A 140,881-nucleotide genomic window follows, 5' to 3' on the forward strand; every position below is an offset into this window, starting at 1 on the left:
CACTGTTTTCTGTAAGGAATTTCTTCAGTGCGAATGAATAAATATTGCATTGAACCTTGATTATTGTTGCATTTCATTCCAATATTTGTTGGATTAAAATTGTGTAGTATTGGATCTCTGAGCTTAGAACCATTACAATTCTTTCATTTTCTTGGGCTTGGATAAAGGGAAAACTGAAGAAGTGGATAGCATTTGAATAAAACTTGTAAGATATTAAAATTTCCGTAGGACAAAACACATCGTATTATTGGGGACTGTAAGTTGAAGGCCAAGCTATTGATTTCACATCGTTATATCCCATATGCAAATAGCACTGTTATGGATATTCCATATTAAAATGTAAATTTGTAGTTTAAAATGTTATTTTTAGTATCTGGCTAAAATATGCAAAGAGTGTGCATTTGGATAAATTTATGCTGGTTTGGCCCCTCATGAAATATTATGTAGGAAGAGAACCGTGTTAGTCTACAGTAACAAAAAATCGGGAATCCGATAGCACCTTTTCCAACTAACACATTTTATTAGAAGGCATATGCTTTTTAAGCTGCAAAAAGTGATCGAAAGAGTGTTGCTTTCATATAAAAATGAAGAGTTAGGATTGCTATGGAAACCTACTGCATATGGCAAAGGAGCCTTAGAAAGCTCCTGCCATCTAATAAAATGTGTTAGTTAGAAAAGGTGCTACAAGATTTGTACTCATTTTCATACTTTTCTAGAAATTGTGGCAGCTAGTCCTCTATGCAATTCTTTTCACTGTAACAAATAGAAGTCAATGCTTTTTCACAATTAAGTAGAAGTCTTAAATAGAAGCAGAGAGGAACAATATGGTGTCATTTGTTCAGTTTCCAGCCCTATTTTTCTACTGGCAAGAATTCCACTGAAATGTTCAATTCAAGTAACTTGTTATGCCAAACCTCACTTGTGCTGCTTGAAAAACCCAAAGCATAAGGCCTCCAATATGTTACTGATGACAATTGTATCCCCTCCCCCTCAAAAAAAATTCTCCACAAAAGGATGTTTAACTATGCAATATGTTTCCATAGCAATCCTAACATTTCATTTTTACATGAATGCGACAACTTTTGGATCAGTTGTCAGTCCTGGCTTCGGCTCATTGTAAGCGATATCCGTAATTTAAGTGTTTCGTGATACTCTAAGGACTGTTGTATCAAAATAAATTGCACTGAATCAATGCTTTGACTCATTTCTTTACGTAAGAAAAATCAATTTCATGTAACACAGGGGAAACAAACCACATGGAAGATGTTCATAACCTGTGTAGCAAGATGCAATTAAAGATTTGTTTGCACAGAATATAGAGAGAAATGGAAGGGTACAGAAGTACTTGTCAAAGGCAATTTTAACATTTTACACTCCAGAGTACCAGGAAGAGTTTGCAATGCAGAGAAGAGCACTTTCAACAGCTAGGTTGGCCTTTTTTTCTGCTATCCATGGCTGAAGCCATAATCAGATATTAAACAGAAGTAGGTTTCCAAACACGGCATTCAATTACAAGTAGACCTACCATTACAGCCAGTCACTTAGCACTATTTGAAGTTACAACGGACTTCCTTGGGAATAATTACAACCCAGATTCAAAGTTCCGACAGTCGCCGTGACCACCATCCCATGATCATGTGATTGCATTTCGGGTGCTTGGCAACCAGGCGACATTTACGACCATTTACAATGTCCCACGGTTGTTTGACTGTATTTTATGACAGTTTTGCCAGGCATTTACTTTTGATTTTTGGCAAAACAAGCCTGTAATGAACCATTGGTGCACTTAATGTCCATGACTTTTGCTTAATGATAGCTGAAAAAGAAGTCCTAACATCATATCGGTCATGTGGGCGACCCAATTTACAGCCCTCATGCGTTATGATCAGTGGTGGGATTCAGCCAGTTCGCACCACTTCGGGAGAACCAGTTGTTAACTTTCTGAGCAGTTTGGCAAACTGGTTGTTGAAAGAAATCATTAGGACAGAGAACCGGTTGTTAAATTACTTGAATCCCACCACTGGTTATGATCATGATGGGGATGGTCACGCTTGAGGACTACAGCTAGTCCTTGACTTACAACAGTTCACTTGATGACCATTCAACAGCACTCTCCTGAATCCTTTCTCTAACTTTAGAGAAAGTTAAGAGAAAGGATTCAAGAGAAAAGATACAATAAATATAAAAAGAAGAAAAGGAAAAAGAAGAAGATAAGAGATGGAATGAAGGAGAAAATTATTAAGAAGTGGAATTTTGGAGAGACCAAGAGAAAATGGTTAAAAGGAGAAGAATAGTGAAAAGGAGTAAGGGAAATAAGGTATATATTAGTAGTTCTAAAGGAACTGTATTAACATTAGTATATAATGATGTATATTGTTTATTGTAAAATGGAACAGCAGATGAAATATGAGGTGGTAATTTGGTTCAATTATGAAAATAACTGAAATTAAGAGATAAAATTGAAATGTTAAAAAGTGTGATGGGGATTTTGAAAAAATATGTTGTAAATGATGAAACAAAATAATTAATTGATGCTATAATAAGAAATCAGGAATTAAGGGTGGTTAGTTATATTGCTTATTACGTACTTAAAAGAGATTAAGATAAGATGTGGAAGGTCAATTAAGTTAAAGGGTCTGAATGTAAGAATTGCATAAGATGAAGTACATTGTTTAGAGCCAAAAAATGTGATGGGGATTTTGAGAAATATACTTTATAAATGGAGAAATGAGATAATTAATTGAAGCAATGTTAAAAAATTAGGATTTGAAGGGCGGATGGTGATATTGTTTATATATTATGTATTAAGAAGAGATTAAGATAAGATAAAAAAGTAGGGGAAAAGAATATTATGGCAGAAATTGAAATATGTAAATTGTATTTGGAAAAAATAAAAAAGAAAATTGGAATAGGGTATAAAAATCAATATTTAATTATGTTATAAATTGTATAAGATGTGACCCGATCAATACTCTATTCATAAAATATGTACGTTAAAGAAAAAATTAATAAAACTTGTTTTTTAAAAAAGTTACAGTGGTACTGAAAAAAGTGACTTCTGTCCAGGGAATGACCTGACCAGAGGCATGGAATGCTGTGGGTCCCATCCCCCAGGGAGATACACCTGGTGGGACCCAAAAGAAGGGCCTTCTCCATGGTGGCTCCCTCTCTCTGGAACATCATCCCCCAGAGATTAGAATGGCCCCCACTCTAATACTCTTCCGCAAGGTGCTGAAGATCTGGTTCTGCCAGTGGGCCTGGGGAACTCAGAGAGGGATGGAGCCCATTAAATGGCTCGTGTGATCTGCTGTTGCCAGGGTGGGGGGCGGGGGGTGATTTTATTATATTACATTACATTACATTAATTTATTTGTTTATTTTTATTAGTTTTAAATGTGGTTTTATATTCTGTAAGCCCCCTTGAGTCACCATGGGCGAATAGGTGACAATATAAATTCAATAAATAAAATAAATAAATAAAACATTTTTTTTTCATTTATGACCATTGCAGCATCCCCGCGGTCATGTGATTTACATTTAGATGCTTGACCGATGGTTCATATTTATGACAACTGCAGTGCCCCGGGATCATGTGATCCGTTTTTGGGACCTTCTGACAAGCAAAGTCAACGGGGAAGCCAGATTCACTTAACAACCGTGTTACTAATTTAACAACTGCAGTGACTCACTTAACAAATGCGACAAGAAAAGTTGTAAAATGGCGTAAAACTCATTTAACAAATTTCTCACTTAGCAACATAAATTTTGGGCTCCATTGTGGTCATAAGTCGAGGACTACCTGTATCTGTATTTCATTCTCCAATTCTTCTCTCTAATACCTAGATTTAGAAATATGAGAGTGTCCAGAGAAGAAATAGTAGACTGAAGTTGGTTCTGTGTTTTGTGGATTTTGGCTAAAGAACAAGAAGCTGACAAGTAGAAAGGTTACTTTACCTTTCTCTGGAGAAAGATGGGACAAGAGATTATCCATGTTACACTCCATACAGTTATTCCTCACAAGAAGACTGCAAGGCAGCAACTTCCAGAGGATGGGAGACCCAGGAGATGAGGGAATTTGCTATTGTTGCTTCAGCAAATCAGAGCCTTTACTTGATTCACACAATTTTTGCTAACTACCTTTGGAAATTGCCTAGTAATTGCTTTGGAGAAGTTAGACACCTTCAAAATGGAAACATGAAGGCTTTAACATAAACAAATGAAATAGCAATAGCAATACCACTTAAACATATATATCACTTCATAGTGCTTTACAGCCTTCTCTAAACAGATTACAGAGTCAGCATATTGCCTCCAACAATCTGGGTCCTCATTTTACCAACCTTGGAAGGATGGAAGGCTGAGTCAACCTTCAGTCAATCAGAATCGAACTCGTGGAGTGAACAGTGAATTAGCCTGCAGTACTGCATTCTAACCATTGCGCCACCATGGCTCTTGTTGTATCTTGTTGAAATTGTATCTTTATAAACTTTAAAAATTCAAAATAAACAGCAAAAAGGAAACATTTTGGCTATAAAAAGTTTTGAACACAGTTTACCACAGGTTGGAATTTTGATTTTGAATATTAAGATTTTGAAATTAATTTGAAAGAATAAATTTTCAAGGGAAAGATGGGGGAAAAGACTTATTTGCATATTGTCGACATTGCCAGATAAGCAACTTCAGAGATATTGTTGAGGAATAGCAACAGGACTTAGAATCAACAATTTCAGCAATATTGTGTTTTTATGAACACCCTGTTTTCAGAAGCAGTTACACCAGAAGTTGCTTTTACAGAATAAAAACTTAAATAAAATCCATCTGGAATGATTACAAAGAATAGTATTAACAAGAATTTATTACTGGCTATAGAAAAAAAAATCAGATAAGGCTTTAAAAGCAAGAAGGAAATAAAAATACCAATTCAAGACAGTAATTGGAAAAATTTCCTCTTACTCAAATTATTAAAGACACTTGTTAAAATTCTGAAGAAATTCAAGACAAATATGATCATCTGAATGGAATTAAACAGCAAGATTTAAGGTAAAAAGAAGGAACATAAAATTGACTTATTTTATCAGAGTTAAAATGGGATGTGTTACTTGAGGGGTGGCTTTCTGGATTTGCTGACAACTGTAAAAAATGTGTACTGGATTTGTTTAGAGTTAAGAATTGAGATATGGAATAGTGAAATTTTAATTTGTTAAAGACTGTGATTTTATTAGGGATCTGTTTGGACTTTTTGCTGACCACTGGACATTTGTTTGGACTTTTTGCTGACCTCTGCTAACATCTGAAAAAGATGTTATTTATTGGATTTGCCTGTAATTAAGAGCTGAATTATGACATAATGAGTTTTAAATTTGATAATTAAGAGGAGGTGAAGAGATAGTGAAACTGTTTAGCTTTGTGATGAGATAGAAAGTTGTTTTCTGGGGGGGGGGGTTTCTTTCTTTTTTTCTTTCTTATACCTTTTATTTCTTTTTCTATTTTTCTTTTTAGAATGTCTTTTTAGTTTTTGTTTGAATTATCTTTTATTTTTGTAGTTAAATATTTTAATGAAAAATACTATTTTAAAATACATGTAGAAATATGAGTGACATGACACTGCTGTTTTTCCAGCCTTGAGCCAAAAGTCAATTAGCGAAGCAAATCTTGTCAAAATCAGGTTGATGACACTATGCATTTCATAGTCACAGGTGTTATAACACAGAAAGGATAACAATACCCATGGCTATTGCTTTCTGTAATATTCCTGTCATTCTCTACAATCTAGTTTTTCTCTTTAATAGCGGAAGAAATTCCAGTAAGATTGAAATAAATAGAGAAAACTCTTTTGAGGCAGGATATTGGGAGAGCAGAACAGAACTTTTATAAATTGTGTCATTTGGAGCTTATTAAAAATGAAAATTCAGAAACTGCTGAATATTTTAATGGCATTTCAGATTGCAACAAGGACAAACACTGAACATCTGAAAAACACAATCACCAAATATCAGTAAACAAATATAAACAAAAAAAACACAGTGGTTCTACATTGAAATACATCATATTTTCCTCAGAGAAGCTGGTTTTCAAAATCTTAAGCATCAAAATAAGATTCTTTAGATTCTGAAAATTACATTTTTTTTATCTTCAAAAAAATAATGTGCACTCTTTAAAGAACATGTATACATAGAGATAAAGACAGACAAACATTGCATTTTGTGACTTGCCCAGTATACAGCCATCTTCTCTAAAATGAGGTCTCCAAATTGAAAATATGCAACAATTACTTCCCCTCCTAATAAAATATATGACATAATTAAAATACCCTCACACAATAGTTGCTAAAAACATTCGAGGTGGCAATCATAAAATGTGAAATGTATGACCATTAACCATGTTTGTCAGTAATGCTTCAGCCCTTGGCAGCTCTTTTACCTCCATTAAAACATTGAGATACTGCAGCAGCTGAGCAATTAGCTTGCTCCTCAAAAACTAGCCATGTTATGGCTTAGGAAAGAACAAGCTTTCTCCACTATGAAAAGTTGGTCCTTTAGCCAATAGCAGCTAGTGATAATCTCATGCACCTCTATTTTATTTTAAAAATCATGTGCCTAGTCCATGCCAATAAAATCCATTCTTACCTTCCCAAACCAACCCCCAAATTAGATAAAATCATGCATTAGCTATGGGCTGTAAGGAGTATGAGTACATATCATTTTTAAAAGGAGTTATCATGTAGAACAGTAGTCCTCAACCTTTCTGGCTTGGTGGACTAGCAGAGGGGGAGAGGGGATGATTCCGTACAACTGGTGGGCACACCGCCACTCACACAAATGGAGCTTCACGCACCAGGCTGGCACCCACTGCTTAGACAAATGAAGCTTCGTGTGCCATATGTAGGTTTTTAGAAAACGAAGTCATTAGGAATATTGATGTGAACTGACCTCCAAATAATAAAAATATGAGGAAGATATCCTTGTTCACCCAACCGTCAATAAATTCTATGTACTATATAACAATTCTGAGACAGGACTACTATTTGTTTGTGTTTCTTCAAATTGGCGATCAGTTGTTTGCTGAATTTCCAATGCCGAATTTCACAAATTTCACGAAGCCAGAGAAATGAGCCATCGTAAACAAATTTGGTGGAGGAATGAAGAAGTGCAAACAGCTGTGAAGGAGAAGAGGCTATTAAAAGCGTGGTTCCAGTCCGACATCGATAAAAATCTCTGACATGACAAGGTGCAAAAATCAGCTGCCAAGAGAGCAGTAGCAACAGCCAAGGCTGCTTATTTCAACTCCATATATGATAAGTTGGACATGCCTAAAGGAGAAAATAAAATCTACCGCTTGGCCAATGCATGTCATCAAACCACTCAGGACATTGGCTAAGTCAAGAACATAGATGAGGACCGTCGACTCTTTCGAGACCCGCCTGCCATCTTCCACCAATGGAGCGATTACTTCTCCAAAATTAGGAATGAGGAATTTGACCACTCTTCAATCCGAAGTGCCAATCTGGTCTCTGCGCCTGTGCTACTAATTACCATCAGGGAAGTCAAAGATGCAATGAAGAGGAAGAATGGGAAGGAAACCAGCCCCGACGACATTCCAGCTGGAGTGTGGAAGATCCTCAACCACCAAGGTGCCACAAATCTTGCTGCCCTCTTTAACCAAATCATCAATGAGCAGCCCCGGGATCTTGGGCAACTAGTACTACAGTACCAATTTGGAAGGGCAAGGGTGATGTGAACAAATGCTCCCGTATCACACCATGAAAATATTTTAATCAAGCTGGTTATCGATGCCAAGCTCTGCATTCTCCATTACTCCAAACCAACGTGGCTTTGTGAAAGAGAGTGGAACAATGGATGCCATTCTCACTGCTTGGTTGCTTTTGGAGAAGCACCATGAGAACACCAAGCCCATTCACATGGCATTCCTTGACCTGGAAAAGGCCTTTGATCTCATCCCACATGAACTCATTTGGCATATCCTACAATCCCAAAATGCCCCTGAAGCCTATGTCCAGTGGATTCAACTCCACCACCGTAGCATCACTAGCATGGTCCATTGTCGCAGTGGAAATATCGCCTCCCTTGGCCATCAATATCGGAGCGCATCAAGGATCGGTGCTTTTGTCCCTAGTATTCATTCTTTGCATAAACACTCCAATTGTCCCATCCATGTTTGCTCTTCTATACCAATGATGTCTTCTTGGAGAATGAAAGTGAAGACTTTGAAGAACAAACGCAGCAATGAAATGAAAAGCTCAGCAAATTTGGATTTCAATTGGACATCAAAAAAATGGAATATATAGAATGTGGCCCCAAACTGATGGAACCATCAACATTGGTGGTGAAGACCTGAAGGAAGTAGAGCTATTCCTTGGCTCCCTCATATGCAGCGATAGCAATAGCTTTCTGGATACCTGCACCCATGTCAATGCCAGCTGGAGGAAGTGGTGCCTTTTATCTATTGATAAAAGGTGATGATTGTGACGATGATGATTGGGACTAGGATACCATGTGCTCAGCCTGTCAATCAAAACTTTCTGCACCAATCAGAAGTACTTCCGGAGATGAGACAATAGCATCATAGTCAACAACTATCAATCAACAACCCACCCACCCCGTCCTCAATCGATACAGACAAGCATTTCTGGAGCAGGCAATAAGATGTTACAGCATTTCTGGAGGGAATGCAGATGTGACATCACTGAGTGGGCAGGATTATAACTCTATTAAAAAATGGTATGTACTCATACTATAGCACTCTGTGACGTCATGCTGACTACATGACTGTGGAAATGTCTTCAGACAGCGCTGGCTCAATGGCCTTGAAACAGAGATGAGCTCCACCTCCTATAGTCAGGAACAGATAGCAGAGTAAAATCCGCAGGGACTCCTTTCCTTTTTAAAAATGTTTAAAAAGCTTTACTGCTTTACTCATACTATTGCAATAAAATGAAACCAGATTTCCCTAATGGCCTTTCACAAGGCCAAACAACTAAGGGAACTTGCTCTCAAAGTATATATGAGTTCAAGAAGCCATTGTCAACATAACCCCATATGTATGTTTTGTTGTGGTGGTTTGTCCTAACATCAGTGCAAAAGCCAAAAACAGTCAAGAGGGCAAAATGATATGGTTGTTTCTCTCACTGCAGGTTTCCACTCCAGACACTCCATCTGGCAAGACTGAGATTGCATTGCAAACACTGTAAAATAGTACTATTACTACTACTAACAAAATGCACAACAAAGCTATTCATAGCTCATATAAGTCTTGCTCTTGTAGATCATTATTTGCTTAACAATCTACATTTGATAATCATCATAAACCTCAATTATTAGCCCCTTACCTGCAACGTTAAAATTCTATACATTTCATAATTAAACCCTCTTCTGAGATAGCCATAACCACACAGATATTCTATGATTTTATATCTCCACTTGTCTCTAGGATTTCAATTACCTCTTAAATGGTGTCCTTGACTCTCATCCTATTTGTTCTCTAGGTAGATCTGCCTCTAAAATTCATACTTTGCAGAATTACTGGAAGACAATGTTGGCCAAAGAAAAATGGGGTAATTGAAGCAATAATAACTCACGATGCTCTACTGCAGGACTTGAAATTGAGAGCCACATCTAGATTAATATAGCATGTCAAAGCCAACTTTTTAAAAATGGGTGGGGCCTGCAGCTTGAATGGGAGGTAGTCACAAAGCTTAAAAATATGGAGTAAGTGTTTTCAAAATCTGCAAGGATTAAGATACCATTTTCTGTTTCAAACACCATCAGATGGGCACAATTTTTTTACCATTTACTTAAAAAAGAGCTCTGTTGGGCCACAAAGCAGATCTTGGCAAGCTATATGAATTCCCCCACCCCAAACTATACTTTCTACATCTCTGATTTATGGAAATTAATTTAAAACTCTTTGTTAAGCAATTTGCATGCCACTTTGGAGACAATAATGGACAGTAAAGATAATTTTCTGTGTTCATCTGTGAAATAACTTCAAGTACAACTTTCAGATTTTTCTTCCAACGGGTGGCTACCAAATGCTCTTGCCAATATGAATTAAATATGGAAAGCTGGCAGCACAACGTAAGTAGGATAATGCCCACTCAGCATGTATGTGCTGGTATGAAATTTAAGGAAGGATTAGAGAATTGTGTTGAACAGGGACTATATTTTTCTTAAGCTGATTTTTTCAGCATGGTAAAGTTTTATTAAACTCGTTCCAATTTTAGTTTAAAATTTAGTTTAAAATTTGGTAATCTTTGGTAATTTAGTTTAAAATTTGCAATGCAAGCAACCTATCCCATAAAATTTTTCTTTCCAAGAATGGTCATTAAGTGAGAGAGGGAAGGGAGAAAAGCAACGCCCCTTCTATGGCAGAATGCTTGGACATGACCTTGTGCTGTCCTTGGCTCAAAGAGAATTATGTCAATTTACATTAAAACATCGGTGTATTTTTAAAAAAATAAAAACAAGTTAAAATAACAAGATTTACTCACCAGCTTTAAAATATTCACAAAAACCTAGTAAGAAAAATCCTTCTTAGATACAAGTCTCACATTCTCCAGGAAATGTAACTGGACATTTGGGGTTTATATCTAAACTAAAGTGCTTTAAGAACTTATTCAGATTTGCATGATTGTAAAATATTGTCATTTGCCTTATGTGAGAATCTGACACAGAGAGTGGTTCCTCAGACCAGGAGTGTAATAATTTAAATAGGTCTTGAGACGTATAGGAGTATTCATTCCCAATATGGCAATCCAACATTTTATATGTGATATATAAAGATATTTATAGTTTTCTTTCCTGACCCTTGTTTTTAATTCAGTAACTAAGCTATACTAGGAGCTGAAATTAATACTATATTTGAGTCTTCAGAACACACTGTATATAGATGCAAGAAAAGCTCAGCTACACATTGTAGCAAACTGCTCCCTCCTTCATCTTAAAGAGTAACTTTATATCCTCTTTTATCCACAGGGCAAATGTGTAATGTGATGGGGGAAAGGTGAACTATATATTTTTCATGAGAAGTACATAGAATCATATTTAAGCTGAACTTAATGCCCTAACGTTCAACTAGAATGAGTAAACTGCAAACATATATGCTCCATAGGAAAGCTAAGTGTCCTTCTAGACACCAGTGGATATCAAGATAAAAAAAGTTCATACACAAGAACCTAATTCAATGTTTCTTAACCTTGGCTATTTTAAAATGTGTGGATTTCAATTCCCAGAATTCCCCAGCTAGCTATGCTGGCTGGGGAATTCTGAGAGTTGAAATTCACACACTTTTAATGTTGCCGCAGTTCAGAAACATTGGCCTAACTTCTTTGAAAAGATCACATTTTTTTTCCTGTACATTTCATGCAACTGTGCACAATGCAGTAACAATATTTGCAATTCCACCCACCGCCCTTTTCAAAGTGCGCCTTTTATGCTGACTGCAGCTTACAGGAAAGTCTGCACAAAGTCTGTGGCAATAAAACTGGGGAAACATGAGGAGAACTTCTCATTTTTCCTGAAGCAAAGCAGGGATGTTGATGTTCCATCCAATAGCCTGGCGATCAAATCCACAAGTGAAGAGGTTGCATATTGGATGATCTTCACTCCATGCTGAGCAGCAAACCATTCTTCTATGACCCTGGGAGAACAAAGAGAACAGTATTAGAACAGTATTTGCTTGGCTCTTTTTTCTCCCTCTCTTGTTAGGCCATACAGATAGTTCTTTAGCAACAATTTGAAGCGCTGAAAAAAGTGACCTGCAACTGGTCACAGTCACATAATAACAAAATTTGAACACTTGGCAACTGGCATGTATTTTCAAGGGCTCCAGGATCATGGAGTCTCGGTTTGGAAATCTGAGTAGAAGTAGTCCCTCAGAAATATTGAAAACATAGATGTTCAGTTTTTTTTAAAAAATATATAGCATTAAAACAAAGAAAAATAGAAAACACATATGGATTCAGTAAAAGTTAAGCTCTTTGAATATTTTTTTAAGTTCCAGTTACCGTATTTTTTGAACTATATGACGCTCTGGACTATAAGACACACCTAGCTTTTGGGGAGGAAAACAAGAAAAAAAAATCTGCCTCTGCCTCCCAGCAATTTGCCTCCTTGCAGCAAACAGCCAATCAGCTTCAGCACATCCTGATTTAGCACAAGCAGCTGATTGGCAGTTGGATTTGCCTCTCAAAATACCATCTATTAGCTGTCCCGGCTACGGGGATTGCCACCATCACCGCCTATCACTGTTGCTGCCTATCGCCGCCTCTGTGTGCCCCATTTTCAGCTTCCGTGTGTCCCATTTTCAGCCTCCACACGTCCCATTTTCGGCCACCACACGTCTCATTTTCAGCCCATTCCAAGTGATGGGGATAGGTGGCAGTGGCAATCCCTGCCACCTGGAACGGGCCAAAAATGGGGCATGCAGAGGCCGAAAATGGGACACACAGAGGCCGAAAATGGAACAAACGGAGGCGATGATAGGTAGCAGTAGCAATGGGTGGTGATGGCGGTGATGGGTGGTGATGATCCCTGCAGCCTGGAACAGCTGATAGGCAGTATTCCGGGAGGCAAATCCAACCGCCAATTAACTGCTTGTGCTAAATCAGGCTGTGCTGAAGCTGACCAGGTTGTTTGCTGCAAGGAGGCAAATTGCTGGGAGGCAGGGGGCAGCGGGTGGGGGCCGGCGGGTGGGCAGGCTTCAGCAACATTCGCTGTATAAGACGCACAGACATTTCCGCCCACTTTGGCAGGGGGGGATTGCATTTTATACACCAAAAAATACGGTATTTGCTAAGCAAATCAAGCCAATACAGGTAGTCCTCAACTTACAACAGTTCATGTAATGACCATTCGAAGTTACAATGGCATTGAAAAAAATGACTTGTGACCATTTTTCACCCTTATAACCATTGCAGTATCCCCATGATCATGTGATCAAAATTCAGAAACTTAACAGCTGACTCATATTTATGACGTTTGAAGTCTCTCAGGGTCAAATGATCAACCTTCTGACAAGCAAGTTTTTGCAACCTTCTGACAAGCAAAGTCAATGGGGAAGCCAGATTCACTTAACAACCATGTCACTATTTTAACAACTGCAGTGATTCACTGAACCACTATGGCAAGAAAGGTCATAAAATGGAGCAAAATTCATTTAACAACTATCTTGCTTAGCAACAGAAATTTTGGGTTCAATGGTGGTTGTAAATTGAGGATTACCTGTATGTTGAAATAAACTTTGAAGATCTTGTTTAAAAATTGGTTTCGGGTGAACTCTATGCATACAGAATGTCCACAGCATAATTAAAAATGTACAGCATCCTTCCTCAACTTAGTGTATTATAACCCCAGTTCTCAAAATGAACACTGTAGGTCAGATTTAATACACTGTGCTTTTTAGATGTAAAAGCACATAAAATAGTGATACATTCAAAAACCTATATATCGAATTAGATAATTTTTTTTTACAAACCACAAGTTAAAGCCTTGAAAATATCCTTTTGTGAGATAGTTTGGCTATTACAATGACCACTCAATTGATCACTTTAGTCCAAATTATACAATGGCAAGCAATATAAACAACTGAAATGTTAGACTAAGACTAAGGAGAACCAGGTTCTCAAATTCTCTAGGAGACTTTGGACCAATCATCACCCTTCAGTCCAATCTTTCTCACAGGGTTGTGGTGAGAATAAAAATATAGGTGACCTCATATAAACCACTTGAGTTTCAGCACAAAGTTGAATATAAACATAAGAAAATAAACCAAACATCATATAAACAACCTCATACATTTGCAAGCCTAACAAAAACAGAATCAAAGCCTATTTTTATTTTTAAAAAATGGCACAAAGTAGGGTTTTTTACAATTCACAAAGCATTTCAAGTAGTTACTGCCTTATTTAAGATCTCAGTCCATTAAAAATAGGAACTGGGGAAAAAAGTAACAGGACAATGCCAGTCTCTATTGCACCTAAGAAACTTATTAAATAAAAACACCTTCACCTGGCTCTGGAAGAAATCAGATTTACTTTCAACTGCATCTCTGTAATGAGATAGTTCCAACCTGTTCTATCACCAGGAGCATCATTGTGATGATGATGGCAGAGGAAACATACCAAAAAGCTTCACTAAAGAGGACTCAGGTAGCTAGTCTACTACTTGTCATCTAGGACAAGGGATTTGTCATATAGTGATCCTTATGGTATGGCTGGCTGAGGAATTCTGGGAAATGAAGTCTATGCCTCTTACATTTGCTAAATTTGAGAAACATTGTTTTAGAGCTTATAATATGAACGAGCAATCTCTGAATCCTATTTCCTTAATCTAAGATCTCTCACTGACTAATACTACTGCATAGCCATAGCACAATTTCCAGCCCTTTTGAGGTAAGGAATAGCCAACAGGCTGAAACTTAAGTCCATTGTGTCCATACTTTATCAAGTCAATAAAAGTTAAAAAAAAACCTTTACAAGCTTTCAAGGAGAAAACCAAAAATATCGACCTTGTCCACATACATGACACAGTCTTGTCCAGTTTGCATCACTGTTCACTGCAACCTTTAGGCTCCTAAAAATATTAACTGGCCACCAAGAGGCTCCCCACCATTGCTTTAAAAGGTAAGACCATTTAGAATTAAGTCCAAACTGAGTCTCAACCCAATGATTTTTAGTTTGCAAGATACCAATTAATATATGCTATAGGTAGTCCTTAACATATAACCAGTTGCCTAAAACCCATTTTAAAAGATGATGCCCCCCTCCTCCAAGAACTACTTATGATCCATTTTTGAAGTTACAACTGCCACATGCACAATTGGGCTGTCACATGATCACATTTTGGGCACCTAGCAACCGGATCATCTTTACAACTATTTGCAGCGTCCTGCAGTTAAGTGATCAAAGAAGCTGTAATTCTTTTTGTGTGTTCCCAATGTTTACTTCCAGGTTCTGGCAAAATCGCCCACTGGGGAAAATAGATTCACTTAAATGCAGTGCTTGCTTAATGACTGTAGCATTCACTTAATGACCATTGTAAAAAATGTTGCAACTGATGCCTCAACTTATGACGGCAATAACTTCAACAATAATTCTGGGCTCAATTAGGGTTGTAAGTCAAGGGTTGTATCTATCTGTAAGAGTATAAGTGTTTTTAGTTTAATGGCAACTGGGTGATTTACTGCAACAACATGCTATGTTTCAACTAAATAATATATATTTGGTACATGCAGAAAAACAACTTAAGGAGAGAATGAGAGAGATGTTAAAAAAATAGCTAAAGTTCTGCTACCTGTCTGTTGCTGCGAGGAAGACGTGCTAATCGCACTCCAGACATGTCAAATAATCTAACCTGTCGGTTGTCATGAGGAAGGGCAATGATTTTTTGGCCGACACAAACATTAATCCTGTGCAGAGGAGATTAAAAAAAAATAAATTAGACAGCCTGCCAGGGATTGACAGTAGTTCAAGGCCACTGAAAGTGATTTAATTGGAATTTCATGCTACACGCAGTTCCCACATATATAATTTTATTTTCTACAAAAAAATTGGTTGTTTCTGGTGCTGATGGTATCATAGACATTCACAAAGACATCACTAGATGCTCCCCCATAGTCTTTTGTTAAAGACAAAAAAATAAAAAAAGTAAAAACCCCTCTGAAGCTTATACTTACACAGACAAGGTCCATTCTGATTCCCTCAGGAAAGAAAACCCTCTTGAGTTAGTACTTAATGGAATGAGCACTAGGGGTCTCTACCATGAATAGAAAAGTTGCATCAATTCATCTGAAGTACTTTAGATGTGTACACCAGGGTTTATCAACCTCGGCAACTTTAAGATGACTGGATTTCAACTTCCAGAATCCATCCATCTTAAAGTTGGCAAGATTGAGAAAACACTAGTGTAAATACCTTGTTTCTCAGAAAATAAGACCGAGTCTTACTTTCTTTTAGACTTGAAAATAAGCACTTGGGCTTTTTTTTTTTTTAGGTGCAGCAGGCCAGACTAGGTGATCTGGACGCACCATTGACACACTGTTGCCTCCATTCCAAACTTTCAGTGTTCAGAATGGAAGCTTTTTGGCTCACGGGAGGAAAATGGGGAGGGGAATTTTCCTGCCTGTCATCCATTCCTAAAGCTCAGCACAGACTGAGGGAAGGCTGGCAGGCAGGAAAATCCCCCTCCCCATTTTCCTCCCACAAGCCAAAAAGCCTCCTGCGAGCCTCCCCAAAAGAGAGAAAAAGTAAAGCAGCTGCCCATGGACCTGCTGCCTTCAGGGAAGCGGCCCAACAAGCAGAAGTGTTGCACCCAGAAACAGAGAGGCAAAAGCAGTATTTGCACTGCCCCAAGGGGCCAGTGGACTGCAGCTGCAGCCAGGCAGTTCCCCCCCCATGCCCGCGCCGCCACTCATGCTGGCCACGCCCATTCCTCCAGGCTTATTTTCAGGGTAGGGGCAATATTAGGCCCATCCCTAAAAAATTAGAGTTGGGCTTATTATAGGGGTGGGTCGTGTTTTCAGAGAAACACAGTAATCCTTTGCATTTAAATTCTTCAAATCAACCAAATATGAGGGATCCTAAGGCAATGAACATGCAGATCACAAACATCCCACCCCAAATACTAAAAAAAAAAAAAAAAAAGTAATCAATTTGCATTAATTTAAGAGTCTGGTCTGCTTTTACTGCAAAAATGGTTCAAAAGACTATAAAGCCTTTTGCCTTAATGGACAAAGCTTCGTTGCCATGTTTTTTTTCAGATTGTTTTGAAGAAAGATGGGATATCAATCCAAAAACAGCCTTTCAAACCGGAAATACATATTACCTTCCCTTCACAATTATACAGTATTCGTACTCTTCATCATTCATAATTCTCTTATACAGAAGAGGCTAGAACAGCAACCATAGTTACAAAATACCACAACTGATTAGACAAAGTCAATACTTAGCTGCCACACTAGAATGCTATTTTTTAAACAAAGACACGGCACCTCAACAATGCATTTCAGGAAGGAATTAAGAAAAATGGACATTTCAAACCAGTAGCTGTTTTCTACTATTTTCTACTAAACCTTAAATTATGCTGTGATCTGAGCATCACTTTTTGTTAAACAAATGCCTTCCAGATTAAATGAAGTATAGCTTACCTGTTTACTGCAGAGTCTGTGCGAATAGTGGCAATGGGTGATCTCATATTTTTCAAGTCCCAAACTTTCACAGTACGATCATCGCTACCTGAAACCACATTGTCTCCCACAGTGAAAACAGCTGAAGTCACAGTGCTTGAAAGGAAGAAGTTAGAACCACAGTTAACCATGTTACTGATAATTCAATGACAATTTTAAGTACCTACAGTACCATCCTCACTATTTTAAGAAACCACAAGGAAGATTATCAACATGGAAGCACAACAGCTAGCTGCTGGACTCTGGCTTCAATTATGAACCCTTAACAGGCACATAGTTTAATACTTTTAACATAATAAAGACATGCCAAAGTAATAGCTTCTTTCATACAAAAGAAAGGATATCATTTTGTAACTGCATGCCAAATCACATACACATATTATGTATAGTCTTTCCTATACAGAAAGGCTACAAGACATTCAATTTTTATTGTGATATTGATCTATTTAAAATTAAAACATGAAAGAAAATATATGCCACATTTGAATTACAGGGAATAAAAAATGTTTAATTTCAGTAACCAGAAATGTATTAACCGTTGCATCTGAAAAGATAATAACTGGGGTTTTAAGTTATTTCTTTCATCTTTTTGCCCTAATGGGCAAAGCTTGATTGCCATGATTTTCCAGGCTGTTTTGAACAAACATGGGAAACGTCCATTCATCAAGTTATTTCTTTCACTGCAAAGCATCTTGCTTGCTCCCACCTACACAGCCTGCTAACAAAGCACTTTGGTTTCCTTCCCTGGTTCATTACAGTCTGCTTCTCAGCTCAATTTCTATGGATCGCATTTAATGACCTATCCTGTTATAGCTTGGGGGTCACACACATCAATTGCTTGGAATTTAGTAATTTTAATTTAAAGTGTCAAGTTGCTACTGTCACTTCTATTGTACTGTGAGAATCTGACTTCATGTTGTATTCAGCCTACTGATTGAGATTAGTATTACCCAAGTCACAATGGGCTAGTATGTGCAAGGCCTCTTAATTTAAATTGACATCAAATTAAAGTCTAATTAGATCCAAATACCATTGTGTCAGTGGTAAGAAGTTTTAAAATGCTGCATCAGAGTGCCACTGAGCTGGTCAGAGTAATTATGTGGCATGAACTAGAGGCCTTCAGAGCCCAATTATATAAGCCTTTGTGTCTGAACTGGTGTGGGGGCATAAGCAATTACAAATGGCCCCTGGTACCAAGGAAGATCTCCAAAATTACCATACATTCAGAGCAAGAATACTGAATCTCCCAAAATATATGCATTAGGCACTGATATATTCATCCTAGCAGAGGGTGCCGCTCTTTGGCAAGACGACAATTGATTTGATTCCTTCATCATGCATTACAATTATCCATCTAGTTAAGTTCTTAAAAGCTTGTTACTTTCAAGCAACCATTCAAATGTATTTTGAACTTCTGCCTTAAAATGCGAATGAATTTATTCTTTCCACTTCTCTGCATTTACATCCTAGTCTACACCCCAGTTGCAGTGTTAGTTGCATTAAAAGATATATACAGGAAATCAACTTTTTACAAAACTGAGCTGCTCTAAGTGTTCACTGGAGCACAAAAATATCAATAAAAGAGAATACTTGCAGCTCAGAGTTGAACTGCAAGGAGCCCCAAGGGGTCCTGGGGTTCTCCAAACATAGTTGCTTTCTTGCAGACATTTTATTACCCAATAACAGTAAACAATACCTCAATCAAGGAACTACCAACTCAGAGAACCAATCAAACAGCCTAATCAAGGAACCAGCAAGAACACTTCACCAACAATGACAGGACAGGCCATTTGTATATAAAAAGCACTGCATCATCAACCACAGATGAGGTTATGTATTTGGGTAATGAAATGTCGGCAAGAAAACAACCAAGCTCTGAAAACACCACGAGCCCCCCCCCCTGAACAGAAGATCCAACACAGCGTATTGAAAATACCTTCACTGCCCTGTTTATATTTATATATATATATATATATATATAACTTGCTTAACATTACAAATTACAATCTTAATCTCCACCCCTTTTTTTCCAACCACTTGTAAAATAAATTCTATGTTTGATAATATTCTGTGTCTTCTTTGTGTTTTATTTTCAATGTAAGTCTATCTATTTCTGCACAATCTATATCTTCCTAATTATCTCTTTGTCTTGCAGTGTTTCTTCATTTTTCCAATATTGTGCACAATATGAGAACAGCCCTATTTTATGGGCTTTAACTGGCTGAGGTAACCTCCAAACAGATTTCCTAACTCTGCTTTGAAAGATGCTGAAGACTTCTGGTGTTGGGGATTGACCAGAGATTGTACACAGATGTATCTTCGCTGTAAGTGACTATCTCACTTCCACCGCTTACTGGGGATTCTTAAAATGTTTGGACAGCAATACTTGTGCACAATAACTGTACAGCAATATTTGTGCATAACTCATAGTTATGGTTTTTCAACCATAACTCGTGGTTGAAAAACCACCTAGTTTTACAAAATTAAACCCAACCACTTCTTTGTTCTTTTAAATCTTCTCTTCCGATCTGTGGCTGCAATTCTCTAACTGCTCTTCCCCTCAACCCCAATGTGGTCCTTTTTGTACTGGGTAAATACCCAAATCTCTCCTAGACTTCGCAAAAAAAAAAAAGTTTTATGTTGATGTCACAATGCAATGATTATAGCAATAAAATATTGTGTTCCTTTTTGGAAAGGTTGCCTTAGCTATTTATATGGCTGACCATTTCAAAGTAATGACATTAAGTTTCTATACATTATATCACACATAACAGCTTTTACATTCCATTTAAATTTTCCATACATTCTTATGGAAGTCATTTTGCTCTTTATAAAACAAATAAAATCCTGTCAATAATGACTTCCCATTTTGTTTTTTAAGATGGTGGATGTTATCGGAAATCTCTCAAGGAGGGCAAAAGAATAAACCTTATCCAATCCTTTTTTCTCAAGCAAGATTATCCAGATATTTCCAATGGTAAGCAATCAGAGCCTTTGCTGCTAAAAACAGGAAAATAATATGGTTCTTGTTTTGAAACCTTTCATACCTTCTATTAAGCACAAATAATATGAATAAATTTGGTGTGAATTCAACTATTTGTGTGGTTATTGCTCTCATTTTATTAAAGGAAGTTACCGTTCTATTCCACAAAATGTGAATTTCATCTCATGCTGTTTTTAACATAGAATGAAATTGTTCTTCAAGCTTTGGAATGAAATGTATGGGTATTTAATGGCATTTCAAGGCTACTCCAAACACCAAAGGACTCCGGGTAGCTGACAAACAATAATGCAGCTAAAATAAGCAACTAATCCAAGAAAATTTTTATTAAAAAAACCCAAAATATTAATATGTGTATTACATTTGGCTCATATCTGGGGATCCAAGAGAGGCAGTAAACTTTACAAATTAGGAACACGTCAGGAGAAATAAACTGAAATTCAAGCCGAGACAATTTGAAGGTGGCCCTCAATTTACCAATTTCCTCAGATACTAAAGGATACCTTATGATTATCAACTATGGCCTTCCCCAGAGATGCAGTCTAAGTTATCTCTAGTTAATTTAGCAATTATCTGGTTTAGGAAGCATATTTGGAAACATTAAATGAACAAAATATGGATTTTCCTTTAGTCTTGTACAGCAGGTGCACAATCAGCCAGTTAATATTTTGGCTGTGTTTAAAATTCTAAGTTCAGCCTTTGAAGCCCTAAATGAGTTGAGTCCAAGCCTTAAAAAACAGAGTTCGGAAGGATAATGTAAATTTAAAAAATGCATATTGAAAATGGAAATTTGGACATATGACCAAATGGCAGAAATGGCAAATAGAAATATCAAAATTTTAGCAAAATTAAGAAATACTAAAATAGGAAGCAATAATCGAACTACTTCAATATTTCTTGATAGAAAATGCAAACAGTGGCAAAAGAAAAACTGACATGGGGCAGATGACAGAGAGGCTGTGCAAGGGAAAATTAACTACTAAGCCCTCCAACTGAGATCAATACAAAGCATTAAACCAACCGAAACTGCAATTAGATAGCATTTAATTTAACAGCATGTGGCACTGAATAGCCTTTATTTTTTATTATATACATACACACACACTCCCACACAGAGGCTATTCATTTTCCATCATGAACAATCCACCATTGAGAATTACAGACTGTAATCTACATGAGGTCCAGTGAGGCTGGTAGACCATTTTTCCTCCGTTGAGAGAGGAAAAAGCCCAAAGTCATCTAACTGACCTCATACCCAAGTGAGAACTAGGACTAGGGTCTCTCACTCCTACTCCAGCACCTTAACTACTATTTTACACTGGATGTAATCAACAGTTATAGTTATAGACCCAGGCCCTGATAAAAAATATAGATAGATTTTTAAAAAAAAAAAAAAATAGAAAAATAAAAATTCATTCATACAAGACAAAGCTCTGAAAAATACTGGCAGAATATAGAGCAGCCATGAATTATATTTTTCAGAGAGTGGTGGTCTTTCTGAAGGGCTGAATCCAAGATAGTTTATAGATAAAACATGCTAGAAGAAAGAAAGAACAGGAATCTGCAAGAGGACCATCCACCATGATAACAAAGCAGGAGATTTATTTATTTATTTATTTTATTTATTTTATTGAATTTCTATACCGCCCTACTCCTGAAGGACTCAGGGCGATGCACAGCCATGAAATAAAACACATAGATATACAAAATTTAAAATCGAATAAAATGAATTAAATAAATTTGGCTGAATTAATACCCATAATTTAAAATACCCATAATTTTAAAATACATTAAAAATTACAATTTACACTTAAAAGGGAGAAGATTTAGGCGAGGCCAGCTTGATGAAATAAAAGCGTCTTCAACTCGCGGCGGAAGGTGCGCAGATCCGGAATCCTCCGTATCTCTGGGGGGAGCTCATTCCAGATCGTCGGTGCCCCCACAGAGAAGGCTCTCCCCCTGGGGGCCGACAGCCGACATTGTTTGGCCAACCTGGAGGAGCCCCTCTCTGTGGGAGCGTACTGGTCGGTGGGAGGCTGTTGATGGTAGTAGGCGGTCCCGTAAGTAACCAGGTCCTAAGCCATGGAGCGCTTTAAAGGTGGTAACCAGAACCTTGAAGCGCACCCGGAAGACCACCGGGAGCCAGTGCAGCTCGCGCAGGAGAGGTATTACATGGGAGCTCCATGTTGCTCCCATAACCACCCGCGCGGCCGCACTCTGCGCCAGTTGGAGCCTCCGGGTGCACCTCAAGGGGAGCCCCATGTAGAGAGCATTACAATAGTCCAGACGAGAGGTGACGAGGGCATGAGTGACTGTGCGTAACGAGTCCCGATCTAGAAAGGGACGCAACTGGCGAATCAGGCGAACCTGATGAAAAATCCTCCCGGTCACGGCCGTCAAGTGCTCTTCTAAAGACAGCCGTGAGTCCAGGAGGACGCCCAAGTTACGAGCCCTTTCCGTGGGGGCCAATGATTCGCCCCCAATAGCCAGCGATGGCGCCAGCTGACTATATCGGGACGTCGGAAACCACAGCCACTCGGTCTTGGATGGGTTGAGCCTGAGCCCGTTTCTCCCCATCCAGATCCGTACGGCCTCCAGGCACTGGGACATCACTTCAAGGGCATCGTTGGGGTGGTCCGGGGTGGAGATGTCGTCAGCGTACAGATGGTACTTCACCCCGAAACCACGGATGATCTCACCCAGCGGCTTTACATAAATGTTGAACAGAAGGGGCGAGAGAACCGATCCCTGCGGCACCCCACATATAAGGGGCCTCGGGGTCGATCTCTGCCCCCCTGTCAACACAGACTGCGACCGGTCAGAGAGAAAGGAGGAGAACCACCGTAAAATGGTGCCTCCCACCCCCAACCCTTCCAGCCGGTGCAGCATGATACCATGGTCGATGGTATCAAAAGCCGCTGAGAGGTCTAACAGGACCAGGACAGAGGAACAACCCCTGTCCCGAGCCCTCCAGAGATCATCAACCAACGCGACCAATGCCGTTTCCGTGCTGTACCCAGGTCTGAAGCCTGACTGGAACGGATCTAGATACGACGCTTCATCCAGGTACTGAGGTAGCTGTCGCGCAACCACACTCTCAACAACCTTCGCAACGAAGCAAAGGTTGGAGACTGGACGATAATTAGCCAATACTGCCGGGTCCAGGGAAGGCTTCTTGAGGAGAGGCCTTACCACCGCCTCTTTCAGGGCGGCGGGAAAGACACCCTCACCCAACGAAGCATTTATAATCCCCTGGAGCCAGCCTCGCGTCACCTCCCGGGAAGCCAGCACTAACCAGGAGGGACATGGGTCCAACAAACATGTGGTCGCGTTCAATCTACCCAGAATCCTGTCCACGTCATCTGGGGTCACAGGATCAAACTCATCCCAGATAACAGTCTCAAGACCTGTCTCCGTTACCCTCGCTGGATCTATCCCGTCAGAGTCCAGACCTGCCCGAATCTGAGTGATTTTGTCATACAGATACTGAACAAAATCCTCGGCTCTTCCCTCCAAGGGGTCCTCCCGTGCTTCCTGGTGGAGCAGGGAGTGGGTCACCCTAAACAGGGTGGCCGGGCGATTATCTGATGATGCAATAAGAGCAGTAAAATGAGTACATTTTGCTGCTTTTATCGCCACTAGGTAACTCCTAATATGAGATCTTACCAGTGTTCGGTCAGATTCAGAAAGACTAGCCCTCCAACAGCTCTCTAGGCGTCTTTTCCGGCGCTTCATCTCCCTCAGCTCCTCGGTGAACCAAGGAGCCAGGCGAGATCGGCGCCGGATCAGAGGCCACAAAGGCACGACTCGATCCAGGGCTCCAACATCCGCCCTATCCCAGGCGGCCACTAGGTCCCCAGATGAGGCGTGAGCCAGAACCTCCGGGATTGGCCCAAGCTCCATCTGGAACCTATCAGGTTCCATCAGGCGCCTGGGGCGGTACCATCTTACCGTTTCCGCCTCCCTGCAGCAGGGTGCCGCGGTTTGAAGGTCAAGGCGAAGGAGCGAGTGATCTGACCATGACAAGGGCTCGATGACTATATCCCCTATCTCGAGATCACTCAACCACTGTCCAGAGACAAAAACCAAGTCCAGTGTGTTTTCCCCCAGTGTGCGTAGGGCCATGAATTAGTTGGGTCAGGTCCATGGCCGTCATGGAAGCCATGAACTCCCGAGCCACCTCAGACGCCTCACCCACGGATGGCAGGTTGAAATCCCCCATGACCATAAGTCTGGGGGTATCAACCGCCACCGCGGCAATAACGTTGAGTAGCTCGGGCAGGGCTGCCGCCACGTGGCAGGGAGCCAGGTATGTGATCAGCAAACCCATATGAACCCCGTGGCCCCACTTCACAAGGAGGGACTCACAACCAGCTGTCTGAGGTACAGTGGTCTCCCTCGGCCTAAGGCCTTCTCTAATAATAACCGCTACTCCCCCGCCCCTCCCCTGTGACCTTGGCTGATGGAATGCGTGGAAACCTGGTGGGCACATTTCTACCAGAGGGACCCCTCCCTCTGGGCCCAACCAGGTCTCCGTAATACCCGCCAGGTCCGCTCCCCCCCTCGTAAACAAGATCACAGATGAAGGGGGCTTTATTTACTACAGACCTGGCGTTGCACAACATCAGACGAAGGCCCAGGCCCTGAAGGTCTGTACTACCTGGAGAACGGGTGGAGCCTTGGGGGCCGGAGCACTCTACCGCTTGAAGACAGCGGGTGCATGCTCCCTTAACATGATATGGCCCCCTGCTCCCGCCATATCTACCCCTCCCACATACAGTACCGATGGTAAAAACACAGTCTGGACCAGCTCGACCCCCTCCGGATCCCCCACCACCCCCGCCGAACGTCCTGGCCAAGCCCGACTCTCCCCCTAGTGGGTTATCCCCCAAACCCACAACCCTAATTCCAATCCCATCCCCATCCCCCCTCCCAGAACCCCTTAAAAGTTTAAACAAGAACAATTTTAAAAAACCCTGCAGCCCCCTCTTTGCGGCATGCCACCTCTCGGGACTCCAGAGCCCGTCATCGAGGTAGGCCCTCGATAGAATGGAGGGCCAAGCCTGCGAGAGGGGGGAGTCTCGCAGACCAAGAAGCTCCGCTGCTGAGTACATTAATCATAATGGGTGACACGACCATATCCTGAGGGTGTATATAAAGGACCGAGGAGAAGAGAAAGGAATGGGGGATCTCAGAGACATATTTGCAGGACCAAGTCCCCTGTCCCCTCACAACAGAGGACATAGTCCAAAGCCAGGACGACCACAGTTCCAAGGGGGAAATAGATCCAACCACCCTCTCACGGTGGTTAGGTCAGCTGGACAGCCCCCTCTTGTGGTGGGGTGGCAGCAATGAACCGATGCATATAGACAGCGTCTGGGGGTCAGGTCCAAAAATCGCCCTCTCACAGCATTTTGTCCGGTGGTAAAGACCGATGGTAAAGTCCCCTCGCTGGTAAAGTCCCCTCGCTGGTAAAGTGCATATATGTAGAAAGCTGATAAAGTGCATATATGTAGAAAGCGTCCTGGTTCAGCCCCCAGGGGCTCTGACACCTGGCCACCCTCTCACGGTGGTCAGGCAAATGTCTAGCCCCCTCAGCCGACGGGATGCAGCCATGTACCGGTCTCCCATTCAGGTGGAAATAGCCCTCTCCAGAGTCAGGGGGGTTCAGAATAGTAATAGAGCATAGCGCCAATGAGTCCCACAGGCTGACAGTTGGTCCAGGTGGGCCCAGTTCTAAAGAGGAACGCTGGAGGAGAGAGAAATGGGGCAGAAATGGGGCAGTTTTCTCGAGCCCCCAGCCCCCCACACAACCACAAATTGAGGCCTCCCAAGGCCCAGAAGATCACTCCGGGTCTTTTCCGCCCCAACCGTGGTTGCAGGTCTCCCAGTCCTGTTGGTTTGTTGCCCCCCCAGCTCCTTTTCCAAAGGGGGGGGTCCCCAGCGCCGTCTGACCATCAGCTTGCCTCCACAGCAACCGCCATCGCCGCTGCCCCCGCGCCATTGTCGCCAGCCCCCGAAAGAGCCTGGCGACGTCCCAGAGATCTTCAGGGGGTGCCCGACACATCTTGCATCCCTTCGGGCAACCCTCCCGGGCTTAGAAAACTTGCCGCACAGCGGGCGCCCCCGGCACAACGCCGCTCCAGTTAGTTGATGGCCTCTGGCTATTAGGAAACGCCGCCGACGTTGCCAACGCCCAGCTGATCAGCCTGACGCTCCACACATCTCCCCTTCCTCTCTGCTCAGTCACGGAGGGAAAGAAAACCCTCTCCGTGCTGGCCAGGAGCTCCCCTGACTGGTCCTGGGGTCAATGCTCTTCAAAACAACCCCCAAAGGACCCAAAGGGTAGGTCGGCGCCCCATCCTCAGATCGTGATCCCAGGGGCACCGCCATCTTAGACATGCGCAGAAGCAGTCCAACAGATCAAACAGATAAACCAGCAACAGTCTTTCTGATAATTAAGTGGCATGCATCATATCTCAATTTAAATCAATTATATTGAAATATGCAGAAATACATGGAAACCTGCTTATACCCATGCTATGCAAATAAAATAAAATTGTATTACAGAATGCTCTTTGCCTTTTGCAAAATATTTTAAATGTTTATTTATGTTCTGCCTTTTATTATTTTTATAAATAACTAAAGGTGGCAAATATACCTAATAATTAGGGGATCATGCATTCAGTATTTTTTTTTTTCTGGCAGTCTATGAAAGGATGTGGCTATCCCAAAACTATTTCTAAAAAACTGAAATTAACAGTCATATTTATGCTTATCATAAAATATTGGCTCACAATGCTCTTATTTTAAATGTTGGTGAATTGTCATTTACAAATATTTCATCTGGGGAGGGAGAGATTAAAACCATCTTTCCAAATATTTTTCATAAAAATTTTCATCAATATCCCCAGTTAACAAGCTCTTGGAAGAAAGATTTAAAAAACAAAAACAAATAAAAGAATAGTTTATTAATCTATTGTAACAAACCAAGGTTCTTGTGACATTTTAAAATTACTTTCTAACAACAGATGTGACACATGTCTGACTGGAATTGAGGCCAAGATTGATATAATAATAATAATAATAATAATAATAATAATAATAATAATAACAACAACAACAACAACAACAACAACAATAATAACAATAACAATAACAATAACAATAAGAATAACAATAACAATAACAATAACAATAACAATAACAATAATAATAATAATAATAATAATAATAATAATAGACTGACAGGCACTTGGTCCACAATACACCTGATATAACAATAGTTGAAAAGAAAAAAGTATGGTTCATTGACATTGCAATACCTGGTGATGCACAGATTGAAGATAAGCAACAAGAAAAAATCACAAAGTACCGGGACTTACAAATTGAAGTTGAGCGACTGTGGAAAAAGAAATCGTGTGTTGTCCCGATTGTAATTGGAGCCCTTGGAGCAATACCCAAAGGGCTACCTCGCTATTTAGAAATTCTAAATTTACCGGACTTGAATATTTTGACTCTACAAAAAACCACCCTACTCGGAACAGCTTACATCCTCCAACAATACCTTAACAGTTCCTAGGTTCTTGGTTAGGACTCGAGCTGCTAAGCTATTAACCAGCCTCAAAGGCTGTGAATCTCACCAAAGATTAACCATAATAATAATAATAATTTTGTATTATACATAAACTTATGTATCATATAAAATGATCAGGAACAAGAAAAAACTTATTCTCCATACAGCTTGTTTCATGCTTCCCACAATTGAGATTGTTTAAAAATATTGTCGATAACTAGAACTTAATTTTATTTCAAATGTGCAAATGGCATTTGAATTTGCATTGTAGGGTTATCACACTATTTCCCTAATATCTTCAATATTCTCCAATTCATGCATCAAATGAAGTAGGCATGTGCCTACAGAAGCTTATCCTAAAACATACTTGCTTATTTTTAAAGTTCTGCTATCTTCCCACTTTGATAGGTAGATTGATAAACAGATAAAGGGGGTCATACAATTTTATCAATAAGTGCATTTATTTCACAAAGCATGAAAAATTCTCATGGATCATTTACCAACTACATAAATGCATCTGAAACAATCCCTTAATGACCACATTTAATTAAGCAAAGCCTGCAAATTTAAATCCTCCAGAAATGATACTTCACAGCACAGCATTAAGAGAGCCTAGTATTAAATTTTTAAAAAATGTATTGTCGGTTTTTTGTTCCAATTTAATGCAACTTTCAACTACTATAATTTGAGCTTTGACATGAGGCTATTACATAATTGCTCCAGTGACAAACAATACAGGAGTGAGGCCAGCACTTTTAACTTATCCACCAAATTGAGGTGTAAACACCAAGTTAAATGGAAAGCAGAAGGTTAAATAGAGTATTCAGTTAATGCATTTGCCACTTCTTTGGAGCTTTAATGATGAAAAATACTGTTCAAAGTGCACTTGAATCTGAAAAGTTTAACGAAGTATGGAAGCGAAGGTCGTTTAACATTTCCCTCCTATTTTTCTCTCAATGGATGCTGGATTCTTATGCAGCTGTAGCCAACTTAAAACTGTGGTTAACATCTCTTCAACTAAATTAATGAAAAATGTCAACAAGAGATCATTAGGCTCTATGTTAATGGAACGCTAAAAGGCATTAGGCTTTTAATAACTCAACAATGGATGACAGGTATCTTTGGGCATAAAAAAAAAGTTGGCAAAGAGATATTATTCATAAGACACCCTGATATGGTGGGTTCCCCAAAGGGAGTTTGGTGTGCTACTACCATTCTCTGGAAAAACTTCAGACTCTGCCAAACCCCAGCAAAACTCATTTATCTTGTCGTAGGAAGCACCAGAGCATGTACTTCCAGCTGACAGAGTGGCATTCTCTCACCACACACCACTGCCTGAACTGGAATATCCTGCTCCCTCTGTGGGTCTCAATCAACAGAAAGACTGTAATGCTAGCACTCCTCATTAGGACTAACAGCTGTCTCCCCAGTCACACAGAGACACAAAACTGTTTTGCATAACAATCTGCTGAAATTTCACACTGGGGTTGGGTAGGAGGAGGTGGGGGCAGAAAATATGAGGCAGAAAATGCTGGACCATGAAATGGTGATGCAGAGTGCAGCTTGGAACAGCTTTGGAAAAAAAAATTAACACTGTGGTGCCCATTTCACTCACACAGCATGACATTTTAGACAGATTTAAGAGCTTTTTTTAAACACACATACACAGATACTTTTTTTTATAAAAGGGCCAACTTCCAGGAAGCATTGAAAAATAGATGTTCTAACTTATATGTTTTATCTATTTATTTATCCAATTTGGAGACTGCCCATCTTCCTCTAGGTTGTGTACAATTAAAACATAAAAACTAGTAGGAGGAAGTTAAAACAAGAATAAAATATTTAAAGTTAAAAAAGAGAAGATTTTTTTTTTGGCTTTGATTCATTTAATCATTAATTCCTATACATACATGTATAGTATCAGAAGCCATGAATGCTTGGATTTTCCAGTCAATAATATAACTCCCTTTAAAATATTATGGGCTTTTTACATGGTGCAACATTTGCGGATGACAGACATTAGAAAATGTGTTATTCAGATATATGTAATATTTGTTTTTAAGAACTATATTATGCAGCAATAGTACTACCATTTTCAACACTCTCAAGATTCATTAGGAATATTTACAACACGTACATATCATATAAAGAACACCTGTATCCTGCATATGAAGTTAACCATTCGTGTGGCTTTAAGAGGGGATAAAAAGCAAAACAAAAATGAAGCTTTCTTCTATACACTACTAATTCAAGATGGTAGAGCAAAAAAGTCAGTATTTTTAAGCAATTAAAAATCTGAATTGACATCGATACTGATGCTGAGATATTTAGAAAACCTGGGAGCTTGCTAACACATGACAATATACAGTATAGGAAAGGTTTACTATCTTTTCAGCAATATATTTTAATTCCAATTATCCCTTCGTTTTTCGATTAGTATCTATCATTTTAAGGTAGCTTTTCTTTCTCTCATTTGGAAGTCTTCATTAATTTGAGCTTACATAATATAGACCTTTTTCAAAAAGAAGTGATTGAAACAAGTCAAGTCATTATTTTTGTAAATTTAATTTCAGTTACTTTCAACTTACAGTTCAGTTCTCTGAAATAAAAATAGAAAATGAGGAAACCAGTCTCATATCTTTGGATTAGAAATGAATTTGGAAATATTTCCTTCTATTTACATATTAAATTCCCTGTTCGCAAGCATCAAGATCTGATTTCTACAAGTCCTGCTTCAGAATACTTTCCTCTAAGGTCTTTTTCTGATATTATTATGATATGCCACCTTTAATATATAATGATCTGCAATCTAACAAACACTGATTTATCCTCAGGTTCATTGATAATGACCACAAGGCACTCAAGCTATTTTAAATAAAAAACAGTCATAAAAAATAAAAATAAAATCCTGTGCCAGATAAAATGAAACTGAAAAAAGAAAAAAAGAAACAGTCAGTGCTTGAGTTTAATCCTTCAGACATTCAAAGATGACAGTATTAGAATTTGAAGCAATTATAATAGTTAAAATGGATATTGGATAGACTGATGAAAAATAGGGCTACTAGTAGCTACCAGTTATTATAACCATAAATTCCACAATATCAGTTACTAGAAACATCAGTGGGGCAGCATTACTCAACCCATGTCCTAATAGTAGTACAATCCCTACCTATTAGTGTCTAAGAAAAAGGAACTGAGTTGAATAGATCTTTGGTCTCTTCCCTCATAGTTCTTCTGCTTTTGCACCTTTCTGCCCCTCTGACTAGATGCCTTCAACAAGCAAAAATTCTTGTTAAAAAAAAAACTGAAAAATTGATACTGAATTATAGATAGTCATCAACTTACAACCATTCATTTAGTGACCATTTCAAGTTCCAACAGCATTTTAAAAAATGACTTACAACCAATCTCTGCATTTACAACTGCCATGGCATCTCCATGGTCAATGTGATTAAAACTCGGGCACTTGGCACCTGGCATGTATTTATGACCATGGCCGTGTCCCAGGGTCATGTGATCACCATTTGTAACCTTCCCAGCTGGCTTCTAACAAGGAAAGTCAATGGGGGGGGGGATCGCGATTTGCTTAACTACCTCATGTTCACTTAACAATTGCAATGCAATTCACTTTACAACCATGGCAAAAAAAGATTACAATGGGTATATGACTCACTTAACAACCATCTTCTTCACAACAGAAATTCTGCCCCAAATTGTAGTTGTAAGTTGAGGACTATCTCTAGGCCAAGGGCCCATCCAGCAGAACACTGACTGTAGTCACTGGCTGTGGTGCACTTTTTCCAAGCTCCCTAATGATGCTACAATTGAAGCTGACACCTCTGGTTGCAAAGCAACACTGTATCATTAAGCCTACACAACAGTTTTATTAGAGCAAATTAATTCTGAGCAGTATGTATATTCAATTAATATCACATGAAAGTTCATTACCATCACCATCTGATATAAAGTCACCACATCCCACAGAAGAAAATGTGCTTATTTCTCATTGCTGGTTTTTTGTTTTTTGTTTTCCTAGAAGACATAACTTTAAATCAGTGCACTTGCAAACTCCTACTGAAATATGCTCATAAAACTTTTAAAAAAAAACCTCAACAAAGCCAATGATTAAGTATGGAATTCCTCACAGAAACTATGAACAGTTGAACATAGAAAGTATTTCTCATTTTGAGTTTCAAAACAGGATTAAGGCGCCATCTGCTGGAGGGGAAAAATCAATGTCCCCCAAATTGTTGGTGGGTTTTACATTTCTTTAAATTTACAACTTGTGATTTAAAAATGTGCTGTCCGGGTGCAGTAATATAAGTTCAGTGTCTTGGCAACTGACCACTTGTCCAAGGAAAGAACATGCAATTCTATTTTTTTTTTTTTTACAGAACAAAACATCTAGAAAGATTTGATTTTTTTCCCTTTTCATGAGAATAGAGAATTAGCTATACAATGTCTTCCACATGTATCAAAGGGTACATCTTAATCCAGCCTTTCTAGACACACATTCTCTACAAATAAAACCAATAGATTAACATGATCTCCTCTAGGTCTTTCAAATCAATAAGCATTCTTTGCCATTTAAAAGTTAAGTTCCAGGATTTTAAAAGAAATTGTTTTATAAAACCAATGCTACTAACTATCATCAGCAATTTTATTTATTTATTTATTTATTTAATTTGATTTGTATGCCGCCCTATCTCCATAGAACTCAGGGCGGCTCACAACAATTAAAATCAAACCAGATAAAAACATATTAAAATACAAATTAAACGTATGTTAAACTCATTAAAATAATCAAACCCCATCAGTCCAGGCTTGGCGATTTAAACAGCCATGTCTTTAGTTTGCAGCGGAAAGTGCGAAGGTCAGGGGCCAACCGGAGCCCCAGGGGGAGTTTATTATTTATTTATTATTTTTATTTCTATACTGTCCTTCTCCTGCAGGACTCAGGACGGTGTACAGCCGAGATAAAACATTGCATATAAAATTTAAAAACAGTTTAAAAAACAATTAAATAATTTCGGCCCAAGATTTAAAAACAACCCAATTAAAACCGAATTCAATTAAAACTGAGAGGATGGGATCAAGCCAGCCCGGCTAGATGGAATAAGTGTGTTTTCAGGGCCCGACAAAAAGTCCAGAGGTCTGATATCGTGCGTATCTCAGGGGGTAGGTCATTCCAGAGGACAGGTGCTGTCACAGAGAAGGCTCTCCCCCTGGGAGTCGCCAGCCGGCACTGTCTGGCCGACGGCACCCTGAGGAGGCCCTCTCTGTGCGAGCGAACCAGTCGGTGGGAGGCTATTGGCAGCAGAAGGTGGTCTCGCAGATACCCCGGCCCTAAGCCATGGAGCGCTTTAAAGGTGGTCACCAACACCTTGAAGCACACCCGGAAGACCACAGGAAGCCAGTGCAGCTCGCGCAGGAGAGATGTCATATGTGAGCGCCCCATCGCTCCCATAATCCCCTGCGCAGCCACATTCTGGACTAACTGTAGCCTCTGGGTGCACCCCAAGGGGAGCCCCATGTAGAGAGCATTGCAGTAGTCCAGGCGGGAAGTGATGAGTGCTTGAGTGACCGTGCGTAGGGAGTCCCGATCCAGAAAGGGGCGCAACTGGCGTATCAGGCAAACCTGATAAAAAGCCCCCCTGGCCACGGCCGTCATGTGCTCTTCTAAAGACAGCCGTGCATCCAGGAGGACGCCTAAGTTGCGAGCCCTCTCCGTGGGGGCCAGTGATTCGCCGACAATAGCCAGCGATGGCACCAGCTGGCTACATCGGGAAGCCGGAAGCCACAGCCACTCGGTCTTGGAAGGGTTGAATCGGAGCCTGTTTCTCCCCATCCAGGCCCGCACGGCCTCCAGGCACTGGGACATCACTTCAAGGGCATCGTTGGGGTGGCCTGGGGTGGAGATGTACAGCTGACTGTCGTCAGTGTATGGATGGAACTCCACCCCAACCCCTTTGGAGTTGATTCCAAAGGATAGGCGCACCCACAGAGAAAACTCTACCTCTGGGAGCCGCCAGCCAACATTGTCTAGCCGATGTTGTAGGCCCTCCCTGTGAGAACGCACCAGGCGATGGGAAGCTGTTGCTGGTTGCAGATGGTCCGATAAATATCCTGGGCATAAGCCATATAGGGCTTTATAGGTCATCACCAGCACCTTGAATCTCACCCGAAGAGCAACCGGCAACCAATGCAAGTTGTGCAGGAGAGGTGTAACATGGGAGTATCAGGACCCTCCCGTCATAACCCGCGCGGCGGCATTCTGTACCAGCTGAAATGCAGATTTCAATGCAGTGCTAGAGACATTAAAAAGAGAAATCTATGTTCTTTCTCACATTTGAATGCCAATAACCAAGCTATTACTTGACCTTGAATTCTTTCCATAAAGAAACTGAGAATACTCCCCCACTTCCTATGAGAAAAAAATAATAATAATTGAATAGGAACTTCTGCATTTGCTTCAAGACAAGAATCCTTGAACAAGAAACATATCATTAGGAAAGGTAAACATTCACATGTTCCGCTTCATGGCATTGCCAAAGATAACAGAACTGACATTAACCCTTCATGATTTCTATCAATAGAAAGCAGCATACAAATAGATCATTACACTAAAAACTAATGGATCATTACAGTAAAAATGTAAGATTCTTGATCTTTTTGACACAAAACTGATTTAAGTATTAATTATATTAATTAGTACTAGCTGTACCCAGCCACGCATTGCTGTGGCCCAGTCTGGTGCTTCCGCTGGGCTAAAAGAGCGGGGCTGAAGTTCCAAACTCTCCACGAATATTTGGTGGGCGTGGCTAACTCGACATCACTCACTTTCATCAGTCACATGACAGCCCCCCGAGCCACGCCTACCCAGCTGGTGATTAGGGCAGAGAACCGGTTGCTAAAAAACAATGGGAACCACAAAATCGTCCCTCTCTGTCTCCCCCTCTCTCTTTGTATCTCTCTATGTCTCTCTCTCTCTCCATCTGTATCTCTCTGTCTCTCTCTCTCCCCCTCTGTATCTCTGTATGTCTCTCTCTCTCCCCGCTCTGTATCTCTCTATGTCTCTCTCTCCCCCCTCTGTATCTCTCTATGTGTGTCTCTCTCTCCCCCTTCTCTCTCTGCATCTTTGTATGTGTGTGTGTCTCTCTCCCCCATCTCTCTGTATTTCTCTATGTCTCTCTCTCCCTCTCTCTCTGTTTATCTCTGTCTCTGGCCCGGCCTCTTCTGCATCCCCCGCCATTGCCCTTACCTTTTCAGGCCAGGCCTTTGCAGCTCTCCGCACCACAGCAGAAACTCGGGGGCCCCCTCCGTCCTCCCTACACAGATGTTCTCTGGGGGCTCGACAGGGAGACGCATAGCAGGGAAGGGAAGGGGAGGGAGGGAGGAGGGAGTGCAGGGGGGGGTTCTAGGCTGGTTTGGGGCTTCCCACCCGAAGGAAGAAAGTGGCAAAACCAGGAGCCACGCACACCCCATTGGACCCCTGCTGCGCAGTTCTCCTCCCCCGCCTGCCAAGGGCAGGGGAATGATTAAATCCCCCGCTCTTCCAGGCGAAATGAAGGAGGGCCGGCCATCCTCTGTCCTGGCCATTTCTGCCCCCCGAAAGCCTCCCCGGAGCCCCTTTTCTGCCAGAGGCCGAAATTTTCATGTAGGGTCCGTGAACTGCCAGAGCGCCCACTTGGGAATCAAAGGCAGCACTGGTCAAAGGCGACCCCGAGGCTCCAGTTGCCTCTATCTCCCGCTCACCGACCGGATTCGCATAGCACCGGTTAGCGGCTAGTCTTTCTGACCTCGGGGCCTGTGGTAGCGCTGGGCCAGGCGCGATTCGGGCCAGGCGAGAGACGGAGGATTCCTGCTCGGGGGACCCAGGCAGCCTCGTTGCCAGATGTACTTTGGAGGGAGCCCTGAGAGTGGCTGGCGAGGGGGATGGGCAACAGTGGCGGGTGAGGCTAGTTCGCGGGGCGGCCGGGGGAGGGGGAGGTCAGAGCCAGGCTCGGGCGGGTCCCGGCCAGCCCTAGAAGCACCGGCTGCGAGGGCTTCCCGGCGGGGAGCCAGCTGCCTACCTGCCGAGCCTGGTGGCACGATTTGGCCCTCGGGCGTCTCTGCCTTCCAAATGCGCAGTTTCTTGGAAGCAATATGGAGAGTCTAAATATAAGGAGCAGAAATCTGGTGACCATAATCAGGGCTGGGAGGCTGCCATGTTGGTTTTACATCCAGCAGATGGTGCTGTTTTTCAATGTTTGTCAATATCTTTCAATATTTTCCAATGTTTTTCATGTTTTTACCTGTCACAGGTGTAACATGTATATAATATAGGTATATAAAAACACGTCCGTAGTCAAATGCAATGTTGTGTCAAAATTTGAAAGCAATCGGTGAAGAACTTTCGGAGATGTGCGGTTATGTACAAACGGACATTTACATTTTTATTTATATAGATAATTGTATTTTATCTATAAAAGTAAATTGCTAAGATGTACAGAGACAAACAGGTAAACAAATGAATCAGGATGAATAAAAATATATCAAAATATACAATAAAAAGATTACTGAATAACTAAAAGGAGCTCCACATGCAGAAAAAAATATTGAAAAGTTATAAGCGGCATATTCCATGATAAAACAAAAAGCAACATTTAATCCGGATTCCTGCTTATTTAATTCCATCCCCATTTCTCTCTGTTTTATTGATCTATACACAGACATGATATTTTAAGAGGAAATGCCTGAAAATGTATGCAACCTTTCATGACTGAATTGGATATAATTTATTTCTCCTCAGCATTTATTAAAGCTTTAATTAAGCCACAAAACAGGAAAAAGAAGACTTAGACTAATTACATTTAGCATGAAAAATTCAGATAGAAAACTTTTCCCATATCAGTAGCCGAGTACAATTCCCACGTTTAAATATATATATATATATAGGACAAAGATGTCACTTACTCTGTATGGCCTTGAAAGACGTTCACAGAGTGAATGGAAGGATCTCTAAAATCCCATAGACGGAAAGTTGTGTCACGCGATGAAGTTACCACAAGGCGCTGGGTGGGGTGAGTGCAACAATGTGTAAGTTCTTGATCATGTCCTAAAACCAGAAATCAAAACATTATGAACTTTGAAAAACCTGGACCTGCTTACAAAAATTGGGGATGAAAAACATCAGAGAAATAATTATTTTCCAATGGTTACCAAAATGGTCTTGGCAAAACAAGTTTGCCCAATCTTACTTGTTCCCTATTGGAATAATGTGGATTCAATTCCACATTTCATCTAAATACAGACATTTTAAAAATGTAAGGGAACAAACTTTTGTCACTCTTGTACTGACATGACTTATGGACATGATGGATATTCTGTAAAACAAATTTTGAGTAATATATGAAAATTGTTTCTTGCATGCTTTCAGAAACACATAATGCAGCCTGCTATCTATAGATTAGATATCTGTGACAATCACAAAAGCATTTTTGAGTATTAGATCAGCTACCAAATTTGCTTCTATTACAAGAATTTTTCAGACACTAATATTAAACAAGTTTCCAGTTCTATACAGTTTAATTTGGGGCTGCTAAAACTACTGCTTATAAAGTTATAGTTATAGTGACATATAACTATATAACTTATAGCTCATCTACTATAAAAAACAGCAATTAGTCCTTGTTTTATTTTAGGATTAAAGAAGCATAATGTTGCAATGTCTGTATATCAGTTAATCCATTTTTCTTTCAGGATCTCCAGTTGCAATCATATGATCTACCAATAAAATGATAAACTTGTCACCAGCAGAAACACACTAGCTCTATCTATCATGTCAAGGCCTAAAAACAAGGATTTAGGATTAGAGCTATGGCTATGAAGCTATGAAGCCATCTTAATGTGCATATATACTTTTTTCTCCCAGTTTCTGGATTTTTCCAATTATGCAAACTCATTTTTATGGCATAAAAATTGGTAGTACAGTCTCTGTAGGTTTGAGGCAGGGTGCTGAAAAGCAGGAATATTTGGTTCTAGAAAAGGTTAATTTACTTTTTTTCCAAAAAGAAATTACACTTCCCACTCTGAAATGAAAAAAAATCTGTTCTGCAAGTTCCATTAATACCTTATCTAGCACATACCTCAACATTAAGTGTAATTGGTAGACGGAAAGGTTACCAATCTCTGTTCTAGATGATAGAGCTGAACTTCCAGCAACTGGGGAAGCACAGTTAATAGTAAAAGATGCTGGGAATTGTAATTGAGGCACATCATTTTTTCCATCCCTGGTTTAGGAAAGCTACCTACGGTAGAAGAATACTTGGGAAACCATATAACCTGAACAAGAAAACTACCTAGATAACTCTACACTTCAAGGAGCAAAAGCAACCCTAACAACTCCATCCCATCACCACTCCTCAGAAAACCAATTGCTAAGATAAATATTGCTAAAACTAGCTAAAAACATTTTTTAAATTGCTTGATTTAGCGCACGAATCAAAAACCTCCAACTTCTCTACAAACAAAAATGTTGGCATCAACTGTACTTTACTTCATTGATCCTAAAACAAAGTATAAAGTGAGCTGAAGTATTCTTTTGCTGAGCCAAATTTTAGCAAGAACAATTACCCAGAATCTTTTTTTAATCAGGCAGCTATTTTTGCACTTTTACATCTAGTGAAGAGAAAAATTAGATTGCTCCCTGTAATGATAAAGCCAGAATGCATTAAGATTACATAGCAACTATAGAGGGATAACTATATAACTATAAGGATTGGAAATAATAATACTACACAAAATTAATGGCAATTTTTATTCCTGCTTTGTAAGAAAAATCCATTCAAAAATTTAAATAAATTTACAATACATGTAAATAAAACAGTGAAATTACCATTGCTATTTCATGTACCCTCGTATAATACATAGATACACACACACACACACACACCCCAAGAGTATATATTCTTAGAGTTTCCTGGTGGTGGTCCATACAAGTGACAACCAGATCTGACCCTGCTTAGCTTTCTACCTGCAACAGAAGGCAGCCCAATGCTACCACCTGCTGAGACTGTACAAGAGAAGTTATTAAAAGTTGAAGAAAAGAAATACCTAATAAATATGTAAAGCCTTGAAAATGTAGTATTTTTCTCTTTGAAGTTTTCTTGTTTAGATTATATGGTTTCCCAAGTATCCAAGATAAGAAGAATGACTGACTTCAAAGAAGTGGCAAAATGACATATACAGTAACATCTTGGAAGTTCACAACTGTCATAAATTGTGGGATTTAATCTTCCTTGCTCTCAAAGAAAAGTTTGCATTACAAAAAAGTAGACGCTCAACAACCAGACAATAATGAGTGTGGGGGGGGGAGATGGAGATAAAACTCCCCCTCCCAAGAAGATACCTGTCAGAGAGTGCACAAGTTCAGATGTCTCTACATCATACAAGTTGGCTGTCCTGTCCCATGAAGCGGTCACTGCTTGCTTCCCTCCAACCAGCCAATCAGCTGCTATGACAACACCCTGATGGCTTTTTAGGGAAGTCAAAGGAACTCGGATGGTGGGACAATCACTTGAGCCATCTCCATCTCCATCAGGTTCATCTTTATCAGAGAACTCAACTTCATCTTCACCGGACATTTGCTGTTAATTTTGAAAATATTTAATTTGCATGAAATTTGCCACATTAAATGGGTTGGTCCAATTAATTCTTAACATCAAAAATATCTCTGGAAAACAAAAAGATCTCTAAAGAGAAAAAGAAAAGCTTAAAGTGCCTCAGATAATATGAGACACAGAAAGAGAAACTGTTGAAGACTCTAAAGAGATATAAATTTAATAGAGAATAGTGTGTATAAATACTTGGGGAACAGAAAACACAGAAAGGAATGTTTATTATTGGATGAATTTTGCAAACAAAATGCTATTTCATATACCTATTATTTGCTATCGGGATGCTATTCTTCAGATTCTAAATTGTTTTGGTTCTTTGGGACATCTGAAGTATAGGATAAAAATACTATTTTTCTAAATAATCCCAAGGAGATTTCCTTTAAAGCATTTATAAATCTTTGATTGATTATTCAACAAGCCACCCTATAGCCATGTTCAACATTTGAATGGCAATTGGCAAAACTAGCAGTGTTTCGAGGAAATTGATGGGGCCAGCTCTCCCAAGAAACAATATAATTGCTGTAAATACTAAAAGTGTGATTTCATAATTTTATGAAGTGTCACATATTAGTTAGTTTCCATTGTCGCTAAGTTAGTCATGATTTCAGAACTTTATGGCCCATATGTTGCCAAACCACTGTTAAATAAGGCATTCAACAGCACACCAATGATATAAATCAGGGGTGTCAAACTCGTGGCATCATGTTGTCGTCATGTAACATATCATGACCTTTTTTCCCCTTCACTAAACCAGGGGTGGGCGTGACCAGTGCATGACGCATCCAACCTGTGGGCCATGAGTTTGACACCCCTGATATGAATGAAATGGGGGGGGGGGGTTGGTTCATTTTCTCCAATACTAATTTCCATCTGCAGAGATAAACACTATTTTAAGAACTCCAAAAGTCATACTAGAAATCATAACTTACATTGCAGTCTGTGGTAGGTTGAGGGGTAGGCAACTGCACCATATATCTCCAAATATGAGCTGTCTGATCTCCTGAAGCTGTAGAACAAAATTAACACTCTATGAACAGCTATTTTGATTTTAATTCTTCAAAGCAAGAGGGGAGTGGAAACAAGCAATATGTATAAGTGATCTTTCCTCTTTCCTAATTTGCTTTCTTTTCTAATATATAAGCCCTCTTAAATTATTACAATGTATACACAGCCTAGTCTTTAAAGCTGTCCTGCAGGCTTTTCCAATCTAGAAATATAAATACTGAGTAGAAAGAAAGAACTTCTCTCGTTCACTGAAAGAATCTTGAATGGATTTTCCACAATATCAAAATCCCAGGTGCACTATAAACCTATTCCCACTTAATCTGAAATAAATTAGGAGGTATATTTTTTTCTCAAGTATCGAGTGAACATAATTTGGCAGGATAAACACCATTTACATACCTGTAAGAGACACCTGTTCTGATGGATGAAACTTTATGGAATTTACTGCATCAAAGAAAAAAACAAACATATGTTAGAAGAACAAATTTAGAAGAATATCTAATTTTCCAGTTTGAACTTCATCTCTCTACTTATCCTATTATACAGGAAAAGCTAGGTTTAAAGAAAATCAAGAATAAAGCTATTTTTGGAAGAGGGAATTTCTAGTATCAAAATAGAAACATAATAACTGAGAGAAAAAACGACTTCATATGGCACCACTGAATAAAATCTCTCAACAGAAGGAATAGTTTACCCGATCCGTGAAGAGCTAAGGTTCCTGGGGGAATGATTCCATGCATAAGAACATCGGACAAGAACTTGCTATGGGATTGAGTACATTAGAGAATCATCATTGTACTTGATCTCTATCCCCAAGCTTTTTACATATATTTTTAAAACTATTATTTGCCCTTCTATTTGGAACAATTATTTGTCCTTCTGTTTGGAACAATAAGATTTTCACATGAATATTTTAAAAATTGATATTCGCCCTTCTGTCTGAAATGATACATGACAGAATTCTACTATCTAGCTTTGTAATGTGATGATGATTTTTTTAAAGACAGATCTTATCTTCTTAATAACTCTCACATCCAAAAGATAACTACTCATTTTTCATGCTTACTGAAATGGGACACCCAAAGGGCGCAAAGAATGGATAAGGTCCTGCAGGCTCCCACAAAGAGGTTCTTAAATTCTCCACCCAAACTCCTACTGCACATAAATTCCGGGAAGAGTCAACTTCACTTACTCAATACATATGCCATTATAACAGATAATTTTCCCTTATGATTCTTATTCACCAATTTACCTGATCCAGCATGTCCAACATATTTGACAAGACACTTTCCTGTCTCTATGCTCCACAGCAAAGCAGTATGATCTGTGAGAATTTTAAAAAAGAATTGAGGAATTAAAATGATGGATGGACGGATGAATGGATGGATGTGGGCAGATGATAGATAGATAGATAGATAGATAGATAGATAGATAGATAGATAGATAGATAGATAATCTGGGAATGAAACCTAGACCATAATCTGTTCTAATCTAATCATCAGAAACGCAAAACACAATCTGTGGCTAAAACAATAGATAAGATTATTACCAGCTGATGCTGTCCCAAGCACCACAGGTTGAGTTTTTGTGACACTGACATCCCAAATGCCATCTCGATGACCAATATACTCTTTCACTAGCTGACATATTGCTCTGGATGTCGTTGTTTTGAAACTGGAGACTATCTAAGGAGACAAAAGGCAGGTATCTGATAGGTAGAGAAATTACCCCCAAACTCTTGCAACACACAACGTAAGAACCATTGAAGCACTGCACTGTAGCCAAATCAACGGATGCATAAGCTTTAGCATATTCTCTGGGACCAAATTTGTCCTGAATGAAGCTAGGATGCCGTTCTATGTAAGTACAACAGACGAATTTGGCCAGATTGAATCTTTTTAGGATATCATAAAAGCATACAACTTTTCCGATATTTTTTCATATCTTATGATAATACAAATGGGTATAATCTGCAGAGCACTTCTCTTTTTCTTCTATAATACGTTGTATGCACCATACAAGCCAACTTATTAAACAGAGCTAGCTCAAAGGGGTTAGGAAGGAAGAATGAAAAAGATGCATAAAAATTCAAAGCTCAGAGCCATATGAAGTGGTATTCATATTAACTTGGAAGTTCAGACCAATTCCTTTTGTATGACAATGAAATGTTCTTTTCAAGAAGCAGTACAGAAATAATATGATCAAAATTTTAAAATAATAAGAGAAACATGAAAGCAAGAATGACTTATTTTATTATCTTTAGATAAATAAATGTATCGGGTAGATAGAAGAAAACACTCTCAAGTTGGAACTGCTATATTTTTTTTAAAATCAGCATGGACAAGCAAGCAGCGATTCACACTCTTAAGTGACACAGCCTGTGTGCAAGGATAAGCAGTGCAGGACTATCAGTTTACTGGATTAGGTAAGTGCTGGGTCACTGGACTGGAAGAAGTAAATCAGTAATACTTGCTGGCTGGAGAAAACTAAGCTAATATGAGCTATACTAATGTGGCCATCCGAAGTATATTTGTGCAATAATTGCATTGTCTTTAATGGGTAGAAAAGGTATTCCATGAGTGATGCAGTAGCATAATAAGCAGGAATGAAGAACCCCAGTCAGTAGGGCCTCAAGCAAGGTCTCACCCTCAGGTTCCTCACTGTTCTCAAGAGTCCTACTCTGCCCTACCAGGAGCAACTGCCAAAATGGTTTGAGAAAGAACAAGAGACTCAGGACACCCTACATCAGGTATGACCACCTCTGGAGGACGTGAAAGAGTTTCTCATTTCAGCCACTCAACTTCCCTTATCAGAAAAAGGTGCAAAGTGGTCAAAATCTTTTTCCATCCACAACAGAGTGGAGAAAACTAGTTCTACCCTTGGTCTTTCAATGGCTGCCTTTGTCTCTGCATGTTAACAAGCAACACCATCAGTTTTATTCCATACAAAATGTTTTCTTCTTTTTGACCCTGATGTGTAATGTTCTCCAGTCCAGATAAGCAGATTGGGACTAGAGCTAACCTTTATATCACATGTACATCTTCATCATTTAGTGTTTGGACAGAAATCATATAAGAACTTTGCTATGTCATTTATGATTTATAGCATATATGATTTATGCTAAAATCTGCACCATCTCAACTGCATTTATTCAAGCTGCTGGACCAAATTCTGGATCAGCTGCAACCCAGAACTGTACTATCAGTAGTACTCTCTCTATATAAAACAATACCATCTATTTGGACCTATTTTGTAGGCATCAGGAAATCACTGTGGAAATTGTTGCTTATGCTATAGTTGGGAAGAATGGTTAGATGAGGGTAATCAGTGAAGAATTGCTGGACAGGGACAGGGAGCATAGATTGCTGTTCCAGGACTGCAAAAAGCTGTGTTACTTATGAAATATGAAATAGTGCACCCTTTGAAAATCCATGCCACAACATGTGCGCTGAATTGTATCACTATCGCCATTGTTTCTTATCTTGGCATATCCATTCAAAGTTCTGGAAGATGAATGTATTTCTATTCACTCAGAATTTATGACAAATTTTGTTACCATACAATGTTACAGTTAATATAAAAATAAGGAGGGGGGAGAGGAGGGATCCAATTGATTTCTTCAACACTAAACTATGCTGCCTTCTCAAGACTATTGTCAAACTTTCATACTAGCTTCATGCCATCTGAGCATGAAATCCAAGTCTATAGTCTGAAATATAAGCAAAACTTCCTGAGGCCTTTTGCCAAGCACTGGAGTAAGGGAATAATATAAAAACCATTGGGTCATAACTCATTTTTGTTGTACTGATTTTAATGGCTCTATGTTAAATATCACTAAGCTGGATCTAGCAGACGTCATGGTAAACTGAGGTATGCAGCTGTCTAATATGACAAAATATTCATGTAATTGTGAAATATAGAATTCCAAGAGTATTTCAATAGCAGTGAAAGATTACAATTGGATACCTTTGCCACAGTAAATGACTAGGTATATACTGTAGGCGATTTTTATTTTTAAAAGATGTAAAAATTCTAAAATCAACCTAGAAATGAGAATCAACTACATAGTTTTTTTTTAAAAAAATAAAAGCCTCATTAAACCAAAATGAGATTAAATTAATAATTAAATTTTAAAAGGTATTATCTGATCATCAAACAGAGCAAAACATCTATCAAATTTTGTTATTGAAAATATTCTCAGGAATGTACAGTGATTAAAAATAAAAATAAGGCATCTTATATATATGTTCAATTAAAATTTCAGGAGGAAAAAAAATTAAGGACTAGAAAAAGCTGCAACAATATAATTTTCAGCTTTTACCTCTTTATTTATCTTTACAGTGATGAAATGAGACCTAGATGGAACTATAATTTAGTTGTTAATGAGAAGAATTGTTTCCAAGCCAGTATAAGCAATAATTACTACAGATGCACTGCAAAAGGAACAGGTTAATTCTTGCAGAACTAGGAAGGGATTAGTATTTGAACCATAGTGTAGCATTAAGCATAAAACTGTCAAGGCAGTATTAAAATTCAATTGAAATTTAATACACATCTTCAAACAAAATGGAGTTATGTAAGAGTAGTGGAACAGTAGAATATATTATCACAACAGTTCTCACATACCTTATCAGTTTTAATAAGACATAGTGAGGAATAAAATGAATTACCAAACTGTTTTTAGTTTCCTCAGAAAATCTTGTGTAATTGACTGGTTTAATTTTCAGGGGCTACAGTGTTTTCTCCTCTTCCCTTAAAATACAATCTTTAATGCCATTTCATATTTTTAGTTTCCTTTTACTTTTAAAACAATAATGGAAGTGTCCTTTCATATATCACAAACAGCAACGGGACATCAAAACTTTCTGCTCTACTTCAAAATGTGAATAAAGGAGCCAGCCACTCTCCCAGTGCAATGTTCACCAAGTTATGTTCAGCAAGCAGAGCCAGGGAATCATGCTAATATGCACACTAAATACTACTATTAAAATTTCCATTTCAATTCTTAGCTTATATATATATATAGACAAGAGTTTAGAAATGCCTCATTTTACACTACAAAATGGGTATGTTTCTCCTTTGAAAAATGTGACTTATAAATATAAGTGTTCCTAAGGAAGCCTAATCATGTGACAGTAAGGTCAAGGAAATGTTGTTCAACCAGTTACACATTCTGTTGACTAACCTCAACAAAGTAAACATATTCTAAGAGCAGTACATATGCTACTGTGCACAGCAGAAGACAAAACTAGTCTGTTTCCTGGCTAGCAAATGAGAAAGTTCCCTCTTCAAATGCTCTAAGTTTTCAAATTCAAATTCACCATACTTTCTTATAATAATCATCCTGCTCACCATTTCAGTCTGGCAAGTTAATGCAAGAGGAATTTGTACTGTAGACGCCTGTAACAATTACTTGGGCTTTCATTTAAAGATTCATGTGTATTTTGATCACAACCATAAGACACGGTGCTTAAAGGAAGACAAATTTACAGTCCCAAAATGTCAAAAATCTCATTCAAGGAACTTGCAAGAAGAAGAGCAGGCAACCTCTTGGTAACTGAAGGTTGGACTTTTTCATTATCATTATTTATTTTGAGATAGTGAAATCCCCAAGAGCATAACTCAGCATGGTTAAAGCCGATGTTCTCAGGTTTTCTTGTTAATTTTCAAACATATTTCTCATTTCATTTTTTTAGTTTAAAGAAATATGCATATTTATGAGATATTCACCTCTGGGATTCAGAAGCAAGATTTGAAGATCACAGAAAATAGTGTGTTGAGAAATTACATTTAACCAACCTTTACAGATGCCAATCAGTTTTAAAGACAGTTTGCCATGCTGTGTTCCAGGGAAGGAATTATTGTTCCTGAAAACCTCACAAAGCACCTAGAATTAGTTATGCAATTCTTAGATTCCCAGCCCACACATTTTATTCTTATAGTTTGTGAATTTGGTTAATGTGGATGGTTTTATTATTATTAATTTTTCAGTAATCAATAAATGCTACTATTACTACAAAGCATTATTTTAAACATTTTCACCATATTACAGCAAAAGATTGTTGAAATATTCCTATTTCTGAAACCTTAAAGGAAGCTCATTCTCTTTTATGAACAGTTCAGACAATTTATAGATTTATATTATAACTTGTTAAAGAAATAGACTTAGAGAGAAGCCACAAAGTTCATAATGGAAACTCTTTGCCACCATCAAAGCTTGTAATACAGATCAGGCCATTGGCGGCAAACAAATGTGAACATTTCTTCACCAAAGGACTATGATATCTACAGACACTGCATTATCTTTACCTAAGATAATTTAAGCACTTAGATAGCAAGATATATAATGTATATATTTAAAATAAATATGTTTATTTATTGAACTCCCTGCTCAATTTTAACATGTACTGGGTCTTCCAAGATTTGGGAATCTGCTCAAGACATTCCTATTTACCGTAGCTTCTGGTTAAGTCATATTTTTGTCTTTTGATAGTACTGCTATTCTGCCTGCGTGCAGTTTTAGGAAGGGTTATCATTTTATTTATGTTTTCATTATTCACTGATGTTTTTTTAAATCAAGTGTTTTTAACAAAGTACTTTTAAAATCAAAACTGAACTGAGATTATAGTAACAAAAAAAGGCAGATGTAATGTGCAAATACTGTGCCAAAGCATAGACTATGTCTGTCGTAATAAAAACTGTAGCCTACCCAACCTCAGAGATTGATAACAATAAAAACAGGAAACAGGAAACAATCTGTTAACAATTGATATCTATAAGTAATACTAAAACATGAGCAGTAGAAAGCCTTCTAGGTAAAGCACCAATTGATAAATATAATATCCATGAAGAAAAACTGGTTGAAATGAGATTCTGTATGTTCCACCACTCACTACTGTTTAGCTGGGCATGCAAATTGGCACACTGGGAAGCAAAGCAGTTACCCAGGAATCGCCACCCCATATTTCCCAGCTTCCCACGTGGAATTTGCGAGGTCCACCTGATCTCCCTGGGAAAGAATTTGAGCGCTACATAGCAAGTAAGAAAAGATAGGCATTCAGCACTTGCTTTCAAAGAACAGCAAATTTACAATAAACAATATACATACATATATATGATCTAGAAACTGAAGACTCTACTTTTTAATAAAGAAAACATTAATATAGAAAAATGCATTTCCACCTTTAAGTGCATAATGACAGTAATACTGCAGAAAGACAAAAGATAAAGATGTTTTCTATTAAAAATAACCAATGTGTGCACAACTGATTGTCAGATAAAAACAATTTCAATTTTTGTAAAAAAAAAAAATTATTTGCAGGAAATGTGTTTAAATTTTGTATATTAACTTTTATATGTTTTACTCTGCTTTTATATTGTAAAGTTGCCAGTAGTAATTTATGTTGAATCTGACAGCATAATAACAAAAAAAAATACATAGCTGTTTATTTGATCTAATGAAAACAGAAAATTTAATGATACTTATCATTGAAAAATTGTTCAAAATACCCCAAATATTTTCCCCTTACTGTATTTTCCCAATATGGAATTTTCCAGATGTATTTGGAAGCACATCTCCCAAATTCTTAGAAAATTCTAGGAATTTGAAAAAACTGTATCCTAATATACATAGCGGATAGAACTTTGGATTTGTTTATACAGTTTGGATAATTTCCAAGTATGAAAGAGAATACTACTACATAACCTTCTCTCCTGCATAAATGTAAATTACTTGCAGGTAGTTAAGTAATTTAGTAAACATTTTACAGCTGATACATGCTTGATAATTCTAAGTATCAAGCAAATTAATGACAGTTACAATCAGATGCAACCCATTTTTTGGAAAAGGACAAATTAAAATGACTATGAACTAAGGAGCAAAATGGATTTAACAATTGAAGTGTCCTGTGTTATAATTAACTATTAAAGAATTTCTCACAATAAAGATAATAACTATGTTTTCTTTGTATCTTATAAAAAAGCTTTTGACGTTTTATTATAAATTCATTTTGTCACTCTATTTTCTTAATCATTTATTTACTGAATTATAACTAAAGGACAAGACCAAATGGCAACTCCATGGTTAATGTTGATCACAGTCTCCCAAAACCTCTCTGCAATATGAGATGGGACTACATCAGGATGACATCAACTTCAAAAGTTCAACCTCATGAAGACAAAAGTAAATAAAACTAAACTGGTAAGTATACTGTAGTTCAATAAAAAGCTTGATATGTTTCATACCTTGCTAGTTGATGCCTTGTAAGTAGTCTTTAATTTCTGAGACAGCTGACTGGTACTATGGCTGGCTGTTGAAACAAATACATTTAAAGGAAGTTTGTTTTGAAAATCATTGGATTACCTTACTTGATTGTTAACATCCTTCTAACTGGTTGTCATCCTAAATTATGAAAAACCAACTAAGAGAGGAGTATTTTTCTCAACTCTCTTCTTACCTTTTGTTTTCAGCTGCCCCTTGCTCAATTCTGCTCCATCAATGGCTTGGCCTTCAGCTGCTAAGCGTTCATTAAGTGTATCAATCTCTCTGCGTACTATCAGTAGCACAAAAATTAATGTCAATGCAAAGAAAAATCATTAATCACAATTTTTAAATTACCACATAACCCTTATCTCAAAGGCCATTATGTGTAGGATCATAATTTCATAATCTTTTGTGTTTCTTTGTGTGCCACAATTATAAAAAATACATAATATGAAAGTAATTAACTCTTCAAATCTAGGATAAAATTCTGACAATGGATCTTAATTCTAAAAATACTGCTTCTAAGAGATTCATGTTGATGCAAAATATCCCTCAGTAAAACTAAATGAAAATTGAGGAAGGAAAAGTTTGGTATCTCCCTTCCGGATTCAGGAAGCCACTGCTTGCCAAATAACTTGTTTCTGTATGTAATTCCTCTCCAAACTGGAAACAATAAACACAACATATCCAGCATCCAGTCTGGATATCTGCAAACAGAAAGTTATATTAATGAACACAAGTAATGAATAAGAGCCTCTGTAGCTCCTCAACTAGAGGATTTACAAATGTACCAGGGTGTTTGTACAGTAGATATATTTTCAGTCCCTATTTACTTCACACACACACACACACACACACACACACACACACACACACACAAAATAGTATGATCCCCCAGGCATTCTAAGATCAAGGGAAGGGGAAATAGGCTATACACACTGGCCCCCAAGAGCTTTGGTCTCTGATCTTCACTCCCAAGCCAACAGAATACGGGAAGGGAGAAATCAATGTCTGGATGAATATTGACAGGGTCTTCCCCGAGGCTGGAAATCAAATCACACAGGGTTCCTGAGAAAGTTAAAACATGGAAACAAGCTTCCCCTCCAAACATACTACCAATGGTCAATAGTCGTAGGAGGCAATTCATAAGATAATACAGAGTAGAATTTTCTCTTTTCCATACATTCCTGAAGGCAAAATGAGAATAACTTTCATAGATGACTTATTTGAGAAATAAAGTATTCGTCATCTCTTTTTACCTTTTCTATGCTATCTTGTAACTGTACTTGTTACAAAAGCAAAATATAGTTACTATTTAAAGCAGCGACTCATAATCATTGCTCATTGGAATCCAAAAAGTGTAGATTTTTTAAAAATGAATTAGCATTACAGTGCAAACATAAAAGTTGACATATCTGAATGATTATGCCAGTAAACTTTGAAATAAGAAGAATCAAATGTATATGCAATTAAATATTAGGTTACGGACATCAATTACAACTAAAATACTCAATATACTCAAAATAACAGGATTATGGGAATTTTAGGCTAAATGAGCTAATGTGCACCAAACTATCTATCCTGGGATTAATCAGCATTAGTATTAGAGATCTCAAATAAGCATGTAGGCTTTTATTTCAGATAATCTGGACATTTTAACTAACCATTCAGAGTTCACATGAGATTGATTGGGAATGGAGATCCAGAATTACAGTCTTGCATCTAGCATCTTTCATTAGTATCTTATTCCTATTTAACATTTTCCCCCAAAATTGAACAAACATAAACTCACATTCAATATTCTCAATGTAGAGGTTCTCAAATTCTCTTTCTATTTGACCAAAAAGTTCCAGAAGTGTATTTCTAATGGATGATGGTAGCTTTGAATCCTAGAGAAAACAAAAATATCACACTTAAGGCAGAATTTTCCAGGAGTTTGTTCTTTTTGTGTAACTGACCCTTTATGCAAAGCTCCTATTTCCATTATCCCAAACCAGAGATTTCAAACCATCCTTCTATCCACTTTTTCTCAAACCATACTTTTTCCACATAATGGACCTGTATAGTTATGCTTGAAGAAAGGGCAATTACGTGAATAAAACAAAGCCTTATTAAGGGGACATACACACACACACAAAAGATTTCAGTAAATATACAAAGGAGCAGAAATAGATTTTATATACCATGATGAAATATCTCCATTTCAGACAAAAGAGAACAATCCATATGACTTAAAAGTGGCAAATCTCATGTTTACAACAGTAGGTTCTGTCTTTAATATCACATAATGGTTAAGTTACTGTTGGTGAGCAACATCCCACTTGGGAGAAGGGCTCAAGTGAGAAATTAGTCTGGCTGTTACATAAGCACAAGAGGGCAAGTTCTGACCTCCCAGCTTTGAATGTCTTTGAGCCTTCTCTAGTCTTTCTCAGGTGAAAGCTGCCAGTCTCAGGAGATTCCTGTCAAATAGGCATAGAACAATAAAGTTGCTAGTTGAACTCTACATGTAAGGGTCTGGTTGTTCACATCTGATAGTTTACTTCTTTTAAAACTTTGAAATTTTAAATCAATAATGGTGCACAAAGGCAGTCTAAAAACGATTTACCCTTGGAAGGGCCTCAATACTATTTCTCTTTCAGTTCAATAGCAATAGCAATAGCACTTAGACTTGTATACCACTTTACAGTGTTTTACAGCTATCTCTAAGCGAGTCAGCATATTGCCCCCAACAATTTGGGTCCTCATTTTACCCACCTCGGAAGGATGGAAGGCTGAGTCAACCTTGAGCCTGGTGAGATTCGAACTGCCAAATTGCAGGCAGCTGGCAGGCAGCAGAAGTAGCCTGCAGTACTGCACCCTAACCACTGCGCCACCAAGGCTCATAATAATCCTTAGCATACCAGATACAACAAGATGAGCAAATCGGTATCTCTTAATTCAATCCTACAGCAAAGACAAGATTTTACAGAGTTTGGTTGCACATTTGCTGTCAATTCAAAACTGTGAAAGATAATGACTTAATTTTTAAAATGTTTGAAATAAAAATTTTCAAATAAACTTCCTTAAAGCAAACTTGCAGGAAAATGCTATGTATGCTGAAGCATCATATACATTAAAAGGCAACAAATAAAAGACTGAGATAATAGAACTCAAGCCATCTCCCAAAACTAAGCGGCTCACATCTACAGAACTGAACTGAATCTGACTTCAGGATATGTTATCTATCTGCTACAGACTGAATTCATACTACAGCCAGAAAATGAATTACGGTATTTTTCGGATTATAAAACGCTCCAGACTATAAGACGCACCTAGCTTTTGGGGAGGAAAACAAGAAAAAAAAATCTGCCCGTCTCCCAGCAATTTGCCTCCTTGCAGCAAACAGCAAACAGCCTGCTCAGCTTCAGCACAGCCTGATTTAGCACAAGCAGCTGATTGGCGGTTGGATCTGCTTCCCAGAATACCACCTATCAGCTGTTCCAGGCTGCAGGGATCGCCACCACCTATCCCTGCCCCCTGGAACGGGCCAAAGATGGAGCACGTGGAAGCCAAAAATGGGGTGTGTGGATAGGCGACAGCAGCAATGGGCGGCAACGGTAGACGGTGGTGATCCCCATAGTCTGGAACAGCTAATAGGTGGTATTCCGGGAGGCAGATCCAACCGCCAATTAGCTGCTCGTGCTAAATCAGGCTGTGCTGAAGCTGACCAGGCTGTTTGCTGTTTGCTGAAAGAAGGCAAATTGCTGAGAGGCAGAGGCCGGGGGGTGGGGGCCGGCAGGTCGGTGTGACTTCAGCAACATTCACTGTATAAGCCGCACAGACATTTCCACCCACTTTTTTTGGGGGGGGGGAAGTGCGTCTTATATACCGAAAAATACGGTACATACAGGTAATCCTCAACGTACAATTGTTCATTTAGTGACTGTTTGAAGTTATAAAAACACTGAAAAAAAGGACTTGTAATGTTTTTCACATTTATGGTTGTTGCAGCATCCCCATGGTCACATGATCAAAATTCAACCGCTTGCGATCAGACCCATATTTATGATTATTGCAATGTCCTGAGGTGATGTGACTCCTTTTTGCGAACTTTTGACAAGCAATGTCAAATGGGGAAGCCAGATTCACTTACCAACCATCTGACTAATTTAACAACTGCAGTGATTCACTTAACAATGGGGGAAAAGAAAAATCCTAAAATAGGGCAAAATTCACTTAACAAATGTCTCACTTAGCAACAAAATTTTGGGCTCAATTGTGGCCAGAAGTCGAGGACTACCTGTACACTCAAAGACTCTTAGACATTGTCATAATAGTAAGTGAAGAAACCCAGAGGTATATCCAAGTATCAGAAGTATTTTCCCTACATTTGAACAGGAAATTTCAACTTTGTTTTGACATTGGATTTTAGGTTTGTTTTAGGACCTTGTAGAGAATACAAATTTGGGGAATTAAGTGATTTTATCAGGATGTTAATCTGTTTTGATCAGATAGCAGTGAAATCAAGCTCCCTCTTTCCATCCGGTTTACCTGGCCTTCCAGCATCTCTCTCTGCAATCCTGACCTCTCTTGTTCAGAGCTGTTGGTTCTTCGTATAGAAAGACTGTGAGATTTTCTTTTCTGCTTGGCTTGGCGAGCAGTGGCACAGCTTCCACTTTCTGTGGGCATTACTTCAAAACAATCACTTTCCAATAGCTGCAAAGATAAACTAAAGCCAAGTATTAAATATTATAATTTGATCTATGTCAGAAATTATTTTCTAAGTAGCAAACGTAAGGGAAACATTTAATCCTACTAAAATATATCCTTGTGGTAAGATGTTACGGTAATGAGCAATGAGACAGTGAAAAATCTTACTTTTAATATTATTTGCCAATTATTAAGTCATTCCATAAATACAAAAATCCCTTTGAATTATAACTACTTTCCAAATGCAAACCCTATGAAAAATCGAAAGTGCTTCTAAGAAACCCACATCTATATACACTTCCACAACACAAATTCGAAGTCAGAAGCCTAAGAGCATAATGCCTGAATGGAAGTACCAAGCGAATTATTTAGATTTAAAAACTGTGTTGATGCCGTATTCTAAACTGCAACAATTTAGTAAATATAGTCATTGATAAAATTTCAGGACCATAAACTCTACCGCAGAGATAAACTTCCCAAAAAGTTTTCAGCAATTAATCCTACTGGTACTATGAAATAGATTCATTAATGCTCTAATACTTTCCTCTATTAAGTCACTGTTATGCATCTTAAAATTTAATTCCATAAATGAATTTCGATTAAACTATCTAAATTACCTGACAGAACACTTCAACCTCTCTCACTCATGCATGAACAATTTGGCTCCCTTAAACCATCAAACTGTGTGACATTTCTGCAGTGTCAAGTGAACTGCACCCTATTTGAATCCAACATTATAGATGACCCTATTAAGCAAAGACCATTTTCCATCTCTTTACCTATCTCAAATTCAATTAGTTTTGGCTGCAATAATTAACAGCTCTTTCTTAGAAACCTAAAAAGTAACTACCATTTATGCAACAACTTTCCTTGATAGCTAAATTAACTTCCTTACCGCATGAAACAAGAAAAAATGCACTTATGGTGTGTGATTTTGATGGTTAGAAAAAATGAATAGAAAAAAGAGAGGGTTGTTGTAATCATAATAAAAGATAATGTTGCAATACTTATATTTGCTGCAGAAGAAATCGAAAGTTTCTATTTCTTTCTATTCTTTATCATAGAATTTTTTCTTTTCTTTTTTGTTCTTTTTGTGTTTTTTATTAGTTTGTGTCAGTTAGTTTGTGTCAGTTTTTACACTGTCTTTAAAACTTTCAATAAAATTTATTTTTTTAAAAACTGGCAACAGTTCTTTCTTTTTACAGGTAGGCCTTGCTTAATTATCTTAATCAGAACAGGAAATTCCATCACTAAATGAAGTGGTCATTAGGGAAAACATTGTGTGATTGCATCACTTAGTGACAGCAGTTATAGTTTTATCGTTAGACCAGGATTAGTTAGACAGTTAGACACTGTCAAAGATTTGCATTTCCTTCTTTCTGTATTAACTCTGTACACACAAACCTCTAGCCTTGAGGTATGTAGTCAACTCCTGTCTTACAACATTAAAACTTCCTGTTTTCTGTTAATACTTCTCAATTCCACAGCAAAGAAAAAAAAAACACCAGAAACCACAATATAAAATAAACGTGGGAACTGTAGTAAGTTATGTTGGCATCTATCATTTTTGTGTTACTTGTGTAATACTTAGTTTGTGCTATATAGATGATCCTCAACTTAGAGCCATGTTTAAACCTGAAATTATGTTTGTAACTTGTGCTAGTTGTTAAGTGAGTCACCATGTGACTGTAACTGATGTTACCTTTTTTTTGCCCCGGACATTAAGCAAACATCACGATCATAAAGCAAATACCATGGTTGTTAAGAGAATCCATTTCCCACAAAGAATGTATTTTCCTGGAAACCAAAAGTAAACATCAGTTTCCGGCAAGAAAGTCTTAAATTGTGGTCATGTGACTATGGGATGCTACAAACGGCCATAAATGTGAGCCACTTGCCAAGAGCCATAATGTCATCATGCAACTAGGGAGGGAGATGGACGCAACTGTCGAAACTTTGAATTGAGCTCTTAAGTGTCTCTGAATGGTCACTAAGCGATTGCTTTAAGTTGAGGACTACCAATAAGCTTATAGTCAGATTTAGACACACTGTAAAGCTTAAATATTAAAAGAGAAACAGACAGCCGTAAGAATTCAAAAAAACTACATCCATTTTGAGAACCAGATAAAAATTCTTTATTCACAAAGAGCTAACAATTTAGAGATTATCATTTGTGTTTCACACTGCTAACATCCTATCACTCATGATCATGCATCAGATGCATAAATATCAATAATATATATATAAATCAAGAACATCACTGGATGCAACAATGTAGATTTCACAAATTAACACATCACGAACACAAAGCAGAAAAAGCTTCATGTATAAACAGCTCTAGATATAGTTTATACTTTTTCAGGCTGCCATCCTACCGTATATTCACTTATAGTAATATCAATGGGCTGGAGTTATTTTTCATTAGGCAGTAATGGTTAAAAGTTTGTGAATCCTTTTGAATTTTCAGTATTTCTGCATGAATACAGGTACCATAGTCCTCAACTTACAATATTTCGTTTAGTGACTGTTCAAACTTACAATGGCACTGGAAAAAGTGACGTATGACCCCTTTCTACGCTTATGACTGTTGCAGTGTCCTTGTGATCATGTGATCCAAATTCAGCCACTTGGCAACTAATTCATGATAGCTACAGTATGCTGGGTCATGTGATCAACTTTTGTGATCTTCTGATAAGCAAAGTCAATGAGGAAGCCAGATTCAGTTAACAAGCATGTTACTATCTTGAAAACTGCAATGATTCACTTGGCAAGAAAGGTCATAAAATTGAGCAAAATTCAATTAACAATTGTCTCACTTAGCAACAGAAATTTTAGGCTCCATTGTGTTCATCTGTTGAGGACTACCTGTTTAAGGTCTGTCTATCTCTTGGTGGATTGAAAGCTTACAACAAGTCAGTTTGCAAGTCTTAAAGTTAAGCCTCTCTCACAGGGAACTGTGGCCCACCAGAATCTCAGCTTGCTCAGGCCACCTCAACATTGATGCCTGCTAAAAGACATCTGTAAGGCTGTACAACTCTGTACAATCACAACATAACATGGTTAAATCAAAGTATCACATGAAATCATTATATACGTAAAATCTAAACTCATCTTATTTTGACATGAATTTAGGGTAGGAAATTCTAGCAGGCAGAGAAGAAATACTTAGCAATAGCCTGCCCAAGTGACACAACCAGGTCATAAGACATAGGAGATATTACTGCAACCCTACCCTAACAGCATTTTCATGACACTGCTGCAGGCAAAGCATGCTACAATGGCTTTTGACAGAATTTCCCAAAGGCATATTTTGGTTTTTATGATTATTGAGCAAATGGAAACGGGAAGGGAAAGGTGGCAAGACTATTCCTGCTAAGAAGGCTTCTCTGTTTCAGCAACCTTCCCAGTACATTGTTTTCTTTTTAAAGATCTCTCTCATCTTTTCCTCAAGGGAAACATATTCTTCACTTTTTTCCTCCTATTTCCCGCCCACAAAAACTACCCTATGAGGTAAATTGGGCTGGGAAGTAACCTATTCCAAAGAGAGTTTATGTGGCTGAAGTAAAACCTTAATTTATCGAAAACTTCTATTATTCTACCCCACTGGCTCTACTAGATGCAGTTGTATAAAACACTTTACTGTGAAGCTTTAACCAGATTTATATCTTAATTCCACTATTGCTACCTCAAAATATACACAATGTCTGATATGGCAAGAGAGATTAAAATATTTATGTTCATTTGAATGACACTGACTCACACAAACAAGGGTTTCTTTTTAATTACCCCAATAGCACAATGCAACTAGAATTCTTCTTTCAAGAACCCAGATTATGTTTCCTTCTATCACCTGGAACTACTTTCCTAAAATATTACCACAGAGTAGGAACAACAAATTTGAGTATATAGAGGCAACTTCTGGGTGTATGTGAACCACATCAAGGGACCTGCTCCACCAATAACCAGATAAATCATTTTGTGTGGAGTAATGTCTCTAGATGCCCACAAAAATTTAATAGATAACACCTGACTCTCTCCTGGGAGCATGGCTGGTATCAGATCCCGGCCAAACAGGTGACATGCTAACCCAGTACCTAGAGGCCTGCTAGCGGTAGATAGAAACAAAACAATGGCTTTGAGTTTATAAGCAAAATAAGTCCAATACTTCTTTGACTCTGAATATAGTTATACTCATCTGCTCAGAGATAATCTACAAATATGGGAGTCTCTTGAATGTATGGTTCCAATTTAAAAACTAGATGGCAACTATAGCAGGAGAGCTTTTCCACTACATTTGGAAGCCTTGTTCCAGCTACACTTGGAAGCCTTGTTCAAAGTAATTAATGTTCTAGGTACCTCTCGTTTGAATTGCAGCAATGCACTCTACAGAGTGCTATCCTTAATTGTGGCATTCAGGATGGCAATGGCTGTTTTCCATTATATTCAGGTGACAAACACCTCCCCACTCCATTGTTTTGGTTGCCAGATGCAATCCAATATGCTTTTGTCATTTCTAAGACCCTCTATGCCCTGGACCTGGTTATATACAGGACAACATTTTCCCTTCTTCACCTGGCCATCCAATCAGATTAAAAATAGACTCAATACCCTAGTCTTTTCAAAAAATGTCCTCTAACAGAACCTAGGAAATGGGCCTCTTTTATCCCTGCCCTATGCTTTGGAATGCCTTCTCTATGGAGACCCTATTGCCAGCTAAGTTTCAGAAGAGCCATTAGGAGCTGTATTTTTCATTTATCATACAAAGAAATTATGGATATTGACATCTATTAGCAAATGCCTGACTTAGATTAATTTTTGTCCCTGGTGATATTGGATAGGATTTTTTTCAATTTTTCTTCTTGGTTGGGTTTATTAATTTTTTTATTGAGAGGTTCTTCTTTAGATTTAGCTTAGTTCTTTTTTTTAGTTTTGTGAAGTCTTTAAAAATGGCAGAATACTAATAAACTAAATAACTTTCTAGCATTATCAGATGAGGCTCCACCCACCCACCACCCACCTCCCAAATAACACGGACACTCTGATTTAAACATTATATTTCCTTGGATAATATGTCAGCATATGATTCCTTAAACACTGTTAAGATAGGCCAGATCAAGAAATAGACATGATAGGATTTAGGAATATTTTTTATTGTACTAAAACAGAATAACATAATCTTGAAGTTTCTTTATCCCATCTTACAGAAGTAAAATTAAGGCAGAATTTATCTTGGCTCTGGTGTTAAGAACCATATAATTTTCCTTCTGCAAGTCTCTTTTAATGGCTTGTTCATCTCTTCCCTATTCCCATGGTCAGCTCTAAATTCCTTTACAAATACTCACAAGTGAAATTAATTTATATAAAAATAAATCAAGTGCATGATAGAAAATCATTCACTTTAAATAATTCACATATTGATAAATTTTACACATAAACTAGGAAAGTATTCTACACAATAAAAAAATAAACAATTGATAATTATATATTTCTTGATGAATGCTTTCTACATTCAGATCAAGTATGATCAATTGGCTTTAAATGTTATTGAAAAATCAAGAAAGATCAAGCTTAAAGCTCTAGCAATGGTGCTCTAAGGTTTTCCTCTTAAATTACCTAACACAAAAATAGCTGGTATTCTCATAATCTTGTTTATCAGAGGTTTAACAGTGGGAATGTGTTATGTAATGAAAAGAGGGAGGGGGAATTCCACTGGCATATCTGATCTGAAAGCTAACAGACTATCTTTGGTTACCAGAAGTGTCAGAACACGGAAAGGATGACTAAAGCAGCCGGTTTCCTTTCTTGTTCCCTGGAAATTACATAAAAATAGGAAAAGTAGTAGAATGAATATGCAAACTGAGACAAGATTTCTATTCTGTTTCAAACTGTGATTTTGGACCTAAATTTCAAACAAAATTATTATAAAATTACACTTTCAAAAGACATGCTGGAATAAAAGGATGCAATTTGCTTTTTAAAATGTTGCATCCTTAACACAATATGAAAGATAACAAGATTTTCAAAGGGAAGCTGAGCTACTCTCTGCATCAAAAGCAGAAGACCTTTGGAGAGTCTTCTGGACCTTAAAAAGAAACCAACTCCTTTTATGGTCTAAGCCAGTATTTTTCAACCTCAGAAACTTTCAAGATATGTGGAATTCAACTGCCAGAATTCCTCAGCTGGCTGGTCTAAACAGTGGAAAATGTTGAATACAATTGCATACTCTGAAAAAGAATGAGGCTTTGCACATTGATCTACATAAACTAGTTCTTCAACAATTTGCCAAAGATTCTACAATAAAATTGATTCTGGTAATCAAATAATCAGTTGTTCAGCAATATTTCTCTCTCTCCTGAATGTATTGAAAGTTATAGAGCTTCTTTTTCCAGTATGGTGCCTAAATGATTTTTGAATCCCTGAATTCCTAGACAACATCCCATTAGTTTATGGGAGCCTACGTGGGAAAAGGTCACTTTAAAAACATTGAGCACAATCAGCCTTTCTCAACAAAAGAAAAAGACACCAGCAAATCATTTTCCAAAATATTTCTCATGGACTTGTCTATATAGTGATTAAAAGTCAGTCTTGACTTAAAGGAACAATAAAAAGAAGTGGGAAGGGTATGAGATTAAGATATACTAATATAACTCAAAATGATTTTGCATGAAACATGAAAGGTATGGACAGTAGCTTTTTTCTGTCTAGCAGTAGTCAGCAATAGGAACCTCTCCTGGTATCTGAAATACTGTAATCCAGATACAGTCCTACCATTTCATGAAAATTTGGCTCTAATTTTCACTTATTTGTAAACTACTTCCAAGTAAGGTATATCAAAGCTACTGCAACTTTATGCAAAAGAAATATAGCACACTGTAGTCAGTGACACAACACTAATTCAGTTACAACCGTATGACAGTTGCAAAATGCCAATCAGCACACGATGTGTGGCAACATTTTACTAAACATTTCAGATTACCGTAGTTAAGCAATGGACTTTTTGTTTGTTTGTTTGTAAAAATTCTACTTGCTGTCTAATAAATTGACCATGACTATAACTGACATTAAGTAAATGCTCAAGGTATTTTGTAATAATTTACAATCACTAAGAAATTAGACCCTCCACATACCATAGTTAAATTTCTGTAACAAATGAGCCACCAACTTTTACAGTATTCACAAAATGTGGGTACAATTACAATCTGGACTATTAGGTGCAGAGTTCCAACTTAATTCCTCTCTTCTAGAAATCTGCATTCCTATCTTTCTAGGCAGAAAAAAAAGCAAACAGTGAATTACCGCAACTTTTTTTACAATGCTTTTTAACATTGACTCTATTGCCAATTTAATAATATTGGTTTAGCAGCTTTATCTCGTGGAAAGGCAATTCAAGCACATTTGAAGAACACTAATGTTTATTTTACAAATGTTTATATGACATTTCATCTATGTGTAGTTAGCAAAGTCCTTGTGTGTTTAAATAGATTTGTCATAATACAGATAAAAGATAACATTTCAAAGCACTGTGCCAAAAGTGATCTCACCAATAAGTTGGCACTGTAGTTAATTCACTGACAGATCAGATCCACAAGTTTATATTAAGCAAAGGGAAAATACTGGAAATAGCACTGAACATATGTTATCCATGATGCCTACTCAAGTAAGTTCTCTCTCTTCCACTTCACACACAGCTAAAAGACAAGACTGAGCTCAGATACACTTGAGTTGTATTAACTTAAGAGAGTGACAACCAATGCAAAAGTGAAAGAAAAGCAAGATATATTTTAAAATGTGTTTAATGGCAAAATAGGATTTGCAGTAAGGATAGCAGTCAATCACCAGTTTGATTTCTCTTCTCCTTTGCTGTTAATGGTGGCCATAATTTCTGAGCCACTATAAAATCTGACACAACAGAACATTTACAGGAGTGAAATGTCAGCACCAAAACAACAGCACAACAAAAGGATGAAATCGCTTCACAATAAAGAACTTTAATCCAGAATGAGACCCAGTTGGCAAAGTCAAAGGAGTAACAGTTGCAGGAAACCAAAGTCACTCACTGCTGAAATATTAATATGGAGCATTGAAAAGAAAGTACTGTACATATTGTAGGACCTCAGTCTCCCATAGAAACTAATATGGGCTTTTGAGCAGCACTATAAACAAAACACCACTAGAACTGTATGGACGCAAGTTACACAAAATAAAGCTGTACAGTATAACATAAATAAGAAATACTTTGTGATGGATCTCAGCATCAAACAAATCATCTTCCTTGGAGGCCTTAGAGTAGCCGCATCTTTTACAAGGCTCATACAGTTACTTGGAAGCTTTCTTCAGCTGTTTGTGCCTCCATGTCCATGCAAACTGTGGTTCTGCTAGGACTGTCAAGGGCTTTGGACAGCCTTAATGAAGGGTAGTTACATGTGGAGCACTAGACCTTTGCTATCTATGAAACCAAAAAGAAGCACACTGAAATATTTATTTTATGTATTTAATTTGTATGCCACTCATCTCACTATTCAAAATATAATAAATATAACAGTGAGGAAATAATTAGAAGATCATTCTTACTTCAGGACAAAATATCTTAATCTTCACAAGCTTGAGCAATCAGTACAGATAGTCCACAACTTACGATCACAATTGAGCCCAAAATTTCTTTTGCTAAGTTGTTAAGTGAGTTTTGTTCCATTTTATGATCTTTCTTGCCACCATTGTTAAATGAATCACTGCAGTTGTTAAATTAGTAACATGGTTGTATATCTGGCTTCCCCATTGATGTTGTTTGTCAGAAGGTTGCACAAGGTGATTACATGACCCTGGAGACACTGTAATCACCTTTTGCAACCTTCTGATAAGCAAAATCAATGTGGAAGCCAGATTCATTTAACAACTGTGTTACTAATTTAACAGCAGAAGTGATTCACTTAACAACTATGGCAAGAAAGGTCATAAAATGGGGCAAAATAACTTAACAACTGACTCGCTTAGCAATAAAAATGTGGGGCTTAATTGTGGTCGTCAGTCAAGAACTACCTGTAGTCCTTAGTTCTATGTCAACTAAGTCATTTTTACTGCAGTTCATACAAATGCATTTAATAAATAAATAGTATTTCAAATTACTTATTATAACTGCAATTATTTATCTGGACAGTATCTTTACTGTTTATTAATGCACAAGGAGGTTCTTCATTAATTTTAATGTTTTCAATATCCTGACCATCATTGGAGTTCAAAATAAAACTCTATCTGGGCAAGTAAAAATAATAAGAATAGCAGGTTGATAAATGTTAACATGCATTTACTTAGCAATTATTATGCTAAATAATTAGTTATGAAGTAATTATGCATCACATATTATCCGTTATTCATTTTTATATGAAAGAGAAGAAATTTTTCTTTATTTCTTATGATCCCTTATTAAGTTTTACATTGTAAGGTTGTCAAACATGCATATTTAAAGTAAATATCACAATCAAATAATAAACCACCAAGCTTCTTCACGGCATCCCTAATTCAGAAAAGAAGTCCAAGAATCTGAACCAAACACTTCATTGATCAAACAATAGCACTCATTTTTAACTTAAATGTGTACCGTAATCACTTTATTTTTAATTTAAATGTGTACCATAACTTGTCATTTTAATAATATTTTTAAATCTTACCAGGAAATGCAGAAACAAAATCTGAGGCATCTGCACAAAGCATACGTTCTATCGCTGTCCCAAAATTTTATATTACTATAAAGTTTTTTTAAAGCATTATGTAATTTAATTTAATTTAATTAATCATATTTCTATGCCACCCAACTCCCAAGGGACTCTGGGCGGCTGTATGTAAACTGTATGTTTTCTTAAAACTGGCTCTAGCTAAAATTCAGACTTCAGTTACCTAATGAATCCTCAAATGATGAAAAGATCTCATTTGATTAGAGAGATTATATATTTGGTAATTTTATCAGCTCATTAAAATACCACAGGCCAGCTAAAATGACTTGGCAGTATGCCCGATACTAATTTCCTAACTTGCCTCAATTGTTCATAAAGTATATGCCTTGGAGCAAGCATTTGAGTTAACACCCTTCTTCAAATAATAACAGTGTGTACTTTTAAAATACTTTTCAGAAGAATGGAAGAAAGGAGACTTTCATTTAACTTTGAAAGGCTAATCTGACACTATATAGAAAGAGTTTTATATATATATTATATATAGGATATATAGGATTATATTTATACCCTATGACTATCATTAAGGGTTGTACCTTATGATTCTTGATGAACGTATCTTTTCTTTTATGTACACTGAGAGCATATGCACCAAAGACAAATTCCTTGTGTGTCCAATCACACTTGGCCAAATCAAGAATTCTATTCTATTCTATTCTATTCTATTCTATTCTATTCTATTCTATTCTATTCTATTCTATTCTATTCTAGTCTAGTCTAGTCTAGTCTAGTCTAGTCTAGTCTAGTCTAGTCTAGTCTAGTCTAGTCTAGTCTAGTCTAGTCTAGTCTAGTCTATATATATATATAGAATCTCATCAGATTAGCTGTTCAAAGTTAAATTTTATATATATATACACACACACACACACACACACGTATGTATATATGTGTGTGTGTACCTGCTCAAAGTTATACACACACACATAGACACTTTTCAGGTCCATTATCTTTTCCTTTTCCATTCCCTCTAAAGTTATATTACATTCATATAAGGCAAGAATCCCTAAGTACATCTTTATAAAACTAATCTCTTCTCACAGACGTGGAAATGACTGAAACATGGATCGTAAAGAGAAAAAAGAAAATTTCAAATGAACCACCCGTTGTGACATTCCTACCAAATCATCTGCCAAGCGAACCATCGCTCCCCAAAACCTCATTTATTTGTTTTCTCCCAAATCTGCCCCTCACCCACCTAAAAGGCCATATGGTAAAAGCTACAGGTCCAATCATCCCCAGTTTAAGAGATAGAAACCCCATCATCTCTAGCCAAATCAGCCGTGATTGGGAGGGGGGGGTGAGAGGGGGTGAGAAAGGGAAGGGGGCTCTGACTGGCTGGGAATGACGGAGGGCTATAATCCAATGCCCTTAATAAAAGGCATGAGGGCAAAGAAGCCGAGTCCCATGGGAGTTGTAGTCCAACGGCTCTCCAAGGCACGTCAGTCACCGGCTCAGGCTGCCTCCTTCCCCATCCCAAAATAGACGCAGCAGCCTCGCTTGTCAGTCTTCCCCACGCCGCGCAAAAGGAGCGGGGGGAGGGGGGAGGGCAAGGCAAAAAAAAATACGCAGGTGGGACTCTCGCCCCCTCCCCCCCCCTTCCCCCGAAAGCTCACCTGAAGCCCAGCTGAGAAACGGAGGGGGCGGCTCCCAAACCCGGAGCGGGAGCGGGGAAGAGGTCACACCAACAGGCGGAGGAGGCAGGAATACGGCACGGAAGCGGTGAGGGAGAAAAGACGCCCGGCAAAGAGGGATCGATGAGGAAGGAAATTATGAGGTAGATGCCACCGGCGGGCGAGCTGCAGTTGTGAGGGGGGGGGGTGCTTTTTTTTTTTTTTTTAACCCCTGAGGCGAGCTGCATCAAAACCGCTCGCTCCAGAACTCCCCTGATGTCACTTCCTGTTTCTCCGGAAGAGCCCGATAGTCCGCCACACACCATAGAGATGGACACCGTAGTAGAGAACGGAACCACAAGCGAAGCGTAATCATGTGATTTGAGCGCCTAGACGGGGCATGGAAGACGACCCGGGGGAGGGCGAGCGGGGGTCTGCCAGCGTCTCATAGGTTTATGCTTTCTTGGGCGCCTTTTGCTGGGAAAGAGAGGCGACCAGAGACCCTCCCTTGTGCTCGGGTGTGCAAAGCAGGTTTCATCTGAATCAGAATAGAGCTGAAAGGGACCTTGGAGGTCTTCTAGTCCAGCCCTCTGCTCAAGCAGGAGGTCCTATACCGTTTCAGACAGGTGGCTGTCCAGTCTCTTCTTAAAAACCTCCAGTTATGGAGCACCCACAACTTCTGAAGGCAACCCATTCCACTGATTAATGGTCCTCACTCTTAGAAGTTTCTCCTCGATTCCAAGTTTATTTTATTTTATTTATCAAATTTCCAAGTTGCCTTGGAAAATCAGTTGACACCCCCCCTCCTTATTCTTTGTAATGGCCGTTCAAATATTGGAATACTGCTATCATGTCCCTCCCCCAGTCCTTGGTTTCTCTAAAGGTAAAGGTAAAGGTTCCCCTCGCACATATGTGCTAGTCGTTCCCGACTCTAGGGGGTGGTGCTCATCTCTGTTTCAAAGCCGAAGGGACAGCGTTATCCAAAGATGTCTCCGTAGCCGACATGATTAAACGCCAAAGGCACACAGAACGCTGTTACCTTCCCACCAAAGCTGGTCCCTATTTTTCTACTTGCATTTTTTATGTGCTTTTGAACTGCTCGGTTGGCAGAAGCTGGGACAAGTAATGGGAGTTCACCCCGTTACGCGGCACTAAGGATTCGAACCACTGAACTGCCGACCTTTCGATCGACAAGCTCAGCATCTTAGCCACTGAGCCACCGTGTCCCTTCTTTAAACTAGCCAAACCCAAATCCTGCAACTGTTCCTCACATGTTTTAGTCTCCAGACCTTTAATTGTCTTAGTTGCTGTATCTGTATTGAATGGTGCTTTATTTAGTAAACTATGATTTAAAACAATTCATGATTAAACACAAAGCATATACTCAGCTCATTACATTACTTCTCCTGTTCCATTTACTTCCATTCTGAAGTTTGCAGCCAATTTTGCAACAATTTGCTATTAACTGAATAAAATCATTTTTTAAAAAGGTTTTCCAATTTAATAGGATATCACTGCATCCTTTATTCACTATCCTTTTCAGCATTTCTAAAAATTGTTATTCTATGTATATTTTATTTATTTTTATCCTGCCTTTATTATTTTTATAAATTCAATATGGCAAACACCTATTAGTGAGAAAGAATGCTCAACTAGTTTTAATTTTATTTACTCTTATAATAAAGTTAAATGTAATTAATATAATTAATAATTAGTTGTGCATTTAATTTCTCATGTTAAAACTTATGATTGGGCAAGACTTCTTGGAAATTTCTAAGTATAGCAGCCCTGGGATCTCAGACTAAATACTGTACATCTGCCTCAGTATAATGATTAAATATAGTCATTCCAAAATAGTTAATTCCAAAATTGTTCAAAAGATCAAATTTTCAATGTCAAATTATTGTCAACAACAATGTTAAACTGAAAATGTCAATTTCAGTATGGAAAAAGATTTTTCTCAGATCAAGTTTCAGCGGTTATTTTAATGCTGTTTCTCTTTAAATGTTTTTTTACGAAGGCTATGCTGGTGTTGTTCTATTAGTATAGCAAAACCAATGTTGACATGATCAATATCTAGGGGAACAACAAACACTAGATCTTTGTAAAAGTTGGCTCATTCAGATAAAGTTAGTAATTGGCAGGATTTGATATTGCAGTCAGCATGAGCTTCCTAAGAATAGAATAGAATAGAATAGAATAGAATAGAATAGAATAGAATAGAATAGAATAGAATAGAATAGAATAGAATAGAATAGAATAGAATAGAATAGAACAGAACAGAACAGAACAGAACAGAACAGAACAGAACAGAACAGAACAGAACAGAACAACAGAAACAATCATTTATTGGCCAACTGTGATTGGACACACAAGGAATTTGTCTTGGTGCATATGCTCTCAGGGAACATAAAAGAAAAGATACCTTCATCAAGAATCATAAGGTACAACACTTAATGATAGTCATAGGTACAAATAAGCAATCAAATCATATTAGGAAACAGTCAATATAAATTGTAAGGATACAAGCAACAAAGTTACAGTTATACAGTCATAAGTGGAAGGAGATGGGTGGTGGGAACGATGAGAAGATTAATAGTAGTGCAGACTTAGTAAATAGTTTGACAGTGTTGAGGGAATTATTTGTTTAGCAAACATTTTCTTTTTTAAAAAGCCAGATGCATATTTACTATGGGTAGTCCTCAATATACAACAGTTCACTTAGTGAACTTTTGAAGTTACAACACTAAAAAATGTGACTTATGACCATTTTTCATACTTACAACCATCGCAACATTCCCATGTCATGTGATTTACATTCAGATGCATGGCAACTGACTCATATTTATGTTGGTTGCAGTGTCTCGGAGCAACGTAGTCACCCTTTGCAACCTTCTGACAAGCAAAGTCAATTCACTTAACAAACGTGTTACTAATTTAACAACAGTAGTGATTCACTTTACAAATATGGCAAGAAAAGTCATAAAATGGGGCAAAATTCACTTAACAAATTTCTCACTTAGCAACATAAATTTTGGGGTCAGTTGTACGTTGAGGACTACCTGTATTGTTCTAATCTTCAGCAATGCTCAGTCCTGTATCGGGATGATAAATTTTAGGAACTCCCCTAAAAAAGGCCAATTTGCTTTGAATGACTACATTCTATAGGTAGTCCTCGACTTAGAACCACAATTGAAACCAGAATTTCCATTGCTAAGCAAGGCAACTTTAAACTGAGTTGCAACGTGCAAAGAGTAGCGCAGCCTTCGCTGGCCAGAACAAGGTAATGATGCTGTTATGGCAAGGGGGGAGTGTGGCAGCGCAGGCAGGCCAAAGCAACGGGTGTCGGCGCTTTCTTCCCCCTGCTGTGGCTTCCTGTCGACTGAACCCACCAGTGGCTGGCCCCGTCCCTCACCCTCCCCTCCCCATCACTCCTCCCTGAGAAGAGAAGAGCAGGGATGGAGATTTGCTCCATATTCCAGAGGGGAGCAAAGCTTCATCTCTTGCTGGGTCTTACAAGTGTTTCTTCTGGCCCTTTTTGTTGCTCCATGCACCTTGGTCTCTCGGAGAGACGCATGACTTCTTCTCAGCCCCAAGAAACTGGCCTGGCCCGGCCTGGCCATTTCACTCCACTGCTGCAGTTGGTGCCTCCATGGCCTGCCTGCTGCTCTTGCAGTGCAGTTAAATTTAGCAATGTTTACAATGGGGGAGACAAAGTCCCCTTCTCCTCCTGGAGCCCATTACGACACGGAGCATCAGTTGCAACCAGGTCAGGCGAGTGTCTCTGGGCAGAGAGCAGGTCATGCATCTCCCCAAGCGACCAAGGTGCACCTAGCACCAACAAAGGCCGAAGAAGCACCTGCGAGACCCAGAGAGCATCAGAGAATCAGAAAGAGAGAGATGAGAGACAGACAGACAAAGAGAGGGGGGGAGAGGAGAGAGAGTGAAAGAGATGAGACAGATAGAGGGGGGAGAGAGATGAGAGAGAGACAGAGATGAGAGAGACAGACAGTCAGAAAGACAAAGAGAGGGTGGGAAGAAAGAGATGAGAGATCCCAGTGTTTTGTTTTCTGTGGGAAACAAGTCCAAATGGCTCTTTGACTATTTAAAGTTGCAGGAACAGGCGACCAAACTAAGTGCCTGAAGGGCCCCATCCCATCACTGTGAGTCCAGGCGCTTCAGCAAGCGGTGCACTGGATTCATATTAATGGTCCGTGGGATTTAAAATTATGAATTTAGTGGTCCCTGAGGTCCGAAAGGTTGGTGACCCCTGTTTTAAGATAAAGATTTCCTCTGTCCAATTGTATCCGACTCTAGGGGCTGGTGCTCATTTCCATTTCTTAGTCAAGGGAGAATTACACTGCTATACCTCAAAATTATCTCAGAAATCACCAACAGACTACTACAACTAAACAGCCTAAGCAAACCAAAACACCCTGAAGAAAAAACAGGAGTCATCTACGACATACAATGTAAGGACTGCAACAATTACTATGGAGGTCGAACAGTCAGAACACATCCATGAATACCAACTAGGAGTCAGAAGACATGATGAAAATTCTTTAATTTCACAACACATAGACAGATTTAACCATAGTTTCATAGACCAGGCCAAGTCCCAAAACACTAGGGAATTTTAGGAGCCTGGCACTCTGACAAATTAGCCATCAACAGACACAGATATTAACATCTCTAGACTATGCAAAAGAGACAATCAACCAGCCCAAAAGGAAGGGAACAAAAAAAATATCTCCACCAGCTATCAGCACCCAGATCAACATAGATTAACTCCAATGTTAACATCAGACCAACAATCAAATAATACTCCAATCAAGAAACTGCCAAAAAACCCAACAGCAAACAGCCCAACCAAAGAATCTCTAAAATCACCCCCACCAACACTGACAGGGCAAGCCTACCAGAATATAAACTGACAGCAAACCACATTCCTCACTAGCATGGATGTTACCTAGTTTGGGTCTGTCAGAAAACAAGCAAGCTCAGAGAGCACCAAGGACTCCTCATACCTAATATTCCTTTCTCCTATTTCCCCCCACAAATACAACCCTGTGAGGTGGGTTGAGCTGAGAAAAAGTGACCGGCCCAAAGTCACCCAGCCAGCCTTCAATGTCTTCTGGTCTCTAGCCTGGTGCCTTAACTACTAGACCAGAGTCCCTTGGGAGTTGGGTGGCATAGAAATGCGACAAAATAATAATAATAATAATAATAATAATAATAATAATAATAATAATAATAATAATAATAGTAATAATAATAATAATAATAATAATAATAATAATAATAATAATAATAATAATAATAATAAATAGACCAAACTGTTTTCCTGATGATCCACTTATTAACAAAATTTAACACCACTTAGTTTTTTTGAAGAATGGGCAAAGCTAATTAATTGCTAAATTAGCCTAATCAGAAGGTGGCTTATTACCTACCAGAGGAATAGAAGCACATGTTTGTTGTGGCATGTGTTATGTGGCAAGCCAAAAGGCAAGCCTCCAAAAAAAATTCCATAGACCTCACACATTTTTATCCAATACCTGAACACACTTGTAAGTGGATCATAAGCTTCCTAACAAACAGGAAGCAGCAGGTGAAGCTAAGCAGAATCACATTAGATACCTGCACAAGGGCCTCCCAAGGCTGTGTGCTCTCCCCACTTCTCTTCTCTCTGTATACCAATAACTGCATCTCTAACGATCCATCTGTTAAACTACTGAAATTTGCAGATGACACAACAATGATTGGTCTCATTCGAGACGATGAATCCGCATACAGACAGGAGGTTGAACAACTAGCCTTGTGGTGCGACCGGAACAATCCAGACAGACACAGACTTCAGAGGATAATTAGAACTGCAGAAAAAACAATTGCTACCAACCTGCCTTCCATTGAGGATCTGTATACTGCACAAGTCAAAAAAGGGCTGTGAAAATATTACAGGCCCCCCACATCCTGGACATAAATTGTTTCAAAACTCTCAAAATGACGCTATAGAGGACTGCACTCCAGAACAACTAGACACAAGAACAGTTTTTTCCCAAAAGCCATCATTGTGATAAACAAATAACTGCACTACTATTAATCTCATCGTTCCCATCACCTATCTCCTTCCACTTATGACTGTATAACTGTAACTTTGTTGCTTGTATCCTTACAATCTATATTGATATTTTTTTCCTGATTGCTTATTTGTACCCTATGACTATCATTCGGTGTTGTACCTTATGATTCTTAATGAACGAATCTTTTCTTTCATGTACACTGAGAGCATACGCACCAAGACAAATTCCTTGTGTGTCCAATCACACTTGGCCAATAAAAAATTCTATTCTATTCTATTCTATTCTAGAAAATTAAGAGACATTGAAACACTTTGGTCAAATGATATATTAGTGGGATAAAAAGTTATTTTACAACAGCCTATTGAAATTCTTACATTAAAACAACATATCAAATGTGCAGTCAATTATATAATACAGCCCTTTAACTGAACAAAACAGAACAACTGAGAATTGCATATTGTATGTGGATCTGATTGGAATAAATTGTAAGTGTGTTGTTGTTAGTTGCGAAGTCATGTCTGACCCATCGCAACTCCATGGACAACATCTTCTACCTTCCTGTCCTCTACCATCCTCTGGAATCCATTTAAGCTAACACCGACTGCTTCAGTGACTCCATCCAGGAACCTCATTCTCTGTCGTCCCCTTCTTCTTTTGCCCTCAATCGTTCCCAGCATTAGGTACTTCTACAGCGAGTCCTTCTTTCTCATTAAGCGGCCAAAGTATTTGAATTTCATCTTCAGGATCTGGCCATCTAAAGAGCAGTCAGGGTTGATCTCCTCTAGGACTAACTCCTCTAGGTTTGATCGCCTTGCAGTCTGAGGGACTCCTTGCAGAGTCTTCTCCAGCACCATAGTTCAAAGTCCTCGATTTTTTGATGCTTAGCCTTCCTTATGGTCCAACTTTCACAACCATACATTGCAACTGGAAACACCATAGCCTTGACTATACGCACTTTAGTTGGCAGGGTGATGTCTCTGCTTTTTAGTATGCTGTCTAACTTTGCCATAGCTTTCTTCCCCAGGAGCAAGTGTCTTTTAATTTCTTGGCTGTAGTTCCCTAAAAGGCGAACCTTTTAGACACTGAGTGCCCAAATTGCACGCATGTGCATGCCCAAATTGGAAAAAAAAATGCTTTTAAAAGCCTCTGACAATCCCAGCTGAGTTGCTTGATTGTTAGAGGCTTTTAAAAGCATTTAAAAGCATTTTTTTCTACAACCTCTTCGGCCGAGGTTGATCGGCCGAATCAACCTCTTGATTGTTTTTTACATTTCACCATTGGTTCATACCCGAGTGGCCTAGTGCTTTTCCCTACTTTCTTCAATTTAAGCCTAAATTTTGCAATGAGAAGCTCATGATCTGAGCCATCGCCAGCTCCTGGTCTTGTTTTTACTGACTGTATAGAGCTTCTCCATCTTTGGCTGCAGTGCACATAGTCAATCTGATTTCTGTGTTGACCATCTGGTGATGTCCATGTGTAGAGTCTTCACTTGGATTGTTGGAAAAGAGTGTTTTCGATGACCATCATATTCTCTTGACAAAATTCTATCAGCCTGTGCCCTGCTTCATTTTGTACTCCAGAGCCAAACTTGCCTGTTATTCCGGTTATCTTTTTACTTCCTACTTTAGCATTCCAATCCCCCATGATGATAAGGACATCATTTTTTGGTGTTAATTGTAGAAGAAGTTGTAGGTCTTCATAGAACCAGTCAACTTCAGCCTCTTCAGCACCAGTGGTTGGGACATAGACTGGGACTACTGTGATGTTGAATGGTTTGCTTTGGATTCGAACTGAGATCATTGTGTCATTTTGGGGATTGTATCCCAGTACTGCATTTCCTATTCTTTTATTGACTATGAAGTCTACTCCATTTCTTCTGAGAGATTCTTGCCCGCAGTAGTATACCTGATGTTCATCTGTAAGTGTATTACAGAAACACAATTTGCTATGCTTCTTATTTTTTAATACAGGGTTTTATTATTGTTCTGTTCTTTAAATGTGATGTTCTGATATGGCCCAGAGCTAATCAATAACATATTTCTATTATGACCAAGGACCTTCTTTGGACTGGACTGATTTGGACTATTTAATAAAGTGATGGTCATGGTATTTCCTGCAATATTAACATGGTTCTGGGTGAAACCCAAGATTCTTCTACCACACGATTTTGCTGTAACACCTTACAAATACATCATTGCAATTATGCCCTTGTTAGAATTTCACTTGTTACAAAATGTCTCTTGCCTTTCAAGTTTTATTATTGCTTCAGAGTCTTTAAGCTGAGTCAAAGTCTTTGACTCAGTTGGCTTATTATTTAGTATGCAGGGAGTCCTCAATTTAGGAACACAACTGAGCCCAAAATTTATGTTGTTAGGTGAAAATTTCGTTAAGTGAATTTGTCCCACTTTACGACTTCCCTTGCCACATTTGTTGAGTGAATCACTGCAGTTGTTAAATTAGTAACATGGCTGTTAAATGAATCTGGGTTCTCCATTGTCTTTGCTTGTCAGAAGGTCGCAAAATGACTCCTGAACACTGCAACCATCATAAATGAGTCAGTTGTCAAGCCTCTGAATGTAAATCACATGACTATTGGGATGTTGCAATGGTCATAAGTGACAAAAATGGTCATAAGTCACTATTTTCAGTGCCATTGTGACTCTGAATGGTCACTAAACAAATTCGAGGACTACCTGTACTTACAGGCAAAAATCTCTGTAATTTATACTTTAAAAAATAATAATAACCTAACGTATGTCCCAAAGGTGCTTTTTTTCAAGAGGCAACTGGATTTTTTGGTTTTTCTTTGAAGACGTTTTGCTTCTCATCCAAGAAGCTTCTTCAGCTCTGACTGGATGGTGGGGAATGGAAATCCTTCTGAAGAAGCTTCTTGGATGAGAAATGATAAGTCCTCATAGAAAAACCAGAAAGTCCAGTTGCCTCTTCAAAAAAAAACCACCTTTGGGACAACCATGATCTGGATGACTGAGAATCTCTATAGACACTTAAAACCAATGTATGCTGACTATTGTTAAGGTACTTTATAGTACTCTGTGCTCCTTCAGCAGCTTTCCAGATTTATTTGAAATGTCCCCACAACTACAGATGATATTTATGATCATTGTAATAATTGTAACAATTTGTAATAATTGTAACAATTTGTCTGGTTGCTTCCCATTCTCTGGCAATCTCTTTTTTGTCTATTCCCAAAATTGATCAACAGGTGGGATATTCTAAAGCGCCGATTGGCCAATCTGTCGTCCACATCCTTATTCCCATTTGCTCCCCGACCTATCCATCCCCCCGTTCTTCTCACCCATTGGCTGCTTCTCAGCTTGTCGCTTTCATTCTTCCGCAACTGTCTTGCGCCCCCCACACCAACACACTCCCCGCAAGCCCCGCCCCCCTCCTGCCATCGGGCTAGACCCGTCCGCCAGTGGCATTCCCGTCCGGATGATTGGCAGGCGCTCCGGTCATCTCCGGGCGATGGTGCGATCGGTCCACGCCGTGACGCGAGAACCCGTCGCCGTCGCCATTGGCCGCGCGCGTCGCGGGGCGTGTTGCTTGGCGATGTGGCGCGCGACGCGGAGGTTGGCGGCGGCAACGGCCGCGGCGGCGGCGCCGTCGTTGTCTCTGGCGGGCGGGGGAAGAGCAGCGCCGCTCCATTTATCATCGCGGGCGGGCGGCTGTTTCTGTCAGTCGAGCCTCCGCGCACCGAGGTCGATCTCGCCTGCCTCTCTCGCGGACCCGAAGGTGAACGGAGCGTGGTAAGTACCGAGATCGGAGGGGTTTGGTGGGCGGAAAACCTCGGCCACCCCTTTAAAACCTTACACCCTTGAAGGCTGCTTCTAACGAGGGAAGGTGCTCTGGAAGTTACCGTTGCTCTCGCAGCAGCTGAAAAGATCCCTCTCTTAGATCCGCTTTTTCGGGGTGCGATTCCCTTTGGTGACTCAAAAAACCATGGGTCTTTGACTCACCTGGCTGGGGAAGATGGGGAGTCCGGCAGACTGGCGTAATAGCGCCATCTGATTAGATGAGCCTGAATAAAAGCGCAATAACGCTAAATTATTCCTTCCTTCTCCCTTTTTTTCCCTCCCTCTTCCCCCCCCCCTCACCCCCAAATAAGTGGGGACAAAGTTGAGAACTTTTCTTGGAGATCCTCAATCATCCAGGTTATGGTTGTCCCGAAGGTGCTTTTTCCAAAAGACAAAACTGGACTTTCTCGGGAATTTTTTCCTTCCCCCCCCCCCACCCTTTGGTAACGTTTCACTTGTCATCCCAAGAAGCTTATCCAGTTCAAAACCGAATTAAGCTGCTTGGATGAGAAGGAGAAACTTTCGTTTAAGTTTGTGGCTTGCTTTTCTGCAAGGAGCTCTGGTGGCTACATGAAATTTATTTTTCGCTCTATTGTTTTTGTTGTTGTTTTTAAAAAAAGAAATTTACTTTCTTTCCAGGTGCTGAAAAACTTATCAAGGAGGCAGTTGTCAAAGTAGATGTTGTGGGGCTTTTAAGAGAAATTGTCATGAAGAGAAAATATACTAGAATCAATTCCTGAAAAAGTCAAGGATAGGGACACAGTGATTTAACATCTGCTGGAGCAGACCATACGTTCTTGAAAAGTTCAAATAATAAAATAGAGGAATGTTTGTAGGATGCAAAAAGCTTGATTTGTTTAGCAATCCATAATGAGATACAGAATTGCCCTAGATGTTGAAGCATTCTGAAACCAGTTTATCCTGTTTTTTAATATTGCATGTTTTAGGCACATCTGAATTCAGTCGATTCTCATGTGGAACATGGACAATCAATTGGTAGTCTTTAACTCAAAATGTTTGCGTTGGGATCACCTAATCGCAAATTCCGTGTGGTAGGTTTTGCTTTGGTCTGAATTGCTATTTCTATTCAGTATTTTTTTTAGGAAGATCAACAATACAATCATGCCTGAGATAAATACAGATGAATTGGATGAGCAGCAAGTGCAATTGCTGGCAGAGATGTGCATCCTAATAGATGAAAATGACAACAGGATCGGTTCAGACACAAAGAAAAACTGCCACCTGAATGAAAACATTGACAAAGGTAAAATATGATTTAAAGTATATAATAGGCAAGGAGGATCTTGCTTAGCTCAACTGGATCAAAGACTTGCTGTATGATACAAAGCTACATTTCTTGCCTCCAGATACCTGACCTTTAGATATAGATCAAGATAGAGTCAGAAAGGGAAAAATGCTGTTGATCAAGTATGTTTGGATTAATACTGTTCTTCAGACATTACAAACATTTTGATATAGAGAAGCTGAAAAGTTTCTCACAGATTACTCTTATCTCTGACATAGCCTGTCATTCCATTTAGATTTAGTATTACATATCTTTTACCAGCTGCATATGAATTTAGAAGTTCTTTCTAAGCATCAGTAGAAAGCATGAATTCATTTGTCCTTTATTGTCGTTGCTTGCAGGCTCAAGTTAAAAGAGGGTACACATTTTACTTTGCCTTGGCAAATGTGGGCTTGGCAAATTCATGACCTCTAGTGGAAGAGAAATAATAAAGATTGTTTTAGTAGATGCTTTGGGAAAAATAAAAAATGTTGGGTGACTTGCTATTAAATAGACATAAGGAACAGATTATTTAAATAAAAGGACAATGAATTAACCAAGTGGGGATTTGCTTCTAAGTGATGTAAAAGGTGTTTGATTACATATTCTGTAAGCAAGAAGTTTCAGAACTAATTTATCAATGGCTTAAATGACATTTTCCCTGGAGAGAAAGGAAGCACATAAGCCATTGATTTCAGTAGAAGTAGAAGACTTATTTTGTGCCAATAAATTTTAGGCTAAAGTTCAACTCCTTAAGGCTATAAAAATATCTAGGTTTATTTCTTAGGTAAAAGCTTCAAAAGAAAGTTAGAAGCTATGCAATTAATATCTTATTCAAAAAGAACTAACACTATTGTATTTCAAATAAGAATTTACTTAGACTTAGACTTTGTAGAAAGAATTGCTTCCTTATGAAACATTACAGGTAGTCCTTGACTTAACAATTATTCATTCAGCAACCACTTGAACTTATGGTGGCACTAAATAAAGAGCCTTATCCATGCCCAAACTTATGGCCATTGCAGCACCTGCACCATCAAATGAATAAAATTTGGGCAGTCAGTAGCCCAACTGCAAGGGTGCTATAACTTCCTCCACCATCTCTCCCCCCCCCTTCTCTTGGCCCCTTGGGTTTTGTCACTCTGTCAGCTGACCTTGGTCGCCATCTTCTTGTTGCCAATGCTGATGAGGCATGCCCAGTTTTGTTGCTGGGTCATGGGAGATGGTTTGTCCTGCAAGAAAAGGAAAATAGAAACAAAGAGGCTAGAACGTGCTACAATGCCTTTTTGCACTGCATTTCTGGACTTTATGGGGTTGGCTTTGTGCTTTTTTCTTTTTCCTTGTGTGAAGCCAGCAGCCCAACTGGGCACACTCGGCAGCAGCAAGAGCAAGAAGGCAGCAAAGGTCATCTGGAGCAGCAGAGCAAGATGGGCAAGGTCAATCTTGGTGTGCAGGCTAGTGAGGGCAATTAGGCTAGGGGGCCTCTGTGGCTATAGAAGGAGCAACCTCAGAAAAAATTGAGCTGAAATGGGTACTCAGCTAATGACCAGTAAAATTCACTTAACAGTGGCAATAGGAATTGCAGTCACCCAAGCAATCATCTTGCTTTACAACTTGCTTTACAGCTGCATTGTTAGCAACCAAAATTCCAGTCCCAATTATGATTGTAAATTGATCATTACCTATAGTCTTAAAATTAACACAAAAGACATTAAATGGATTATCTTTGCAGTATAACATTTATACAGTCTTTGCCTGTCTTTCTGTACTAGGATTATTGCACCGTGCTTTCAGCGTCTTCTTGTTCAACACAGAGAATAAGCTATTGTTGCAACAGAGATCAGATGCCAAAATCACTTTTCCAGGTATGTAATAATGAATATTACAGTGTAGCAGAGATCCATCTGTAGTTTGAATACATTTTGAGCTCTTGTCGTCTATTAAATGTTAAAAGAATGAGATTTTCTGGTAAAGCAAAGCCTTGAAAAGTTGTGTGATTATATTTGTCAACAAACAAATAATTGGGAAACAAGGTGAGGGCTGAAGGTGACCCAAAAAAATTGAGATTAGACAAAATACTGCAAGTGTCTTCAACATCTGAAGCTGAAAAACAGGCAGCAAAAAGTTCACAAACGAAGGCAAATATACATGTGCCATATATATATATATAAAATATTGCAGGATCCAATCTAGATCGGTCAGCAGGCCAAATGTGAGCTTCCAGCTTTCATGCTGGAACTCATCTTGAGGGAACATTGGTCTCATCAGACTGTGAGAGAGAATTCTGGTGAAAGAGAAGTTCCTTGAGAATGGGCTCCAGCATGAATCCAAAAGTTTGGCAGACTATACCCTTGGTCCCGGTTACCAACAGACTGAATCCTGCAGCAAAAAGTTCATTGTCACACTGGGCTTTAAGGTATGAGAGAGAGAAAGGGGAGATCCTGGGCTTAAATCTGGAGATAAATGTGACTGATTCCTAGATTCTTCAGTAATTGATTGTCATTGTCATTAAAAGCTCATTCAGTGGGCAGGGACAGAATATTCCAAAGCAAACCTCTGTATTATCTGAAAACTTCAAACTACAGCATTTCAGATACTCTGCTGTCCAAAATGGTGCAGGACCTTATTAAAACTTTTCATTTCTTTTTCGAAGACTGTTTTACCAATACCTGTTGCAGTCATCCACTAAGCACCCCCCTTGAACTGGAAGAAAATAATGCCCTTGGCATTAGAAGAGCTGCGCAGAGAAGACTGAAAGCTGAGTTAGGAATTCCACTGGATCAGGTAAACACTCTTCAGAGCAATGACTTCCTTGGGGAAAAGTTGTTGCATAGCATTTAGTTATTTGGCAATCCCATTTGTCTAATTACAAATCAAACCTACAATATTTATTTGGAAACTCATAACCTGCTTTATTCCCAAAAGCCTAGAGCAGGGAACTGTTAATACAATGCCATATTTGTACTGTCTCCCTTTTTAAAACTAGTGTGCATAGTTAGCTCTGGTGTTTTATCTCAACATTTGTGTTTTGGAGCAAGATGGAGAGCATACCTTCCAAGCTATACCAAAGTTCTAGTTTTCAAATTCATCCTAAACTACCACGTAGTCACAATATGCACATTACCAGATGTAAAAAAAAAAAAAATTGAATAAAATTGTCCAGTCACAAGCTACAACGCCATAAAGAGAACCTTTGTTCAGGTTTACATTTCTTGATGGCTAAACAATTTTGGACCTTTTTTCAGCAGTCCTTTTTCCCAAAGCAAACTCTATCATTGTCTTCTATGGAAGTATTGCCAAAATGGCACAAGGGTAAAATAGCTACTCTTTTGTGTATTCTGTTTTTGTCCTAGAAATGTGCACAAAATATCTGTAATGCTTGGCCAAGTACAAGGCCAAGGTGGGACTAATTGCCAATAGGTATTAGACAGGAAACTTCAGCTATATCTCCATATCTAGAATGCTGAGTAATAAAAAAAAAATCTACAAATATTAACAGGATGCATTTTCATTACTAAAACAATTTTCAGAACATAGTTTGAACCTGCGATGTTTCAGGCACAATTGCTCCATCACTGTATAATGTTCAGAAAAATACCACAATTCTCATCATTTAGAGAAGATAGGTAGGGAACATAAAAAAATTCATTTTGGTTCTTGTCAGGGCCCTGGTTACATAAAGTATGCTATGAAATGCCTGAAACCAAGGAAACGCCATTGCTCTTCCTTCCAATAACTTGCTTTTATATCTATATTGAGATGTTCTGGAAATGAGAAAGAAAATCTGTTTTAAAAACTAGATATGGAATCTTTTGAAACATGTTTGATTGTAGGTCACTCCAGAAGAAATCTTCTACCTAACCCGAATTCACTACAAAGCCCAGTCCAATGGAACATGGGGAGAACACGAAATAGATTACATCCTTTTTGCGCAGAAGAATGTAACGCTGGATCCAGATCCCAATGAAATTAAAAGCTACTGTTACGTGACGCAAGAAGAATTGAGAGAACTGCTGGCAAAGGCTTCTCGAGATGAAATTAAGATTACTCCGTGGTTCAGACTAATTGCAGACACTTTTCTCTTTAAGTGGTGGGATAACTTGAATAATTTGAAGAGATATGTTGATCATGATAAGATACACAGAATGTAACAAATTAGGCTGTTCTAAAATATCATACCTTAAAATTTTTCATACTGAAATTGTTTGTTGAAGAAATGTATTTGTAGATTGATTGCAACATAGGAAATTAGGAGTAGGCCCCTTTAAGTGGAAGTTAGATATTTATCTCACATTGCATAGCTGTCTTGCTCCCGGAATAATATTTCTTTTCCTTTCATTTCATGGGTATTAAGTCATTAACAAGTTTGCACTCCATGAAAAACCGCTGTTAAGTCTGATGAGTCACCAAGCCACAATGCCATGGGAGTAATTAGGGCTTGATTACAATCTCTCCCACAATGGTCTGTTTGCACAATATGGAATGCATCAGCTAACCAGTCTTAGGTAAAGTAAAATGTAGGTGAAATGAAGAGGTGAACCTGAACTAGTCGACTCTAAAAGCTCTTTCATATTTTATACCAGTCTTACTGAAGCATGCAGCACAGCTGTTTTTCTATACTGTCCCCCTTCAAGCTACCTACTTATCTTTCAAGTAATTAGCACTTTCATATTTATACTTTACACTGTTCCGTGTTTGACTTGCTTTTGAAGAACCTATTCCCTTGTAAGCTATTCTAGCACGTAATATATTTTCCCCATTAGAAAAGATACCTGATATTTCAAAAGAGAAATGTTAAAATTTCTGTACCTGTAGATTCTAAATATGTCTTTCCTGTAAGAATTAAGCTATGATCTAAAAGAAAGGAAATCTTAAATGTAAATAACTTTTTCACAGAACCTTGAAAAATACCTGAGCTATTAACAGAACCAAGAAGGGAAAGATTGTTAGGCATATCCTGTGGTCTAGGGGGGAATGGTGTTGGTGTATTCTTCATAAATACAATTATGAACCATGAAAATTAAAGTTTAAAAATTGAATCTGATTGGTGTGTTGAAATTTCCTATTGATTAGTTAATGTAGAATCAAAAATAAATGCTTTTGTGTTCTTAATAATCACTTGTTAAATGTAATTGTAGGCTGGAGGATTGGGTAATTTTACTATTTGTACTATTTGCAGGACAAAACTGGCCCATAGTCCAAACATTTTAAATGCTTGAGTAACACTTCCAGATCCTCCAAGGAAGAGAGGAACAACTACACCTTGGACATATTTCAAATGGCTTGTCATGGCCTCAGTAATCTATTTTGGGAGCTCTAGGTGGACTTTTAAGGTGTCAGTTTTGCAATTTAAAAAGGATTACCAAACATTGGCTAATACATCACTTTTACTTTTTAAAATTTTCAATTGATTCTTAAAGCAAGGGTAGTCTTTTCAATCACTTACTACTAGAAGGGATGTGAGTAGTAAAAAATGGTTTTCTATCCTTTTTCTCCTCCCTTGATAATGTAATGTTTAAAATGCAGCAGCCCTGATCTTCCCAGCTGCTTCCATTCTCTTCCCCCCCCCCTCCTCAGCTGTTTATGTTCCAGCTGTGTCTCTTTATTTCACTAGCCTCAGGAACAAACTCCCACCATGGCTACCCAACAGCCTATTCCAACCACCACCACCAGGCGTCGTAGTGCCTTTTTTTGTAACGCTGCTGCAAATATACACATACATCATGGCCAGTCCCCTTATTTGGGGCTCTTAACACCCTTTGAAACCATTTCTATTTTAGAACAGCTGTATTTTACTTCACAATCCAGGTTAAAATGTGTTTTCCTTCCATAGCAGACCAAAATTTCAATATAAATCTACCCCAAGCAGCTGTTCTGTGCATGAACCAGTTTGCATACCCATAGTTTGAATGTTTATCCCCAGTTAGGCCACAGCCCACTAAAGGTCTCACATGGTTTGAATAGGCTGTTTGCCAAAGTATACCCGTCAACCAGAATTGTTGCTCTATAGTTGCAGTTTAAGGAAACCATGCTCTCATGATTGAATAACCCAAGATAGCAGTTTTGAAAATTAGACCCGTAACAGTTAAGAGAACTATTTTAAAGAAAAACAAAAAGGCAAATTTCAATGCTTGCAATTTATTTATTTCTCTCAACATAGAGACATTTTTTTTTAATTTCTTTAATAGTTGCTTTATCTTCGAGTGGTTGAGCCGGCTTTTCTCTTCCCTGAAAACAGGTGTTTGGGCTTAAGGTCAAAGACAGATCTATCAGCTTCACCTTTCTTGCCCAACTGATTCATCTCCTTTTGAGCCTTCTTCATCATAGTTTTTGCTTTCTTCACCATCTATTAAAAAAAAAACATTTGCACGTGAAAAGGTGCACATTCCATACATTATGAATTTAATTATTACATGGCCACATATTGCTCCATGTATGTTGAACTTCAGTTTCCATGAAAAAAAAAAACTATTCAAAGCTGAAAATGCACATTATAGATAACCCGGATAGTGAATATATGCACTTGCAATAATTGAATAAACTGATAAAACTGAAACATACTTTAGCATCGCGAAGACCAGAGACATCACGAGGGGTAGTAGAGCGGCTGCGGCTTAGTGGCATAGATGCAGGTGATTCAGAATCTTCTCGCTTACGTTTGCGGGTGGTAGTGCGTGATCTTCTTCCCTCAGCTAAATAATGTACCTGAATATTTGCAGATAAAAAAACCCAATCAGAGACCTTAAAAAATTAAATCAGATGCCTTGCTGCAACCCAGTGTTTCATTAACATCTTGAGAACCTACAAAGAGTAAAACTCTTTGTAAACATTTTAATTACAGCTGTAGCAATGATATAGAAGGAAATAATAAGCAAAAAAAAAAAAAGCACATCTTACCTCACTGTTGCTAGTTATATCAAGTCCAAGATTTGTCATCTCCTGTTCAAGGGCTTTTTGTTGCACCTAAAGCCAGAAGTAGAAAAAAATTCAGAGGTTATAAAGAACAGCATTTCTGTCTATTAGCTCTGGGCTGCTTCCAGTGGGTTTACTTACACATAGTAAGAATATCTAAGAAACCACAACCCCTCTCACCCTCAAAATACCTTCAATGTACCAACGAATGACTTCACAGCTCACTCCACAATCAACTCTACCACATGCAGCCTCTGCTGCTCTGTTTTTATAGCTGCTTCTTATTGGGCAGGTGGGCTGGCTAAGGTGAGGTCTTAAAGGAGCAGGGCACTATATCCCAGATACTAGCTAATTTTCAGGTATTCTGCCTTCTCATGCTCAGTGGCTCCTACAATTTGAATCTTCTAGATGTGTCACTAAGGAACCTAGGGAACAGCCCTAAACTTCTCAAAAGCAAGGGAGAGCAGAGTTCAGAGCAGCACAGCTGTTTGAGGTGAAAAATCAACAGTTCCAGTGCTCTTTTGCTATTCCACATCTGGGAAAGACTGTCTCAGTAACAGTCATTTTGAAATTTTACCAATTAACAAGTTTGGGTAAACAGGCAGCAGGCAAAGGTGGCCAAATGGCTATTCTTTGAACTGTAGCATGGAAATCGCACAATGCATCCCAATGCAACAAACCTTGCAAACAAAGTATATTTGCTGTAGTGGTTAAGGCACTAGGCTAGAAAGCAAGAGACCACTATGACTATGCAGATTCTCAATCATCCAAGTCATGGTTGTCCCAAAGGTGCTTTTTCAAAAGGCAACTGGACATTCTTGGTTTTTTTCCAACATTTTGTCTGAAATGGTATAGGGTTTCCTGCCTGATCAAGGGGTTGGACTAGAAGATCTCCAAGGCCCCTTCAATCTCTGTTCTTCTATACTGAAAGTTCTTCAGTGCTTTTTGTGTACATTTCCAGGACAAAAACCAAGAAAACCTAGTTTTTCCTAAAGGTTAAACTGATTAGAGATTTCAGAAGGAAGATTATCATATGTACAAGCCTGCAAATTAGGGAAAGAAACATAAACCACAATTGTCCTCTACTTCAAACATGGTTGTATAGCCTATTTTTGAATTCTTAGCAAAATTAAGAATTCTGCTACTTAAAAAAGATAGCACATGTAGGAGGATGTTCTATTTATTCATTCACTTGTATCCCATCTTTATTATTTTTACAAATAGCTCAAGGCAGCAAACATATTCAACACATTTTCCTCCTCCTATTTTCCTCACAACAACTCCTTTGAGGTGAGTTGAGCTGACGGGAAGTCACTGGCCCAAAGTCACCCAGCTGCCTTTCCTAGTTAAATTAGGGTTTGAACTCATTGCAACTTTGTCGCAAATACGCTTTTCCTTAAAAAAAAAAACTTCCATCTTTCCAAAAATGGTTTTTTTTCCCCTTGGAAATGTTTCACTTCTCATCCAAGAAGCTTCTTCAGTTCTTCCACGAGTTCAAGCCCTGACAGCTAGGAAAGCCAGCTAGCTGATTTTGGGCCAGTCATTCTCTTTCAGCCCATCTCATGGGTTATTGTGAGGAAAACAGGAGGAGGAAGGTAGGTTGGATTTGTTGGCTGTTTTGAGTTATTTGTAAAAATAATAAAGGTGAGATAAAAAAAAGAATGAATAAATAAACATGGTTTACATCCTATTTTTGAATTCTTTACAAAATTGATGCTTTTATTAATCAAAAAAGACAGCAAATGTAGGAGATTGCTCTACATTTGCTGCCTTTTTAATTAACAAGATTTTTAATTTTGCAAAGAATTCAAAAATAGGATGTAACCATCTTTGAAATGCAGAAGAATTTGGGTAACCATGTTTGAAGTGGAGAAGAATTGTGGTTTATGTTCACCTTTCCTAATGTGTAGGCCTCCAGATATGGTGGTCTCCCTACTGAAATTTTTAACCAGCTTTACTTTTAGGGAAAACTGGGTGAAGTAATTGTGTACTTAAAATGCTTCTATCTAATTGCTTGGATAGTGGTCACTATAAATACACTGGAGTTATATGGACTACAGGGAATCCTCACTTACAACCACACTTGAGTACAAAATTTCTGTTGCTAGGCAAGAGTTGTTAAGTGAATTGGTCATTAAGTGAATCTGTCTTGCCCCATTGACTTTGCTGGTTAGAAGCTGGCTAGGAAAAGCCATAAATGGTGATTACATGATCTCCAGGACAGTGCAACTGTCATAAATACAGTTGGTCCTCAACTTTCAATAGTTCATTTAGTGACCGTTTGAAGTTACAATTGAAGTCACTGAAAAAAGTGACTTATGATCTTTTTTCACACTTACAACTGTTTGTAAGATCTCCATGGTCATGTGATCAAAATTCAGACGCTTGGCCACTGGTTCATATTTATGATGGTTACAGTGTCCTGGGGTCATGTGATCACCTTTTGCAACCTTCAGACAAAATCAATGAGGAAGCCAGATTCACTTAACAACTGCAGCAATTTGGCTTAACAACTGGGGAAAGATAGGTCATAAAATGGGGCAAACTCACTTAACTATCTTGTGTAAACACAAATCTTGGGCTCAATTGTGGTCATAAATTAAGGATATGCCAGTTGACTATTGGGAGGCTGTAATGGCTGCAAGTGTGAAAAGAGGTTGTAAGTCATTGCCCTCCAGGTCAAAGGCTCTCCAGAATCTTCTGAAGATTTACTTGCCTTCAGGGACTGTTTTCTTTCTGCTGACATGCTTCTGCGGACTACTGAAGGCTGCTCTGGGTCACAAGTGACCTCCAAAGAGCCGCAATGGCACAGTGGTTAGAGTGCAGTACTGCAGGCTAGCTCTGCTGATCCCCGGTTGCCAGCAGTTTGGCAGATCGAATCCCACCAGGCTCAAGGTGAATTCAGCCTTCCATCCTTCCAAGGTTAGTAAAATGAGGACCCAGATTGTTGGGGGGCAACAGGCTGACTCTGTAAATCGCTTAGAGAGGGCTGGAAAGCACTGTGAAGCGGTATATACCGTATTTTTCGGAGTTTAAGATGCACTTTTTTCCCTCCTAAAAGATTGAAAATTTGGGTGTGTCTTATACTCTGAATGTAGCTTTTTCAAAGCTATTTTTCAGCTCTAATGGAGCTAAGCTTTTTTTCAGTAAAGGGATTGTGCTTTGCCTGGTCCCTCCGTCTCTCAGCTGTGAAGTTTTTTTTTCAGCCTTTTGCCTGCTTTTCTCATTGCTTCTCTCTCCAAAGATCAGTTGTGCTTTAGAAGCTGTTTTCATCCCCAAGCAGGAGACAAAAACCAGCAAACTAATGTGCTGAAGCTGACCAGACTAAAGATGCTAGCCAGATGAATATCTGGTAGGCAGAATTTTTTTTTCCTATTTTCCTCTCCAACAACTAAGCTGTGTCTTATACTCCGAAAAATACGGTAAGTCTTAAGTGCTATTGTTATTCTTGAAGTGGCTTTGGAGAATGATTTTCTATATCCACCAGAGCCTCCGAAAACCATGTGAAAGCACACATTCCCATTCTGGCATGATTTTCAGAGGCTCCAGACTCTGCACAAGAGCACAGGCCACACAAGAATGTGTCCCAATCTCACCTGACCTCCCCAGTGCCCCAAAATCATGAAAGAACACTTTGAAATATCATGCTTCCAAGAACAATTGTCAGGAGCTACATAAACTGGAACGTGTCAACTTTGACGCATGTCAAAGGTTCTCCGCCACTGGATTAAACAGTGCCATCTCTTGGAGCTCCAGAAGTGTAGCAGTCCTGCTCTCCAGAATAAGATTTCCCCTAGAGCAGATGTGTCAAACACACGGCTACAGCCCGATCCAGCCCACGACAGGCCGTTGAGTTGGCCCAAGGGGCTGTCCAGGAGACAGCGAGGGACCGGCCATGCCCACCCAGTTGGCCGCAATGACCAGACCATGCATACCCCAGCCCTCCCAAGGACAAAGAAACTCCTGATGTAGCCCGTGATGGGATCCAGTTTGACACCCCTGCCCTTGAGAGCTGAATCCCCTCTTCACCATTGTTCAGAAGAGTGCTGAAAATCTGGCTCCACACCCAGGCTGGAGACAAGGTAAGAGCGAGACCATTCATTTCGTTTACTTGCTGTCTTACATTGATTTTGTTGTCATTGGTTTGATTGTTGTGATGTGCCTGGAGTAACTTGGCAGGCAGGAAACAGAAGTTTCATCAATTATTATTACTATAGGAAAGAGTAGCAGGGCCTTGAAGTCTCGTTTGGGTACTTACTAATTGTTAGGAGTTTGATTCTGTGATACATGGATCTCTAAATGTTTTAAATGGTAAATAATCAATAAATATAATGATCCAATCTGACTGACACATTTAGGATACCAGGGGATCCTAAACCTTTTGCCAACCCTTTAGTCTAATCTTCATGTTGCACACACTTCCTTTAAAACCCAAACACCAAAATGAAAGCAAATGAACAATGAAAGCAATACAATGAAACTTTGGGATAAGGCAGACTTATTATAACTATACAGAAAGTCCTCGACTTACAAACATAATTGAGCCCAAAATTTCCATTGTTAGGCAAGGCAGTTGTTAAGTGAGTAGTGCCCCCACTGTACGACCTTCTTTAACACAGTGTTAAGTGAATTATCTCAGTTGTTAAGTGAATCATGCGGTCATTAAGCAAATCTAGCTTCCCCAATTGACTTTGCTTGTCAGAAGCTGGCTGAGAAAGTTGCAAATGGTGACCACTTGATCACTCAAGACAGTGCAATTATCATAAATATTTGCCTGTTGCCAAGAACCTGAATTTTGATCACATGACTATGGGGATGCTGTGTCAAAACCGCTCATAAGTCCATTTTTTCATACTGTGTCCACTAGACAAATTGTTGTAAGTCAAGGACTACCTGTATTGATTTCCTTCAGCATAAGGTTCCTTTTATTTTTTTGCCTTGCTCCCTGTATAGACAACCCAAATAAATCTGTACTTTTTAAGACAAACCACAGCTGAAATTACCATTGAAAAGTCTCCTGGTTTTTCTTTTTTCTACCGTAGTCCTTGACTTACACTTGGTAAGAGACTTACGACCTAAATTCAACTTTCAGTGTCACATGACCAGACTTTGGAACCCAGCAACATGGTCACATTTGCAGCATTCCATGATCATATGACTATTTTATAACCCCCTCCCCAAACTAGCACTTACGTCCAGTTTTTCATAAAACTGCACAATAGCGAACAATGCATTTGCTTAAGTATCTGTCACTTAATGATTACTGCACACATAAAGGGTTGTAAAAGGAGTGGGTTTTATCATGGTCATAACTTGAGGACTACCTGACAATCTTTAACATACTGGTAGTCCTCAACTTATGACCAATTTTTAGCCCAAAATTTATGTTGTTAAGTGAAAAATTTGTTAAGTGAAATTTGTCCCATTTTACAACTTGTTAAGTTGTAAAGTGAATCTGAGTTCTCCATTGACTTTGCTTGTCAGAAGGTCACAAAATAGCTCCTGAGCATTGCAACCGTCATAAGTGTGAGTCAGCTGTCAAGTATCTGAATGTAAATCACGTGACCGTTGAGATACTGCAACTATCGTAAGTGTGAAAAATGGTCATAAATCACTATTTTCAGTGCCGTTGTAACTTTGAGTGGTCACTAAATGAACTGTTTTAAGTCGAGGCCTACCTGTATCTACCGGAGTCCCTTATTTCTTTCCCAGTCCAACTTCCTTCTGCCCATGACACGCGCGCTCACATCCCACCAAATTCTCAAATTAAGTATTTTTAATACTTGCCTTTTTAGCTGTTCTAGGCATTCTGGGCCCATGTATGTCCTTCTCCTTTGATTCTAGGATCTTCAGTTTCTTCTTCTCACGAATTTGTTGTGCCAACTGCCTGATTCCCATCATTTCCTCATCTTCGCTTTCTGGATCACTATCATATTCTCCAGCTTTTTCCTTTAGCTCTTCTTCATCCTCCAGTTGTTCCAATTTCTAGAAAGGCGCCACACTCAATAGATTAGAAATTGATTTCTATTGTGTATTTTCTTATAGACCGCCACTGCCCTACAGGCAATTCACACAAATTCTCGCTTCTTTTGCCAAGCTAGAAAGTCGATGGGGTTTCATTTCACATAGAAATGAAGGACTGTCTATATGGCAATAAAAACTTAAATATGATTTTGGCGTAGATTGAATTGTATAGCTATTTCAAATTTTGATAGAGGTAGTCCTTAACATACGGCCACAATTGGGCCTAAAATGTATGATGCTAAGCAAAACATTTATTAAGTGCGCATTGCCCCATTTTATGACATTTCTCGCCACAATTGTTAAGTGAATCACTACAGTTGTTAAGTTAGTAACCTGGTTGTTAAGTGAATCTGGCTTCCCCACTAACTTTGCTTGTCAAAAAGTCGCAAAAGGTGACCACATGACTCAGAGACACTGTAACTGTCATAAATATGAGTCAGTTGTCAAGCCTCTAAATTTTGATCATATGACCCATGGGGATGCTGCAACGGTCGCAAGTGTGAGAAATGGCCATAAGTCACTTTTTCCAGTGTCATCGTAACAGTCACTAAGCAAACTGTTGTTACGTTGAGGACTACCTGTACTGGTTTGAGCTCACAACTGTCCCAAAGTGATTATACAATGCATTTTGAGTGTAAAGCAGAACTGGTCAAGGTCAAGGTTGACTCAGCCTTCCATCCTTTCTAAGGTGGGTAAATTGAGGACCCAGTTTGTGGGGGCAATAAGCTGACTTTGTATAAAATATACAAAAGTATGAAGGCTATTGCTTAACGCACTGTAAGCCGCCCTGAGTCTCCGGAGAAGGGCGGCATATAAATCAAATTAAAAAAAAAAAAAAAACTGGAAAGAGAACATTTTGAATTTAAAAGCATTTGTACAACACCATAGAGAAAAATAAGACACTTGTGCGATAGCAGAACATGTATATTATTTTTCATCTAGTACATCATCAGTAGTTTAATACTTACTTTCATGATGTCTGGGTCAATATAATCAGCTATATTATGACCTTCCCAAATCTCAGGTATCACATCGTATTTTTCAGATGGATTCATCAGATCCCAATATTCTAAAGCAGGGGGGAAATTAAGGAGTTTTATTTGTGCAATTTTAAAACTTCTGCAATTTTATTCAGTTGATAGCCTTATTAATAAGAAAAGCCCATCCTAAAGTAATAAATTACATGCTGGAAGTAAGTTACATATAATGGAGCTCTTAAACTTATTTGTTTCAACAGACAACATTCCTTAAATTCTGAAGTATATCAAAATTAGATAAAAATATAGATTTGAAATATATGCTTGAACTATATATGGTTTAAAATGCCCATAGAATAGAATTCTCCACTAGTTGCCAGTAGTTCCTACTAGAACCTGATACCATTCTTAACAGAACATGAAAAAGGAATGGATCCTACCAATACAAGGGAAAAATGTAGGCCTAGAAATTATGAGATTTATCATAACCTGTGTGGGTTTTTTTAATTTGTTTCTGCTTTAGCTGTTTACAAAAAAATAGTAATCTGATAGAGCAACCTGCTGTGTAAAACTGTTGCATTTCTAAACAGAAAGATAACTTGAGACTTACTCTTAAGATCCAATATATATTCATCCCCCATTTCCATTTCCACGTCTTTCTCCTGCAGCAAAGATGCATCATTAAGAGTTTCTTATAAATTTCACAAAATCACAAAAAAGGTCACACACAGAGACAAATTGGTCTAGTGGTTATGGCATCAGGCTAGTAACCAGGAGATTGTGAGTTCTAGTTCCCACTTCAGGCATGAAAGCTGGCTGACTGATTTTGGGCCAATCATCAGGAGACTATGAGTTCTAGCCCTGCCTTAGGCATGGAAACCGAAGGCTCGATGACTTTGAGCTAGTCATTCTCTCTCTAAACCCAACTTATCTCATAGGATTGCTGTTGTGGGGAAAACAGTATAGTACAGTATAGTATAGCCTTTATTGTTATTGTACGCCATGTATTCAACGAAATTGGTTTTAGCCTCACTGGTACAATCCATGACAAAAAAGACAAACAACATAAATAGTATAAAGAATAATCCCTATGCAAGTAATTAGGGGGGGAAAAGAAAAAGAAAGAAAAAAGAAAAACTAGTCATGCGTTTCGACATGTGTGTGGAGTGATTGTGTTTAAGATGTCTTCTGCCCGATGGTAGAAGTGCGAAGAGACACTGACCAGGGTGTGAATCATCTCTGAGTATCTTCCTTAGTCTGCTAAAACAGTGAGACCTGGCGATGTCATCCAGTGGTGTTAGAGGGCAACCCATGGTTTCTTGTGCCTAATTGATCACTCTCTGTAGCGCCTTCCTGTCCGCAGCAGTTAAACCAGCGTACCATACTGTAACGCAGTATGTGAGAATACTTTCTATTGTGGACTGATAGAAAGAGGTCATCAGCCATTGTTCCACCTGACTTTTTCGCAGGACTCTAAGGAAATGAAGTCTCTGTTGAGCCTTACTAGCCACCAGGGACGTGTTGTTTTTCCAGGTGAGATCTTAACTAATAAGCACTCTCAAGAATTTAAAAGAGGAAACCCTCTCCACAGCCCCCCCATTGATATACAGTGGGGCAGGTTCCTCTCTGTGCTTTCGGAAATCTAGCACTATCTTTGTCTTACTAGTATTTAAATGGAAGTTGTTTTTTGAGCACCATGCGGATACTTTCTGGACTTCTTCCCTGTATGCTGATTCGTCCCCTCCAGTTACGAGACCCAGCACCGTTGTGTTGTCTGCAAACTTTATTATGATGTTGGATGGATCAGAAGATATGCAGTCATGTGTATACAGCGAGTACAGGTAGGGGCTGAGCACACAGCCCTGAGGGGAGCCTGTGCTGAGCTTCAGAGTGGAAGATGTAAAGGAACCAACCCTTACTGTTTGTGCACAATCCATCAGGAAGCCTTTGATCCAGTCACAAGTGAGGGGAAGGAAATTTAGGTCAGTCAGTTTTTCAATGAGAATGCCTGGTAAAATGGTATTAAAGGCTGAGCTATGGTCTATAAAAAGCATTTTGACATAATTCCCAGATTTCTCAAGGTGGTTCAGTTCAATATGTAGAGCAGTTGACTGTTGACCTGTTGCTTCTATAAGCAAACTAGTATTGATCGAAATTTGGTGGAAGACAGGACCTGAGGTGTTGTAGGACCAGTCTCTCAAAGCTCTTCATCACTATAGATGTCAGTGCAATGGGTCTATAGTCATTCAGGCTCTTTATGGCTGCTTTCTTTGGAACTGGGATAATTGTGGCTGCTTTCAAGCATGATGGGACTCTAGCCTGTTGCAGAGAGATTAGAGGTTGGTTTCAGCAGGTTCTGAACTGGTAGCAGAAAGTTTGAGTTGTTTGGAGAACTGGTAGTAAAAATTCTGATTGGCCCCGCCCCCATCTGTTCTCTGCCTCCTAAGTCCCAGCTGATTGGGAGGAAATGGAGATTTTGCAATAACCTTCCCCAGGAGTGGAATGGGAATGGAGATTTTACAGTATCTTTCCCCTGCCACGCCCACCAAGCCACGCCTACCAAGCCATGCCCACAGAACCAGTAGTAACAATTTTTGAAACCCACCACTGAAGATGTTAAAAATCCTTGTCAGGACCCCCGTTAAACGGTCAGCACAGGTTTTACCACTTTCCCCAACACCCTGTCTGAACCTGCAGCTCTGTTGGGATTTACAGCCTTCAGCACAGCTCTCATTTGATGTTCATCCAGGGTGAGTGGCTGAAGGTTAGAGGGCCTTTGGGCTAGAGCCACAGAGACATGGCTTTTGACCTCAAAGCAGGCGAAGAAGCTATTTAGCTGCTCCACCAGCAGGGCATCAGCATTGGCTATTTTTTTCATATTGCCCTTATAATTGGTTAGGTGTTGTGGCCCCTGCCACACCTGTCTTGAGTTATTATCTTCCAGATGCTTCTCTACTTTTTGTTGTATTTCTTTTTAGCCTCCTTAATGCCTCTCCTCAAGTTTGCCCCGGCCCCGTTGTATTCATCTTCATTTCCTGCCTTGAAGGTAGAGTTTCAGGCTCTCAGAAGTGATTGTACCTCTGCTGACATCCAGGGTTTACGACTCTGATGCACTTATTCACTGTTACATTGTCTGTGCATGTTTTAATGTAAGAAAGTAGTACAGCATCAGTGAATTCTTGCAGCTCCAATGTTCAAATATACTCCACTCGGTAGTCTCAAAGCAGTCCTGCAACTGGCAGTGCGCTCCCTCCGATCAGATTTTGACAATTTTCCTGACTGGCCGTATCCTTTTTTTTAAGGGGGATATACTTTGGGCACAGTAGCAGAGAGATGTGGTCAGACGTACCCAGATGGGAGAGTGTGATTGCTCTATATGCCTGTCTTAAGTTTGAGTACATATGGTCTAGAGCCGTGATGGCGAACCTATGGCACGTCTGCCACAGGTGGCACGTGGAGTCATGTTGCCTGGCATGCCAGCTCAGTTCCGGTGCACGCATGCTGATTTTTGGGGCTTCTGGGCCCACCAGAAGTAGGGAAACAGGCTGTTTCCTGTCTTTGGAGGGCCGGGGTGGGGGGATGGGGAAGGCCCGTTTTTCTTTCTCACCTGGATCCAGATCCTCTCTATGCATCTGGGGAGGGCATAGAGGGCCTCTCTAGGAGTCTCTGGAGGCTGAGAACAGCAAAAAACATCACTTCCTGTTCAACCGAAAGTTGGAAAATGGACTATTTCAGGCCTCCAAGGGGGTGGGGAAGGCTGTTTTCGCCCTCCCCAGATGCATAGAGAGGATCTGGAGCCAGATGAGAAAGAAAAACGGGCCTACTGGGCCATCGCATGCGAGGACCAGGGGGTGAGGGGGGTCGCACTCGCATGCGCAGGGCGGGGCACATAGAATTATGGGTGTGGGCACGCGCATGCGCAAACCTCCTCCCCCTTTCCTGGCACACGATGGCAAAAAGGTTAGCCATCACTGGTCTAGAGTGTTCTTACCTCTGGTGGTACACTGCACATACTGCACAAACTTAGGGAGAACAGAACAGAAGGAGGAAAGAGATTAGATATTTTTGCTGCCTTGAGTTGTTTATAAAAATAAGAGGTGCAACATAAATTATTATTTCTTTTATACCCCTAAAATGTGGAAATGTTTCGTAAAATACTTACCAATTTCTTTTTCGGGCCATCAACTTCCATCTGCTTCTTCCGCATCAAGGCTCCTTCCGGAATAAAAGGGGGCCTTTCCTAAAAGGCAGGAATGAAACCCAAAGTGAACTGAAGAAGTTCCTTTTCATATATGTACTGGATTCATGGGTCCCCAATCATGGGGCCATGGCCCATTGGGAACCGGGCCCACAAGTAGCAGGCAAGCACACGAAGCTCCATTTGCGCAAGAGGTGGGTGTGCTCTCAAACACCCCCACCCCACCAACTGCCCCTGCCAGTCTGCAGAGCCAGAAAGTTTAGGGACTGCTAATACTAGGTTACTGGACAACATGTTCCTCCTTTTCTTTCAGTCTGAAGCTGACAAATCTTCACTGTTATTTCCCACCCCACCCCCCACTGCAAAAAAAAAAGATCCATATACCCTAATGCCTTTCAGATCTATTTAACTGGAAACTCTTGCAGGAAATTTTGCCAGTTGTGGTCTAAATATATCTGGAGGGCGCGAATTTGGAAAAGCTGGTGGATACTTATGTTTGCAATAGAGACAATGAGATACAATCTCTCTCTCTCTCTCTCTCTCTCTCTCTCTCTCTCTCTCTCTCTCTCACGCACGCACACACACACACACACACACCTTGTTGTCCCTTTTTGTCGGAAGAGCTAAATGTAGCCTGTTCAGTACATCATTCACTTTGTTTCCTTTCATTTTGGTGCCAACGCGATATGCCAGCAATCTGTCACAAGCCTGAAAATAATAACAAGATATTAATTCAAGAAATATTGAACCTAGGCTAAGAATTAATACTGATCCAGACATAGAGATGATCCTCAACTTATAACCAGCGGCATAGTGATTGTTCAGAGTTAACAGTAGAAACCCTCTCCCCAAAGTGACTTATAACCCAGTTCTAAAATTATGATCTTTGCCCTGCCTGCAATCACATGACCTCATTTTGGACACTTGTCAACTGGACAATATTTATGGTTGTTTGCAGCATTCCACGGTCATGTGACTACAATTTATGATATATATTTTTTCCTAAAAATTGGTTTGACTTTCAGTTTTTGTAAAAGAACACACTATAGCAGTGATGGCTAACCTTTTTGCCATTGTGTGCCAGGAAGGGGGGGGGCAGGGAGGTTCGAACGCGCACATGCTGACACCCATAATTCTATGCGCCCTGCCCTGCGCGTGCAAACCCCACCCTCGGCTCCTGGCACGCGATGGCCCGATAGGCCCATTTTTCTTTTTACCTGACTCCAGATCCTCTATATGCATCTGGGAGGGCAAAAACAGCCTTCCCCACTCCCTCAGAGGCCCTCCGGAGGCCTGAAATGGCCCATTTCCCAACTCCCAGTGGGACAGGAAGTGACTTTTTTGCTGTCCCCAGCTTCCAGAGCCTTTCTAGGAGTCTCTGGAGCCAGGTGAGAAAGAAAAACGGGCCTTCCCCATCCCCCCCATGCCATCCTGGAGGCAGGAAACAGCCTGTTTCCCTACTTCTGGTGGGCCCAGAAGGCCCGAGAATCAGCTGGCTGGCACGCCATGCGCGCCAGAGCTGAGCTGGCGTGCCCACTGATATGGCTACGCGTGCCACAGGTTCGCTATCACGGCATATAGCGATCAATGGGTTTGCTAAAGAATTGCAACACTTGAACAACTCTTGCAAAAAAAGCTTGCAAAGTCGGGTCTGGTCACACGATGACTCACTTTTCAATCTACTAAGCTGGCTGGTTTAATTAATTACAGTCATAAATTGAGGTTTACTTGTAATAGATTTAAATTATAGGAAGGCACTTGCATGTTAGAATTATGTCAGATTAGGATGCTTTCATTTGAATTTCCACATTGAACAAGGTAGTGAACTTGAGGAACTAAATGGCTTCTTGTCTATGGAGATTTTCAGCCATCTAGGTCATGGTTGTCCCAAAAGTGCTTTTTTCAAGAGGCAACTGGACTTTCTGGTTTTTCTTTGAAGGCGTTTTGCTTCTTATCCAAGACGCTTCTTCGCCTCTGACTGGATGTTGGGGAAGGTTCTTGGATGAGAAGCAAAACATCCTCAAAGAAAAACAAGGAAGTTCAATTGCCTCTTGAAAAAGTACATTTGGGATAAATGGCTCCTTACAATATCACATGATTCCATGACAAGACCAATCTGTTTATGAAGAAGAATTTCTCAATTTCAAGAACTGTCATTTAGAACCTGACCAGAAAAAAATAAGAGTAAGGCAAGAGCTTGGAAAAGGGTGCAATCACATGTCCCCTTGCAACAGCCAAATCACAAGGCAAAACTACAGGTGGTCCTCGACTTACAACAGTTCATTTAGTGACTGTTCAAAGTTACAAGGGCACTGAAAAAAGTGACTTATGACCACTTTTCAGACTTTCAACCATTGCAGCATCCCCATGACCACATGATCAAAATTCAGACACTTGGCAACTGACTCATATTTATGACCATTGCAGTGTCCTGGGGACTGACAATCAAAGTCAATGGGGAAGCTAGATTGACTTAACAATCGTGTTACTAATTTAGCAACTGCAATAAATCACTTTAACAACTGCGGCTTAGAAAAATCGTGGGGCAAAAGTCACTTTGTCTCACTTAGCCACAGAAATTTTGGGCTCCATTGTGGTCGTAGGTCAAGGACTACCTGTACTTTTTAATAACCAGATGAAGGAAGATATTTTTCCCATACTGGAGACTGATGATGAATTGCTGCAAGCAATTTCCAGGAATTGACAATTTTACGTTTTCTTTTTTGATTATATACAATGATATAGGAAAGTCAACCACCCACATCATACAAGGTCATTTAAAAAAAAATATACAGTGCCAATCAACTGTATAAGCAGGGGAGAAACCTGGCATTAGCATCTGCTGCAAACATTGGAACAAGGGAGAGCAAGTAGAACCCAGCATCTAATTAATGAGAGGATTTATTATTATTATTATTATTTAATAAATATTGATTTTCAACAAATACAAAAAGAAAATTTGTGCATAACTGTGACATATTATATTTCACTTATACTCTATACCAGTGATGGCTAACCTTTTTTGCCATCGCGTGCCAGGAGAGGGGGGGCGGGGCAGGGTCGCGCACGCACATGCCCACGCGCATGCGTGCGCAGCCCCCTCCCCCCCTCTCGCTCCTGGCACATGATGGCCTGGTAGGCCCGTTTTTCTTTCTTACCTGGTTCCAGATCCACTCTGTGTATCTGGGAAGGGCGAAAACAGCCTTTCCCACTCCTTTGGAGGCCCTACAGAGGCTGAAACGGCCCGTTTCCCAACTCTCGGTGGGACAGGAAGTGACATTTTTTGCTGTCCCCAGCCTCCAGAACCTCTCTAGGAGTCTCTAGGAGCCTCTCTAGGAGTCTCTGGAGGCTGGGGACAGGAAAAAAGTCACTTCCTGTCCCACCGGGAGTCGGGAAATGGGCCCTTTCAGCCTCCGTAGGGCCTCTAAGGGAGTGGGAAAGGCTGTTTTCGCCCTTCCCAGATACACAGAGAGGATTTGGAGCCAGGTAAGAAAGAAAAACGGGCCTTCCCCACCCCGCCCCCAGGCCCTCCAGAGGCAGGAAACAGCCTGTTTCCCTACTTCTGGTGGGCCCAGAAGGCCCGAAAATCAGCTGGCTGGTGCGCGCATGCACCCCAGAGCTGAGCTGGCATGCCCACTAATATGGCTCCGCGTGCCACCTGTGGCACGCGTGCCATAGGTTTGCCATCGCGGCTCTATACATTCTAACTAAATTCAATCCTACTTTATCTAATTTTTTTTTCTATTCTCAATCCATTTATACTACTTCTCCCATATTATATAATATTCCAAATCCATCAATCCTTTCAGCTCAAGTGTCATCTTGTCCATTTCAAGGCAGGAGGATTTAATGACAGTGCAAAGATCAAGCAAAAAAATGTTTTCATTTTTGTAATGCAATATTTTAATGCAAGCTGCAAAATAGTCCTTGGATAAGCAGGTGGACTGAACCCAATGTAGATATTTAGTATACACGCATTCACTCACTTCAGTTTTAACCTGAATAACACCTTCTTCTGTCATAGTGCTTGTCTCGATCACAGGAAGCCCATCAGCTTCTAATTCAGCAAATATTTTCTGAAAGGTGATAGATAAATGAAAGCTTTTGGCAAAAATAATTATACACACACTTGTCCCTAAGGTATCCAAATAATACATTTATCCACATGAAACATAATGTAAAGATTGCACCGGAATACAGAGCAAGCTCAAAAGTGCGCACACTTATTGTATACAGGAAGTTGTGTCTGTGTGTGTTATATAAATATACTTTTTGATATGTCAGTTTAATTAACAATATTTCCATGTTAGAGAGAAAAAACTGACTTTTGGTAAATGCATTCTGAAACAGATTGATTATTAGGGAAGGTTAAGAGTGAGTGTTATTATTTCATATTCCTCTAAGATTATAAAATATAAATCTTTCAGTATGTAGACAGACTTCAGGCTTGCAAGATCAACTTTGCTCATCAGCAGAGAAAGCTGCAGAATGGGAGGGGGAAACAGGAGTTGGCAGGTGTGTTGGATATGTTCACCACCTTGAATTATTTGTAAAGTAATAAAGGCCAGATATAAATAAATAAAGGGAAAGGGAAAATCAATCGGCTGCCACCAGAACTGAAGACAGAAAATAAAAAAGGTGGCAATGAAGAGACTGCTTGGCTAAAGCAACAAAGATAGATATCGAGTGATTGATGCCTAGACTGCAATAGTAATTGCGAATGGAAATGACTTTTTAAAATGTAATATATAAAGGTATCTTAAGAGTCCAGCATGGCAGACCACCAGCTCTCTGAGATCTTGTGTAGACTCAAAGATTTGGGAGTGAGGCACTCAAGCCACAATAAAAGGGGGGGGAAATGGAAGGGGAGGGAGGAGGAGGTGGTGGTGGCAGAGGAGGAGAAGAGGCTAGCCAACCAAGACATAAGCATGCCTTTGTCTGTGTAATCACTGCTTCTGAAAACTACTCACCTGATTCTTTTCTGAAAGTTCAGAAATCCTTTTCACATCACATTTATTGGCTACAATAATTAGAGGCTAAAATAAGACAGAGAAAGAAAACCACACATTGAATAAGCCAGCTTGGATTTTCTAACAAAAAACACGAAGCTTTAAAACATAACCGGTAAAATCCCAGGCACCTTGTTGGCAAATAATGGCTTAATATTCTCAAAAAGTGCCAGCTGTTCTTCCAAGCTATTGCCACACTGTTCTGATATATCCATGACATAGAGCACAGCAGACCGGAGATGGGCAAGTGCAGTTATGGCCTGCATCTCGATGGTGTTTCTGTCTTCCAAAGGATGATCCAAAATACCAGGAGTATCTATGACCTACAATGAAACAGACGAAAATTAAGAGAGCCGGCCCAACAAACAAAAACAAGAGCAAGGTAGAATACAGAGCCCCATCTGAGAAACCATCACAAATGAAAGTAGGGCATTAATAATGTGATTTAACAATAGGGGTTCCCAGCCCCAGGTATGGAGACCGGCACTAGGCCGCGGCAAACGAGCGAAGCCCAATCCGCGGGATGGAGGCAACACATGAAACCACAGCCCCTTCCAGTCCACGGAAAAACCTCTCTCCATGGAACTGGTACCTGGTACCCAAAAGGTTGAGTACTGTTGATTTACAATGCAAATAGTTCCTTGACTTATAATAGTTCATTTAATGACCATTCGAAGCTACAACAGCACTAAAAAAGTGACTTATGAGTATTTTTTACACTTATGACCTTTGCAGCATCCCCACATTTTATATGATCAGATTTCGGATGCTTAGCAACCGGCAAGTATTTATGTCGGTTGCAGCATCCTGGGGTCATGTGATCACTTTTTGCAACCTTCTGACAAGCAAAGTCAATGGGGAACTTAGATTCACTTAACAACTATGCCAAGAAAGGTTGTAAAATAGGGCAAAATTCAATTAAAAACTGTCTTGTTTAGCAACAGAAATTTTAGGCTCAATTGTGATTGTAAGTTGAGGACTGCCTGTACAAATACAGGTAATTCTCGATTTACATCTGGTCACTTAATGACCATTTGAAGTTCCAACAGACCCCTCCCTCCAAAAATACTTATGACCCTGTTTCAAATTTCCACCTGGAATACATGAAAATCAAAGTAAATAGTAACAATAATTTAAAGCCTGAGCAAAAATTCCAAAACCTGAGTTTTTAAGACAAAAAGAATATATATATATATTCCCTTAAATAGGAAAAATTAACTGATTTAACTAAAAGATAGGTTTTTACCTGCCAACGCAAATACTTGTAATCCATGTGTCCCACAAACAGAGATTTTGTGGTAAATGCATATGGCTGCACATCTACATCAGCTCTTGTTACCTAAAACAAAAAAGGGTGTCATTTATGAAAAAACTTCTGAAACCGTCAGTAAATGTGCCAACACATATCCCAACACACACAAATGTCCCAACACATACAATAAATGTTGCTAAACTGGGGTGACAACAGAATAAAAAAAAAAATTTCTGGAGATAGGAAAATTTTCTTATAATCTTATAAGACTATATCTTACAAAAAGGTAAGATGTGAAACTATTACCCTGTTTCCCCCAAAATAAGACATCCTCTGATAATAAGACCAATCAGGCTTTTGAGCGCATGGCAATAAGGCCACACGCTTATTTCAGGGTTCAAAAAAATATAAGACAAGGACTTATTTTCAGGGAAACACGGTATTAACAAATACTAACACATATTTTCTCTCAGTTTTGGAAACAATACATCAACAGGACCATACTCAATTTAACTAAGCCCGCAATTTTAAATATAATGCTAAGAAATTACTTATGCTTACTCAGTGTTTATTATTACATTCTTATTTAGTGTGACTCTGATGCAAGGCATATCTACAAACCTTATTTATGAAACTTGATTTCCCAACGTTGGGGTACCCACACAACAGGAGAGTTCGTGTGTTGGGATCAATGGTTGGCAATCGTGATAAATGCTGTCGCACTGAAATTGTTTAAAAAGGACACAAAAGTATTGCTTAGATACATAATATTGTAGTTTGACTTTGCGGTATCGTATGAATTTAGCCATTATGGTATTAAATATTCAGTCATTCATTATGGTTTTAAATTATGCTTTGGCAGCTTGGCATGTTAGATTACCTCATTCAAATGCATTCAGTTGTCCCATTTCGTATTTGAAGGACCTCTGGGGGACTTAAAGGATAAAACTTAATTGTTGTTAGTTGCAAAATTGTGTCTGACCCATCGCAACCCCATGGACAACTTTCCTCTAGGCCTTCATGTCCTCTGCTTCACTGACTCCATCCAGCCACCTCATTCTCTGTCATCCCATTCTTCTTTTGCCCTCAATCTTTCCCAGCATTAGGATCTTCTCCAGTAAGTCCTTCCTTTTCATTAGGTGGCCAGAGTATTTGAGTTTCATCTTCAGGATCTGGCCTTCTAAAGAGCAGTCAGGATTGATCTCCCCTAGGACTGACTGGTTTGATCGCCTTGCAGTCCAAGGGACTCACAGAAATCTTCTCCAGCACCATAATTCAAAGGCCTCAATTCTTTGGCCCTCAGCCTTTCTTATGGTCCAACTTTCACAGCCATACATTGCAACTGGGAAAACCATAGCCTTGACTATATGCACTTTTGTTGGCAGGGGGATGTCTCTGCTTTAGACAGTATGCTGTCTTAAACTCAATACAAAAAGCAAATAACCCCCAGCAACAACAATCGGACAAATCACTTGATACTGTCCATATCACACCTAGATCTCCAGGCCCTTTTGCAGAACCATGTCTTCAGGGCCCTGAAAAAGAGTGTCAATGTGGGAGTTTATCTCTGCAGGGATGATGTTCCACAGGGAGGAGGCCAGTGACCAGAACAAATAAAAACATTCAGTAAATATGCAATTAAAAATTCTAGAATAAAATAATAAATAAGAGATAAAATCCAGTCTGTCTGGAGACCTCAGTGTGATATGGACACCAGCAAGTGATTTGATACATGATCTAACTATATTAAAATCCATAAACTGTGAGGCCTGTAGTCAGTTTAAAACTAAAAGGGAAAGGAATAAGCAGTGCAAAAGATTTGCCACATTTCTTGTATAAAATAGCTTTGGTAGATTAGACACGTGTTTCCAACGAATCCCCAGTGTTACTGCGCAGAATCTAGCCACTTGCTCTGTAGTCATGGACTGTTCATCCATAAGCAACTACTGGAGCCACTGATTGGGGATCTACATCTGGTGGGACCATGAAAAAGGGCCTTTTTGGTGGTGGCCTCTTCTTTGTGGTACATCATTCCCCGCAAGGTATGGTTGGGCCCTTCACTGTTGCTTTTCCAAAAAGCCCTAAAATGGTTTTGTCAGCGAGCATAGGAACCATAAATAGAGATGGAGACAATTCAAGCGCTGATTTGTGTTGTTGCTACTATGGGGGTATGGGATGGGATCTTGGTGACTTGGGCAGCCATATAAATTTGTTTAATAAATAGTAATTTTCTACACTTGACGTACCTTGTTCTAAATATTCCAGGCTCTGCTTCTGTCTCTTGATTATGGTACACATCCGCCCCAAGGCTGCACGTTTCAACTGTTTGCATCGATAGAGGGAATCCCCGTATTTCATCAGACGCACGTAATCTTTGGCAACACTAAGTCACAAAAGCCGGTATCAAATCTATATTCTATTAGCTAGGAGAATGTTTAACTTTTTACAATTTTATTTCACTTGATAGCACACTATCACTTAGAATAGAATAACAGTTGGAAGGGACCTTGGAGGTCTTCTAGTCCATCGAATGGTGGGTTGCTCCCGGTTCGCAAGAACCGGTAGTAAAAAATTTTAGTAGTTCGGAGAACCGGTAATAACATTGGCTGGCCACGCCCCCAAACTGGTCCCCAGCCCGGTCGCCGCTTGCTTACCCCACCTACCTCATCAGAAGCTTTTTTTAAAAAACTTTTAAAAGCATTTTTTCTACAAACTCTTCGGCAGAAAAAATGCTTTTAAAAGAAAAAAAAAAGCCTCTGATGATTGCGCAGCTCAGCTGGGATCTTCAGAGGCTTCTGAAAACATTTTTTCTGCAACCTCTTCAGCCGAGGAAGTTGTAGGGAAAAAAATCCCTTTAAAAGCCTCTGGCGATACCAGATTTGCCTGATCGTCAGAAGCTTCTAAAAGCATGTTTTCCTGCAACCTCTTAAGGTTGTAGAAATAATGCTTTTAAAAATAAAAAAATAAAAAGTTGGCCAAGCCCACAGTCATATCACCCCAAGCCACGCCCACAAAATAAACCACGCCCACAAAACCAGTAGTAAAAAAATTTAGAATCCACCCGAGTCTATCCCACTACTTAGGCAGGAAACCCTACACCACTTCAGACAAATGGTTATCCAACATCTTCTTAAAAACTTCCAGTGTTGGAGCATCCACAACTTCTGGAGGCAAGTTATTCCACTGATTAATTGTTCTAACTGTCAGGAAATTTCTCCTTAGTTCTAAGTTGCTTCTCTCCTTGATTAGTTTCCACCCATTGCTTCTTGTCCTACTCTCAGATGCTTTGGAGAATAGCTTGACTCCCTCTTCTTTCTGGCAACCCCTGAGATATTGGAAGACTGCTATCATGTCTCCCTAATCCTCCTTTTCATTAAACTAGACATACCCAGTTCTTGATAGCACACTATCAGGATAAGGGGGAGTAGAAGGAACAAAGAATGATAGCTAGAACAGAATATTAATATTATCAGTTCATTTGTCATAGTAAATCATAATATAGTTTGACTTTGATTTCATTTTTTTCCCCCTGAATTCAATGTTTTTCAGCCTTAGCAACTTTAAGATATGCAAAAATTGCTTAGGAAGAGAAACACTGCTTAGCTTGTAAACAAGGATTGTCGACTGCTTTTTAGTCAGCAAGTCATAGTTCAACAAATCATTATTTAGTATGACATGTGTTGGAACTGCAAGAAGCCAAACTCAAAGCCTATCTCCAATTGAGTACCAAATTTACTGGGTGACTTCGGGCCAATCTCTCCCTCCCGGCTGCACACATTTATTGCTATGAAGATAAACTGGCTGGGGAATCCTCCATGTCAATCAGGTGAGTTTCCAGAACTAAGACAGGATATAAATATAACACCTAATAAGCATGTACATAGTGAAATTCTCTTACTTGTCAATCAGATTTTTGGCAATATTTATTTGCCCCAAAGCTAGTTTGTAATGATCTTTATCGTAGAGCACATTCATCAAATCTGCATAAAAGGGATGAATATCCTGAAATCAACAAAAATAGAGAATTGATCAGTAGTATATTTAACAAACAATTTGTCAATAAAACATACACAATTCCATTTTTTAAATTAGATTATTTAAGTATGTATTAACACTCTAATCCAGTGGCCCCCAATCTCTTGGGCACCAGGGACTGATTCTGTGGAGAGAGATTTTTCTGCGGACTGGAGGAGGCATGGTTTTGCATGCTGTCTGCATCCCACGATGGGGCTTCGCTATTTGCACGTATCAGTTTCTGGCATGCCACGGCCCAGTACTGGTCCAGACACAGGGGGTTGGGGACCCTTGCTGTAATTTGTAGAGATTTATAGAGTAAAACCTTCTCCAGGATTAAAAACAATACATAAAAAAGCAAAAGAAAGAAAAGTATGTGTCAGGATTCCAAGTAATAGTACCATAGAAAGCAGAAGTCCGAGGTTGGCAGATTCATCAAAGAACAGTTTTCTTGGAGATATCATATTGGCACAATCTGGGAAACACTGACTCTAAAAGTTCTCATGGTTTTCATTAATTAAAAAGTGAAAGTCCCCCCCCTTTCCCCAGTCAGTCAGTCACGTTGTCCAATCAAGGTGCTGGCTGGTTGTCTGGTTACTTCACCCCTCCTTCTCCAGCCACCTATTGGAATGTCCTTGGTTCCCACAGGTAACTATTTTGTTTTGGCTGCAAACCCCCCATCTAACTATTCTCCCCCTCCCTATCCCATCTTCATACTGTGGTAACCCTGAAGCCTCCAAAATGGCCCCAGCCAGGTTCGCTTCAGAGTTGACAGTATGACATAATCAACGTGTGACAAAGGAATAAACCAACAGTCCTACATATTATAATAGGCACCCTTGTTATAATTCCCCATCCGAAGCCCATTAGAATAACCAGATCTCAAGGGGGCTTAGTCCTGATGGCTTTCAGCCAGGATTCGAAGGAATTCAAAGCTAATTCTATAAACCCAAGGAAAATTTGATCCCTGTGGGAAAAGCTCAAAAAGTAACTTATGAAATGGCATGAACGGAAGCCGTTTTTAAAAAAAGTAGATCAATCAATCCAGATTTATCTAATAATATTCGAGTTTCAAGAATGACAAATTAATTCATTATTATTTGTTTTGCCAGGAACAGCACAAGTATAATGTGTGGTTATATTTTCAGAAAATACCAGAATCCAATCACTGTCAGTCCTTTGTAAGTACAATGAAAAATTAATAGTATCCATACAGCATTTTAACATCTCCATTAAAAAAGATCCATTTACTAAATACCTAATGGTTTATAGAAATTTTATACCCACCCTCCCATCATAAAGTTTAAGATTCATTCTCATCAAACTCAATTCCTAATTATTTTGATAGCAGTGCAGAAATGTTTTAGCACCACCTTAGTCCCCATATTTCTAAAAATATAGGCAGTCCTCAATTTATGACTACAATTGAGCCTAAAATTCCTGTTGCTAAATGAGACACTTGTAAAGTGAGTTTTGCCCCGTTTTATGACCTTTCTTGCCACAGTCGTTAAATGAATCGATGCAGCTGTTAAGGTAGTAACAGTTGTTAAGTGAATTTGGCTTGATTTTGCTTATCAGGTTACATAAGGTGATCACATGACCATGGGGATGCTGCAACGGTTGTGTGATAAAAGGTCACAAGTCACGTTTTTCAGTGCCGTTGTAACTTTGAACGGTCACTTAATGAACTGTTGTAAGCCAAGGACTAACAGTATACAAGCTTTCTCCAGGAAAGAAGATAGTATTAAATTTCTGTGATGAACATATGTTTCAGCTGAAATGTCACTTACATCAAGTTTTGGGAAATCCATAATTATTTGAGTAAGCCTGTCATGGTAATTTTGTTGAGTATATTTTACTTTTCTCATGTAGAAATGACGGATTCTGTGAATTTGATAATGCTTATGAATGACTGTAGGAGTCTTTCGCTGGGTCTTGGACAATGTTAAATCAATGAAGTCCTGTGAATAAAGAAGAAATAACAACTGATGAAAATGAAGAAGCAGTACAGCTATTATCAACAGTGTCAAAAAAAAAAAATTAACAGCCCCAAAGAGGAGAAATGTGTGTCAATCCTGCCCAATCTCGGAGACAGGAAATGAACCATTACAACAGGTATTGTAAATAATAACTATGAGTTTGATAGATGGATAAATAGATAGATAGATACCGTATTTTTCGGAGTATAAGATGCACCCTTTTCCCCCAAAAAAGAGGGTGAAAATCTGGGTGCCTCTTATGCTCCAAATGTAGCCCTGCCCAGCTTCTCAAATGGAGGTTTCAGAGGCTGAAAAAAGCATCAGAAAGGAAGCTTCAGGAAAGAAGCCCCCAAACCAAGCTTCAGAGGCCTTTTTTCTGAAGCTCTGTTTCGGAGGCTTTCAGAGGCAGGAAAAAAAGTTTTTTTTGAAACAAAGTTTCAGAACTTTCAGAGGCAGAAAAAAAAGCAAGGCACAGAGCTCATAACCAAGGAACCTGTTGCTAAAATTCACCTCTGAGAACAGCTGATTGGGGATATTCCAGGAGGCTGATCCACCTGCCAATCAGCTTTTTTCTTATTTTCCTTCCCAAAAACTCCGAAAAATATGGTAGATATATTTGTTGTTGCTGTTGTTCAGTCACTTAGTCAAGTCTAACACTTCATGACCCCATGGACCATAGCATGCCAACCTCCCCTGTCCTTCTCTATCTCCCAGAATTTGCCCGAATCCATTTTCATTGTGTCAATGACATTAACCATTTCATCCTCTGCCGTCTCCTTCTCCTTTTGCCTTCAATCTTTGCCAACATCAGGGTCTTTTCCAATGACTCCTCCCTTCTCCTTTGGTGGTCAAATTATCTGTCCTTCCAAAGAACAATTAGTTTTGATTTCCTTTAGGACTGACTGATTTGATGTCCTTGCAGTCAAAAGAATTCTAAAGTGTCTTCTCAAATTATACACACGCATACACAGACACACACACACACACTTTAAGATAATTTCTGTCCTTGATTGAAGGAATAAAAATGTCAGTGTTTGACATTATATCAATAATTATATAATATTTTAAAAATTCAACCCAATCCCTTTCCTGTACTTTACAGATTTATTCCTTTATTTTAGAACACATACAATCCATACTTCTACTAACTTCAATGAACTCTTACCAATCAAGTTGTCTTCAGAAACAGATCTGCCAAAATTTGTACCTTTTGAATAGCCTATCATTTCATCCTCCTGCAGTTTATCACCAGTTTCTTCATTTTCCTATTTCAGGAGCAACTGATCTTATTCTACATTTTTTTTTTCATTGTTGTTCTTTCTTGGATTATTTAACACCTCCAAGGGAAATCCTTTGATGATAAAATGAATACAAGTACTCTTTCTGATTTTTCTTCCCCTTCAAATCTGCTACTTGTTTTACAGCAATTTCCATTTTCTCTACAACATGGATGTCAAACTCGCGGCGTCATATTGCCATCACATGATGTATCACATTTTTTCCATTTTGTGGAGCTGGGGTGGGCGTGGCCTGCACATAACGCATCCAGCCCATGGGCTGCCAGTTTGACACCCCTGCTCTATAACAATTTCATCTGCTTTTCCCTTTCCTATGCCTGCTTCATTTAATGCTCTTACTAATGTCTAGATTGTCTCCATGATCTGTCCCTGACCTGGTCTTCCAGTAGTGCAGTGACCCCCAACCTTTTGAGCATCAGGGACCCGTTCTGTGGGGAGAGGTTTTTCCATGGACCAGAGGAGGCATGGTTTTGTATGCTGCCTACATCCCATGGATGGGGCTTCGCTTGTTTGTATGGCCCAGTTCTTGGCATGCCACGGATCGATGCCGGTCCAGAGTAGTCCACTTATCACCTAAATGCCTGAGTCCATCCATCTTGCTACTGGTCAGTCCTCCTCTTCTCTTTCCTCCCACCTTTCATTAGGGCCTTCCCCAGACAGCTAAGTCTTTGCATAATGTGTCTGAAGTAGGATAACTTTATTTTGATCATTTGGCCTCCAGCGAGAACTCTGAGTTGATTTGTCCAGTGATCCACTAATTCGTTTTCTTTGCTGTCCATGGTACTCTCACGAGTCCTTTCCAACACTAAAGCTAAAGGCATCAATACCACTGGTGAAATGTAAAATTTGTTACTACCGGTTCTGTGGGCGTGGCTTGGTGGAGGGGTAATGTGACTGGGTGGGCATGGCCAACTTTTTTTTTACTTTTTTAAAGCATTTTTTTACAACCTATTTGCCTGAATAGGTTATTAAAAAATGCTTTTAAAAGTTTTAAAAAAGGCTCTGACGATCACGCGCCACAGCTGTGATCGTCAGAGCCTTTTTTTTTTACTTTTAAAAGCAGGAAGTAACGACACCTGGGTGGGTGGGCGGAGCCTCACACCGCCATCACTACTGGTTCTCTGAACCACCTGCCACAATTGCTACCGGATCGCCCGACCTGGTCCAAACCGGGAGCATTTCACCCCTGATCAATTGAACTTCTTTGTTTGGCTCAGTTTCCTTGCCTTTCTCCAAAAAACATCTGCTTTTCTTCTTCTTCTTCCCTCTGTCTTTTTCTAAACGCAGGTAGTCTTACGACCACCATTGAGCCCAAAATGTATGTTGCTAAGTGAGATATCTGTTAAGTTAGTTTTACAGTTGTTAATAACACAGTTGTTAAGTGAATCTGATTTCCCCATTCACTTTGGTCATCAGAAGGCTGCAAAAAGTGATCACCTGATCCTGGGACACTGCAACCGTTCATAAACAACCGAGTCAGTTGCCGACTGTCTGAATTTTGATTATATGACCCTGGGGATGCTACAACAGTTGTAAGTGTGAAAAGTGGTCATAAGTCACTTTCTTTCAGTGCCATTCCAACTTTGAACAGTCACTAAATGAACTGTTGTAATTCGAGGACTACCTCTCCCATCTGTACTGAGGGAGGGAGGGAGGGAGGAAAAAGTCAGGCAGGCAGGCAGGCAGGCAGGCAGGCAGGAGGAAGGAGAAGGAAGGAAAGAAGGAAAAGGAGAAGGAAGGAAGAGAAGGAAATGAAGGAAAAGGGGAAGGAAGGAAGGAAGGAAGGAAGGAAGGAAGGAAGGAAGGAAGGAAAAAGAAGGGAGAAAGAAGGAAGGAAAGAAGGAAAAGGAGAAGGAAGGAAGGAAGAGAAGGAAATGAAGGAAAAGGAGAAGGAAGGAAGGAAGGAAGAGGAGAAGAAAGGAAATGAAGGAAAAGCAAGGAGAAGGAAGGAAGGAGAAGAAGAAGGAAGGAAGAAGGAAGGAAAGGAAAAGGAGAAGAAGGAAAGAAGGAAGAAGGAAGGAAGGAAGGAAAGAAGGAAAAGGAGAAGGAAGGAAATGAAGGAAAAGGAAGAAAGGAAGGAAGGAGAGGAAGGAAGGAAAAGAAGGAAAAGGAAAAGGAAGGAAAAGAAGGAAAAGGAAAAGGAAGGAAAAGAAGGATAAGAAGGAAAAGGAGAAGGAAGGAATTTTCTAATTTTCTCCCTCTTTTATAAAAGATTTTTAATTTTTAAATATCTTTTAGTATTTTATACATTCAATTTTAAATTGGTTTTAAAAGTTTGGGGTTTTAAATTTGTCGGGGCCAAAATTATTTAATTTGATTTTATCCTACTTTTAAATTTTGTATGTATGTGTTTTAATGTTTGGCTGTGCACCGCCCTGAGTCCTTCAGGAGTAGGGCGGTATAGAAATCAAATAAAGTAAAGTAAAAAAGTAAAGTAAAGGACAAGAAGGAAGGAAGGAAGAAGGAAGGAAAGAAGGAAAAGGAGAAGGAAGGAAAAGAAGGAAAAGGAAAAGGAAGGAAGAAGGAAGGAAAGAAGGAAAAGGAGAAGGAAGGAAAAGAAGGAAAAGGAAAAGGAAGGAAGAGAAGGATAAGAAGGAAAAGGAGAAGGAAGGAAATGAAGGAAAAGGAAGGAGAAGGAAGGAAGGAGAAGGAAGGAGAAGGAAGGAAGGAAAAGAAGGAAAAGAAGGAAAAGGAAAAGGAAGGAGAAGAAGGAAGGAAGGAAGGAAAGAAGAAAAAGGAGAAAGAAGGAAGGAAAAGGAAGGAAGAAAGGAAAAGAAGGAAAAGAAGGAAAAGAAGGAAAAGGAAAAGGAAGGAGAAGAAGGAAGGAAGGAAGGAAAGAAGAAAAAGGAGAAAGAAGGAAGGAAGGAAGAAGGAAGGAAAAGGAGAAAGAAGGAAGGAAAAGGAAAAGAAGGAAAAGGAAGGAAGGAGATGCTACCGCCTGCAATGCCACCATCGAAGGAAGCCCAGATGCCTGGGGGGAAGGTGGGGGGGTTGGTGGGGCTCATGGGGGCGACTGGATTAAAGACTGGGGGGTGGGGGAGGGGATTGGATTCAATCGGGGCGTCTAAGGAAGCCGCCTTCCCCTTGATCCAAAGCCTTCGCCTCAGAGGGGGACTCGGCGGATCTCCTGCCTGGGGCTTTTGAGCCTCCTGGGTTCCCTTCCAGGAGCGGACAGGACACGTGGGGCCCGCAGCCAGGAGAGCCGGGGCGATCGCCTGCGTCTCCAGGCAACAGGGATCCGGGATCGGGGGAGGGGCGGGGCTTACCTTGGCGGACGGGACCACCATAATCTTCCTGAAGTTGTAGAGCGCCATGGCGGCAGCGCGATCGCCCGGTGCCCGGCCTGGTTCGGAAAGGCGGATGGGCACGGGGCAACGGGACTTCCGGTGAGAGGAGTTCTCGCGAGAGCTGCCACCGGAAGTAGCCCTCCGTGCCACCGATTTCCTCGCTTTTCCTCCTGTCACGTGGCCGAAGAACTTTCAACGTGACGTTCTACCTTCCCCCCCCCTCCCTCCCTCCGGAAAAGCTACGTGTGGGCCCAAATCTAAGCCATAGATAGGCAAAATGTCAATATTGAGAGGGGTTTTTTTGGGGGGGGGAGGAGGCTGTGGCGGGGAGGACAAACATTCCATGATCGCAAATGAATACGCAACCTACGTAACTTCCGTAATTACGGAAATCCATTGATACCGCAGGAAAGCGATTCTTCGTTTTTAGTACGTCTATATGTCTTAGATTTGGTTGTGGGTTTTTTTTTTTAACCACAGAGTGGAAAGCCACTTTCTCGATTGAAAAGATTGTGCGCCACCAAATGGCTCGATGTAGAACTGCAGTTTCTTCTTTCCGCTCCATGACGTTCGAGCCAAGTAATTCGGAAAATAGCTTAATCCGTGTAGTGATTTAAAGCAATCGCTAGATGGCAGCAGACATACAAAAACCCCTGTTAATTCATGATTTCGCCTAGAATAGAATAGAATAGAATAGAATAGAATAGAATAGAATAGAATAGAATAGAATAGAATAGAATAGAATAGAATGGGACTTTGGAGGTCTTCTAGTCCAGCCCCCTGTTCAGGGAGGAAACCCTATACCATTTCAGACAGGTGACTGTCCAGTCTCTTCTTTAAAAACCCCAGTGATGCAACGCCCACGATTTCTCAAGGTCAACTATTCCACTGTTAATTGTCCTCACTGTTAGGAAGTTTCTCCTTAAATCCAGGTTGCTTCTCTCTTTGGTTAGTGTCCAATCATTGTTTCTTGTCCTGCTCTCTGGTGCTTTGGAGAATACTTGACCCCCTCTTCTTTGTGGCAGCCCCTAATGGTCGTCTGTGTGCTTGCTTGCTGTCCAGGTGTGATGTTGAGGTGACCTGCTATATCCTCTCTGTTTTGGATTGGGCACTGGCTAACTTTTAAAGGAGTTCAGGATCTTCCACCCCAACTGACATTCTCCAATTTTTCATCTTGAAGTTTGTAGCAGCCTGTTAAGAAAAGAAGAGCAAATGATCCACAATGTCTCTTTGATTAGTTTCCAACCATTGTTTCTTGTCCTGCCCTCTGGTACTGTTGGAAGAAATATCCTTCTGGGTTCTGCTCCAAGTGGGGAAAAAGACACTGGAAACATGGAGACTGCTTGGAAAGATGGTTTAATGGTGGACAGGGTCACATGGTTTGAGGTCCTGAACAGAAAAAGGGTGAGATGCAGCTAGTCCCCAGGTTTTATGCCCTCTCTGGCTTTGAACTTCCTGGGGCCCCAAAAGAGTATCCTGATTGGTTGTCAGACTCCCAGGGGGTGGGTCTTAGCTAGCCTTGCTGGCTGATGTAATCTTCCCAGGTGCCATGTGGGGATTTCTGTCCTAGATGTCCCATTGTATTAGTTTCTGTTGCTATTGTGTTGCAGATGGGTCCTATTGTCAAAGATTGAGTTTCTTCCTCTGGCCCATTAACAAAGGGGGGGGGAGGCAGGAAGGTGGGAGTTGCTTTGTCTTTAAAACATGTTTCTCCATTTCTCAACCAGGGAAACATAATATTCTGCCTTTTTAATATTTCCTAAAATATTTCATTCTTCCAGAAAAGGGGTGGGTGCTAAATTCCTACATTACTTTGGAGAATAATTTGACCTCTTCTTTGTGGCAGCCCCTCAACATCTTTTTGTAGTGAGGTGACCAAAATTGGTTGCAGTATTCCAGGTGGGGTTTTACTAGGGTTTTATAAAGCGGTACTAATACTAATACTTAAGGGGATACAGTGGCTCAGTGGCTAAGACTCTGAGATTGTCAATCAGAAAGTCGGCAGTTCAGCAGTTTGAATCCCTAGTGCCATGTAACGGGGTGAGCTCCCGTTACTTGTCCCAGCTTCTGCCAACCTAGCAGTTCGAAAGCATATAAAAAATGCAAGTCAAAAAATAGGGACCATTTTGGTGGAAAGATAACAGCATTCCGTGCGCCTTCAGCTTTTAGTCATGCCGGCCACATAACTATGGAATCATCATCAGACAGTGCTGGCTCTTTGGCTTAGAAACGGAGATGAGCACTGCCCCCTAGAGTCAGAAACAACTAGCACACATGTGCGGGGAACCTTTACCTTTACCTTTCCCTTACTAATACTTCGCGTGATCTTGATTCTATGCCTCTGTTTATACAACCCAAGATTGTATTAACTTTTTTGGCGGCAGCTCTGCACACTGCTGTACAATCTCCAATCAGTCTGCAGCCTCAGTGGGAGGAAAGTGTCATTACATTCCCATAGGCTTACACATCCAAGAACCACTCTGGACCAAGAGAATAAAAGTCTTACTTTTCAGCTGTAACACTGGCCAAGTGCTTCAAAAAGTACCAGTCAAATATCTCTGAGGAAAGCAGATGTCCACACTCTTGTGCAGCCAAGATAACAGGGCCACGGAGGAAAGATGTCAGGAAGATGGAGGGGCTTGCCCAGTGCAAACTGAAATGGCCAAGAAGAGCCAGTCAGGTTCCAGCTTCTGATCACATCCCCAGAATTGATCTTGCAGTCTTGGTGCGCTTCACATTCCTTTGGTTAAACCAATGTTGGTGATCCTTTTGGGCTCAGTGTATCAAAAATTCAGAAAATGCCTAATTTGACTCTAACTCCAACACATACACATAGAAAGAGGAAAAAAAACTCATTGTCTGTCCCCAAAAATCTAGGTTACGGTACCCTGAAGAATAGCGCTTGATGGTAGCACTAAGACTTGGCCTAAAGTAGAAACCTTTGGTCATAAAGTCAAAAGTCACTTTTTTGCTTTGATATAAAAAAGATGTTGACATTTTAGAAATAGTGCAGAGAAGAGCAACAAAGATGATTAGGGGACTGGAGGCTAAAATATATGAAGAACGGTTGCAGGAACTGGGTATGTCTAGTTTAATGAAGAGAAGGACTAGGGGAGACACGATAGCAGTGTTCTAATATCTCATGGGCTGCTACAAAGAAGAAGGGTTCAAGCTATTCTCCAAAGCACCTGAGGGTAGGACAAGAAGCAGTGGGTGGAAACTTAATCTGCTTAATCAAAGAGAGAAGCAACTAGAACTAAGGAGACATTTCCTGACAGAACCATTAATCAATAGAACAACTTGCCTTCAGAAGTTGTAAATGCTCCAACACGAGGTTTTTAAGAAGAGATTGGAAAATCACTTGTCTGAAATGGTATAGAGGTATTTGCTTGGGCATTGGATTGGATCTAGAAGACCTCCAAAGTTCCTTCCAACACTCTTATTCGGCTAAGCCTGGGCCTCAACTTCAGCCCTAATGGAACCCCTGCCCCTTAAAAAGGCCACTTCACTCCAAAATGAACACAAATGAACAATGAAAACAATACAAAGAATCTTTGGGGAAGGCAGATTTATTATAACAATATAGGTAGCCTTTGACTTATGACCACAATGGAGCCCGAAATTTCCATTGATAAGCAAGGCAGTTGTTATGTGAATTTCAGCAACCGAATGGCGTGCCAAACGAGTAAGTGAAGGAAAAGCACTCGAGCCACGTTCTGCTGCAATGCTTTTATTCAGGTTACACTTTCTTCCGCCCAGCACGTCAAACCGGCAAAGTAACTGATGGTACCGTAATACACAAAGTCGGCGTTGGGAGCAGCCGCATCCCAACGCCCTTTAAACCATCGCGCCACCACCCTTCCGGGCCTGCTGCACATGCGCCGCCGGCCACCGCCCCAGGACGCTACCGCTGTGCAGAAGTTAACCCTTTCCCCGGTCGCCCCGTGTCCGACCGCCTAGGCTTACACTAACACCCCCACCACCAGTGAATGCAGGTACAGAAAAGTCCGGCGCCCGTCGCAGGCTCCCCCCCCCGCCGTCGGTAACTCTCATGTCGCGTCAGGGGCTAGTCCTTGATCCAGGTGAGGTGTCGAGTGGATCGCGACAGGCGGCTCCCCCTACCAGGAGCCCTCCTGGAACACATAAAGAGATAGGTTAGTCACACATCAAGACGTTAGTTCTGTGCTTCGGGGTCCTGGTTTGTGAGGGTATGTCTTATGGAACTGTTTGACCAAGCGATTAGCGCGTATATCAGTAGCAGCCACCCAGGAAGCCTCCTCAAATGGATACCCCTTCCAGCGGAGGAGATATTTCAGCTTCCCCCTACTGATTTTCGAATCCAGGATTTGCTCTACCTCGTATTGGCCATCCTCTATTGGGCCAGGCCTGGTTCCAGACTCACGGAGTATTTCTACTGGTTTTAATAAACTACTATGGAATACGGGATGGACTTTGCCAAGCAAAGGTGGTAACTTAAGTTCTACTGTGACAGGATTAATGACTTTTACGACAGGGAACGGGCCGAGGTATTTAGGACTCAGTTTACGACTTGGTGTCCGTAATTTCAAATATTTGGTAGAGAGATATACTCTATCTCCTACTGCAAATGGTTTATGGTCCGCTCTCCGCTTATCTGCCTGATGTTTCTGCATACACGTCGCCTTTTCTAACGCTTCTTTTATCTGGGGCCATCCTCGCTTAACATGGACGGCCCACATACCTGGGGTTACCTGCTCCTGAACCTGCCTGTCGAGTTCTGGGATGGCAGAAAATTCTTTACCATAGACTGCCTGAAAGGGGGTGACCCCTGTACTCCCATGGACCGCGTTATTATATGCTATCTCGGCGAAAGGGAGGAGTTCCGCCCAGTCTGTCTGTTGATATGAGACATAACATCTTAAATAGCGCTCTATCATAGCGTTTGCTCGCTCCGCAGCACCATTTGTACTTGGATGAAACCCAGAACTTAATCCCTGTGATGAACCAATCATGGCTACAAACGTACGCCAGAACTTTGAGGTGAACTGGACCCCTCTATCTGAGATAATACGGCGGGGCGCCCCATGTAACCGGTAAATATGTACTAAAAACAGTTTGGACAATTTACGGGCGGATGGCAACCCTCGACATGGTATAAAATGGGCCTGTTTCGAAAAGAGATCTATTACAGTCCATATAACGTTATATCCGTTACTCTCTGGGAGCTCAACGATAAAATCCATAGCGATCTCTTCCCATGGTTGATTCGGTTCTGCTACGGTCTGCAGAAGGCCAAGAGGTTTGCCAGGCCGGGGTTTAGCTCCCGCACACACTTTACAACCTTTCACATAGTCCTCAATATCTTTTCTCATACGAGGCCACCAAAATTGACGTCGTACGAGGTGCAGTGTTTTAAGAAAGCCAAAATGGCCGGCTGTTTTCACATCATGACACTTGTGTAATATGCGCGGACGTACACTCCGGGGTACGTACAATTTACCCCCTATCCAAGCAAAACCATTCTCGTACGTTAACGTTGATCTATGTTCCAACGCCCATACATCCGACGCTAATGCTTTTTTAAGTTCTGTTTCCCACGAGAATACAGTACCATGGGATGTTCGACCCGCCTTTTGGGCTTCCGGTATTATCGCTTGTATGATTTGGTCTTTTTTACTGTTATATTGAGGGAGGCGCGATAATGCATCCGCCAAAAAGTTTCTCCCCCCTGGTACATACTTCAGGTCAAAATTGAAGCGTTGGAAATATTGCGCCCACCTTACTTGCTTCGGTGACAAACGCCTTGGGGTCTGCAATGCTTCAAGGTTTTTTATGGTCCGTCCATACTTCGAATTTCATTCCGCTACCTTCTAGTAGATGTCGCCAGGTCAGTAAAGCCCACCTAACAGCAAAGGCCTCTTTTTCCCAAATAGCCCAACGCCTTTCAGTAGGGGACAGTTTACGGGACGTATAAGCACAAGGGGTTAGTCCAGCGGTTGCGGTTTTCTGCATAAGGACCGCCCCTACAGCCACATCGCTGGCATCGGCCTGTACTACAAACGGTAATGTGGGATCTGGATGTTTGAGGATTGGAGCTTGTGAAAACAAAGTCTTCAACCCGTCAAAGGCTTGCTGACATTCAGGCGACCAGGGTATCAACTGCCCTGGGCGTGCCTTTTGATGCGTACCTTTTGTACGGAGCAAATTTGTCAAGGGGAGGGCTATATGTGCGAACGCTGGTATGAATTGGCGATAAAAGTTCGCAAAGCCAAGAAAACTCTGTAGTTGCTTCCGTGTTTTTGGTGCCTGCCAGTCCAATACCGCACACACCTTCTTCGGATCCATCTCAACCCCGTCGCCTGAAATCCTATATCCCAAGTAATCCAACTTTGTCTGATGGAACTCGCATTTCGAGAGTTTTACAAATAACTTAGCGTGTAACAACTTTTTAAGCACCTGACGGACCAAGACTATATGTTCTGCCATTGACTTTGTATAAATCAAGATGTCGTCCAAATAGACAAGAACACCCCTATACAGATGATCATGCAAGACATCATTTATCACCTGCATGAAGACAGCCGGTGCCCCCTGGAGACCGAATGGCATCACCCTAAACTTGTAACTACCCAGAGGACAGTTGAAGGTGGTTTTCCATTCGTCGCCAGGCTTAATCCGTACTCGATAGTACGCCTCCCGTAGGTCTAATTTCGTAAACACCTTTCCAGTCGACAAGGTAGCCAATAAATCTTTCATGAGAGGCAGGGGATACAAATGCTCTATACAAACAGCATTCAGGCCCCTGAAGTCCACACATAAACGTAATCCGCCATCTTTCTTTTCCCGGAATAAAACAGGCGCTGCCATGTGGGACCGGCTGGGTTGAATAAAACCCCTGGCCAGGTTTTTGTCTATGTACCGCCTCAACTCCTCCAATTCCACCTTAGTCATGGCGTACATACGGGGTTTCGGTAATCGGACTCCTGGTTTTAGTTCAATGGCACAATCGGTTGGTCTATGGGGTGGCAGTATTTCACATGCGTCTTCATTGAAGACAGCTGCTAAATCACTATATTCCACAGGGTACCCGTTCGGAGGTTGTCTGTGTGTGGCGGCGTCTCCTTCCCCCTGTACTTTACCAGCCGGTTCCTCCGGCTCCGGCTCGGGACCAAGACTTAGCCGTAACCTCCGGTACCCGCCTTCCCACCATATGGTAGGCCTCCACTTGTCTAACCAGGCTAAGCCGAGAATAACGGGCTCGACCATAGAATCCACAACCACAAAGCGGATCCTTTCCCAATGATCACCCACCTCCAACCGAACTAACTCAGTCACTTGGGTTGCTGGCTTGCCCCCTAATAGCGACCCATCCATTTGTTCGAATCGTATAGGAACATGTAAAGGCTCCATACGGAGACCCAGTTCTACAGCTACAGATTTGCGGAGAAGACATCGGGTACATCCAGAATCAATGAGGGCATCTCGGTGCAACCCCTCCCCTGACCGCAAATGTCTTAATACCACTGGTATCACAAACGGTCGAATTGGTCCGCTTACCATAAGGTCTCCAGCTGCGTCGCCGTCGCTACTGTCCGAGGCCACTGGAGTGCTCCCCTGGAGTGGTGAGGGTCTCGGCTCGGTCACTGACCCACGATTAGGCGTTGATGGCAACGTAGGGGTGGCGCTTTTGGACCATTCCGAGGAAGAACGTCCGCTGTCCCGATTTCGGCCCCCTGAGGACGGTGGTTTGGAGGGAACGGTCGACACAGGAGGTATAGGGCAGTCAGCAACACGATGTCCAAGCTGGTTACACCTGAAACAACGGATAGCACCCCTCCCTAATGGGAGGGGAGAACGAGAAGGGAAAGAGGCCACCCCCCGCGCGACCATAGGTTTGTCGCTGCTGCGTCGTGTGGCCGTAGGAAAACCGGCCACCCCCCGAGGACGGAATTCCCGTAGGCTAACATCCAGGTCTACTGCAGCCTTAAACCATTCCGTGAGTTTCGGTGGCAGTCCTCGGTACACACACGCCTGTCTTAATTCTCTGTCCAAACCCAAGCGAAATTGATGAATCAGGAGGCGTTCAGGCCACGCCCGTAAGCGACCCGCTACGGCCCGAAACTCCTGAACATACTGCCTGGCAGGACGGCCTCCTTGCTTCAATGCCACCAGCTCACCTTCCAACAATTGAGTGCGTGATTGGTCTTCAAAACGGCAACGCAGCGCCTCCAGAAACAATCCTACATCGGCCAACTCTTTCGCATGGTCGCTATGCAAGTCAGCGACCCAGTCTGCTGCCTCGCCTGACAGAACAGTGGTAATGGCCACCACCATAGACCATTGCGACGGGAAGAGATGACCGTACAAGTCCATATAACTCAATATTTGGCTGATAAACAAAGAGACCCTATCAGGGCTGCCGTTGAACGTGGCTTGTAGAGGAGGAGGGCCCCATAGCTGCTGTGGGCTGTGCCACGGCCCAGGACCCCAGCCGGGACCCGGGGCCACCGGTCCAACAGCCTGGGTAGCCCTGTCACCGCTCCCCCCTTGAACAGCCCTCTGCTGGCCCCTGGGTCCCCGCAATCCCTGTTGATCAGGGTGCGAGCCTCCCGGTGGAATGGCCCCCCGATCCTGGTCTCGCAGCTGCATACGAGATACAGCCGGGGTGGGGCCAGTTACGGCCTGGCCCCGGTATTCGGGTCTTAACGGCCTTTTGTCCATCTGCAACTTCGGGCTAGCCAGCCGGAAGCGCGGTGCCGAGACGCTTTGTGACGACTTGTGCCAGGGTTGGGGTTCCGACATCCATGGCTGCCACGAGGGGGCATCCCGAAAACTTGTTTCACCGAACTTCTCACGCAATACATCCAGCGTGGACGCCCCTAGCCCAGTGGAACGACTCGTCTCGTAGTCCTCCTCATCCGTCCACCTGCGCTCTCTCCACCCTTGGAACGACGACGACCCGCCCAGGTCAGGGAAGGATGGGAACCACTGACCTGGAGGGCTTTCCTCACATCGGGAACGGCGCTCCTCCGTCTCGGGCGTAACAGCCGCTGCCGGGGGCGTGGTCTCCTTCGGGCGCACAACTGGCGACTCTGAATCCTCGGCTACCAGGGTCCCCAACGGGCCCTCTTCGTCCGTCTCCACCACCCCCTCAGTCACCGGAGCGTCAGCTGCCGCGCCCTCCGCCATGCCGCCGAATGCGAGGAGGGGAACGCCGACTTTCTTTCAGCAACCGAATGGCGTGCCAAACGAGTAAGTGAAGGAAAAGCACTCGAGCCACGTTCTGCTGCAATGCTTTTATTCAGGTTACACTTTCTTCCGCCCAGCACGTCAAACCGGCAAAGTAACTGATGGTACCGTAATACACAAAGTCGGCGTTGGGAGCAGCCGCATCCCAACGCCCTTTAAACCATCGCGCCACCACCCTTCCGGGCCTGCTGCGCATGCGCCGCCGGCCACCGCCCCAGGACGCTACCGCTGTGCAGAAGTTAACCCTTTCCCCGGTCGCCCCGTGTCCGACCGCCTAGGCTTACACTAACACCCCCACCACCAGTGAATGCAGGTACAGAAAAGTCCGGCGCCCGTCGCAGGCTCCCCCCCCCGCCGTCGGTAACTCTCATGTCGCGTCAGGGGCTAGTCCTTGATCCAGGTGAGGTGTCGAGTGGATCGCGACAGTGAATTATGCCCCCTTCTGTGGCCCTTTTTTTAAGCACAGTTGTTAAGAGAATCAGCGCATTTGCTAAGTCATTAAGCGAATCTAGCTTTCCCCATTGACTTTGCTTGTCAGAGGTTGGCTGGGAATGTTGAAAATGGCGATGAAATGATTCCTGGCAGTGCAACTGCCATAAATATATGCCTGAATTTTGATCACATGACCATGGGGATGCTGCGATGTTCACAAGTGTGAAAAATGGTCATAAATCACTTATTTGAATGCTGTTGTAACTTTGGTCACTAAACGAATGGTTGTAAGTCGAGGACTACCTGATTATTAAAAGGTTCTTCACACCTCCCCCATTCTACATCTGCATCTCCCTAAGGGAGATAACGCCTTATAATTTAGGAAACCCTACTTTATACCATGGTACGGCCTATCAGGGGCTACGAACCCCATTATCGTTTCTTATTCCACAAACCATATTTAAAGCAGTGAATGTGTTAAGCAAGCTCAGCTTTGTGTGTGTTCATGTGTTATTGCAGGGGTGTCAAACTGGAGTCCCGCAGGCCGGATACGTCACGTGCAGGCCACACCCATCCCAAGTCCGCGAATGGGGAAAACATCGTGAAACGTCACATGACGGCAAAGTGATGCGGTGTTTGACACCTGTGTGTTATTGGATTGGCCAACCTTAACCCAGTTTAGGATTTCTATCCCCAGTGGGATCAAACCAGAGGCACAGGATGTTTTTCAAGAAACAATATAACTGTTCTTTTAATACACATTTTGGCAGAATCACAGTTCTCTCATTATAGGGTGTAAAGACTTCAAAATAGACTCATAGCCCTTTTAAAAACTCAAAGGATTGTTGACATTGCAAGGTTCAACATAAACGTATTAAAAAATCAATTTATTATGAATTTTTCCTGTAACTACCTTTTGTTCAGCTACTCTTAGCCAATTTTTAACACTAGCTACTGTCGTTACCTTTCAATAGCACTTATACTCCAATCAGCCAAATGTTCAGCTAATTCTTTTCACCATTTAGTTTTAATTTTTTTTTAATTTTGAGTAAATAAACAGTAATCACAGCCAGGCTAATAAACCTACATAAACTCTAGTCCTTGACAGTGCATTTACAGCTGACGTATAACCTTATAAACACCCTAATTAACTCATGTCCTTCAAGTCATTTATTAAAGCAGTTCAAAGACAGAAGTATTCACTGGGAAATCTCTGCATTTAAAGAAGTAGGGTTAAGCATTGGGAGGATTGGTTTAGTAATATAGATGCAACAGTCAGTTTAATGCTCTGTAATAGATAAATAACATCACATTTACAGATCCACATAGCAGTTTCCTGTACATATTGAGGTACAATAATTGTTTGCAAGAATTTTTTTCTTTTTCTTCAACAATCCCAATCTCTCATTAAGTTGAAAGGAGGAAGTGGGGAAACATTGTAACAACAGATAAAGATTCCCCCCCCCCATCACTTCTGTGAGAAAGGACCTTGAACTGGTATGTTACAGATATAGTATGGTTAATTGTATATGTGCATAATTTTTTGTTTAAGGTTTTCAATATAAATAATGGCACTGTTCTTCAGATGATTACAGGACTAAAATTTCCAGTTAAGGTAAAAAAAATAATAATATGAGAACTGACATTTATTTCTTTTCCTTCTTCTTTAAGAAACTCATTCTTCTGTAAACGGCTTTTATAAAAGTGTTGCAATTTTAAATTGATTTTCCAATTTGATTTTTGAAACATGGAATGGTCTTTTTAAATCTTTATTGTCCTCGTTTTATGGCACTCCTCAATTTATACGATCCCATGAGATATTCTCTCCTACCTCACTACCCCCAAAAGGACAATTTCTCTCAAACTACCGGTAATCCTTGACTTTCAACTGTTCATTTAGTGACCATTCAAAATGACAGCAGCACTGAAAAATGTGTCATAACTGTTTTTCATAGTTATGGCCTTTACATCAGCATCACGACCATGGGATCAGAGTTCAGATGCTTGGCAGGTGGTTCATATTCATGACCTTTGCTGGGTCCCGGGATCACGTGATCCTCTTTTTGCGACCTTCTGACAAGCAAAGTCAATGAGGAAGCCAGATTCATTTAACAACCAGGTTACTAACTTAACAACTGCAATACTTCACTTAACCACTGTGGCAAGAAAAGTTGAAAAATGGGGCAAAACTCACTTAACAAATAATAGAATAGAATAGAATAGAATAGAATAGAATAGAATAGAATAGAATAGAATAGAATAGAATAGAATAGAATAGAATAGAATAACAGAGTTGGAAGGGACCTTGGAGGTCTTCTAGTCCAACCCTCTGCTTAGGCAGGAAACCTACAGCACTTCAGACAAATGGTTATCCAACATCTTCTTAAAAACTTCCAGTGTTGGAGCATTCACAACTTCTGCAGGCAAGTTGTTTCACTTATTAATTGTTCTAACTGTCAGGAAAATTTCTCCTTAGTTCTAAGTTGCTTCTCTCCTTGATTAGTTTCCACCCATTGCTTCTTGTCCTCCCTACAAGTGCTTTGGAGAATAGCTTGACCCCCTCTTCTTTGTGGCAACCCCTGAGATATTGGAACACTGCTATCATGTCTCTCCTAGTCCTTCTTTTCATTAAACTAGACATACCCAGTTCCTGCAACCGTTCTTCATATGTTTTAGCCTCCAGTCCCCTAATCATCTTTGTTGCTCTTCTCTGCACTCTTTCCAGAATCTCAACATTTTTTTTACATTCTGGCGACCAAAACTGGATGCAGTATTCCACGTGTGGCCTTACCAAGGCATTATAAAGTGGTATTAACATTTCACGTGATCTTGATTCTATTCCTCTGTTTATGTAATCCAGAACTGTGTTGGCTTTTTTGGCAGTTGCTGCACACTGTTGGCTCATATCTAAATGGTTGTCCACTAGGATTCCAAGATCCCTCTCACAATTACTACTATTGAGCAAGGTACCACATATACGGTACCTGTGCATTTTGTTTTTCTTGCCTAAATGTAGAACCTTACTTTTTTCACTGTTGTCTCACTTAACAACAGAACTTTTGGGCTTAATTGTGGTTGTAAATCGAGGATTACCTTCTGCTACCATTTGTCAGATATATATTGATGGTCGTGCTCAGTTGGTTCTATGAGGAAGTTATTTGGCCAATACAGCTTCAGGTTCAAAAAGTTGTTTTATTATTTACAAAATATATACATGCATACAATAATGAACAGGGTGTCCTGTTGCACCTTTTACCCTAACTGTATGACTCAGATGTTGAGAGGAGAGATAAGTTCACGTGTTGTCTTGCTGAGAGATAGATGAGAGAGAGAGAAAAAGCAGGGAAGATGTCCAAGTGGTTTCTGGGTAAGTGTCCAATAAAAGAGTTCATTGGCTGATATAGTCACATGTGATGTCTGTAAAGAGACCCCTTCTAGTCTCTGGTGCATCATATGCAGGCAATATTCTGACAACCGGTATATCAGTATACCACGTGATCATTGCCAGAAATGATTTGAATTAAATTTTGGGTTCTTTTAGAGACTGTTAACCCCCTACCATGCAAATTACATTCTTAGATTCCTAAGATTTCGGCATCAGTGAAAAAGGAAGTGTCAGATAGTCCTTGATGTATGACCACAATGGACCCTGCCTATAAAGGTTGTATATAATGACAGTCAGACATTGGATCAGTCATGTAACCAACCTGATTTGACTAGCTTTTTCGTGACAATCATTAAGCAAACGCAGCAGTTGTAAAATGACCACTGCGATCATTTAGTAAATCCATTGTTCACTGTGGCACAGTTTTGCCAAAAGAGCAGAAATTAACCTCCTGGTTTTTGGCAAAACCATCATAAAATAGCCGTAAATATGGCTGGATTGTACCAACCACCAGAAGTGCAGTCAAGTGACTATTGAGGTGGAGGGCAAAAGTCAGAACTCAGGAACCAGGACATACAGGTTGTCCTCAAGTTACAACAGTTCTTTTAGTGGCCATTTGAAGTTACACCACTGAAAATAGTGACTTACGACCGTTTTTCACACAACTGTTTGCAGAATCTCCATGGTCACGTGACCAAAATTCAAACACTTGGCAACTGACTCATATTTATGCGGTGTCCCGAGGTCACGCGATCACCTTTTGTGACCTTCTGACAAGCAAAGGTCAATGGAAAGCTAGATTCACTTAACAACCGTGTTACTTACCTAACCACTGTAGTCATTCATTGAATAACTGTAGCAAGAAAGGTGGCAAGATGGAACAAAACTCACTTAACAACTTCGCAAGAGGAAGTTTGGGCTCCACTGTGATTGTAAGTCAAGGACTACCTGTAATTCCCTTTTTACAGGAAGGTCGTAAGTTTGACTGGTTGGTAAGGAACCAGTCATAAGCTGAGGACTGCCTGTATAGAAGCTGTTATAATCCAACAGGGTGGGAAGAAAAGTATTTTTATTGTAAGGTGATTGTTGACTATGTTTAACATAACTTTATATGGGTGCATGTACAAATGTGTGCTTATATATACATCACATGAATGTATATATAAGCACACATGTATGTGCAGGGGGAATTAGCAATTATTTTCCAGGAACAGATGGATAGGTGGTCTGTAATTCAGACTGAGTGTCTTGAAAGTTATTGGCACAGTGTTTTAGTCTGGAAAAGATCTTCTTAAACCACCTTAAGAGTTTAAGCCATCATGGGCACAGGATATGAGCACTTCAATGACAGGTGCCCAAAGACTGATTTAATAATTGGGTAAGCAAGAAAGAATACAGGGTTATGCCTTAAACCTTCCCTTTATTGAACTCAGTCTCCTCATTTGCCCTTGTAGCCAAAATGATTCATTTTGCAAAAGAGAATATGAAATCTCCAGCAGGAGTTTTAAAAAATTAAATATCACTGGGGGTTGAGCAGAAACCAGTAAGCATAAATAAATTTTCTTTTGTATCTTAGAACCTTCTCTGAGAACTGTTGTGAGAAACTCCGGAGTTTTGGGAAAGAAGCACATAAGGCTGGGAAAACATTGGCAAATATTTACATAACATCATTTCTCAAATTCTGAGCCGATCATTAGGTAATAAAAAATGATAAAGAGCCCAGGAAGGCACTTGCTAAAAACAACGAGATAATGGGCCTGGGAAAGCTACCTGCCAAAAATAACAGGATTTTAAAAAGGCACTTTTTGCTTGTAATTTATCACTTTTTTTTCTCTTAATGCTTAATGATTTCCTCCTTGCAATGCAACACCCAGCCTACAGCTGGGATCTTTCATGAGAAATAATGCAGCTAGAAGATAAATTAGGTTTGATTTGGTAAGCTGGATTTCTACCAGCTGGAATGTATGGAGTTATTGACAGCAAATGAGATAGTCAAGAGAAAAGAAGAACTAGGGAGTGACATGAAAGCAGTGTTCCAATACTTGAGGGGCTGCCACAGAAGGCAAGACAAGAAACAATGCATGGACAGAAGCAACCTGGAATTAAAGAGAAACTTTCTAACAGTGGGAACAATTAACCAGTGCAACGGTTAATTGCTTTCAGACGTTATGGGTGCCTCAACACTGGAGCTTTTTAAGAAAAGACTAGATAGCTACTTATCTGAAATGATATTGGGTCTCCTGCTTGAGCAGGCAGCTGGACTAGAAGACCTCCAAGCAGGAGTGAAATGCTCCCGGTTCGGACCGGATCGCCCGATCCGGTAGCGATGGCAGTGGGTGGTTCGTGCAGCTCAGCTGGGATCGCAAGAGGCTTTTAAAAGCATTTTTTCTACAACCTCTTCAGCCAAAGACGTTGTAGAAAAAAATGCCTTTAAAAGTCTCTGGCGATCCCAGCTGAGTTGCCTGATCGTCAGAGGCTTCCAAAAGCATTTTTTTCTGCAATCTTTTAAGGTTGGAGAAAAAATGCTTTTAAAAGTAAAAAAAAAAAAAAAAAGTTGGCCACGCCCACCCAGTCACATTACCCACCACCACCAAGCCACGCCCACAGAACCAGTAGTAACAAATTTTAGATTTCACCCCTGCTTCCAAAGTCCTTTCTAGCTTTATTCTATTCTGAGATATCCTTGAGGAATACCTTCAATGTCAAGAAGTTAATGACTGCCTGTACTGTTTGTTTTTTAAAAAAACCACTTTTTTCAATCTTAGACTTTGCTTCATTTCTAGGAATGGCACCAAAAGCTTCTTCAGCTCTGACTGGATAGTGGAGAATGGAAGGATTTATACTCCTTGCAGATAGCTGGTCATTTGCTATCTTTTAGAGAGTCATTGAGGCCATGTGAAAATCTGCACATTAGAGAAACAAAACAACTACTTCATAAACGCATGGCACAACATAAGAGAACCAACCATCAGGACTAGATTCAGCAGTCCATCAGCATTTAAAAGGCTAATCTTTTGAAGACAGCAAAATCCATATTTTGGACAGAGAGGGCAGCTGGTTTGAAAGAGGGGTCAAACAGGCCATTTATGTCAAAACTGAACAGCCCTCTCTCAACAGACATCATCTGTCTCCAGTCCACAAAACAGTCCTTTCAGCAAAAAGGCTCCACACCCATTTGCACCATTAAGGTGACCCTGACAACACAGATAAACTTCCAAATGGCCTCAACGACTCTCTAAAAAATGAAAATGACCAGCTGCAAGGAATATAAATCCTTCCATTCCCCACCATCCAGTCAGAGCTGAAGAAGCTTCTTGGATGAGAAGCAAAACGTCTTCAAAGAAACACCCAAAAGTCCAGTTGCCTCTTGAAAAAAGCACCTTTGGAATAGTTATAAGTTACTTTTTTCAAATGTTGTAATTTCATTCAGTCACTAAATAAGTGGTTCTACAGTAAGTCGAGGACTGCCTGCGGTCCCAATTTAGAACCTTTCATTTAGCGACAATTCAAAGATACGATGGTGCTCAAAGATATGGCTTTTGACCACTCCTCACACGTATGACCATTGCAGTCATGTGATTGAGATTGGCGCACATGATTATCATTTGCAATCTTCCCAGCCAGCTCCCAAGCCAGCCAGAGAAAGCCACAAAATGCAATCTTGTGATGTCTTGCTTCAGAACTATGGTAAAAATTATCATAAAGCTGAGTGCGCTCCCACAATGGATCATGTAACAACTACACAGTTCAATGACAAATTTTTGTCATAAATCAAGGATTACACTACCCATATTTACCATACTTTTTGGAGTATAAGACGCACTTCCCCCCCTCCCAAAAAGTGGGTAGAAATGTCTGTGCGCCATATACAGCAAATGTTGTCGAAGCCCCACCCACTCACCAGCCCCCACCCTTCGGCCTCTGCCTTCCAGCACTTTGCCTCCTTGCAGCAAACAGCCTGTTCAGCTTCAGCACAGCCTGATTTAGCACGAGCGGCTGATTGGCGGTTGGATCGTCTTCCCAGAATACCACCTATTAACTGCTCCAGGCTGCAGGGATCACCGCTGCCCATTGGCGTTGGCACCGCCCATCACCAGTCACCTATTATTGCCTCTACGCGCCCCAATTTTGGCCTCTGTGCATCCTATTTTCGGCCTCTGCACACCCCATTTTCGCCCTATTCCAGACGGCCGGGATAGGCAGTGGCGGCGATAAGCAGCAGCGATCCCCACAGCCTGGAACAGCTGATAGGCAGTATTCCGGAAGGCCAATCCAACCGCCAATCAGCTGCTCGTGCTAAATCAGGCTGTGCTGAAGCTGAATAGGATGTTTGCTGTATGCTGCAAGGAGGCAAATTGCTGGGAGGCAGAGGCAGATTTTTTTTTCTTGTTTTCCGCTCCAAAAGCTAGGTGCATCTTATACTTAGGAGCATCTTATAGTCCGAAAAATACGGTAGTTCTGTGATGGACTACTGTATCTGCATGAACTGCCTGGAAAGACTCATTAGAATAGCATTCTTCAATCTTGGTAACTTTAAAATGTGTGAACTTCAACTCTCAGAATTATAGTTAACTTTCCTCCTATGGCAGAAATACCTCAAGTGCTTAGGCAGTATTAACCTAGTTAAACATGACATGCCAGGGCTACTATAGACAGCCGTCGACTTACGACAGCAATTGAGCCCAAAATTTATGTTGCTGAGGGAGAATTTGTTAAGTGGGTTTTGTCTCATTTTATCATCTTTCTTGCCACAGTTGTTAAGTGAATCACTGCGGTTGTTAAGTTAGTAACCTGTTTTTTAAATGAATCTGGCTTCCCCATTGACTTGGCTTGTCAAAAGATTGCAAAAGAGGGTCACATGACCCTGGGGACACTGCAACCATAATAAATACGAGCCAGTTGCCAAGAATTTGAATTTTGATCATACGATCATAGGGATGCTGCAGTGGTCATGTGAAAAACAATCATAAGTCACTTTTTTCAGTGCCATTGAATAGCCACTAAATGAATTGTTGTTAAATCAAGGGCTTCCTGTATATCTGGGTTGCAATTAAGCAATAAAATCATTTCCCTTCTCACTAGATCTGGAAGAATGGGCATCCTCTGGGTCCTACCTATTAAACAATACCGTCTGGATATGCGCAGCGCCTTCTTTTCTCACAAAAACCACCATGTGGAACATCATGTCTCCTGAGATTCCTTCAGCCGAATCCTACATGCATTTTGTAAATCCTTGAAGACGTAGATGATCCTTTGGGGCATGGAGCAAAGTGGTTGGGTGAGCCACCAATGTGATTTTTCAATTTTTTTATGAATGTGGTTAGATTGTCCTGGAGCACTATTATCTTCCTATGCTACTTATTGCATTTTGTTATTTGTTTGTTTTTAATCTTGTTTTGCTGCTCAGAGTCCCAACTGGTGAGATGAGGAAGGAGGAAAACTACAGTATATAAATCAATGTAATAAATAAATCTCAAGATTAAGAAAAGATTTCTCTTTCTGTCAGATTGCCTTCCTTCCCAAGAAAAACCATCTACTTTCCTTGAGTTTCCAGCATGATCATCTACTTATAGCCTTGGGCTTCTATGCTGATTGAGGTCAGTTGGTTTCAGCGGCTACAAGTGACCCCAATCAGTTTTGTATTTTATTGCTTTCCTCAAAAAAAATTAGCTGCAAGTCATTTTTTCCTGCTCCTTGGTTGCGCTCACACTAACACTTGTTAACTCTACATAGCCACCTTCTCTGTTCTCAATGTCAAATTTCCTCGGTGAAAAATTGCTACCAAAATAGTTGCATAAATCAAAGTCAGGGATCTGCAACCTTAAACACTCAAACAGCCATTTGGATCTGTTTCCCACAGAAAAGGAAACACCGGGAGCCACAAAACCGTTCCTGTGCCTGACGATTTCTTGAGCGGCTATTGCTTAACCATTCTGTTTTCTTCTGAAACTTTTATTTTCTTGGATTTATCCATGGTTGGCCTACCAGGGGTTGAAAAGCTCAATAAATCGCGTGCCGGCAGGTGTCGCACATTGGCTGTTATGACAGATATTTTGAGTGACAGGGAGCCGCAGCAGAGGGGTGAAAGAGCCACATGTGGCTTCAGAGCCGCAGGTTGCTAACCCCTGATCTAAGTGATAGCATTTGTAGTCCAACATTTTCAACATCAAGATCCCCGATGGGAATTCAAAAATCGTTTGCTTGGACAAGATTACAAGGAATGGGCAGTTTGAGTAGTTGCATGCTGTTCTTATCTCTGCATTAAGTGCTCTGAACAGACATCCTAATTCCCATGATGCTAAATCAAGTCTCTCCCAGGTGGAAGATACCAAGAGCCAGGATAGAGTTCGAAAGCACTGCAAGTTTATTCCCGTGCAACCTATACATTAAAATCTGATCTTACCTGTCAAGGCAAATGGGTGCCAGATAAGAATCAATGGACTTCAAAGTGGATGGACTTGGATCTCTTTCAGGGGTTGTAGGGACTCCAGGCTGATGATGCATTTGACCCCACCCTTGGGCTTCACTTGGTAATCTACGTTATCCTACCCATTTCTATTTAAAAAAAAAAAAAATTCCTGGGACATGAAGCATAGTTGGTCAAGAGTGGTCCTTGGTCCTCTCTGAGCTTGCTTGTTTTCTTGCAGACATTTCATTACCCAAAATAGGTAATATCGATTGGTCATATTTGGAACTGCCTAGTAGTGATGGGCAAAGAACAGCATTTTCAGATTATGTGTATTTTCTTTTCTTTATATGTTTATATTCTAGGAGACACCAGTCCTACAGGCATTCTACCAACAGAATTGGCTATTGGAAGGAATGATGTTCATTAGCTCCAAAATAGGGATTTTTTTTATTAGGATAATGCCATTAGAGGAAAGAGTTGGACTCTCCACTTCTCCAGTTTACAGTCCATATTTAAATCTCATGTTAAAGATGGATCTAGCCCAATAACTCAAAGACAAATTTCAATTCTTTTCTGTATTTTTATTGTAGGTTTATTGGCACTAAAGGTCACTGACCTTGTACCTTTCTCTTTCAGGTATACATCTGGAATGACCTGTGGACCTCGTGGTTGGAGCTTTTATACCCAGGAGGAGGGGCAAGGAGGTAAGGAGTGGTTACAGGGGTTATGGGATATATGGTCAATTAACCCTTGCAGGGCCGGGTGATCAGGGAGGTGTTGTAGTTAGACATTTACCATGACAAAAACCCCTCTAAATGTCTAACTGGGTACCTGGAGAAGTGGTTATATACGTACAGAGAATATACATGCACAGGTACGGATCACATATAAACACACATTTTGGACATGAGGTACGCATGCTGTTTATGTGGTAGGGGTTTAGTGAGAATATCTGCTGTTTGCTCCTCTGTGTCACAGTGTACTGCCTTAATGAAACCTATCTCTGAAAACTGCCTGATGTGTTTGCACTTAATGTCAATGTTCCTAGATCGCTGTCCTACAGCATCGGCCCTTGAGATCTCTATTGCTGCTTTGTTGTCTTCGTGGATGACTATTGGGTATGAGGGTTCAGCCCAAATGCTGCAGAGCAGGTCATCGAACCACACTAAGTTGTTTGCGGCCTTGGATAGACAAACGAATTCTGCTTCCGTAGTTGATGTGGCCACCAGTTTTTGCTTTCCAGTGTACCAATGGATGGGGCAATTGTTGAGTAGTAGCATGTAGCTGGAGGTGCTTTTTCTGCTTTTTATGTCCCCAGCCCAGTCAGCGTCAGCGTAGCAGGTTAGTTTTGGTTTCTCGGATATTTCTGGCTCTAGGCAGAGTTGGGCCTCCGCGCTGAATTTTAAGTACCTAAGTAGTCTTTTGATGGCATTCCAGTGTGTTACTGTGAGTTTGCTTACATGTCTGGACAGCAGATTGACGGCTAAGGCGATGTCGGGCCTGGTCCAGTTGGATATATACAGCAGTGACCCTATTGTTGATCTATACAATTTATTGTCTGTGAAGGGTTCGGATTCCTCGTACATAGTCTTCAGGAACTCTGGCTGCATGGGAGTCTCGCTGGATTTTGCTTCGGACATATTGCATTTGGTCAGCAGCTCGATGATCTTTTCTCTCTGGGAGAGGCGAAAACCTTTGTCAGTTTTCATCACTTGGACCCCTAGGTATTTATCGATCTTTCCAAGTGACTTTAGGGAGAAGTGGCTACCCAGCTCAATGGCGAACTTATCACATCTGTCCTTGTGTTTGATGATGTACAAGATGTCCACGTAAACGAGCATACCTTCGAATGTGTTTTCTCTCTTCGTGAAGAAGTATTTGTCAGCTGAAGTGGCTTCGAAGCCCATGGATCTGAGAGCCTTGGCTAGGCAATCATACCACCTTTTGCCCGACTGCTTGAGTCCGTACAGGCTTTTGTTCAGCAGCCAGGTCTGGTTCTCGCCCTCGTTGTACCCAGGCGGTGCTTTGACGTATATCTCTTTGTCCAACTCAGCGTGCAGGTACGCTGTTTGTACGTCGAATTGGAAAACTTCCAAGCCCAGTATGGTGGCCGCCACCAGGGTGCTTTTGACACTCTCCACCCTGACGGTAGGCGAGTAGGTGTCTGTATAGTCTGCGGGGTATCTTTGGGTGAAACCCTGTGCGAATAGTCTTGCCTTGTACAGGACCTTGTTGTCTTCTAATGTCTTAACTCTGAATACCCATTTGGTTCCTATTGGTCTTTTGTCCTCTGGAATTTGGGCAGGTGAGTATACTTGGAGGTTCCTTAGGCTCTCCATCTCTTTCTCCATGGCAGACATCCATTTTTCTTTCTCTTCCTGGGGGAGCCTGAGGATGTCTTCGTATGAGCTGGGCGTGAAATGGGTGTTGTGGATGGCCATGACGTAGTCCTCCAGCTTCCTTGGCAGCTTGTTTCTGTTTTCCCTGACTGGCCTGCTGGGGGTTGGCTCAGTTTCCTGAATGTTGTCTGCCTCTTTGTTTGTCAGGTCATCTATCTTCAGGGAAGGGTGCCCTTCTTTCCACTCTCTGACGCTCGCTTTGCAATTGTTGGCTTTATGCCCTCTGACCTCTCTGACTTCCTTTTCCCCCTGGCCATGTTCGAGTGTAACCCTATTGGTGGGGATGTCGTTGGAGTGTACCCTTGACCAGTTTGCATTTTCGTGGAAGCTGGCTGACCTGGAAACGACAAAACAGTTGTTGTTGTTGACAAATCTGTAGCCCTTTGTGCCTGGTTCATAACCCATGAATCTCAGTCTTTTTGATAATTTCTCCCCTTTCTTTCTTAACTGCCTGAGGATGTGGACATTGGCTGGGGCGCCGAATATGTGTAAGTGTGCGATGTTGGGCTTTCTGTTGTATAGCATCTCGTATGGTGTCTTATTGATAGAGCTTGACCACAGTCTATTCAGGGTGTAATTGGCGTAGTGTAGTGCCTCTGACCAGAAGTGCTGCCCCATCCCAGCATCCTCCAGGGCACACCTCATCATCGTTTGCAAAATCCTGTTTTTTCTCTCTACGACCCCATTCTGGAAGGGGGGAAAGGTGAAGAAGTGTAATGCGCTATGCCCTGTTCTCTCAGCCACCTCGTGAGTTCCTTGGCCATGAATTCTGAGCCCCTGTCTGTCATTATTTGCCTTATTTTCATGTTATGTTGCATATCTACTCTTCTGTGGAATTCTTTAAACCTTTGGAATACTTCGTTTTTGTGTCTGAGGGAGCAGACATACCCGTATCTGGTGTAGCCATCCACAATCGTGAGGAAGAATCGCTTCCTATGCCCCACAGCGGGTTTCAATGGCCCTACCAAGTCCATATGCACTAATTGGAAGGGGGACTCTGTGGTTCGTTTTGATCCCCTGGGGATGGCTTTGACCTTGATCTTTTTTTTTTTTATTGAAAAAGTTTTACAATTACATTTTCTCCCCATTTCCGCCCCCACCCCTCCCTAACCTCCCTAACGCTCCCTAACCCCCCCAGCCCACCCCTCCCCCCGGACTTCCACAAAATATAATCCAAATCAAAATCCCCTTTTTATAAAACTTGAACCCCTCCACCCCCTATATATTTTTCACATCTTCACAAAATTCAATTATTCTATCTGTATATAATACTTTCAATTAAAAGCTATCTGATATTTCCTAGTTTGATATTTATTCTGCACATAATCTATCCACTTTTTCCACTCCCATACATAAGTCTCTTGTGAGCAATCTTTTAAGTATGCTGAAATCTTCGCCATCTCTGCAAAGCTGGCCATCTTCAAAGTCCATTCATCAATAGTAGGCATAGCTTCATTTTTCCAATATTGACCTATCAGTAATCTCGCTGCTGTTATCATATACAATATCAACTTTGTTTCACACAATGTAAAACCCTTAACTATACCCAATAAAGACAATTATGGAGAAAACTGAATTTTTTTCTTCAAAGCATTCTGCATAACCCACCAAATTTTTATCCAAAAAGCCTTCACTTTCTTACAAGTCCACCACACATGATAATATGTGGCATCTAGGCAATCACATCTCCAGCATTTTGGTTGAACATTAGGGTACATGCATGACAATTTCTTAGGATCTAAATGCCATCTATAAAACATTTTATAAAAATTTTCCCTCAAATTCTGCGACTGTGTAAATTTAACATTCTGAACCCATATTTTTTCCCATGTTTCCAACATCACTGGTTCTGCAAAATGTTGTGCCCACTTTATCATGCAATCTTTAACCAATTCAGTTTCTGAATCCCTTTCTAACAAAACATTATAAAGCCTTTTAATATGCATTGGACCTTTCTCTTTTATATGTCTAACCAATTCTTCCTCATGCATCATTATACCAGTTTTTTGGTCCTCTTTCCATCTCAATTGAAGTTGATTATACTGTAGCCAAGTTAAATTAATCCCTTCTTCCAACAGCGTTTCTAAAGTCTTCAGTTGCCATCTGCCCGCATCTGCAAAAAGAACTTCTTTATATAAAAACCCCCCGAGTGACATTATATTTGTATTCCACATGATATGACCAAGATCCAGCCATAACGGTATTTTGTAATCCCATTTGAATCGGTGCTTCTTCCAAACTCTCATCAAAGAGTCTCTAAGTATGTGGCTTTTAAATACTTTATCCACTTTGTTCTCATAAAATAAGTAAGCATGCCAACCAAATTCAAGATCAAAACTTTCTATATTCAATATTCCAGTCTTTTTCCTTCCAAACCAATCACTTGTGCGTCAAAGCTGCTGCTTCATAATATAATTGTAGGTTTGGAAGTTTAAGGCCTCCCCTTTCTGGAACATCTTGCATAATTTTCAGTTTAACTCTCGGCTTTTTCTCATTCCAGACAAACTTATTCAGTCCTCTTTGCCATTCTCTCAGTTGTTTATCACTTTTAAGCACCAGAATCATTTGAAACAAAAAAAGAAATCTTGGCAAAATGTTCATCTTAATTGCTGCTATTCTTCCAAGTAAAGACAGCTGCAGTTTTTTCCAAGTCTCCATATCTTTCTGTACGTCTCGCCACAACACCTCATAATTATTTTGGAACAATTTCATATTTGATTCTGCAACTTGAACTCCTAGATATTTGACCTTTGGTACTATCTTAAAACCTGCCTTGCTTTCAAATTCCTGTTTTCGATTTTGTGTCATATTTTAAACTATCATCTTAGTTTTTTTCTGGTTCAATCTAAATCCTGATACTGTACCATATTGTTCTATAATGTCTTTCATCTGGATTATTGATTCCATCGGCTGTGTTAGGGTAACTATCAGATCATCTGCAAATGCCCTTATTCTGTAGTCCTCTTGCCTTATCACTATTCCTTTCAAAGTGCTCGAGTCCCGTATTATATTCAACAAGACTTCTAATGTTAAAATAAATAACAATGGGGATAACAGACAACCCTGTCTTGTTCCTTTTTCAATATTAAAGTCTGTTGTCAAACTTCCATTAATAATAATCTGTGCCTTTTGTTCTTGATAAATTGCTGAAACCGCCTGTATAAATTGGTCCCCAAAGTCCATCTTTTTTAAAGTCTTAAGTAGAAAATTCCAGTCCACTCTATCAAAGGCCTTCTCTGCATCCAAAAAGACCAGCACTGCAGGGATCTGTTTATTCTTGTCAAGATATTCCAGTAAATCTATAACTTGCCTTACATTGTCCTTCATGTATCTGCCTTCTATAAATCCCGCTTGGTCACAATGAATCACCTCTTGAATAACTGGCATCAACCTGTTGGCTAATACTTTTGCAAATATTTTATAATCATTATTCAGAAGAGATATTGGTCTAAAATTCTCAGGTTTTTTAGGACCTATTTGCTCTTTCGGTATCAATGAAATATAAGCTGTTTTCCATGATGGAGTTATTTTACCCCCTTGTTGTATGTTACAAAATAAGTCTTTAAGATGTTCAATCATTTCTGCTTGTAAGGTTTTATAGTACACCGCAGTTAAACCATCCGTCCCAGGAGCTTTAGCTGTTTTCAATTGTTTAATTGCGGCAATAATCTCCTCAACTGTTATAGGATAATTCATTCTCTCCTTTTGTTGACTGGTAATTTTTGTAACTCTTTTATTCTCTAGATATTTCTCTATAAGTCCATTCTGTGTATCATCTTTAGCATATAGTTTGGTATAATAATCTACAAAAACTTAATTAATTTTTGTTGGGAAATTTCCTTCCCTCCAGTATCAATACTATCAATAATCCGTGTACTCTGCTTCTTCCTTAGTGTGTAAGCCAACCATCTGCCCGGTTTATTAGCGTTGCAAAATGTGTTGTGTTTCGCAAATTGTAAATTTGTTGCTGTTTGTTCCGCCATAAGCATTTGAAATTGATCTTTCAAAAGTTTTATAGCTCCTCGTATTCTTTCATCTGTTGGGTTTTTTATAAGTAACTGTTCTTTATTCTTTATTTCTGCTTCCATTTCAGATCTTTTCTTTTGTCGGTTCAATTTGTGTTTAAAGTTCATATGAATGAATACCCCTCTCATATACGCTTTACTCGCATCCCACACGATTTCAATAGGGGTACCCTTATTCAAATTCATTTCAAAAAATTCTTTCATCTGCTTTTTAAGTTCTATTATATTTTTTTCATATCTAAACAGATTTTCATTTAATCTCCATGATCTTCTCTCAGTCTTTCCCATCTCAATTTCTATCCATACCGGGCTGTGGTCGGTTAAAGTCCTTGGAAAAATCTTTGTTCTTTTTGTTTTTACAAGTAAGTCAGCTGATAGTAAAATAAAATCAATCCTAGAAAAGGATCTGTGTCTATCTGAAAAAAAAGTAAAGTCCAATTCTTTTGGGTTATGTATTCTCCAGATATCTTTTAATTCCAAATCTTCTTTCATGTCAAAAAAAGTCTGTGGTAGTCTAATCCTTGACTTCGCCGAACTCTTTTTGTCTATTTTAGAGTCAATTACTCCATTCCAATCTCCCATGATTAAAATAGATCTATAGTCCCATTGCAATATTTTAGAATGTAAAGTTTTGTAAAAATTATCCTGTTGTTGATTAGGAGCATAAATTCCAATCACTAGAATTAGACCACTTGTTGTGTGCAGTTCAAGTGCTATAAACCTACCACCTTCATCTGCTTCTATAATTTTAGCTGACAGTCTTTTATTTATATAAATAACCACACCATTCTTTTTTTCCAAATTTGAAGCTATAAAATGTGTTCCTAATCTTGAATTTATCAAATATTTTTGATCTTGTGTTCTTACATGAGTTTCTTGTAAGCAAATTATATCATTATTAAATTGTCTCAGGTATGTAAATAATTTCTTCCTTTTCTGTGGTGAATTTAGTCCGTTCACATTCCAAGATAAAAACTTAATCGTCATGTAGATTTTTTTGAAGCGACGAGCAGAATTGCCGAATATCTTCCGAATCGGTAGTCTTCGGCTTTGCTCCCCCCATGGCTTCACATTCTTCTATATTGCTCTTGACTCCTTTCTTACATTGTTGTGGCTTGGGCATTTCCTGTTGTTGTTTTTCTTTAAGTTGCTTAGAAATTGCTCGAGTTATACGCTGATCTTTAGCTTCGCACATCCGGGCTAAGTCCAAAGCCACTTCTCTTGTAGTCTTAGGTGGTTCAATCACAATTTTCGAAGGAAGGTCTAGCAGGGGCTCCTCCAGAAAACCTCCTGTAGCTCCCTGCATTTCGATTGCCTCTGATTCCACCTGCTTAAGCTGCTCTTCCATCTCTTGCTGGAGTTGCTTCTCCTTATCACTCTCCTTTATCTCCAACACAGTAGATGTACGTGGGGATGGTGAACTCTCTTTAAAAACATTAGAGTAAAATTGTTCCGCCTTCTCAACAGTGTTTAATTGGTATCTTTCTCCATTATACCTCAAGATTATGCCAGTTGGAGCATCCCACCGAAATGGAATTTGTTGTTGTTTTAATTCATTCACTAGAAATCCAAAATCTTTTCTATCTTTTAACATCTTAGGTGGTAGCTCTTTATAAACTCCAATCTGCGTTCCCTCCACTTGCACAGCAGAGAGAAAAGACTTTTGCAGAATATCATTTCTCATTCTTCTATCTGTGAAATATATCACCACATCTCTAGGCAACTGTCTTTGTCTGGCCACCCACGAATTCACTCTGTAAATTTTATCCATTTTGCAAAAAATCTCTTCAGGGCTAATCTTTAACAGCACAGCTAGAGCATCAGCACATATCTGTCTCAGATCTTGTCTATCGTTCTCTTTTATGCCTCTCAGCCTTATAGCAAATTCCATAGACCTGAACTGCATCATTGTAATTTCATTTTCAAATCTCTGTATTTTATTATCAGCATCAAAAATTTTATAGTCAGTTTCCTTCATTTTAACATCCATTTCTGATTTAAATTCTTCCACCTTAGCATCCTTTTTAATAATTGCTTCTGACAATCCAGACACCACTGTCATTAATTTTTTAGTCACCTTATCATACTTTTCTTGCACCACCTCTTTAATTTCTTTAATCTCCTGCTTAATTTCCTGTTGTGACTTTTCAAATTTCTCATCCAAAGCCTGAGTAATAAAATCCTTTAAGCTTTCAAGATCAATCTCTTTTTTCTGGCTCTGCTGGCTGGGAGGCTGCTGTTCAGGTTTACATGTGGGGGATCCCCTCCCTGCCGCCTTCCCTTCCTGTTTGGTCTGCTTAGAAGCCATCCTGCCACGTAGGCTACCTTTTCCAAAAAAGGAGATCCTTTTTCCCTTTCCTCCACCACAAAGTCCTCTAAAAAATTCCCCCAGTTTTAGTCAGATTAGGGGTGAAATTAAAATTGAAGCAAGATCAGGCTTGTTTTAAAAAAAGATTTTTCCTTTCTTTTCCTCCACTTGTTACAGACAGCGCAACTTTGTAGCTAGTTGAAATAACTTGCTAATCCACTCTCGCTTTCAGCTCGTTAATGCTGAAGCCGGGCGCCATTTTCAAGCAACTTTCACACATCCACTCTCCTGCTTTAAACTTAATCACAGGACTAGTAATACTTGCAGTTTCGAGGTTCAAGTTGTTATTCCACCCTGGTTGTTTAACTTTACCTTGTTTTGAGTAAAAAGGTTGCTCCTGCCGCCTTGCTCTGTGCTGGGCAGACTCGTCCCATGCTGTCCGGAGTCTCGGCAAGCTGGAAGGGAGCCACGCCTGTTTCCTCCCCAGAAACAGCTGTCTGGGGGCTCACAGGGGCTCAACCTGCTTCTCGCCCACTCTCTTCCACTAATCCTTTGGATTGGGGAACTTCCGAGCTGCTTCTCTGGATCGAAGCAGCTCTAACAGGCAGCGGGGCTGGCGGTCCAAAAACGGGACCGTCTTTCAGCGACAGGAAGCAAACCGGAAGCTTTGACCTTGATCTTTGAACGCTTACAGATTGAACACTCTAAATAGTTTTTGCAGTTCTTTACTTTGAGACCTTCGGTACATTCCGTCATTCTCTTTACAATGGGGAAGCTTATGTGTCCCAGCCTCCTGTGGAGGAGGTGGGCGCAGTTATCATGCAATGGCTTCCCGATAGATACAGACTTGGTGACATTCCCATTGCAACTCCCTGCCTCTTGCTGTACCCCCTCTGCTTCTGGACATTTATCTATTTCGTGGTTTGTGCTGGTGTCAATGCCTTCTTCCTCCCTTGCGTTGGGTGTGAAGTAAGGAAGTCCCTCATGTATGGTTACCTTTCCTATCTCTTTCTCTTGCTTGATCAAGTGTGCTTTTCCGCCCTTGAACCTTATTTCTATGTTTGTGTCCCGTGTCAGTTTTGTGATGGCTAGTACGTTGTGGGGTATCTCTGGCATGTACAGTACCCCTTTTAGATCCCCTATCTGTGTGATGTGTACGTTTCCCTTCCCTACTACTTTGACCTTGCTTTGGTTGGCTACCTTTATTTCTGAGTCTACTCTGTGAGTGAGTCTAGCAGCTCTGGGTTACAAGTAGTGTGGTTTGTGACCCCTGAGTCCAGGAGCCATGTGTTCCTCTCTACCTTATGTTTATCAGTTGGGTCAACGTGACTGATCCCGTACATAGAGCCTGAGTTACTGTCCCTGGAGTTGTCTCTGCGTTCGTGATGCTTCCTGGGGTTGGGTGACCACCCTCGCCCCCTTTCCTTTGGGTACCTGCGTTCAGGTGACCGCCCCCCTCTGCTGTCGTGCTGTCCCCTATCCCTATGGTTCCTGGGACAATCCCTCTTTAAGTGGTTCCTTGATCCACAAGAGTAACATTCTGAGGTGTCCCTGGCCCTATCTTGGAAATCCACCCTTTTTGTGGGTCTAGGATCCCTCCTGGACAGTTGGCGGTCCCTCCTCAGGGTGTCCTCTGCAATGAGCTGACTGGTTAGTGTGCCTAGTGTTAGGTATTGCAAGCTGAGGCTATTCAGTTGGGTTATGAAGCTGTCCCAACTGCTATCAAGAGAGTTTATGATTATGCTTATCATGCTCTCTTCAGTGATGATTTCCCCCCTCTGCATGAGCTCTGCCCTTGTAGCATTCATCTTTAAAATGTGCTCACTCACGGGGACTC

At 40.2% G+C, this 140,881-nt stretch overlaps 3 protein-coding genes across 4 annotated transcripts; 1 reads left to right on the top strand and 2 right to left on the bottom strand.

Moving 5' to 3' along the window:
- Positions 1-5,913: 5,913 nt before the first annotated feature.
- On the bottom strand, positions 5,914-65,034 carry WDR37 (WD repeat domain 37). Its single transcript, XM_034402035.3, has 14 exons — positions 64,729-65,034; positions 53,232-53,409; positions 50,494-50,590; positions 48,895-48,990; positions 48,683-48,747; positions 41,988-42,123; positions 41,691-41,762; positions 40,838-40,882; positions 40,363-40,439; positions 39,166-39,403; positions 36,732-36,873; positions 17,161-17,295; positions 15,309-15,423; positions 5,914-11,655 (listed from the first exon to the last, which is right to left on the bottom strand). Exons 1-14 carry the CDS (start codon positions 64,971-64,973, stop codon positions 11,524-11,526), a joined length of 1,773 nt encoding a protein of 590 aa, XP_034257926.2. The 5' UTR covers positions 64,974-65,034; the 3' UTR covers positions 5,914-11,523.
- A 9,153-nt stretch (positions 65,035-74,187) lies between these two features.
- Positions 74,188-80,947, top strand: IDI1 (isopentenyl-diphosphate delta isomerase 1). Of its 2 annotated transcripts, none has more exons than XM_034402645.3 (5): positions 74,188-74,575; positions 75,715-75,887; positions 77,681-77,773; positions 78,562-78,692; positions 79,742-80,947. In XM_034402645.3, the coding sequence occupies exons 1-5, from the start codon at positions 74,262-74,264 to the stop codon at positions 80,057-80,059; spliced, it is 1,029 nt and encodes a 342-aa protein (XP_034258536.2). In that variant the 5' UTR covers positions 74,188-74,261; the 3' UTR covers positions 80,060-80,947. The 2 variants fall into 2 exon arrangements, with proteins under 2 accessions (XP_034258536.2, XP_034258537.2); XM_034402646.3 differs by having other exon boundaries at positions 74,247-74,575; positions 75,727-75,887.
- A 1,083-nt stretch (positions 80,948-82,030) lies between these two features.
- GTPBP4 (GTP binding protein 4) lies at positions 82,031-111,234 on the bottom strand. The gene is made up of 17 exons (XM_034402491.2): positions 110,838-111,234; positions 106,085-106,255; positions 104,179-104,282; positions 102,527-102,663; positions 100,902-101,002; positions 100,275-100,367; positions 99,160-99,351; positions 98,990-99,055; positions 98,006-98,095; positions 94,617-94,727; positions 93,984-94,061; positions 90,432-90,483; positions 89,813-89,913; positions 88,608-88,805; positions 82,806-82,871; positions 82,470-82,613; positions 82,031-82,254 (listed from the first exon to the last, which is right to left on the bottom strand). Exons 1-17 carry the CDS (start codon positions 110,883-110,885, stop codon positions 82,102-82,104), a joined length of 1,905 nt encoding a protein of 634 aa, XP_034258382.1. The 5' UTR covers positions 110,886-111,234; the 3' UTR covers positions 82,031-82,101.
- Between the last annotated feature and the right edge of the window lie 29,647 nt (positions 111,235-140,881).

This window comes from Pantherophis guttatus, chromosome 4 (assembly GCF_059756535.1).
Source record: "Pantherophis guttatus breed Tessera chromosome 4, ASM5975653v1, whole genome shotgun sequence".
NCBI classification, from domain to species: domain Eukaryota; kingdom Metazoa; phylum Chordata; class Lepidosauria; order Squamata; family Colubridae; genus Pantherophis; species Pantherophis guttatus.

What these genes read in the sequence shown, in the direction of transcription:
- WDR37 (XM_034402035.3), bottom strand. Translation starts at nt 64,973, where the DNA reads ATGCAGCTCGCCTCAGGGGTTAAAAAAAAAAAAAAAAGCACCCCCCCC. An exon ending in TGTTGGACATGCTGGATCAG is followed by an intron (nt 40,883 to 41,690) that starts GTAAATTGGTGA and finishes TCTTTGATGCAG; the next exon opens with TAAATTCCATAAAGTTTCAT. An exon ending in AGAACAGGTGTCTCTTACAG is followed by an intron (nt 40,440 to 40,837) that starts GTATGTAAATGG and finishes TTTGTTCTACAG; the next exon opens with CTTCAGGAGATCAGACAGCT.
- IDI1 (XM_034402645.3), top strand. Translation starts at nt 74,262, where the DNA reads ATGATTGGCAGGCGCTCCGGTCATCTCCGGGCGATGGTGCGATCGGTC. An exon ending in CCGAAGGTGAACGGAGCGTG is followed by an intron (nt 74,576 to 75,714) that starts GTAAGTACCGAG and finishes ATTTCTATTCAG; the next exon opens with TATTTTTTTTAGGAAGATCA. An exon ending in TGCCAAAATCACTTTTCCAG is followed by an intron (nt 77,774 to 78,561) that starts GTATGTAATAAT and finishes TCTTTTTCGAAG; the next exon opens with ACTGTTTTACCAATACCTGT.
- GTPBP4 (XM_034402491.2), bottom strand. Translation starts at nt 110,885, where the DNA reads ATGGCGCTCTACAACTTCAGGAAGATTATGGTGGTCCCGTCCGCCAAG. An exon ending in TGGATTTCCCAAAACTTGAT is followed by an intron (nt 104,283 to 106,084) that starts GTAAGTGACATT and finishes TGTTGATTTCAG; the next exon opens with GATATTCATCCCTTTTATGC. An exon ending in AATCAAGTTTCATAAATAAG is followed by an intron (nt 100,368 to 100,901) that starts GTTTGTAGATAT and finishes TTTTTGTTTTAG; the next exon opens with GTAACAAGAGCTGATGTAGA.